This window comes from Poecilia mexicana, unplaced genomic scaffold, assembly GCF_051168715.1.
Source record: "Poecilia mexicana isolate PSO_F unplaced genomic scaffold, ASM5116871v1 scaffold_8, whole genome shotgun sequence".
In the NCBI taxonomy this organism is placed as follows: Eukaryota; Metazoa; Chordata; class Actinopteri; order Cyprinodontiformes; family Poeciliidae; genus Poecilia; species Poecilia mexicana.
Window position 1 is genome coordinate 10,869,304 of NW_028263377.1, and position 144,179 is coordinate 11,013,482.

Genomic DNA, 144,179 nt, shown 5'->3' on the forward strand with positions numbered 1-144,179 from the left:
TAACTCAATGCTGGCGTATTTTATGTAATTGTTGATTTTTAAAAAAAATTTTTTTAATCAAATGTGGCCAAGGGAATGACATGCTGAACAAAACGAAAATGCACACAGCCAAAAATCATCCTCCTAATTTTTGACTCTATAAAAATGCAAAAAAAAATAAATAATAAATAATAAAATAAATAAATGAAGCAAGTCCATGCCTTGTCCTCAGCAGTAATAGAAAAAGGGACTGCATGTGTGCTCCTGAAGTACTTGGAGCGAAGCAGGTGCCATTCAGTACATTCAGTAATCCCTTTTCCACTCAACATCACCCCTGGTCACAATAAGGGATTATCCCTCACCCCTTCGTCTCTCTGTTTCCCCTCTCCACCTCCTTTATTTTACACCACCTCTTTCTTCCTCCTCTGTCGCCCCTTCAAACTTATCTCCTCCTCTCCTTAATGCTCCCAGCCTCTCGCAGACAGATGCCACATCTGCCATTACGGGATCAATAAACCATTACTGTGGAATCTTCAAAGAACATTTGTATTTACTTTAAACAAATGAAGAAATGTCTACACTGGCCTCCAGAAGGGCTACAGGGAAGCACGGTTTTGAAATTTCTGCATTAGCTGCAGAGCCACTGCATAAATTTTGAAGGAGTGTGCTCTTAATGTGAGTGTAGCTTCACAATTATGACATTCTTTACTATGGGGATATTGAGTGAGGAGGAATGCAAATTAAAAGAGATCTTCAGAAGAGCAGTACTTATGATAAAACCACCTGGAGGAGAGAGTGAGATTTGGAGGAACTGTACTGCAACGAAACATGAGAAGTCACCCAAACATGTCGATTTAGGGGATTTTGTTGTCAGTATTTACACAACCGCCATTTTCACTGTTAAACTAACAATAACATGTTGATTTCTTTGTTTTAACAATTTCAAGCATAATTATGCCGAAATTAATCTAACTACGGTTTCAAATTCACTTTTTAAAATGTCATTTATGGAGAAAGAAAAATGCTTTTTTCACACAACAACTTCTACCCCACTCTGTTACCCACAATAACAATAATAAAAAAAATGTTACAGTAGCTAAAACGACTGTGGTCAGCAGCTGGTAGTGTCTGTGTTCCTGCTTGCAAACCGAAAGCATGCAGACACGTGTCACTTGCAGTCAGACCCAGTTGTGACAGGTCGTACATGTTCCAACTCTGTCCAAACAAACAATATGTTCGCTGGCAAAGGACCAACCGGAGAGGAGGTGGGGGCAGATGGGGGGTTCTGTCGTTCCCAGCTAAGGCTAGTTGTTTGTGAATTGCTCTGTGCACTGCGGAGCATGCTCAGTAGACAATGAGATGGCCGAGAGTGTGCCAACGATCAGCTGCACAGAGCATAAAGTGCTCTGTACCTGTTGCTGCACACTGCCGCTCAGATGGCTAAAACATCTCACTTCAAAACTGATAAATTAAGGTTGTTTATGGGTGTTGCCCGATGTGCCATGGGGTGTTTCGTGTGTCATTTCGCTCTCAACAGGGGTATGTCTCATATCCGCTTTGACGACAGACGATTTAAAGTAATCTTCCAATGTCCTAGTCGAAGTCTCACTTAATAAAATGTGATCTTGTTTTTTTTAATGAACAATATCTAACTGTAAAATATCAGTTTAAGGTGATTTTGGTTTGATTAGGGATCACGCTGTGTCATATTGCAAAACAATCAATTGTTCCAAAGAGGGATCAGAACCAAAGTAAATAGAAAATGTTTGTGATGTAAAAGGTATTGAGAAACTAACATCAAATTATTAAATAAAATATGCATTTGAGCCTTTCTGTGATTTTGTATCTCTACAGTTAACAATAATAGTTTATGACGAGTAACAATTAAGTGACATACAAAGGTTTCACACGTTAAGCTATCATTTTCTTTTCTCATTTCACATTCTGGAAAAAATGTATTTCAAGTTCAGGTTCATTCTAAAAGTGGCAGCGACAAATTAAAAGATCTCATCACTGCCACATGAATCCACACAATCGCAGGCTGCTCGTTCCTTTCCCTTTTTAGGTTCAACTTGATTGGCAGACCAGCAAGCATTGCTTATTCAAATGAGGGGACCAATCAAGCTTCTTTCACCTCTACCGAGGAGATTTTTGCATGGTGAAAGGGGATTTATGATATTACATCTCACTGAACTATGTAGTTGATGTAACACCCTCTATTTTTATAATTTTTCTTAGGGACCACTTTCTTTTAGTTTTTTTTTTGAGCCTGTACACCAACTGTTGTCAAATTCTTCACCACTCCCAAATGTTTCTTCTGAATCTTTTACTTATCCTCACGTATCCTGTTTCCATTGCTCACATCATTTCATCTGTCACAATCTGATTTCTTCCTTTCCCCGTCTTCTCTCCGTAGATACAGAGTTCACTTGTGTTTCCTTGAGTTGCAGCTAGCCGAAAATGGGCTCGAGAGATGGACGCAAGAGATTTCCTGCTCCTCAAGAGAATCGACATTCAAATATGAAAAGCAAGACATTTTACCCAGTCATTCGCAAACGGGCAACACAAACACGCCCGTGCCACGTAGGGACTCGACATTCACTCGTTGCCACATTTCTAAAATCCAGTCAGTCCCCACATACCTTGTCAGCCATGATCATGGACGAGCCCCCATGGATGCCCAAAATGGGTATGAGTGTCTGCGAGGAAATAAAATCCAAAATCTGGGCAATGGCCTCTTGGTCAGTGCCATCCCCAAACACCACGCCGTGGATCTTGGTCCCTGACATCAGGTCACACATGTGGGTGATGATGCTTTTCGGGTCGGTCTTGTTGACCAGCAGCGTGACCACGTTGACGTCGATAGGGTCCTCTTTGCTCCACAGCGCCCGGATGTCCTGGTCCGAGATGTAGCGCGTGCACCCCAGGATCACGGCGATGTTCAGAACCGGCACTTTCTCCGACCCACCACCCGTCCGCTGCTTCTGCGCTGCCACCGGGTCCACCGTGGCCGTCACCGCCACCAGGAGGGCCAGGGAGAGCAGCGCACCTTCCCCTCCACCGCGGCGACTGGTGCTCCTTCTACCCCTCCTCTTGCTCCTTTTGCTGCCGAGGGACATGGTGCTAAACCACTTCATCCCCTGCATGGAGAGAGGATAATGGGACCAGATGTAGACGGATCAAGGAGTGAGGAAAAAGTGTGGCGAGATGGTGGTGAGAAAAAGCAGAAGAGATAAATTGTTAATGTGCAGCTCATTTAGCCCACACATTGAAGTAGCAACTTTTTTTTTTTCATATTCAGTTTCTTCTCTGTGAGTTTATTGAAAATCAAAACATTGCGGGGAGGGAGATGGCCTTGGGAGGATGTTGAGGAGGGGTGAGAGGAAGAGAAGATGACTAACGAGTTTACACTTTATGGTCACGACTGCTGGAATCAGATGATTATGGTACAATCTGTGCTTACTGAACAAATGAAGAACTTTAAAGAGCTCACGTTTTTGTCTTAATTTTTTATACTTTATAAAACATTAAAAACACAATGAACTGATGAATTGGATGACGAGTTCATGCTCAATAGTTGAATTAACTATATTTTTGCCGCAAAGTTTTGTTAGATTTAGGCAGAATGCATCAAATATATCCGATAAATTGCAATATTATTGAAAAGTTGGCGTATTTCAGTAAATTATATTCACACATGTTATGGCCTAAATAACAAATTGATGTTTTAAAGCGTTTATTTCTGTTAATTGTGATGATTCTTTGCATACAACTAATAAAAAACGAGTAAAGTATTTTTAATTTCTGCATAAAGGTTGATGTTTTCAAAACATAGTTTTAATCTGACAAATGAACCTCGTCTGAATGCATATTCTAACTTACCAAATGTGACCATATCAAAGCCAAAATGAGCGTCAAACAGTAATTAAGCATGTATCAAAATTTTTATTTTCCATTTCAAAGCGCCAATGATCCTCATAATTCAGCTGCTCTTTTTGATACTTTCTCAGGAATTAAACGGTGCGGGAAAGTTAGGAAGATCAAACATTTCTTTTCTACTAACAAGTTAGTTTTAAACATGAAAAATGTTGTTTAACTGTAAAAGACCTCTAACTGTCCATGGTCTCACGCCAAAAAACATCCATGAACAATTACAACAGAGCAAACAAGTGGGCTCTGAAGCCTGCACCAATGTTTTGAAATGGGAGTCACATCTACATCCTAAAAGCATTGACTCGTTAATGCTAAACCCCTGCTATTTTCTAACACGGGCCTTTCAGATCACTAATAAAGCTACGTTTTTGCACGGCACTAATTATTGCTGTGGCCAGTGTGCCGTAGCATTGGTTCAAAGGGATACCTCCTGAGCTGCAGCAGCGCTGCATGCCTGACGAACGGGGGCTTGCTGAAATTATACAACGTGTGATGCAGCTCTCAGACACACATATGGATTCGTTTATGTCGGAAGCACGTTCCACTGGGGAACACTGCATGGAAGAGAAACAGAGGCGAGTAGTAGATTTCAAATTCGTATCGCACGCTCTCAGTATTCTCACAAGTTTGCGAAGGTTGCCTGTTGCTCCAACAAAGTAGGTTTAATTGAGCTCCTCAGGCTAAAACACCAGGATATCAGTTTGGTTTTTGATGCAGACTGGGGTAACCTTTAGTGATGTACGGAGGACGCTGGGTAGCTAATTGCAGACGAGGTAACCAACTGACAAAGAAAACTGAGTGGGGAAGTTTTTGGGGAGGAGAATCACATTCCAGACCAGACCAACTCTATTTGTCACAGCCAGAAGCATGTTCGAAGGCAAGAGGCTGTGGTATTTTAGTACATGCACCATAGCAATGCCTTTAAATCCAACGGGACTTATGAACAGGCTAACAGCAGACACCGTTATTACAGCCATTCCAGATGAAAAAAATGTTGAGTTTGTTGGGAGTCCTAATGCAACCTAACTAAAAAAAAAACCCAAGCCAATATACGCATATAAGTTGGTTAACACGGAAACCGTGGATGCAGGAAGGAGAAACAGGTAAATACAATTTCACTGAAATCCCCTGGAAACATTTTCTAATTTATTTGAATTTGACAAATTACTTTTTTTACACGTTAAATTACACGGGAATCCTAATCTTGCTTCTCCCGGTGCGGCACTTCGCTGCCTGGCTTGGCACATGTTGGACTGAGGCGTTAGGACGGAGTTTCACAGCTGTAAAGTTGCGACCGTCAGAAATTATAGATAAGGTAAAGTGGGTATATCATTTGGAAATAAAATGCAAATCGACCTCACTTTCTCTACCACTTCTCTTCCCATATAGAAAGTACTCACTGGCCTCAACCTGGCTCTCTGAGAGCATAAAACATGATGAAATGTCACAAGTCAAATGAGCAGGTGTGTTGACACAGGGAGAGTGAGCCCAAATCCCAATGACATGAAACATGTGGTCACATAGTGAACCCATGCATACGGATGATAATTTACAGATTTACTGACAGAAGTGTGTGTTTTCGGATCACCGCGGAGAATGCGGGTGTGGGATAGATTTACGAGAGCTTTCATTTCTCATGCCACTCTTTGAGGAAACACGGATTTAGGAGCCGATATCAGCTCTTGATCTCTCACCAATTGTAAAGCTAGTTCTTATATGTTGGTATTATAATCGGTGATACATCAAACTTCGTAATGTGTAGTGAAAGCTTTTGGTTATTTGTTCTTGTTTTGCATGAGTTTGACTAACTTTTGTATGTGTAGAACTTCAGTCAACATTTTTAGGACGTGTCAGGTAAATTTGGCAAGATGGAACTAAATTGATTTCAACCAATTAAACTGGGAAACATGGCAAAAAAAAAGTGTAGACATGGTTATTGACACATGATGCACAAAAAAGTTATTTCAGGCACAAAAGACTTACTCATGATTTGTTTTCAAAAGAGCAAAAGCTTAAAGTAAAATTCAGTGGAAAATCTGAAATTAAAAATGTTTAAGTTGTAAAATTTACCTTGATTTTTGACTTGGTATATATATATATATATATATATATATATATATATATATGAAATAATATAATACATTACATTTTAATGTTTTATTTAAGATAAGATTCAACAAGACATTATAAGGGAAAATGTAGTAATCGCTGTCCTTGAAGTGCATTGTTTTTTTGGGGGTTTTTGTCCACACTCAGTGATTGTTTTAAGTAATTATGATTTCAATTACAATCAAAACCCATTTTTCACTCATTGCTCAGCATGTCTAGTCTCAAGAGAAGGCCTACAGATGGAGCTTTTTCCTCATGTTAGTCTCTGCTAGTCAATTTCAGGCCTCATGATTCTTTGGCTGTCAACCTGGCACCTCTTTGGCCTACTTATAGAGAGGAGCAAGCGAGTCCATTGCTGACAAGATTTTTTTTTTTTTTGCCGTCAGTCGGTTGTCCCTAAAATCTGGAAAACAAAATGTCTTTTCTTCTTTTTTTACTTGTCTTAACTCTGCAGCACTGCAAAGAAGTAAAAAATAAAAAATTAGGACAAAACAGTGGCCATGAAAGCAATATACTAGGCAAGAGCTATAAAGAGAAACAGGGAAAAAAAAAAAAGGGAGAGAACATGCCCCACAAAAGCATATTGAGCAGTTTGTTGTCACATCACGGCCATTGTTTCTTGGCACTACAATAGTGGATGATGTTTGGCAGACAAATCTGTACTACTGGCAGTTTTCTCTCCACACATTCATACAAGCTTACATTCCCGTCCTAACAAGAGGTAGAACATGCAAATAACTCCTAAGCACCAGTGGTTAGATTGTGTTTCAGTAGTTTATAAATTTCCATTTTGTTTTTAATCTACAAGTGGAAAGTAACTCCTACCTACCAATTATTTTTCACTACAGCCAATCTTATCAGTTTTTATGCAGGGCCGAGTTTCACATGCATCGATAATTCATCTGCATTATCTTTATGCGGCGATTAAAATGACTGCATTCACAGCGGCCACGTTAGATTTTCCTGCTCTCCTCCCAAATTGAATTAAGCATGGATTAATGTACAGTGCACACTTAGTGGATGCACTGTACAGAGTTGAAGTCTGAATGATGGATACTGCAGATGATAAGTTTTACCAAACCACAGCCCAGAGGACATGACTATGTGTGTTTATTGTGCATCCTAGAGCCTTGATATTGAATTGCTCTCCTGCCCACACTGCCTTCTCCATTACTCCACATTCATTCATCGCTCTGTCATCTATTCACTTCTCTGTCCATCACTTTTATTCTTCACGTTGCTTTTATAAATCAGTCTTGCATCTGCAGTCAACCATTTTATAATGTAGCGCAGCAACTTAAGAAATTTGCTTTTTGTTTTTTTTTATATAAAAAATATATACATTTTTAATCATGATTATAGACAGCAAAATCAATCCCAGTTAATCCTAGCTTGTCCATTTTTGTAAGGATTTGTTAAAAATGTGAAACGTGTTATTGGCACTGGAAGTTGCTGCAGTGGTGCACAGAGCATTACCTTAGTTTAATATTAGTTTAATATTATAACACTAAAATGATTTGTCTTGAGAATCAGACCCTTTTGTCGCAGAGACAAAGGGTTACAAAGTTGTCAAAGTTAGCAACTAAATTACATCACAGAGTAATCACGGTCTGCAACCTGAAGACAATTTGGAACCAACCTTCACACCGTTATGTTTTCACAAGCAGAGCGGATACCGTTAGCTGTTTTTAATTAACCTTAAGGTTGTTTGGAACTCAAAGTGAAAAATATGTGCTTAAGCCTCTTATAGCGCAAACTAGAAAGTCGTGTCTTGGCTGTTTTCTTTTTTTTTTTTTTTCTTCATTTTTTTTTTTAAGTAGATGCTTCTCAATTTGTTTCAAGGAATAAAAGTTCTGTTTTATCATTTTTGGCTGTCCTGGCAAATACAAGGAGATACTGGATGACAGCGGTGGCAGTTCTATAAATTACTGGAAATAAGTCAAATGGACAAGCTAGTCCACAAACTAGCTTGTCCACCAACATTAGCCACTATCTGCTGGAGACAAAGGATAAAAACATCTTTAAAAAAATTAAATAAAAACAAAGTCCAAAATGAAGCTGCTATGAACACTTTTTAGCAGTTCATTTTATGGCTGCAGTCAACACACTGACCTAAGTTTTGATTGTTTTGTGGGTAAACATGTAGTTTAATTATGTTAGTCAGTAATTTCTTCACTTGACCTTAACAGTGACACTATGAAGAATACACATAATAGCACTGTCGAGTTTTTAAATTATATTTTCTTACATTAACTATGTTTCTTTCTTTTTTTTTTCTTCTTTTTTTTTGAGTTACCTGGTTTGGGGGACAGGCTTCTTCCTGTCTAGGTAGGAGGCGTGGCCACATTTGAAAGCACAATGTCACCTCAGCAGGACCAACCATGTGCTTTTTTAGCAAAGGGGATGTTTTAGGTTTAGTTAGCTTGTTTGATCTTTCGTTACTATTGGTGTTCAGTTCTGTTTTCCCTTTTTTGTGTAAATGGTCTGGCTAATTTATTATATAAGTTACCTTTCTGTTAGGTCAAAGTTCTGAGTTATTTTGTATAATTGTTTTGTGGGGCAAAGTTTCTGTAAGTCACTTTCTTGAGTAGAATTACCGCTTACATTGACCCACCATATTGTGGACATTTCTTGACTTTCTTAAGACTAAATGAAAACCCACTTTGAAGACATTTTTTTTCCCTTTGTCCTCTATGTCTTAACTGCTTGCTCCCTCACATCTGACAAACATTTAGCTTTCATTGTCGTCAGCTTGCATTACCTAGTGTCAGAAATGTTGCATTTGACGGACAAGTTAAAAACCTCATCAGATGTACAACAATGTCAACCACGTGAATCAGTTTTCATCTCCAACCACATTTAAACAAAAGTAATAAGTTGTTGCCAAAAGTTGGTGCAGTGTGCTAATTACATTTTATTTTGTTGTCAAGTGAAGATGTTGGAGGCGGCTCAATGAAGGGACTTTGCCAGAAGATACAAATGGAAACAATTTAACAATTTAGACGTGTAGTATATCATATTTCCTCATCACAGTGCCAGCTGATTTGCTGGTGACTGATTTGACAGTAATGGAAAAAAAAAAATCTAAAAAAAAAATAAAAAAATGGGCTATTTCTTTCTGTCTGTGTCTTCCTGCTTTATTTATGTATTCTGACTAATGTGATTCCCAAAGTTCTGTCTCCTTCTTTGGGTTTCTTTCCCCCAAAGTTTTGGTCTGAAATGAGATTCTCCATTTGATATATATGCAAAGTAAAATAAATTGCATGAATGCAAATGTGATGCTGAAGCGGGTTCCATTTGCTTTTGCAGGCAAAACCAACAATGTGTGAGGATACTTTTTCACTTCCCTCTGCTGGACAATCTGTTTTGTGGATTCTTTGTACGTGTGCTTCCAACAATTTTCTTTCAACTATTTTACAATCCATCTCACTTCACACCGAAGCTGTGAAAACAAATAAAAAAAAAAAAAAGTGTGCTATACTTAAGAACAATAAACAAAATTCTCTAAAGAAATAAAAGTACAAACAATACCTTTAAATTTAAATCCTGGTAAATTATGGCGTTGATGTCAACTTAACTTTTTTCTCTCCTCACCACTGAACTGTGTTAAAATTCAAATTAACAACATAATTGAAATAAAAGGGTTAAGAGAGAGGCAACCTAATAATATAGGAAATAAATGTAGCTGTCTTTCAAACCTCCAAAACATCAGCTAATGTTACTCATGCAAGTCCTTCAAAACCAGATTTGAACCCTCAGAACTTCATCAGTTGCATGTGGATCTCATTATTGCTACAAGGCAAGTCTTTGTTCTGTGTGTCACAGGCTTTCACCCCAGTGACGTCTCAAGATCAAAGTCCAAAAGCAGGTATTATATATGTTTGGGTAACAGGAAGCACTTCTATGTTTGTTCATTTATTTGCCTGTCTAGTAACGGGCAGGTGAAATGTTTGGGGTCTACCCTTTATTGTGCTTGTTTCCTGCTGGATTAGACTCAGACTTTGTCGATCCCGATGCCTGTATCTAAAATGTTGCACTTATTTCAGCTGGTTGTGCATATCTTGATTTTGCAACCTACCTACCTACAAGCATTACATTAAGTAAAGAAAAACTGCAGGTAACTTGCAACTATGATGCTACATTTTTCATGGATATTCATTCCCTCAGTCCCGTTCTTGCTAGGTAGTGACGTCTGTAGCAACACTTACAGTTTAGGAGGAAAACTGCAATGGATATACTGCAGCAGAGCATTCAGCTGCGACTGCTGTGTATCTCTTATGCAGAGTCACAATTTTCTTTTGGTGTGACCTGTCTGACTTCTTCGATCTACCCTCAAGCCTACACTTCAGTCGTTGTCCATACCTCGTCGGGTGAAAGAAGAAACGCGCCTCAGCGTTTCGTTCTCGAAAGTTGAGCTACGGCTTCAGCAAGATCGTGCTTAGATTCGCTCAAAGTGCGCATTTAATTCGCGAGCGAAACGGCGAATTAACTTCCTCTTATATCTGATAGTGTTCTTCTCTGTCTCCAAATTCCTCCAACCATATTCTCAAGCCATTCCTCTGCTCAGCCCCTCTCTCAGGGCCCAAGCCATCTGCTCCATGCGCCCTGACATGTGCATGAGCGCCCAGGAGAAGCCCAGTGGAAGTAATCGTCTGTTACCACTCAGGCTTCAACATGTTGTCTCCCCCAGTGCACCTACCCCTTTACCTTGCAACAAACCTTCTGTGTGAGCGTGTGTGTGTGTGTGTGTGAATGAAACAGAAAGGGAACAGGAGGGATTTAAAGTGAGGGGAGAAGTGAAATCGCTCATATTCCCTGATATAGAATGGAAACAGAGTTGCACGCATTCTTCCTGCACCTGATGCCCAACGCATGCCTATGCATACATGTACACACCGTACATATGGAGCGGCTTGCAGAGGTATTGCTTGAACCTATTCACATTTAGGACATTGTCGCATTTTACTTCCTAAATTGACATCTTTAAAATGCTTTTGACTTTATGTAGGGGTATCAGGGCTAAAGACAAAATGTAGAATAAAATATCTTGAAAACCACGCTAAATGATAATGCAAAGTATTGGAGGTTGTGTGTTTTTTTTTTTGTTTGTTTTTTTGTCTTCTCTCATTTCTATCCTGCTGTAAAGCATGTACTTCATTAGTGACCAAATCACCAGAGATAAAAGTAATTTTAGGCCATATTTGACCTTGAATGATGCTGATAAATTTGAGTCAGAGAGAAATCTATTGTAAAGACTGAACACTCTCTGCGTTTGCTTTTCTGAACGCTAGTTTGAATACTTTAACATCTGTAGTGTGTTTCCTAAGTGTTTTAGTTACACCTACACTATTTATCTTACTTAAAAACATCCTGTTCATCTCACAAATCCTTTCTTTTTCCAGCATCCATGAGAAAAAAAAAAACGTTGGGTCCTTGTTGAGCCAGAAGGTATCAACTACACAAAATTGAAAGCCTATGTGTTTTTTACTTTTTATTTTTTGCCTATCCTCGTGAGCCCAGACAATGAGGCTCTTAAGCCTGACCTTTATGAGTCGTGATGCAACCATTTCGAAAGCAAAAACCTGGTCGGTAATGTCTTTTCCTTCTTTTTACTGCCTCTTCCCTCATCATCAGCACATCCAGCGCCAAGTCGTCTCTTTGAAAGCATGGCGAATGAGCTTTGTATTTAAACCCGAGAAAACCTCGCCGCGTCTCTGCGACCAGATCGTAGGCCCAATTTGGAGGTATTGGCGCTTCCTCCCAGATGAGAGCCTCACTCCACTGGAAGCGACGAAAATGTCAGTCTGTATCTGAGAGGAGGCTGAGCATGGCACCTTTTCCACCTCAATTTTGGCTGAGGATTGTGGCTTGATCATTCCAGCTGTTTAAGCAGAAATACTTTGTGTTGCATCTAAAGCAGTGACCAGACAAAATGTGAGCTACAGCTGCTATGCTAACAATCTTGCTAACAATTATTTTAGGTGGTTTGCTATGTGTTAGGGTTGATGTGCCCAGCCCTCTATTGATTTTTAAAATCACTGGTTTAGAAGAAAGGCTACACTTGGCTTTTATTGGCAAACATTTTAAAAAGAACAAAAAAGTAACAATTATTTTTATACTGTGTTGGTCTGTTACAAATAAGCCCCCAAAATATAATGAAGCTTGTGGTTGTAGCGTCACAAAATGTGGAAAAGCTCAAGGGATATAGAGACTTTTGCTACAATTGTACTTTCCTTATTTATTTATTTGTTTACTTATTTATAAGTTACTTAATTTTAGCTACTTTGAGTACAGAAACCTCATATTTCAGAACATTTGAGCAAAAGATTAGTAAGAACAAAAAGCTCTTATCCAACTGTGTTCTGTTACATAAGACAGTGAGAAATCACTTAACGTGTTTTGTCTTGGTTTAAAAGATACCTTCTCTCAGTACGAAATTAATCTTTTTGCTGAAACCATCAGACAAAGGTAATTTCAGATTTTATTTGGCCATGAACAAAATTGATTAATTTGAATCATATGCCTCCACAGAACAGAAATCTCTCCCACTGCTTAGCCTCCATTCTGCACTTGGCTTTTTAGTGCCTTACTGTGATAATCTGCAAAAAATCTCTCCGAGATCTTATTCTTTCTTACGCAGTTTTCATCTATATGTAAATAAAGGTAGAGCTAAAAAGTTATCAATCACAATTCCTGCACGACTCCTGTTTCTTTCCACACACCTTGCTTTTATCTGCAGACATACTGGGCTACAAAACTGTAAATACTATTAGTGTATTTTTTTAATGCTTTTTGTTCCCCCCCTGCATAAACACAATACACTCTTGATGAACAGATGAAGTAAAATCTGACAGTTTGAGGAGCTTCATTTATATATTGTCTTTATTAGAGTCAGCCCAAAGCATAAACAAACTAACCAGGTTTACAAAATTATATTGTTTTGTGTGATGTTACATATCCTATTATGTTTCAGATTTAAAATCATATGCAACACGTACAATACAATCACATAAACTGAAGAAGTCTGGGAAAACTGCTTAAAACTGCGCTGACGGCAGAAAAAAACAAAACAAAAAAAACATCTTCCCCAAAATTATTTGAAGCACATTTCTTCTAAAGAACGAGATGCAGTTCAAGTTGCATTCTGTTAAATAATTTCCCTATTCTGTTTAGCAAGAATTCATTTCTGAGCCAGAGAGGCCCACAAGAGAATATCTGAACCAACTATATGAGAGATGCACATTTGCCCCAAGTATGCTATAAGCATGTGAATCATGTGAATCCAATTTAACTAATCAACAAATAATCTAATATAATGTGTGGTGGAGATTACTTTCTAGTTCCACAGCTGCATCTCAAATTAGAATGTCATTAAAATGTTAATTTAGTAATTCAATTCAAAAATGAAAACTTATAAAATGTTCATTCACACCGACTAATATATAAACATTAATTTCTGTTCATTTGGATGATTGTGGCTTAAAGCTAATAAAAACCCAGTTATCAGTTTCTCAGACATTTTGGAGTATCACATGAAACCAATATACACATTAGCTTTAGTACAGATGTCCTATGTTATTGTGAGCAAAATCATAGGGAAGATCCCTGAAGGGCATACAATTATATTGTTGAATCCCTGCATCCAAACTTATTAGTGGAAAGTTGAGTGGAAGGAAAAAGTTTGCTAGAAAAAGCAAAAAGAATACGTGTTGGACTGAGAAGATCCCTAAGCCAGAGTCCAAGAATTTAAGAGTTTGGTGAAGATTCCTAAGTTAAAGGGAGTGCTTCAAGATCTATACCTCAAGAACGAATCCAGGAAATAAGCTATAAAAGTTGTATCCCTTGTGCTAATTCAGGGATGCTAGAACTATCTTGCCTGGGCTAAGCAGAAAAAGCTGCTGCTCACTGCTCAGTGTCCAAAGAGTTACTGTCAAGAGGAACAAAAGAGACACCGGCATCCAACAATACAGGCAACCTGAAGACATCTATTAATAGAACCCGTGTTTAGCAGCGCCACTAGCTGATTGTCTCTATACTGTGTTGCATTTGTTGCAGTGATATGTGTAGAAGTACGGCGTGCATGATAATGTGCACAATACTAACAATACTTTCTGACACCTCTGTGTTAAAAATTATTGTCTTTTATTGGTGCTATGTAATCCCTTATTATCAAAACTGACATAAAAACTTGAAACACATCACTGTGTGTATTGAAGATGTATATTAATATAACTTTTTTCATTACATATGCATCACTATATACAGGGGTATTAGTTGAGCCAGATTGATTGGCCCCCAAAATCATATTCTGTTTAGGTCCCCATACACCTAGATCGGTTCTGTTCATTCTTTTCTAATATAGGTTTGTTTTAAAGAAACGTGCAGCTAACAAATTTTGTTTATTATTAAATAGGGATAGTTCTTTTTTAATTATTTTGTTATGGCAGCAATGCGCTTCAACAACGTGACTGCATCCCGATCACAGAGGGGGAGAGAGAAACTGGGGTTGAGAGGGTGGTTGCAAATTTATTTAGATCTTCCCATTTGATCCAATGAAGCCATCACAATGCAAGTGCGACCCCCAAAGGCACTGAGTGTAACTACAACTTTACCAAGACGCACGCTGGGTAGATTTTTCTTCTCTTCCTTCTGTTTTTAAACGTTTATGTTCTTTTTTTTAACTCTATCTTGCAGTGAACAACTGCAGCCTGTGCTAGAGATGGAATGCAAAAGCCAATAAGCGGCGTATTATGGGATAATCTCTCCACTGTTAACGGCTGATCGCTCGTCCGGAGATGGGATGGAGAGAGAAGTTGTGCCAACCAAAAAAACCCTGCAATGTGTCTTCCATCCTTTACAAAGAAAAATCCCCACAACGCGCAGTGTTAATTTATATATCCAATTTATCAAATGTGTTTCAGATCAGTTGTTTTTTAAAGACAGAAAATCTAGATGTTAGATATTTTTCGGGGGAGAGTAGGGGGGGTGTTGAAGGGGTTCCGGTCTAACCGCGGACTTTTATGGAATCAGCTGAGTGCGCACTGCAGCAACATTATGAATTAATAGAGATTAACGCTCTCTCTCTCTTTTTTTTTTAAAATTGTAAATCTAAACGTCTTAATATCCAAGTTCTAATGCGGACAGCTGTGCTCGCTGCCTGTGTGCTGCTGCTGTTGCTGCACTTTGGGCGAGGAACGCTTTAAAAGTCACACAGTGTCCGCCGATCAACAGCAAGAAGGGATCAGAAATGGATGGAAATAAAGTACTTACAGTATCTCCCTTCCACAGAGCTCCAAAACAGCGGTGTTAGATGACATTGCAACAGTCCACTCTCTCCCTTGAATAACCAGGCAGGGGAGGGGATCACAGAATCTCTGGTAATGAATAATTCCAAGCGAGCGGCAAAAAAAAAAAAAAAAAAAAAGAAAGAAAGAAAAAAAGGAAAGGAAAGAAAAAAAGATGAATGAAATCCTCTTGTTTTAACACCTCACATTGAGGTGAATAAAGTCACAGTTTTTCCTCTCTCTTTTTGTAATCCAATCTTCATCGCGTGTGTGAGCCTACACTGCTGATTCTCCACTGCAATCTCTCTTGGCCCCCGCGCATCGTGGGGGGCGGGGGGTTGGGGGTGGAGAGTGTGTGTGTGTGTGTGTGTGTGTGTGTGTTGGTGGGGGGCGGGGGGGTGCTCAACTTGCCTCGGTGTGATTAGAGCGCCCTGTATCTCGTTATTCCTTGTCCCGGGAGGGGAGAGGAGACGCAGCAGGGGTGGAAGAGCCAGGCGAGCAGCCGCCGGACGCACGCGGAGACGCACAATGTACATGAGGCGATAGCTGCGTGCAGCTTGGACGGAGCTCCGTGCAGCGAGCGGGATGCGAACCGCGCGCGCGGGACTCGCGGTTTCGTTCTCTCCTCGCGAGCGTGTGCGCGCGAGCCGAATTCGCTCGTGTGTGTGCGCGTGTTTACGCGTGCGCGCGCGCGCGCGTGTGTGTGTGTGTGTGTGTGACCGCGCGCTTCTGCAGATGCTGGGGCAGCTGGATAGACGGACTGGTCGGTCTGTCTCTGCCCAGCTCTCTGCGCTAAAGCTCCATCAGCAACTCGCTCACTTTAAGATAGGAATAAGAAGAAAAGACTTGAGAGGCAGGCAGCAGGGAGCGCGTGACATTTCACCGTCAGATTTAGCAACAATTCCCTCCTTTTTGACAACAACCCCCCCCCCCGCCCCCATCCCATGTCTTCTGGGACGGTTAAAGTCTCAATCCATGCGGAAAGCCAGAGCACAACAGAGCTGATAAGTGGCGCATAAAAATAAAATATTAAATGCAGCATGAATGTCAGCTCTCCCCTTCTTCCAGCTGTGGGTGAATAACTTGACACGAGCACACATTTATGTGCGTGCACGATTTGTGACTTGAAACAAAAGGACTTAGAGGGCCAATAAATAAACAAACAGATGACGTGCATTGTGTGAAATATTTATCGTGGTAAACCTTCAGTTCATCTTTGGTGTAGCCTACTGTGTCTTACAAAACGCTTTCATATTTCTACTTTTCACTCTTTTCTCTCTCTTTTTTTATTTTTTTGCTTTTAGTCACCTTACAACCACAGACTTACTATTGGTATTTTATGTGACAGATCAACTTGATGTACCACGAAGCTGGAGGAAAATTATGGTTTTCACATATTTTTACATACGGAAATGTGAAAATTGTATGTATTCACCTCATTTTACTCCATCACTCCTATATAAAAACCACTGGAACCAATACTTTCCAATGACGCCCATTCAGTCCTGTGTACAATTTAATGTCAGCATGAATCCAACTGTTCTTAGAGATTGGTTCATGGCAACTAGTGAGCAAACTGCATGAATCAAAGACCAAGAAACACACTTGACAGGTCCAGGATATTATTATGAGAGGTTTCACAGAAGAATTAGGTTATACAATAAATGCTTTATACGTTGCGCTACTGTTTAATCCATCATCTGAAAATAGCGAGAGTATGACATGGCTGTCTACCTGCCAAGGTGTGACAGTCAACTGGCCGGGTAAAGAGAGGATTAATCACAGAAGCAGTCAAGAGGCGCATGATGACTTTGGAGGTGGTGCTAGAGGTCCTCATCTCAGGTCAGAGAATATTGATAGGATAGACCACTTTGTGTTCATTTATCACTTAAAATCTAAGAAACAAAGCAATACAGAAGGATTTTAAAGACCACATTTTGGTGAGTTTGGGTAAAAAAGAAAAGTCAGACTTTTCATGTTTTGGAAGGTGGACACGAACAGATTGGATGGATTTCTGCAGATTTGAGTCAAATGAACATCACATGTGCCAGTCTTGGGAGGAATGGCCCCTTTTTTGCCTACTAAATTTGGGCTTTTATGGGTCAGTTGGCAAAGTTTCACTTTACCAACAATAACTATGCAAATACCAAAACAATTTGTCACCATTTTTGCTGTAAATGAGGAACATGTTACTTGTTTAGTAGATGAATAATGATGAGTTACCAGCCAAATCGCCCCCAAATTACTGAGCTGATTTGGGAAATTATGGCAAAAATGTTCTTAGGCTATTAGTAATGGATGATATATTGTCTCAATCTTAATCTAAGATAGAGAAAATTAACTGAAAGAGATTAAAGGAGCCTACAGCTATGTTATGCTTTCAATTTCAGAATGCCTGTTGTCTATCAGTCACAATTTTTTGGGAAGTTTCTTTGTGACGATGCTCTGAATTTGTTTGTCATGCTGAAGAATATTAGCCAATGGTGAAAAGGACACGATGTAGATTCATAGAAGGCTTTTTTTTTTCTTTTGCTTTTAATTCTTCTTATTTGTCACTAAATCCCTTATTGTTAGGCACTGGTATACTTATGACCCCACTGACTCCATATCAGCATATGACCCCATTAAGTATTTTTGGGTGAGTTAAGTGTTTTTAAACCTGAAAACTGAAATATTCACAAATATCATTATTGACACCGTTAAGTATGGTGGAGGATCTGTGATGCTGCGGGCTTGTTTCTCTTCCAAAGGCCATTCTGGAGTACAGTAAAAAAAAAAAAAGGAAAAAAATCATCTGGCTTCTACCAGGAAACAGATATTCAATAATTTCTTGGTCTTTCAGATACCGATCTAAATAAAAGGCCACATTTACTCAAAAGTGGTTTATCAGATGGAGTTAACCTTTGCCTGTGGCCATTAGTGGTACCAGTGATTTGTGGAATCATACAATTTTGTCCCTGAACAAATGCAGTCAAATTAGGCTTAAATCCTTTTTAATATTTTCTCCATGCAATATAAGATTGATTCATTTCGAAGCCCTTACACATCTTTCTTAGGAGGTGGAGGGCCCTGTGGCCATCCATCCATCCGCCCGTCTGTCTCATTTTGCATTTTAGCGTGGTCAGCATCCAAGAGTTTCTCTTCCGGCTCTCGAGATGAGTTTTCAGATCCCTGTCGCACAGTGAGGGGAGCGTGGAATATAAAGGAAGCATCAGGAAGAGAGAGGGAGAGGGAGGAGGAAGAGATAGAGTGGTGTAGTTGCATGCAGTAAGTCAGGCTTCACAAACAATTATATGGTCACAATTCACACCTGACTGGGGGAAACGACTGTAGAACTCCTCCATTGCAGAGCAGGGCACTCACACGTATGATGCAACTACTAACGGCTGATCTCTTTGAAGGCTGAGTTGTCATGTAAATCCATGCTATCCCAACACCAGCGGCATTCAAAATGATGTTCATACTGCTTTTTTTTATTATTTTTATTGAGAAGTGATGTACTAAGAAGCCACTCTTATATGTGTAGAGCAAACATGCAGATTTCCACGACCCTTTTATTATAGACGAAAAGGTCGTAGTGTATTTACAAGCCCCATTAACAAACAAACACTGCGGGAAACCTGAACCAGCACTGTAATAAAAGTGTCCCAATGTGCTATTGTGGCATTAAAAATGCTGGGATAGGGCAGCATGGCACATTCCAGCACATCACAGACACGGGAGATTTATACGTTTTGAGTTCTGGGTTGTACGCTGGCAATGCAAAAATATATTTTCAATGATTCGGATTGAAATCACAGAATTTGGATTCTAAAATTCACAATGCAAAAAAACTAGAAATACAGTCAGAAATCTCAGAACCAGCTTTATTGGCCAAGACTGTGTGTGCAAACAAAAAACAAAAATTTTATTTTCAAGTGTTCAAGAGCACACAGATTAGGAGAAATAAATATAACTTTGATGTAAATAAAGTAACACTATGCACATGTAGCTGCAGCAAATCCTTTTTCTTTTTTTCTTTTTCATTAAAAAGAAAAACAAATATTGTTGTGATTGCCAGAATGCATATTTTGCTTCCCAGCATAGTTGCTGACTACTTTGGCTGTAAGGTGTTTATTGTGTTCATCAGGAAGACTACCTGGGGCAAGAAACTTTCCCCGTGGCAGCTGTTTTTGCAAATAAACCTCTGTAGCAACAACCTGAAGGTAAAAGTTTAGACAGTTTGTGATCAGGATGTTATATAAAGACCCATCACTAGTAGCTATTTGGATAAAGCGCCTTAGCAAGCTGCAGGGAAATTCAACACTTTTCGTAGCCATCAGCAAACCTTTGGAATAAGTATCGGTTGCTATTTGACCGTGAGCCTTAGCATAAACGGTAGAAATAGAAATCTTTTTTTTTTTTTTTTTTTTTCACATGTCCAAGTTTTAAATGTGGTTAAAAGGTTAAGATCTCCCTGGTAGTTTGATGTTACCCTGCTTTATGCATTCTGGATGTTTGGTATCTTTGTGCTGTTGGACCGTAATGAAAATACGACATAATGTCAGCCTGTAAGCATAAAGCTTTTATGATGTGAGGATGTTCATAAGATTGGGTTGGATTGTAATTTCCTTAGAAGGGCAATGACCTAAATAAAATATACATTTCCCCCTATAAAATACAATAACATAGTTTTAATGTGACAATGCACACCATCTCGTGACTGTTTCCAAAATGAACTACAGTGCAAACTGTGGAGACTAGAGGCTAGAAAATCTACTGCATCCTCTCTAGATATTGATTTGACATAATATTTGTTCCAACTGTCTGCATCTGACCAGTGACCTGTTTGTTCCTTTCATTAATTTGCTTAAGGCAATGCAGAATGCAGACACAGTCGGTTCTCTTAGTGGTCGAACGGTGGGTACAGCGCATAGCATTTCACATATCCCTGGTTTGCCACGATGTCTCATGACAAACAGAGTAAACTTTAAAATTTGTGTCAATTGTTTGAATGCTGCCCGGGTGTACAAAGTATTCCATCGTATGACTTTTTGTTTACGATCCAGCTTCCGTGTGCCTGCTGGAAGAAAGAGCATCCCAACACCACGATGGCTTTTTTTTTTTAAATTTGTTATTTTGCCTGACAGATTAAGCACTCCTCCCATAGTATATTTTAACCTGTCAATTTGCAATAATGACAATTTTAATTCAGTTGAATTTAATTTTCATTCAGTGTAATTAATATCCAAATGAGCCGAACAGAGAATTTATATCATGTTATCACATATCAAGCAGATAAGTACATGTAACTTTTTCTCCCCAGCGACAAAAACAACTGACTGTACAAACAGTGAATTGAACGATTGCATCATAAGGAAGTAGAATAGTCTCCCAGATGGCGAGACTCTTTGAGTTCAGTCTTATGGTCAGAGACGGTACTCAAATGGGATTTTTTTTTTTTTTTCAAATTAATCTAGGTACCTTTGCTGTTAACTCTGTACATAAAGTTAAAAATGTCTGCAGTAATTGTAATCGGTCAAAAAGACAAATTTCCTTCAAATTTTTCCATCAACATTCAAAAAAAAAAAAAAACGTGTCAAAGACAGAAAATATTCAGTCCTGGTTCAAGACGATGTACATCGTTAGGTTAGGATAGAAATAATAAAAATAAAATGCTAAAGTAAAATTTTGGTCACATCTTCTCACGTCAAACTACAAGCAGGAACTGCTGCGGCTTTCTTTCAACAATGACTGTATTTTATTTTATTTTTTCTCTTGCATTAAGCGCAGAATGTTGAGAGCGGTTGTCCTGTCGACAGATTCTTGAATTTCAGCTTTGGAGATTTTCTACAAACCAGGGAGCGCTCATGTTAAAACCGGTGCTCATGCTCCACCGAACGCAGAAGGACATCATGACATGGCGTCCTGATCCCTTCGTACTGGACATATTCCAGACGGCCTGGCTGCTCCCCTTTTATGCATAGATACCAGCAGAGTCAGAAGAGGAGGATGGTCGTATATCTCCAGTGGTAGCCTTATCTGTGTTTGGCTGAGCGCCAGAGATGCTAAATTAGCTGCTGTAATTTCTAAACAGGCTCTGCAACACAAGTTTGCAGAAATCCACTAAACCGAAATGAGAATTGGAAAATTTCCCTTTGTGGAATACTGATGTAAAACTTGACCTACTTTAGGAACAAGAGAACCTAGTTTGAGTTGTATTTCTTTAGTTTCTTTAAAGCTCACTGATGACCTAGATTTAGACGTGGTTAGTGTGAATGCTTTCTCTCCTGCTGCGCAGTTTGGGAGATGTTGGAATGCAACGCCAAATAAAAGAGCGACACAGAGAGATAGTAATTCTTTCGACATATTTACGTGCATAGCACATATTTCACTCATTTTTACTGTTCCTCTTTTAGTCATGTCTTAATAATTTTTCTAGGCAGCATAAGGTGCTTTCTATGGCAGAAACTGATCTTCTGTCAATTCCACTTTCAGCAACGTTTAGCATCAAGTCACATAATGTGTCATATTTCATAACAGTCCAGTGGCCCAAACAGGGATCAGAAGAACTAGGGGAATATAAATATTTTATAAAGTAATTTTATCAGATTTAATGTGATTTTCTTGGTATTTTTTAACCTATATATTTCTAACATGGAATGGAAACAACCTTTTCCATTCCTAACAATGGAAAAGGTTTGTTTACAGAATCAAAGCGGAAGTAGGTTTGTAAAAGATAGCAATGTGAATGGCTGTTCTGACCTGAATGGTTTTAGATTAAAAGGTTTTAAAGCAGACTGCAATGTTACCATTTATTTTTAAAGTAGTTCATATTGAATTTATAAGATGCCTTTGTCATGTTTTGATTAGAAATGTTCAAAATTTATTACCATTGCATGAAATATCTCCGAAAACAAATCCAACAATTTTTTTTTTTTTTCCATTACAGTAGCAATTTCTCAGACGGCTCTTTTTCAGGAATAAAATCCAATACAACTATATAACATTTTTTAGTATGATAAAATTCAACAAATTATTTACAACATGTGACCATATTTCCACCAAATGTTGCACAGGTTCCAAAATTGATGTTTTTTTAAAGTACCTTACATGGGTCTAAACATGAATTTATTAGTGACTAATTTTTTAGGATATGAAGTCCTTTGAAGTCTTTGAAGTACATGAATCACTTTTGACATAAGTTTGTTTTGCATAGCGCTTGTGTGTGGGGTGTGTTTTTTTTTCTGATGGGACGTCTCGTTTAGCTGTTTCTGTTTCTTCAATATGATGAGTATGATGGTCTACAGGTGCCCAAAAGGAGCTAAGTTATTTGTAGCTACTTTAATAAGGAAGTATGTTCGATTACTAGAGGCAACCAGTCGGTTTTCAAGCATTTAATATGCGTAAAGTAAACCTTCGTCGGCAGAACCTCTCTATTGCTGGAGAGCATGTGGTTAAGTAGATGTCATTCAGTGTTTTTGGTGACATTTGAAGCAAGATGGTTTCTGTCATAGATGGTCATGTTACAGAATTTGGTGGGGTGAATCTGCTGGAGATTTAAACTGTGTGTGCTACAGTATCAGATGGGTGAAAACATAATCCTGTCGAGATGTTGACCAACAGCAATCTGTCTTTATGCACCACTAAAAAGCACAGGAAGTTAAGAGTCAGTGTATTAAAAAAAAAGGAGAGCTTAGGGATACTGTCAAAATTTTCAGTGAGAGGTTTCACCCACTGCAAAAAAATAAATAAATAAAAATAAAAATCTAGGCTTTTTACTCATTTTTGCAGGAGTTGCCAATGAACATAGTGTACTTGTTGACATGCTGGAGATGCTGTGTCTAGATTTGCTGCTGGAAAAAAAACAATCTTTGCGTCAAACTCATTTTGCGTTCAGGTGGAATATGTACATGAAAATGCCTTAAGCTAGAAACGTTTGTGGTTTTTGCAATGAAGCATATGCACATAATCTTTAAAGTAGAGAAAATGTTGATGTATTTTTCTACTTTGTGATTTCCCAATCATTTAAATATTTTAAATTTGTTCATTCGTGCAACATTTACTTAACACGAGCCGTCCTCTTTCTCAAAGGAAACTGATTCTTCTGACTTTGAATATGCTTTTCTACCGTCCAGGTGCCTGGCCTTGAAGTCAGATTTTATTGAGATTTGATAATCTAAAGTGTAAATCAAACCCTAGCAGAGTTATTGAGGCTGAGCTGCAGATCCACAGCTCTCAGTCTTGTTTGCTTTGGTGTCTTCATCTTTTCCAGCCCTCTTCACAACAAAGATTCATGAATCATACCAGACAGTCTGTTGCCTTTCTGGCTGCGTTCCACCAAAATCCAAAAACTCAAAGCAATCGAGTGATGAAAACAAACACTTGGACGATGGATTGGACAGAGTTGGACCATTAGAGTGGTGAGGGGGCTGGTTTGAAGGTGTCTGTGGAGTGTTCGAGTGCCTGTGTGAGAGAAAGAGATGGCTCAAGGATACTAGCGGTAGCACACATGCTGGGCTGGCATTCATATGTGAGTATGCTTGCTGTGTGTGTGTGTAGGTGTGTGTGTGTGTGTGTGTGTGTGTGTGTGTGTGTGTGTGTGTGTGTGTGTGTGTGTGTGTGTGTGTGCATTTGTTTGTAATACCTTGTGGGGACGATTTTCCTGACATATACTACGTTGTGGGGACCAATTGCTCCTTGTGGAGCCTGGTCCCCACAAGGGGAAACCCTGTTTTTGGGTCAGGGGTCAGAGTTAGGGCTAAGGTATGAATTGAGTTTTGGTTAGGGTTAGGGTTAGGTATGTAATGGATAGGGTTAGGAAAAGGGTAAAGGTAAGGTTTAGGCTGTAGAAATGAATGGAAGTCAATGGAAAGTCCCCACAAAGATAGCAACACAAACATGTGTGTGTGTGTGTGTGTGTGCGTGTGTGTGTGTGTGTGTGTGAGAGAGAGAGAGAGAGAGAGAGAGAGAGAGAGAGAGAGATAGAAGGAAAGAGAGAGAGAACATTTAAAAAGGGGAGAGAAGGGGATGTTACCAGGTCACCAAACAGCTGTCTGAGAGAGAGAGAGAGAAAGAGAGAGAGAGAGAATGGCTGCAAGGGCTATACCACACACACACACACACACACACACACACAGATCTAACAACAAAAATACAACACAGAAAGACAAGAAAACAATCCCCGCTGCATTTACACACACACTCATGCACATGGAAGAAAAACCAGGCCGTATGGAGATCAATTAGCCTCCCCTATAGCCCTTGATCCTTTCATTGCCGTTGTAATGCAGCACTTCCTGAGGTTTTCCAGCCGCAATAATCTGGCCATAAAAAATCAATTTCTCATTTCTCACCCAGTGCCTGCTCCGCTTACACACGCAAACACACCTGCACAAGGACACCCACGCAACCACAGCATGATCAAGAAGGTTCCTCCGAGGCAGACCCGCACAAATGAACGTACTCGCGCACAGGCGTGCTTCACGTTAGGGGGACACACTCACTCCTGGTTTCTCTTAAGGCTCGACAGAGACCGAAAGCGGGAGGAGAGGGATATAAATCAAACAACGTTCATCAGAGGAGAGGGAGATTAATGAGTGGAGATAGGGAAAACAAACGAGTGAAGGTGTGCCTGCTTTGTAAAGGAGTGACAAAGATAAAAAAAAAAAAAAAAAAAAAGAAAACAACTAATGAATTGGATGGCGAGCCACTCCTGGGTAACAAATTTAAGATGCAGTTTGTGTGTCACCGACGTCTCGCTCCGTATAGAAGTTTTCAGTAGGACGCCAGCAAACTTTGTGACTGTCGCTGCGGAGGTCACGCAGAACAAAACGAAAGACGGACACTAACAGGGCAGTTAGCTTTCTGCCCTGTTCTAAACCATAGAAGTCAATGGACAAACAGATGCGGAGTGCTTTTATTATTTAGCAGATAACAGAAAGATTAAGATAAAATGTGTTTATAGGTGTTGTAGGTCTAAGCCTCTTGAACAGCTGTGAGGTGGGTATGTACTTTAATCATCATAATCAGATGGATTTACAACAGTTGAAGAAATTAGAATGATGAAAAGAGACTAATTAATAGTGAGCACAGACGAAACCACAAGTGACAACACATAAGAGATAAAACAACATTAACAAAAAAAAAAATGCACAAATATAAACACGAGAATGAAGTAAGAAACTAAACAAAGATGGATTAACCAATATAGCCAGAGCCTAACAACAACAATAGACTATACAGAACACAGAAATGAGCTTGGAGGGGCTTTTCTAACAATAATGAGCAAAGCAAAGATTAACATGAAACGAATGTTGTGAACAAATGTTCTACCTATTTTGGTATTTTGCTATGCATCTTGACACATTGAAAAACACATTTAACGGGTCTAAATATGAGTAGAGTGAGCCGATTTTTTTGGAACATCAAGTCTCGATACCTCTTTAACCTTCAACAATCATTAGTTGGGATTTTTTACTTCCAGTGATCATCTAAATCTGAACAATTTGTTGCACTGGTTGTATTTTAATTTTTTGATTCCAGAAGCATTAGTTTACTGATGTAGTTAACTCTTAAATGTGTTGTGTTAAATTGTTAATGTGAAAGCAATTAAGCCACGCGATGCTGCGGTGGAGGGGCTCCCCAAATCAAATTGTGCTCCGGATCCCACTCAGCCGTGGGCCGTCCCTGATCACACGCCTGGATCTCGTCTTTCTGTTCCTTTCAAAACGTGTGACCCCCGAAGAACCAAATTATCGTGACTCATAATATATTATTTATTTAGCCAAAGTCCATTGCCGTTTTCCAAAACCAAACTGCTTCCCTAATGAATGTCTGGTAGCATGCTAAGCGATAATAAAGGTCAGGTGATACAATTCCCTCGCAAGCCTCAGCATTTTAGGACATCAAATTAACTTAATGTGTCTCTGAAATGAAATTCTGAACTTTAGAGCGCAAACTGAAAAAAAAAAAAAAAAAAGAAAAAAAAAAAGAACAAATTGGCTCTGTAGCAGCTACTCCAATCTCATTTGGAATCTCATTGTAGGCTGCTTACTGAGGTGAAACAGCTGTTATTGTTATTTTGTGTGGCATTTAGTTGTAGCTATCAGGTATTCAGCAGCGCCCACTCACACCGCTCCCTCTGCAATTCCCAACTTAGCTTCTTCGAGCCTCATTAACCGCTACTAGAATATGCTCAGATAAGAAATTCATCTACTTTGCTAAGATGTATGGCTATATTCTGGAGTGTTACTGTTCCATTTACATTTTTTAAAATAGACTAAGTTAGGATTATTTTTTTCTTGGATATTGCCATGACTTGACCCCTGCATTTGGGGGTTGCTGTAAAGAAAAAGGGATTTCAAGAATAGTGCATGCCGACTTGCGTCTAGAGTAATTAGCACATACTACTCTCAAATTGGGTTCTAATTGCTCTGTCAAGTTAAATGGATTTTTGGACTATACCTTTCGGAGTTGACAAAATTTGACCAAAGCAGTAGTATTCCTAACATAAAATGTACCCTGAATGTGATCCTGATTCCTTTGGAAAGGCCCATTTTGTAAAAAAGGAAGAACAAAAACAAACAAAACAAACTTTGGATGGATGGACGATTCAATCCAAGTTCATCCAGTCTATATATTATGCATTTTGCTGTCACATCACCTGGTTTACACAAACAGAATTTTAGCTTCACACTGTTTATTCACGTTACTAACAATACTTTATATATAATGTAGAAACAAAGCTTTGTAGCTCAGCAAAAAAAAAAAAACACTTCTGGAGCAAAGAATTCAAAGGGAACCAAACTGCAATCAATAAATAATCCTTCTGATTCAGGAGGAGCGCTTGCTGGAAAGTCAATGTCTCAATGAGGTCAACTTTTATGGCACATTAAACTGAACTTGTTTCATGACGGACTAATATAGGAATTGACTTTGAAATATGTTTGGATTTTATTGAGTATTTGTTTCTGCATTTAATCTGAACCGACCAGAAATAAATTACGATTCTTAACAGTTTTCTAAAAGAACTTGCTAAAACTTGCCTCATCTCATTCATTTGGGTGTGTTGTTTCCTAGCTTCTAATCTGAAGAATACCAAGACTGATGATGACAAAGTGGGCTTTATTATGTTAGATGCCACCGACTGTTCCCCGAAGCAAAGTATTCTTTGCAAACTGTTAGAAAACCTCTAGAAAATGCTCGACATCATCAGCCTATCAGCAGGTCAAAATGCAGCATCTGGTTGGCAACGCCGCAGACGGATGATAAATCACCTGCTAGCACCGTCATCATCATTTTCATGTCGTCCCCTCATGGGACGTGGGTCAGAATAATCACATCTCGCCGTTACCGCATCTTGAGCAAAAAAGTCACGAGGGGAAAACAATTCAAGTCGCACTATCACAGCATGATGACCAGCATGAAAATGTGTCACCGCCTGGCTCCACAGTCTCTCAGTCAGCAGCTTCAGCAGACAACGTGTGTCACAGATTCAACACTTTGTCTGCAAAAGCAACCGCTGGACCCTCAGAAAAAAAAACAAAAAACAGCCTAATCATATTCCTGCTCCACATACAGCAGATGTTCTTGCTTTCCTTGCACTTTTACACCACCTACTTCTTACATAGTGCTGAATCATAATTTATTTATATTGTTTACTGAGTAAACTAGCTGAGCAAACAGCAACTTACATTCAATGCAGCGATGAAAAGTAATTAAAAAAAACATCTTCACACACTGAGAAGGAAACGAGGGAAGAAATAGTTCATTAGGAAGTTCTAGAGTTATACATGAATGTGCCTTTTTGATTTTTCTTTACTGATACATACAACAAACAACATGTAATAAAGTGATTATATTCATAAAGAAAGTAGCCCAGGGCAGGAAACCTAAACCAGACAGCCCTTTAAGAAGGTTCTCTATTTTAAATCCATCCATCCATCAAGTGCAATTCTGCTTGATTTTTATCTCTTCTCAGTGCTTCCCACTAGAATTTCTCCCATTGAGGTGGATTTCACAAACTGTATTTCATCCTGGCCAATCGGTGAACAGAAGGAGGACTTGTGAACGATAGCGTCAAGTCCCTGTGTTGTTTCTGATTTGTTTCTGTCTGGCTATGGCTGCAGTTCGGCAGTGGCATTGGAGGAAGTGAACGAAGCCATTCAGTCCACATTGACTTCATAGTCCATGGACTATGAAGTCCATGGACTATGACTTCATGACATAGTCCATGTCATAATGCATTACGTACGTAATGCGTCAATCTAGCGGATTACGTACATCACGGCCAAATATGAGTGATTAGGTAAAATCAGGTCCAGTCGTTTAGAACTTTGAACAGAGTCCACGCCTTCAGCAAGCAATCGTTTCCCAACAGCCGAGGGTTCAGAACCTCGGTACGAATAAGGGGCCGGTTTTCGCCGCGGTAGTTGAGGATGGGTCATTTCCACATAAAACTCCTACAGCTTCCACACCTCAAAAAAATCTAACAATGGCAACACAGGGGTGACCAGAGAACCAACAGAAAGAAGAAAATTTTTTTGTTCTTCTGAGACGTCCAGTCCAACTTTTCTAAGGGATGGCCAGATTTGAGTCATTGATAATACTGAGGTTACCACAATAAAACCAAAAGTTGTAAGAGAAATTATTTTAGGCATCCTTGAATTTAAAATAAGCTCCAATAATAATAATAATAATAATAATAATAATAATAATAATAAAAAGAAGAGCATCTCTGTCTTACTGTTTTTACATTTACAAGTTCAAGTTTTCAAGTACCTCTATAGCAAAAGTTAAATTTGATGTTTTACCTCACACATTATAGACTTGTTGGAAGAGATTGTATCATATATTCCCTGAAATATATATATATATATATATATATATATATATATATATATATATATATATATATATATATATATATATATATATATATATATATATATATATATATTGGTTTCAGTTATCAAACCAATAATTGAAACCCGAGACTGCAAAACCCGACACACCAACCTGTGCACCGCTTGGATTGATTACAAGAAAGCCTATGACTCAATGCCACACACTTGGATCATTGAATGCTTAGAGATGTACAACATCAATAGGACTCTAAGAGCCTTCATTATAAACTCGATGGGACTGTGGAAAACCACCCTTGAAGCCAACTGCAAACCACTTGCACAAGTGTCCATCAAATGTGGCATATACCAAGGAGATGCTCTGTCCCCACTGCTGTTCTGCATAGGCCTGAACCCCCTTAGCCAAATCATCAACAAGACTGGCTACGGATACCGACTCAAGAATGGGGCCACAATCAGTCACCTCCTATACATGGATGACATCAAGCTGTATGCCAAGAGCGAGCGAGACATCGACTCACTGATCCACACCACCAGGATCTACAGCACTGACATTGGGATGTCATTCGGACTAGAGAAGTGTGGCCGGATGGTTACAAAGAGAGGGAAGGTCATCCACACGGAAGAGGTCTCACTCCCAGAAGGAACAATAGCAGACATAGAGCACAGTTACAAGTACCTGGGAATACCACAAGCAAATGGCAACCTCGATGAGGTCACAAGGAAAGGAGCCACAGCCAAATACCTCCAACGAATAAGGCAAGTCCTGAGAAGCCAGGTCAATGGCAAGAACAAGATCCGTGCTATAAACAGCTATGCCTTACCAGTAATCAGATACCCTGCCGGAATAATTAGCTGGCCAATGGAAGAGATAAAGGCCACGGATGTTAAGACTCGGAAGCTACTAACCATGCATGGAGGGTTCCACCCCAAATCCAGCACCCTGAGACTGTACACAAGCCGTAAGGAAGGAGGCAGAGGACTCGTGAGTGTGAGAGCCACTGTCCAGGATGAAACATCCAAGATCCATAAATACATCAAGGACAAAGCCTCAACGGACGATGTGCTCAGCGAATGTCTCAGGCAATGGGGAACAGAGGACGAGGTGCTGGAGGAACCATCATGGGAAGACAAGCCCCTACATGGGATGTACCACCGACAAATAACTGAAGTGGCTGATATCAGGAAATCCTACCAATGGCTGGAGAAAGCTGGACTCAAGGACAGCACGGAGGCCCTCATCCTGGCCGCCCAGGAACAGGCCCTAAACACCAGAGCAATAGAGGCTCAGATCTACCACACCAGACAAGACCCAAGGTGTAGGTTGTGCAAGGAGGCCTCTGAGACAGTCCAGCACGTAACAGCAGGGTGCAAGATGCTGGCAGGGAAAGCGTACATGGAACGACATAACCAAGTGGCGGGCATAGTGTACAGGAACATCTGTGCAGAATATGGACTGGAAGCCCCGAGGTCAAAGTGGGAAACACCCCCAAAGGTGGTGGAGAATGACCGAGCTAAGATCCTGTGGGACTTCCAGATCCAGACAGACAAGATGGTAATGGCGAACCAACCGGACATTGTGGTGGTGGATAAAGAACAGAGGAAAGCCGTTGTGGTGGATGTAGCAATACCAAGTGACCACAACATCAGGAAAAAGGAGCACGAGAAACTGGAGAAATACCAGAGCCTCAGAGAGGAACTGGAGAAGGCCTGGAAGGTGAAGACCACAGTGGTGCCTGTGGTCATCGGGGTCCTCGGGGCAGTCACCTCCAAACTGGAGCAGTGGCTCAAACAGATCCCAGGAACAACATCAGACATCTCAGTCCAGAAATGTGCAGTTCTAGGCACAGCCAAGATACTGCGCAGAACCCTCAAGCTCCCAGGCCTCTGGTAGAGGACCTGAGCTCAGAGGATGAAAGAGACCACCCGCGGAGGGTGAGAAGGGAATTTATATATATATATATATATATATATATATATATATATATATATATATATATATATATATATATATATATATATTCCAACTGTATCCCAGAAATTCGTCTTGTGAATTTTTGAGTTGTATATCGTGAAATAAAACTGAAGGTCGTTTGTTGAAATTCTTCTTTTTTTTTTTTTTGTAATTTCTGTGGGGTATATCAAATGCATCTAAGGTACCAACATGATGTACCTTAGATGATGTTTGAGCTGTGATATACAGCTTTGTGTACTATATAGCATGGTATAAATTTATTGTCCAGCACCATAAGGGAAGAGTTATGTTGTAAATTCGGAGTACAGTACCACATAACAGAGAGTCTGCAGTACATCTACGTGACAGTTTCTGTGAGGCCTTGCTGCAGAATCGGTCTTTCCTGTGTCACTGACATACGGCTACCAAAGGAAGCTGTTTTTTCGGCACTAAATCAAATTCTTTGCATCATGAGTTTAAAAGTAAGAGGTACTAAAGAAGTACTGAAATGGTATTTCCAAAGTGGGATCCATTCACGTATTTTAGATGTGGGTCTAGACATGGTGTTTTTGAGTATTGACACCTCAGGTTTGCATATTTGATGATGTTTTCCAAGCTCAACAAGTTATGGGCTTCCCCCCCCATCCCCCTCACCAGTATATAATAATAAAACAAAAAAAAAACTTGAAATGATTGCCAAAGTTATTAATGTTACAGTAGCAGAAACAGTAGCTTAAGGGATGCATCAGATTAGGCAATGAATCATATCTGAAAAATCTTAGATGTTTAATAACTTTTCAAGCTGAGATTTGACGTTTTCAATGGTAATTAAAAAAAAAACAAACTTGCATTCAGAAGCAACTTGAAACCTCCTACCTCACACAACATCTAACTCTTCAGTAGACATGTTTGACTGGGAAGAAAAAAAAAAGATGGTAAAAAGCACAAACACACTATGCAATCTCCAAAATCATACAGGATGTGTCTCAACATTGTAAAATCTTAATGGTAATTTGTGCCACACTGTATGAGGGAGAGTACCTGGCTGCGAGACTCGTATAAGAAAATCAACTCAGGGGGATCCAACAGAGACACAGATCCAACTACAAATTGACTGCAAGTCATGTTTGTTAATGATCTCATCATGGAGAGAAGGAGGAATTATTATCCGAACGAGTCTGAAATTCGTCCTGCGACGCAGCATTATCGTTTGCAGACATTTAAACACAGAGTCAAAAGCCACTGCTTGCTGTGTAGGTCAAACTAAACAGCAACTAAAGCTCACAACTCTGAAAACTGAACATGTTGGTAATTACACAGTGTGAACCTACAACTTGCAAGCAAATTTGTTCATTCATTTGGAACCTCTTTCTAAACGTACCCAAAAAATATGAGTACATTTGAGTGCTGTATTTAGGACATGCAGATGGAAGAGCATTCATTGAGATATAAACAAAGACAGTCCAAGAATAGATCCTTGAGGAACAACTTTACTGTGAAGGGATTTTTCTATTTGGGCAACAACATATTTGATTCTAATTATAAACGACTTCTGCATCAGGATAGAGCATTTTATAAATAGTATGTTCGAAATTATATTTTTACTTTTTGCACTTGAGATCGGGTACGTAATGTGGCATTTCATCGTAGACGCTGCTGGAAAGAACACGTTCAGTCTTGGCTAGAAACCTTTTGTGCAACAACTGTTGTTGTTGCAACAAAATAGCTTTATTGACAGCAGACAAAGAAAACTCAAATTGATGGCCTTATTGCGCCAGGCTTTTCACAGAGAGAAATCAAGTGGAGGAATGTTTTAAAAACACACGCAGACTCGCACACACACACACATTTCAAAGATTGTAACCAACATGAAAGGTGTTTCTTTAGTGGTTGCAGTCAAAAATAATTCTTTGAATAAAGCTTTGACAGGCTAAATTAAATCACCAAAAGATTGAGCTGCTTTTAAATGCAGAGTTTCCTAATACATCAGAAGGCAAGACTGGCTGACCTCGACAAAAAAAGCCCAGTGACTGATGCTGTTGTGACGGGTGATGAATTAAAATGGAGTTTGTAAAAGTGAAATCCATCAGTTGAAAATAGGCTTTGATAAATATTGGCACTTAAATGAAAAAAAAAAAAAAAAAAAAAGCAAAAACACATTACCAGTCACTACCGTTTCTGACAAGGGAGGTGGGAAAGGAGACGTTTTGTTTTTTTAATCTGTCATCTCGACCTTTACTTCTTACAACGTATTACAGCTGACGTTGCTTCACTAACAAATCGTATAGAATGTAACGTGCACAAGGCTGAAGCCTGCCTGTGGATGGATGGCAACATCTAGTGGCATCTTTTATGGATGCACTCAAATTGCTGCACAGACGTAAAGGGGGACAGCAAATTTGCACATTAAATTATATGCATTTCAAAAATGTTTTCATGATTCTGTCTTATAACAAAATGTAATCTTGCTAATCTTGATTTGAACTTCATGCCATTTGCAGATTTTGGTATGTAAAGCCCTGTTTTACCTGGATTGCGTGTGCGTGACCACAGGTTGGTAACTTTTGGTCAGGATTTTCTGGTAGAGAGCAGTAATCATAGTTATATCACTTATGGTAATTTGGGTCTTAAAGCAGCAAACAAGGCTCACGTCACTTTGGCCTCGAGGTTTCATTCTATGCTCTTTTCTTTTCTCGAAAACTGTTGGTTTTACACCAAATGTAGCAGGACACATAATATTTTGACTTTGGGATCATTGGGATGTTTTAGGCAAACCTAGAAGGAATTTTGTATTCTTTTCTCTTCTGGATGCCATTTTTGCCCAGTCTGTCTCTTATTTTGTCCAAGTGATTTCTTGACTCTGCAGACGAGATTAGCTGTGGCTAAGGAAACTAGACCCAACAAAAGGCTTTTCAATCATACTTAATTCATAATTGATCAAGTGGAGAAACAATATAAATGTCATACATTTGAGAAAAAATAATACGCCAAGATTCTGAATCATTTTTGACATTTCTTTGAAGCCCCCCTGTGGCGATTCTTGCTACAACTCATCAAATATTTTTCTATTGGAGCCCAACATCTTCTTTACCCAAAAGATTGACACTTTTTCTGTCAAATAAAAGTAATTCAGATGCATGAAGACTTCTGTGCACATTCTATTCCACATCTTTCAGTTTTCAATTGAACATCTCTAAGTTTTACAGGTAAGCAGTGCCACCTAGTGGTTGTTTTACTTACCTACACAGTTGCGGTAAAGACCTTCCGTAGCCTCACTCTGTTGATTAGATTATTAGATTTTAAACACTAATATAGCAGTTTGAAGTTGAACAGACGGCACTCCAAAGTTGGACGTAATACATGTAATACAGTTTAGTCTTATTTTTCTGTAAGTTATTAAAAAAAAAAAAAAAAAACTTCCACTGCTAATAAAACACTATGCTAATGCTAATAGTTTTTGGTGCTAAACAGTGCTTTAAAACTACTGTATTTAATCAAAATTTCTATATAAACTTGTATGATATATGTGTATTAACTGAATTAATCATTCTATGAATGAAGACAAAAACAAGAAGTACATTAGACTGTGCAAGGAATGGGAAAAAAAAAACCTTTTTTTTCATTTTTTTCTTTAATTGACAGGGAAACATCCTTCAGGACAATGGTTGGTCATCACACAGTAATCAGCAACAAGACAATAAGTAGCATCCATTTGCTGAACCTCTAGACCCATCCTGTCCCCTCCTTTCTTCCTCTGAACGTAGGGAAAAAGCTTCTTATTGCAGACAAATTGAGTCTCAAAACAGACAAAAACAGCAGCTCCCCTTCTTGTAAGGCTTGGGGGGGAAAAGGGGATTGAGGAGGGAGCGCTTAAGTCAAAGAGCCGAAATAAAAATATAGCAAGCAAAAGAAAGAAAGAAAAAGAAAACAAGAAAAACAAGAACAAGGCATTTTATTTCAATAACCTCATGTTCTGTCACAGTTTGAACGTTTAGGTTGTGTTTTTGAAAGAATTGTGTCCTGTAAAGAGCATGATCGCCACCCCAGTGTTGACCAAGAAAATGCAACTAATCTAATCGGTCCTTTAGAGCGCGTCAGGGCCAAAGCTACTCCTACGTAAAATATATGAGTTTCACTATCACCAGAGTTCCTAAAATGTTCAGAGTACTACAAGGAAAAGTGAAAAAAAGCTCCTTTACTTCGAGTTTCTCTCTATAAAACTGTATAAAGAGGAGACTGGTCCTCGTACAGCAACTGATGACCCCCATATTGCATTGGACCATAAAGAATAAGGTCATTTGATCAGGATTTTAATCAGATACAAATAATCAGAGCCCAGAGCAATTAGGTAGTCAATCTACAAATTGTAACGTCTGAAAATGTAAATATCAAAATCTCTAAAACATCCAGGAGATTCTTTCCCAAAAGTTCTTTTTATATATATTTTTTTTTTCTCAACAAATCAGAACATGCAATAGTCAAAAGCGTTTTCCTCAAAAACAGGATTTATATATCAAGATCCAAAGATCTGTAAATCATAGAAACGATTCATCTGTCTCTCTTATCAAACTGTACTGATTAACAGGGCAATTACGCCTCCTGGATCGGGGCTGTCTGCGCTCCAACAAGTAAAAGGGAGACAGAGAAGAGGCTGTCCTCGTTCCTACACCAAACCTCCCCGTTGCTGATAATCTGTGCAGAAAGAGGACAAAGAACAAGACGAGCAAAAACACTGTATATAAAAAACAAAACAAAACGATGAGCAAAACTAGGAACTGTGCAATGTTCAGGAAGAAATGACAATCTCGCCGAGTCCATGTTCAGATCTGCCTCCAGAGCTGGAAGAACAGCGCTATGAAGAAATGAACTAGCTCTCAACTGTGCTCATAAGCAGCGACGTGTGAGGCTGACACACACTGTGATTATTGGTTATTTATGTTAATCTCACCGTTTTGACCTCGACATGGGTACGGCGTGGGAGAGGTGGCGCTAATGAGCGAGCAAAAAAAGTAATGACCGAGTGATTATGACGGCTGTAATCATCTTCGTTACTGATCTGGTGCTTAGGCGGCTCTCCTAAGATTTCCAATTGCCCATTTAAGACAATTCGCCAGCCTCCGAAATGAAGTCAGATGAGGTAAATATCCATGAAGTAAGAGGTTAAAAGATTTTTTTTCCCCCCCACAATTTTCACAACACAAACCAGCAGAGACGCTGCTTACTTAAAGGGCAAATGTCATCATATTTTTACAGTCTGAAAACCTACAAATATTAAATGTCTCACATATCAATTTTTTTCACAGTCCGGTTTGAATCTACCTCTCTAAAACTGAAAGGTGCAACTACTAAAAGTGGAAGATGACGTAATGTACGTATTAGCGGAGCTCACGGATTTTTAAAGAGACAACGGACGTTTTATTCCTTGACAAAACCAATCGAGTCAAACAGTTTTGTGACTGTCTTCTTTTTTGGCAATGCAGCGAAGGAGCTCACAACCACAAAGCTCTGTATGCAGAACCAGAAAACTGAGGCAACGGCTGGTGAATCTGTTGATCACGTCAACGTCTCCATCCACATGTTCCTTCGGTGCCTTTCCTCACCCTCGAGCAGGAGGCTCATTCTCTTCTCAGCGAGTCGAATGAACGATGAATTGCATGTTAATTATAAAGCCCACCCAGTATTCATGGAGGTTAGGGACAACAGTGAATAACTAAAATCTGCAAGTACTTGAGACCCCTCTAAATATGCCCATCTTAGTACTACTGTATAAACTAATCTATGGTCTTCGTTGTCTGGCGCTTCAGGATTGGGTGCTCTGCAAGTGCCAGCCAATGGCGTGTCGAGTAGCACTGGTAGGTGTTCCAGTGCTCCAAGCGTTATTTTCTTTAGAATACGTCATTGTCATCAGTTCAGTGACAATCGAAGGAATTCCGATTCTGATAAAATATGCAGAAAAGGCCCATTTTTCAAGTTACTTTCCACAGGAAAAAAATAAAAAATAAATAAATAACTCCTTGAATCTGTGAATCTGCAAATACTGAACTGAGAACAGGCAGGGGGTCTATCGTAAAACCATGTTTAGCATTAGCTTAAAGTGACTTTTCACAAGCGACGAGATCGTGACTAAAAATGTCTATCCTTTTGAAGTGTAGTAGAGATAAATGTAATCGAAATCATGGAACATGGACTGATTATCAAAATATGAGAATTTCAGCAACTTCCCTCCACGATTCCTTTGTTTCATTGCAGACATGTATTATTCTAGTGACGGCAGAAGGCACCACAAGGAGCAAAACTGGTCAGAACCAGAGCAGAAGTTACATCTACTTGAATCCCGCCAGAGTGTATTAGATGTCTTGGTTTCGATTTCGTAACCCATTCCGATGGCAAATTACAGGTGTAAACATAGCTACAGTATGCTATGAACCCGAAGATAACTGAATTTAAAAAGTTGTTAAAAAAAAAAAAACAAAACAACAAAAAACATGATGATATTCACCCTTTAATGTGTTGATTTGGTTGGTTAAACAGCTATTTTTAAAGTTCTAATTTATTTGATCAGAGACAGCATCGAAGCACTTTGGTTTTCTCTCAGATCGCTGAGGACTTGTGCATGCTTCATGCTGATCACTACAAGACATTCGAAATAAAGCACAATGAGGGGGAAAAAAAAGAAAACAAAGCATCATAGAATAAACAAAGCTGTCCCAGCCAGCCGTCTTTAGATTTTTGAAATAACGAAAGTGTACGTCTCATGCACGTATGTATATATGCCAAACAACTGAGCTGAAAAAACCCCCCAAAAAAACAAACTGGATCAAAATACACATTGTGCTGTGTCAGAGTAGAAGTACGGCTCTGCACGACAACATTCAGCCACCGGAAAGCTTTTGCGTGGTTTTGTCAGCAAGCTGTGGCTTTATTTTATCTGGTGTGGGAAATAAATATGATCCGTTGTGAACAATGAATTGCTAGTCTAAAGAAAAAGGGACAAAAAAAAATGGCAATGACAAATGGCTTATTGAGTCCTCAGTAGAGATGCATGTCACTCTTCTGCTTACAGTAACACCTCAGGCAGGTGGGCCTGAGCTTTTGGAGGAAAAACAAACAACAAAAAAACATCTGCGGTACCAAACCCCCACACAGCCATTAAGGAGGCCATGCATACCTACAGCAGAAATAGTAACATCCCTCGACCATCATACGTAATAAAAAAAAAAAATCATCTCATTTCATATATTTATAACAGTTCTACAGTATGTATGAATACAAGGATGTGGCTGTCTTATGTAGTGTGGATGTCACTATATTTTCCACATATATATATATTTATATATTATTATTGCACTCTGGCTACACATATTTAGAAAGTTAGTTTGGTTGTCTTTAGATGTACAGGAACACAGGTGTCGGAGCTGATCCAGCCGAAGCACAGCAGCAGAAGAGAGGCTCAGTGATGCCACTTTGAATTTCTTCGTACTTTCCCCGCGCTGCAAAAGTGCACGCGCTTCATGAACTTTTTCACATTTTGTCGCTTTACATTCACCAACATTGATGGCTTTTTATACGTTTTTTTAAGTTGGTGCAATGCAAGTCGTTTGCTACTAGCTTCTTTTATCATTCTCAGTAAAGTAGCTCAAACAGTCTCGAATGGGAAAGTGTTTGTAAACGTGGGTTGTCAAATCTTGACACATATTCTCGGGCTGGATTTAGGTGTGGGCTTTGATTAGGCCGTTCTTGATTGCATATCTAAACCATTCTTTTGTTGCTCTGAGTGCATTTTTTTTATCATTATTTTTAGTCTCGAATAGGTTTTATTTTTTAGGAATTTATTTATTTTTGTTTTTGGCTCCATCCATCTTCCCATTAACTCCCAACAGCTTTCTTTTCCCTATACTGAAAGACAAAACCCCACAGCATGATGCCACCACGCCTTGTTTTACCGTAGGGAAAGTGTCTAATGCGATGTTTCATCTGATCACATCCTTCCATTGTTTACATGGCTTGTGGCAAACTGAAAACTGGACTTATGTGAAAAAGTTTGATGGATATAAATGTTTCACAAGGCATTGCAGGTGCTTACAGATTAGGTGTTTGTGTTTTCCTAAAGACACCGCAGTACGGCTTTTTGTCCTCGAAAATTTGCTGAAAAATCCCTAATTTTGAAATCAACTTGTAAAAACCAGTGCAAAGCTTCCCTAGAGATTTTTTTTTTCTTCAAACGTTCAAGAATTTTTTTTTTTTCTTTATGGTTTAGATCCATCGTAAGTCTACGTGTTTGCACCACTGAGCCTGCTTCCCCAGACTGTTATTGAGACACCACGTACACAAAAGGTCCGAGACAAAATTACAGAAAAAAAAAACACATCACCCGCCAGTTCTCTGCTCTGATGCTTTGTCAAAATAGAAAAATAAAGTCCCTCCCCTCGACCTCGACTTGCAGTTTGAGAGGAGGTTCAATCGCCATCACCACTCTCGCTGGATCTTTTAGAAGAAACATACATTCACGAGAGGACAACAGAGGAAATACGAGCAACTTGAAATTCAAATCTGTGTGCAAAAAACATTATAGACCTCTATAAAAATATGTGCATATGGATAGAGCTATCTTTAAATCTCACCAAATACATTTGTTTTGATTTTTTTTTCTCCTTTTATTTACACTTGAACAAAAGAAAAAAAAAAAAAAAAAAAAAAAAAACTACAGCTCCGCCGTGCTCCCCCTCTCTGTCGTCACGAGAATGAGCAAGTTCGACTTGGGTGACGATGGGCTCCGCGGAAACCTCGCACGGCGCATTTTCCACGTTTCCTCTCTGATCAATGTGATCGAGGAGCAGAGAAGGGGGCGAGCAGAACGTCTGCAGAAAACCTGAAGTTGCATATCCCACCGATTCCCCCTCCCACGCTCGCGTTTCACAAACCGCCTTCCCTGTTATAAAAAAGAAAACGACAACGAAGAAAAGGAAACAAAAAAAAAAAACAAAAAAAAAAAGGGTCGGCGGTCACCAGCCAGACGCTGCTTCCTGATTGGCTCGCGTGGGTGAGGACGGTGTGTGGAAAAAAACTTTGGCTACAAGAGTAAGGTGGCTTCAGTCCTGTTGTGTGGTGAGGGGATCAGCCGTCGACACACTACAGTGAGTGATACTAGAAATGTCCAACCTCGGCAGATTTTTTTTTTTTAAAGCAAGAAAAAAATGTATCCCACCATCTGTTTTAATCATGAGGAGTTCATTCCCACGTATATCCTGGAAGGAATCAATGTCTTTTCTTTTTATAACAAAAACAAACTAAAGAACCTCTCTTTCCTTCTTCAACACCCAACACTGCTGAGGTCAGATGAGGTTCGGTGGCGCGGGGTCGGGGGGAGGTTTCTACTCCAGCTTTAGATACTTCTCAAAACTGAATAATTCATCTCCTGAATGCAACTCTGAGAGTTCACTGGGCGGTCCTCCGATTCTTTGCGCTGAAACCTGGACTGCTTCCCAGCCGGTTGTCGAAAGGGGAAGAGCAGGCGACGGATTCCGGCTCGCCCGTGTACCTGGACTGCGGTTGGTCGAAGGTGAATCGGGGCAGGGGGATGCAGTCTCCCGCGAGGGGGGAGTGCCTCGCGGCCGTCTGTGAGAAAGGCAAAACGGTTGGGAGGAGGGGCGCATGGGGCTGGATGAAGACGTTTGGGCTGATGGGAATGTGAGTCGCAGGTGGCGTGTGCGCCTGGGCGTGGGTCGGGGTGGACCCCTGCGACGGGGTCAGAGCGCGCGTCGGCGAATGCGGCCGCAGCGGCGCGGGGATCGGTGTGAGAGGCGTCTGCATTTGTGCGCGGAGCTGCGTTTCGGCGGGCGTGTCTTGCGAGTGCTGCGTGAAGTCGCTGGAAGATGTCCTGCGTCTCAGCGTCATGCTGCAGTCGGCCAGTTTCGGGGGCGAGGGAAGCAGGCGCTGCTCCCTCTCTGGGGGCGGGTGGATGGATATGCAGGGAGGGCTCGTCTTCTTCTTCCTCTGCCTGCCGCCGACTGATTGCACCCTCACGGGAAAGGCCTGAGCGCCCTTTTCCGATCGATGGGTCTCCAGCGTAAAGTTTTGGCTGTCGGTGGTTATGACGGCCTGTGGAAGGCAGACCTCGATCGAGTGGCGCCGCTGGTCTGGACCCGCCGGTTCTAACTGAGGCTTCTCCAGGAAGCCGTGGTGGTCGACGCTGAAGCCTTTCTTGACGTCCTTCGATCCCGCCCCGAGCAGACTGAGGGTGCTCCCGTTGGACGGAGGGGGCAGCGTGGGGATCAAATCGAGGGAGTGCGGCGAGGCGTAAGGGGACAGCGAGTGGCTGCGACTGGCCTTGCGTCTGTTCTCCTGTTCTCCTCCCTCCGCGTCCCTCCACCTGTGGCGAGCCGAGCTGGTAATGTGATACACCTCTGCGTCGGCCGGGTCCGAGAGGGAAATGGCGGACGGAGCCCTGGGCCTGCGGAGGCTGCTGGAGCGAGAGGGCAGACGCGGCGAGGGAGGTGGAGGCAGGAGGAAAGACGGAGGAGACGGGAGGGGCAGGAGGGAGGACGGCGACGGAGGAAGAGAGGAGGGACACGGCGTGCACGGGTGGAAGGAGAGGGCAGAGGGGTAAGGGGGCAAAGGAGGCAGCGGAGAGAGCGAAGATGGGCTCTGAGGAGGCAGATGGGCCGAACTGGACCTCTCCTGTTGCTCACAGCTTTGTGACTCCACAGAATCAACTTTAACTGCCCCCTGCAACACACAAAAACACACACAGTTATTAGCTCTATAGGTGGCTTTCGCCCGTGTGAAAGTTCAAAGCAAGGTACGCTCGTACGGTAAAAATGACTAAATTCATTAAGAAATAAATAATGCAAAGATTCCTATAAAGATATTAACAGTATCCTGTATTCCGTTTTATCTTTATTAATACACATATATTCCAGAATTTGAAGCTTGCGGCTGTCAAAAAAAAAGAACCATGCAAAAAGATTTACACCCATTAAAAAGTTTTCACATTTTGTCTTATAGAGATGTTATGTTACAGTTGAGCATAACAAATTACTTTACAAATAACCAGGTATAACCTGGTAATAACCAGGATCAAATGGATTGTATGTATGACTGAATTGAAAATATTACAATTTCACAAAAAAAAACATTTGAGGTAAATTGATGATATATATATACATATATATATATATATATATATATATATATATATATATATATATATATATATATATATATATATATATATATATATATATATATATATATAAACAAACTGAACTAAGGCTGAACTAAAAGTGTGGAGTTCATTTTTGCACTCTGGCCTCTGAGTCAGTACTTTTTGAACTCAGCTTTTGGGGCATTTGGAAAATAGCTCCACCTCAGTCTGTGAATGTTCTCCTTTTAGTCTCACTACTGAATCTTAATTTGATTTAGGTCTGGACTTTGACTGTAGAAAAGTGAACCTTAACCCTGTGGAGAAGTGGTTCACTGGAGTATCAAAGATGGGTGTATAAACAGCCTTTCCAGTCTGACGGAGGTCAATTTTCCCATGTCTGTTTTTGAGAAAGCAACAACAGAATTGAACTGCGAGGCGGTCGGGTCTCCCTCACCTGTCTGTGCAGGGCCCGTGGTGAGGGGCCGGGTGTTGGCGGGGCGATGCGGGGCAGAGTGAGGGTGGGAGTCGACTGCGGGTGATGAGGGGAAGCGTCTGGAACCTGCAGCAGAGAGCGGCTCTCGCAGGGCTGGGAGTGGATCGACATCACCGAGACTGCGGGACGAGATGAATCAAGAGTTCGTCACACAAAAAGGTCGAATCGCATCTTTGCCTCTGTAGAAACATGCAGCTTTGCAGAAAAATAAAAAATAAAAAACCGTGCACAATTAGTAGTACGCTGACACATGTTGTAGTTCCTGTAGCGCTGTAGTAAATGACACTTTATTATGATAGCACATCTGGAGTAAAGGGATCAACAATTTCAGCTAAAAAAGTAATTTAGCGGTAATTTAGAAGATGCTGGAATGTCAGACATGCTATCAAAACAAAATGTTTTGTTTTTTTTTCTTGCTAATCAGAGCAGAAATGTTATCTTGAAGCTCTTCATAGATGTCAAATAATCTGCATTTAGATTCTGGTTACACAAAAAGCTTCACATGATAGACGAGGTAAGGATATGTTCACCTCTTAATGACTTATTAAAAGACTAGTAATAGACAAGCAAGTCCAATTTCTGTGAATCTATGTAACCAGAATCTTTGGCGTTTCGAACACACACATCCCTTGAATCTGTGAGTTCAGATAAAGCCGCTTCAGCGTTTTGCTCATTTTAAATCAATACCTTCAGCTCAAGCTCTAAAGTCACTGATTCCGAAAACCTCCTGTAATCCGTACACTCATTCTTTTTTTTTTTTTTTTGGCGCATACGGTTTTTGTGACTTTCCAGCTTGTCCTGAAAGTTAACCGTCGTCCCCTTTTAGGTTTCCAGCCACTTAGAAGCTGAGCAGATGAGCCTGTGTGAAAGTTGCAGAGATTCACATGGATCAACTCATCCGCTGCAGTCAGTACCTTGGGACAGAGCTCGGTCTGCCCACAGCCGGGTCACAACATGCCATTAGAGTCTGACTGCAGATGAAACAGTTTTCGTCAGTGCCTTAAAAAGTGTTCCCTTTTTTTTTTTTTTTTTTTTTGCTGCTATTTTGACTGTTTACAGGAAAAACTAATTCTAGAAAGACAACACACCCATGATGTTATGTAACGATTTTGAAACAACTAATACTGGTGTTAAATCCTGAGTATTCACAGCTTAGCTCTCACTTAAATTTCTCTCTTATTATTGTTTGGAGGTTTCAATTAACTCACCGGCATGCTGGTGCTGGGAACTAGCATCTACCTCCTTTAAAGGGAAGGGGGCGCTAGCAGGTCGTACAGGTTGAAACATATAGCTGTCATTTGGCAGAGAGTGCATCCTGGATACGGACATCTTGCCTGAAGACAGCAGGTCCTGGTCGTTGCACTGCTGTTCTTCCTCCTACAGAGGGCGACAAACACCACACGGTTCGGCTTCATAAGACAAACTGTCACAACCTGTTAGAATCAGTTAGTAAATTCTTCAGTTCATGCTTGTGATGTTATTTTACGACAATACTCTGCTAGCAAACGCAGTTGACCTCTGACCTGTTCAGGTGAATTCGGGCATGGCCCAATATAAGTTCCTCCCACTGAGCTGTTGTTGGATCCGGTGCTTTGTCTGCGCTGCCTCTCCACTTCCATTTCCAGTGCAATTTCTGCGTCCATCTCTGCGTCCTCTTTGGCCTCCTGCAGAGTGAGACACATTTCTACTTTACATTTTGCAACCGGTTTTCAGGCCCGTCGAAAGCTAGAATGAGACACTTGTTGCTAAGTGCATGGTATTTTATCACGCACACGTTTACGTTTTTTTACACCGCCACGCTATTTATTGTTTTCTGTGACCGTACCTTGTTGCTCTCCTCCAGGTGTTTCATTAAAACAGCCACCACCACGTTGACCAAAACAAACTGGGCCATGAGCACGAAGGTGACAAAGTAAATTGGAGACACCCAGGGTAGGTAAGACAAACAGTGGATTTCTTCTGGCTGGCAATCCCTTAAAGTGTCCTTTAAGAAACCAAGAGTACGATTTAGACATGCAAACGCCAACCAAAATACAAAGAGACGCACAGATCTAAAATGAAAGCAATATATATAAGAACTCAAAAGGTGACACAACAGGAAACTTATGAAAAATATGAGAAAATGTACAAGTTACAACACATGCCTGGTTTTTGTGTCTTGTGAATATAACCTGGGTAAAATAAACATGTATTATAAACAACTTGATCAATCACCATGATGACACACGTGAATTTAATGTTTTTAAACCAATAATTACTCCCAATTTTGTCCTGAGGTTTTTAAAAAAAATGCCTATAGCTCTGAAAGATCAAATCTGTTGTGGAGGCAAATAAGTTGATTTGGTATTTCTTATAGTTTAGTTCAGCCCTTTTATCACTGGCTGAAAAGTTGTCATATTGTCATTATTATTAATATTGTCATCATTTGGGAGTAAAACAAAGTTGTCAGAGGAAGAGATTTTTTTTTGTCAACACACAGTTTGCAAAGCTCATCATGTTAAGAAAAAAGGAAGAGTTGCTTTTCAAAAAGGTTTTATTACAGTATATTGCACCTGTCAACTCATGGAAAATGCATTCTAAGATTTTAAAAAGGATAAAGAGCCATATGAGCAGTTACCCAACAGCTGTTTCCTGAACAAGTACTGGAATGCTGTGCTGTAAATGGGGATTTGGCGCCCCCATGTGTTGAATAGTCGTCACGTGCTCGCTGCTGAGAATAGGGAGATGAGCTTCCTGCTAAATGCACAGAAGTTTATCCTGCTCCAGAAGCTTACATAATTTACTGCATTCTAATTGGCTGGTGTTGTGGGGGTCGAGGGGCGGAGGGAGGTGGAGGTCGCCACTGCTATAAGGAGAATAAAAGCTGCTACATGTAGAGACAAAATGTCCAGTTTGGGAAGAGAGTAACATAAATGCAGTCTTAGATTGATTAATGATCCATTACTGACAATTCTACTCAGTTTAAAAGCGATATTTAGCAGCGTCTAGTTTCTGTCTAACTTGCTTCTCAGCTGCTTAAGCAAAGGTTATTTTTTCCTTCTCCTAGATGGCGTCTCGAATTGGTCCAACTACTGAACTAACCGTACAGATCAGCTAAAGAGAAAACAACACAAATTTAGAGGTAACAATTTACACCAAAGCCATGTGAAAGCCTTCTCCTAGAGGCTGCATTTAGAGAGCGGCAGTAAGGTCAGGAGGAGCGTGATGGAAAGAGACGTTTTTACTAAAATAAGATCAAAACAGCTATGACTTGATTCAACAAATACTGCGACAAGAAAATAAGTCGGAAAGTAAATCTACTTTGACTGCGATTCGCCAAAATATCCAAAAAGATAATTAACCGAAAAAAACAATCTACTGCACGTTTCATTTTAAATTACATCTACTTTAGAGCGTGTGGAGTATAATATTAGGCAATCAGTTCAGTTTGTCTATACAGCGCCAGTCATGCAAAAGCAATAATATTATTAAATGTTGAGACAACGATCTAAGTTTTAATAAAAGTCGCTCCTCATTCCCCTCTCTCTTTTTTTCTTTAACCTGCCATCACAATGCACAAACATCTGTTTCAGGATTGGATACATTTTATAGTGACACTAAATTTGGACTATAAAAGTACAATTGTTAGAGTTTTATTCTCACAATTAGAATGTGCTAGTCAATAAATATTTTCCTTTGCCATTAAAACATTTTTTTTAATTCCCTCATTTGCAATAAAATGAAAGTTAAAGATTTTATTTTGTTTTCTAGCACTAAACCGATTTGCCTGAAAAGAGTGCATGTCATCATCCTCTTTTAAAAATACATCTTATAAACTTTGTAGCAACAGAACAAGATCATTTCAAAGTACTTTTACCATTTCAAAATCCACAAAGTTGAACTTTTAACAAATATTAAGATAAACAAAAAATATAAAGATTTTTTTTTCCAGACCTCACTCTTGAAGAAACTCACTTTTTTTTTTTTTTTTTTTACAATTTTACACGTTTCCAGTGTGTTGTCAAATACATTTAACAAAGGAACTTTTGTTGAAAAACTAACTATTTTACAAGCCATTTTCAACAAGGTGAAAATGAAAACGTTAGCGTTGACATTGCCATGCTAAGCTACTTTATTTTCACATAATTGGTTTTAGAGGTCAGCGTTCTCTCCGTGGTTTCCGATAATCTAGTCATCAAGTATGACAGTCTTTGTTTTCAGTTCTGTGCATGCGCACGTGCGTGTGTGTGTGTGTGTGTCGTTGTTCATACTTTCATAATCCCATTCCAGTTGTCTCCTGTGGAAACTCGAAACAGCGTGAGGAAGGCCATCCCAAAATTCTCAAATGTTGCGTGACGGCTCAGCCCCTCACACGGGTTGCTGTCGCTGCATTCTAAACAACAGAAGGAAAACATATTTTTGGCATTATTTACACGTCAGTGCCCTCCCCCTCCAAAAAAAAAGCACTCAAACTGTTAACTCTATCAACACTGTTGATAAATTACGCTTTATCAACAAAAATGTTGAAAATATTCCAGAGAAAAACAAGTTTTTTTTGTTGTTTTGTTTTTATTTACCAAGTACAAAATCTCTAGTTGATATTGAAATTAATTCTCCAACATAGGATGCAACCAGTCTACTCTGAGCATAAATCACTATGATTTAGCAGAACCCTCAATTAAACATGTAAAAAAATACTTTTATCAACTGCTCTGAACTGAAAGAGATTCATTTTAATCAATTAGATTAAACAAGATGTTTAATTTTTTTTCCAGAGATTTTGAGAATAGGATGTTGAAGATTAGCTTGATATAAAATAGTCTTTTAGAGCAGAATTCAGTTAGCTAAATATCCATACCATCATTACCATAAAGCTAGCATGAACAGGTTGTTGTGAGCCAATAAGCCCTGGTAGTTAAAACAAACGCACCCTTTGACAGGAAAACTATGGCAGCTCACATGCTTTCTGCCACTTGATGTAAAAAAACAAACAAAAAAAACAACAAAAAAAAAACAACTCCAAATTAAAAGGTGCCTCTAAACTCCTTGCCTGTTGAGAAACATACCAGTTTTGTCACATGTAGAGCACAAACCCTGTGCACAGCGTTACCATAGCAACCATTCATCAGTATTCATTACAGTAATGCAAAGCATTAATCCTCTACTTAAATATTTAACACATGCAAGCTTACTGTCAGAGATTACTCGGAAGATTTGAGTCTCAGACTTTGAATCGGAGTCGAATCTCAAGTCATTAGAAGCGCGAGTCTAAGTCCGGTCCAAATCTTTGGTGTAACTGAAGTCCATGTTGCAGACTTGATTCCCCACGTCTGCCATGTTCTCACATGTTTGGGACATTCAGGCTAATTTTAAATCAGTCAGAAAGCTTTATTTGAGGCAGACCAGCTCAAAATAAACCCCCTACAAGTGCTGGGCAGCAGAAAAAAAAAAAAAAAAAAAAAAAAAATGGCCGAGTGAGACATGGAAGGATTTTCCCACAGGGACAAAATATATGTGATTTTATTTTAAAAAAACCCAGACTTGTTGTTGTTTTACGTTATGCATAGCAAACCATCTGGTGCTTTAAAGGAACCAATCTTTGATCATTAGTGGATTTTGTTTTCAGGAACATTGATATATAATTGCCAATGTCCCATTTAGAAACTCTAATGATTTAGTTACATAAAAAAAAAAAAAAAAAAAAAGGAAGAGTACTCTGAAAAGAGAGCTTCTAGGCATGTGAACATGGCAGAGCAGTGAAAAATAATTATTTGCAGTGGACATGGAAATCTTTGAGCCAGTTCCGAGCGAACGCCCCGAGGAGCAATTGTGCAAAATTAAAACCCAAAAGATATCTTTAGCTGCTTTAAATTTGGGTATCACGAACAGGCAGCTGAGGAAGACCGAGGCTGTCCACCGTGTATGACGCATCTCTCTCTCTTTTTTTTTTTTTTTCCCATATCAGTTAACAAGAGAAAAGGGAGAGGATTTAACAATGTCACACTTCAGCTCAGAGGAACTGATTGAGGCAGTTTTGCATAATAGGAAAATGGAATCCGGCTTCACTCAGACAGTTCAGTTTTTTTTTGTTTTTTTTTTCCAATATAACCATTTGTGGTGTCTCGGGAAGAGATGGAAGACACCCAGAATGTCATTTTTAGATTTAATCAGTAATTTCTCTGGCAGAAAGAGAGACCCTCCCTTCCCTTTCCGTGTCTGACTCATATCCAGGCGGCATGAGGACAGCGTCAGAGATGGTGATTCATCTGGGTGTAGATCAAAAGAGATTATTAATTAGTTTTAGTTTTGAGGATCAAAACGAAATAGCTTTGGTATCTGGTGTGCTAAAAATAGCTTTGCTGGAGCGCTGAGCCATACATGCCAATACAAGCATGTAAACACCGAGTCGTTTCCCCTGTAGCGCCACCTCATCTGCACACCTGGTGTCAGAGACGAGACTCCTCAACATCCACAGGTAATACTCCGCCTTTCACTAGTTATTGGCATTTAGGCTGTTCTGGGCTTCAATGGCTGCAACTTTCCCCTGTAGTGGGTGAATAAAACACACTGAACTTTTCCTTTATAGTAACTTTGCTCAAATAGCTGCAACAAGTTTTGATTTCATTTCCCTTTGTGAAGGTGCTAACAGGAAGTAGAACTCTCATATAGTAGAAAAAAACGTTTTTCCTGTTCGTTTACGAGCTACGACTAGTGTTACAGTGCAAGTAGCTGCAATAGGAAGCTTAATTTATTTTATTACTGAAGATGCGAGTACTCACACTGTTCTCTAAAGGGGTGATTATGAAAATAACCAATCAGAACCCATAATCCAAATATATATCAGAACCATCTACCACAAGTCTCTGACGGATTTTGAATTAATACGAGTTACAACAATATTTAATTTCCCCATCGGGATCAGTGCAGTCTTTTTGAATTTGAATTCCAAATATTTACTTGTTCTCCCCTGTTCACAAACTAGCACTAAAACTGTAGCACAACTAGCTGCAACAGGAGAGTAGAAAAACAAATGTAGAATTAGTCCATTAATGAATTCAGATGACTTTTTAATACCTGAAGGAGTTAAAAACAATGTCAATGGTCCTGTTAAACAAGAAGGCATTAAAGAATATCAACTTGTTTTCCTGTTTCCTAGAACAGGAAACAGGCACTCCACTTTACACTGCAGCAAAGTGGAGTAGCACACAGGGAGTCAGACAAGCAGCAGTGTAAAAACCTCTATTGATCGTTGTTAAAAAAAAACCAGTTTTTTATTAGAAATGCCACATTGTAATTTAATCTATCAACTGAGAATCTAGCTTTTGCAACTACGCATATTTCCCTCTGTAAGTATTTGTGACCTACACTGGTGCTGGCCCACTTGATAAAATTGCGTAAATAGCTTTAAAATACACTCAGTGTCACAGGGTCAACACAACCTGACATTGAATTTCGTTCAGTGTGTTGGTGGGAGTCTTCCACATTGTTACCACTGCAATTACTATACAAGAGGCATTTTTATAATCTAGACTTTTAAACTGATCAGAGTCTCTATCCATTACTTCCTGCTTACCTGGTGTAAAAAAACACGACAAAATGAGCGTCTCAAGCAAATACAGAAGGTATGTGTCGATCTTAATAAGGCAACAAAATTGAAATAATTGCAATATTTGAAGAGGGGAAAACCGAACTGTGAAAAACAAAGCTGAACTTGTCCTGCTACCACGCACAGTATTACAGGGTAGGTAAAAAAAAAAAAAAAAAAAAAAAAAAAGGAACAAATTCTTAATTACACTGTCAACTAAACAATGGATGGTATAATTGGGGTCATCAAGTCCCCATAAAAATTCACTTCAAGTCTTGCGTAAATTTCTTTAACAGGGGTGACAACAAAATACATCCAAGGTTTTTTGGCTCTACTTTATTTTTCACAGATCATTTCAACTTGGCTTCTCCTTGCTTGTCTTGTGCGCCATTTCCACGTTAAAAACTTAAAATTGAAAGAATTCCCACTTTTTAAACCTGTCTCTACCTCCATGTTCTCCATCTCAATGTTTCCAAAGCAAAAGATATTTTGTAGAAAAGTCAGAGGCATCCATACAAAACAAACAGCTTTTCTCAGCACTCTTGGCAATGTAAGAATCACAGTAAGCAGCAACAACAACAACAACAACAAAAAAAGAAAGCTGGATATTTTTCGCCTTATGAAAACACATTACTTTCCTCGGGCACATGCAGCAGGAGGTATAATGACATTTCCCAGAAAGCAAACGCTCTCATCAGCAAGTTGTTTCTGTTTCGTCTTCCCAGATGCCTGATGTGGCTAATCCTCTCGCAGAAAATGAGCTGGACGTTGCAGGCTCGTCAGGAGAGCGACGGGAAAATAAACATGATCATGCAAACGGTTTGTTCGCTCGGAGCAACCCCCCCCCGCCCCCTCTCATAAAAAATAAATAAATAAATAAATAAATAAATAAATAAATAAATCAGAGTGGCAGGGAGACAGATAGGGGTTACAGTGAGAAGCAACAAAAACGACTCAGGCAGGAAAATTCACTTTAAGCTGTGAGAGCGGGAACAATAAGTGAATCTCAAACCACTTTTCGCTGAAGCACGGAGTCTAGTGTGTGTGCTGCTTTTTTTTCTGGCTGACGTGCATGGTGTGTGTGTGAGTGTGTGTGTGTGTGTGACTGACCCAGTTTGCCGAAGAGTTCCACTCCCAGGGCAGCGTAGATGAAGAAGAGCAACATGAAGAGGAGACCAAGATTTCCCACCTGGAAGTGATACACATGTTAGACTCCCCTCCCCTCTACGCAAAGGAGCGCGGCAGTGTAAATATTGCTCGTTTGAAACTCCGGGGAATACAAGGATTTAGATTTATGTCAATGTTTTTTTGTTTGTTTTTTTGTTTTAACTTAGTGTGTCTGAAACATTTTTGACTTCATTTATGGCGAGACCACACTAGAAAAAAAAAAAAAAAAAGCGTCTTTCCAGAATATAAATTCTTTGCTGTTTGACATGTTTTGCAAATAGAGCAGCCAACACCTGCTCAAAATGGAGATTAAACAGACTCTGAATAAAGCTGCTCGCAGATACAAACACTGTGTTCTTGCAGCTCGTGATAAGAGAAATGCAATGTCCTTCTCCTCTCTCTCCCGTTATGCTAACAAACTGCAGAGTAAGAAGGAGCAAAAATGTGGAGACCTGGTTATAGAGCCTGTTTGAAAGACGGCGCCGTTTTCATTGTCAGTCTGCAAGATATGCAATTAAAACATGCTATGTTACAGTGGTTGAGCCCTAATAAGAGTCCTTGTTTACCTGCGGCAGTGCTTGCATGACAGTGTCCAGGAGAGCTCTCATTCCCTTTGCCATCTTCAGAAGTTTTAAGACTGCAGGAGACGCATAAAAAGGTTTAAAGTAGTTTTTTTTTTTTTTACAAGTTTTAGCCAGCTCTTTTTTGCAGAGCAATTTATAACGTCATAAAAATGTCCTATTCGTTATACAACACTAAAGAAATAGTTGTCCTGTCATATAGGATATGACTGAATTTCAGAGAGGAAATAATGAATTTTCAAAACATTTAAATTAATACGTAGATATAAAAAAAAAAAAAATACACAAGCTTGGTTATTTTGTTCGTGAGTGTGTGTGTGTGTTTGTTTACCTCGTGCAATGCGCAGTACTCTCATGATTCGGATGATGGTAGGATTTATTGGCAACGCAGCTTTCATTTTCAGCTCTTCCAGAGTGATTCCCATAATGGACAAGGCAACTATTCCAACATCCAGCTGATTCCACCTAAACACAAGTTCAAATTCATTTCAATGCCACCAAAAGACTAACAGTGAAGTCACAAAACGACTTGTCGCAAATGAAAACTGAAATCCTTACAAACAAAAGAGTGGAGGGAGCTTCCAGAGACATGTCCTAGCATATCATACAGCTAAAAACAAAAAAGCATTAAACTCCAGGAAAGTACTTGTTTCCAGCAAACTACAGCTTCAGTTCACCATGCAGGAATTTCCAAAAGATAAGCTCAGTCTTTGTCCTGGAAGGCCATCCCATCTTTGTGACACTGATGTTTGCTTCTGAATCCAAGCCTATGCATGAACTGTGCTACGTTTCTCATGTTCAAAACTAACTCCGGCGGCCTCTGTCAAAGAGAAAACCCTCCCCAGCCTGTAATCTTTGGTGCCTTCCTTCAGGTGGCGATGACCCCAAGTTGATAATGTCTGACATGAGAGGACAAACAAAGTAATTAACTGTACTTCCTTCAATATTTACAGAGCTAAAAGAAGAACAAGAGGATGGGAAACAGACCTAATATTAGTTCTGCCAGAGTGCTGATCGTAAACAGTGAGCCAGGCATTTAAATTAATGGGTAGACCACCCACTTATCTCTTCGGGGGAGAAAACAGGATATTTTAGCCCTTAGACAAGTTGGACACACTCACCGACCATGTTGAGTCTACGTTACTAAACCCAAAGCCAACAGACCATGTTAAAATACTGGGATAATATTATTTTTTCTAACTACCTGTCACACATGGCGGATGTGTGACAGGTAGTTACACATCCGCTTTCTAACAGGTAGTTAGAAAGTGCACGTGAACGTGCACGTGAAAGTGTTTCACATTTGCACTCGTGGTCCGTTGTACCTGTCTTTGAAGAACCGATGGAAGCCGAAGGCCACGAGTTTGAGCAGAGCCTCGATGACAAAGATAATGGTGAACACGTAGTTGCAGTACTTCAGAACCTCCTCCAGGTACTGCAGGAACACAGACACAAACATGAGAAGGACATCTCTCACGCACTGATCGGATATGGCTTTCACACATCATTAAGGATAGTAGATTTTAAAATGCAGGAACAACCTAAAGCGATTCGAACCCCAGAAAGATGCGGCTTTAAAATAATGCTTATTCAACCAGAGAGTTTATTCCAGTTGGGTAATAAGGTATTAATCTCTTAGAAGATAAAACAATGTAAGAGCGGTGCCATTTCAAAGATATGTTTTATTCAAATATCGCTTTGAAAATTTGAAAAATCTTTGATTATGAGATCCATGGACATTTCCTTGCTGTCGCTCTGATTTTTAGCCCCCTTCACAGATTTTCACTTAGATTAGGTGAGATGACTAGATTGTTAAAGAACCCCAGCTACCAGCTTCTATGGTACTTAAATACATTTACTTAGTATCTTAAAGGACAGTATTATAAGGAGCTTAGATATTACTGTTCAAGTTAACTATTTAGCTATGGCAAAAATGATAAAGAGAGTATGTTTTAAGAAAGTGAACATTCCTTTGAAATTACAATGAACAGATATTTATTAAAGCAGCCTGGGATTTTTGAAACATTTATTCTCTCTTTGAAAATAGAAAAAGAGCAATCGGGGTTTGGGGAACATTTAGTTATTTAAGATTTATCGAGATTTTGTTACTTAAAGCAAATATGCCACAGGGTAATCAGCCACGTTACCTGCGGCTGATTGTAGTGCTCGATGCTCATTGTGAAGACATTGATACAAATGATGAAGGTGATGAAGAGATCCAGGTAGTGGCTTGTGCACAGAGTGTGGATGGTCAGGCGCAGAGGAGAGTAGTCGGCGTAGTACGGTCTCTGCTTGGCCTCTGAAACACACAAACACACACACACAAACAGACAGACAAAGTGAGACACGGGTAAATATGAGCAACAGTTTTTGGTAACATTGCATGTACCAGTCATGTGCACAATGAGGCAATGATTGCTCTTTATTTAGGCTTTTTTTTTTTTTTCTATCACTGTTTGACCAAGATTGTATCCAAATGCTTCTTACTGTCAGAAAACACTCATGAAGAATATAAGATCCCAATTCCTGCGCACATGACTGGGTCCGTGGTGAGATGATAGGGCATGAGAGTACCAGGTGGGCTCATCATTTATTCATTCAGAAACCTGTTTCCTTTTGTTAATGGCACAGTACATATCTGTAAGAAAAGACTGTGAAGAAACCAACAGGCGATGCACACTTTACCCCAACTACTAAAAACAGTTCTACTAGTATAAAACTGATTAGTCGCGTTGGTTCCTTCATCCTTTTTTTGTTTGTTTCTTTGTTTTAGCCCTGCCTCGGGATGTTTTCACTAGTTTATACTGGATCCTTTCGTTACAGTCTTCTGTTTTCTACCTGTGTTGCTTGACCTGCAGGCCCCGTGTTATTCTCTGCAAGTTCTCATTGTTTTATTAAGGTACTGCATTTGACCACTTTCTATCTCTGAGCTTTGGTCCTCTTCAAACCTAAAACATGACAGAAGAATCCTGCAGTGAAGAGGGTTCAGTGATTCTTGAGAATAGGGACAAAATGGGTTTTAATTTTCCCATGGTTTTTTTTTAATTATTTCTCAACCTTATGTATGCAAATATGACAAATAATGTTTAGAAAATATGAAGATGCTAAGGTACAGGCTCCCAGTTGCGAATTTTAAAAAAAAAATTACATTTTTAATCGACCTGACCCAAAACTTTGTCATCACCATCTGACAAAAATAAATCTAAAATGATTTTTAAAATACCCCATTAGTGATATTTTTACTCAATTTACAGACAAATGCTTCTCAAGAAAAAAAATAAATATTATTTAAAACAAAAAACAAGAAAAAGTCCATCTGATGGAGTTGACAGTGCATGACGGAGTTGACACAGAACTGAAGGTGGTGACAAACTAGTGAGTAAAATGAAAAACTTGGTACATGTGAAGTAATGCAATTCATGTAAAATACATTAAAATGAATTAGTTACACAATTAAGTGAGATTTGACAACAATTTCACTGAAAGAGTCAGAAAAACTCTGACGGAGTTGACATCTGACGGAGTTGACGAAATGCCAAACTACCTCAATTTATATGATGTTATTCTGAAGGAGGCCATATTGTAGCTCGTCAGGTCCATGAAATCTTTACATTATACCAAAATTAAGCTTTTATTTCGCAAAATTTCATCAAAGTTTTGTAAATTGTCAGTTATGGAGTTGACACATCATGGTTGTGACAAACAACTTAGGAATAAAACAGAAGAAAAAACTAAAGAATAACTTAAGCTAACCGGAGCTAACTAGCCCTCCTAGCAAAGGAAGAGAAAAGACAACGTCATGGGGTCCTCAGCAGTTCTGGTGCCCCCCAATAATGCCTGATTTTTTTACATTCTTTTCATTTCTGACAGTGTTGACAAAAACTAAGGACAAATTTCAACGGAGTTGGAAAATATCTAAAAATTATTTTTAATTCAATTTATCGATACTTTTATAATTGTTTATATGACTACTTATACTTAATTGTCATAATATATAATTTTAGTATTTCTTTAATTGTTTTAAACTATAAGAATGTATTGAGTTCTGCTCCTGGACAAGGGCTTTTACAGGCATCATCCACCGACTACAATGTTTAAAATAAAAAAATATTCAGCAAAAAAAAGAAAAATATACATTGTTGTGCTCACATGACCCAGGGTAGTTTAGTTAGATATTTGATAAAAATATATTTTGTGTATATTTTATTCAAATTTCATGCTTTATCCATAGGACCTGTTTTGTCCCTATTCTCAAGAATCACTGGGTTATAAAAATTGACAGCAGAGGCGTCTGTAATTGTGCCACTGGTCGATTTTGTGGAAAGCAATTACTTCTTATGGGGATCCCCCCCTCCCGCACCGAATACATGTATTTTGAATTTAAGGTTAGATTTTTCAAAGTGAGATTATGCAGCTCTACTAAAAGGTGAAAGTATGGAATTATTATTATAGTATAATTATTATACTTTCAACAAGGACACTCTTCCAACAGGAAGAAAATCTCTGCATTGTACTCTACTAAAGCTACGACTGTGGATATCCATTCTGATGAACACAAAAGGAACCCACAGCCTGCTTCTGAATAGTGACCTTGTGTGCACTAAAAGAGATTGTATTCACCACATTAGCAAACTGCACTCACATATTGCATGCTAGTGTGTGATAGAGTAAAGATAAAGTAGTAGAAAGCTAACCCAGGTTATGTTCAACAGGACGCTTGTTAAAAGCAGAATTCTAAGCTTTTAATCAAGTTAGTGACGCAATCTTGATTGATTAAATATCTCACACTAATATCAATCATTTTAAACACGATATATATTTTCTAATTGTCCAGTGTGCTCAAGAATGCCAGTGACGGTGAACAAACACTGAAGCTTCTCTCGTCTCCAATAGCATCACTTCAAAAATAAAATCTCAGTCGGTCAAAACTATATTCTGCAGAATATGAGTTTGGACTGGCCAAATTCTGGTTTAAGAATATATTCTGAAACAGTTTAGCTCAAAACTGTTTTACAGACTGAGATGTCATAATAATAAAAAACATAAGACCCATCTTCCACTCACACCATAGTCTATTACATAAAGTGACTTACAAAAAAAAAAAAGTAAGGTAAAGAGCTGTAGTTTTTCACATTATGTCATGTTACAACCAGAAACTCCAACTTATTCAATTGGGATTTCACATGAAGGGCATTACTGGGAAGTGGAAGGAAAAGGATGTGTGGCTTTAAACTATTTTTCTTTTTCTTTTTTAACCGATTTGCATTTGTGTTCGGTCCCATTTAATCACGCTCCCTCAAATAAAAATCACTGTCTTCAGAAGTCATCTAATCTGTAAATTAATTTGATCTAAAAGTGATTAATTCTGTACATGTGTATGCACATGTACATGTATCTGTGAAAAGGGGAAAATAGTGGAACTACCACCTCTGATTCTTAAAAAAAAACACATGTGGATTCTGAACTGGGAAAATGATTAATTAAAAACCATGAACTATTAAACCTAACTTAGGTGGAGCTAAATACAGGGCATTCCTGAAGGAAACCTTGTTAGAGCTCAATAAAATACTTGAGTAGGGCACGTGTTCACTTTCTAGCAAGACAATGTCCCTAAATACACCCAGAACATCAATGTGGTGTATATATTCATCAGCTAAAACGACACAGAAAATTTGCCCAGACTTGAAAATTGCCAGACAGAGAGACTTACTGTCCTGACTTAATGAGCTTTAACCAAGAAGAATGGGTAAAAGTTTCTGATATGCAAGCAAGCAGAGACAAAACCAATAAGACTTTCAGATGTGACTGCATTGAACATTGACTCCACAAATGACTGACTCAGAGGGCTGAATAGAAATGCAAGCAAACGTTTCTGTTTTTATTTCTCCTCCACTTTGCAGTTATGCAGAATTTTGGTTGTAGCATGAAAGAATGATGAATAGCTTTGCAAGGCCATGACAACTGAATCAAATCTTTTTTTTTTTCTTTTTTTTTTCCCACTCATCTCGACTTAAAACCTTACTATGCACACAAAGATTGGTTGTTATAGTATTTTGGGTGCAGATTTGTGCTGATGTCTTAACTAGTTTCTATCCCATAAAGGCTGGAACAAAAATTTTACCAACAGCTCCATTACCCAAGATATTACCCAAATGATTAACAGGATTAGCAGCCAAAACGTCTGCTATGTTTCTGAGTCTGCCAGTCAAAGCCCGTTTGGAGGAAATATCTCTTTTCTACCAGAGTCAAGAGGCATCTCAGGGTCTTACACATGCATTGGGAGGGAGGGAAGGAAGAGATGTAGGAAATTCACAGACGAAAATTTTTACCGGATAAAAATTTTCCGGGATGCATGCGAAAATTGCAAATCAAATTAGGCTAAAATTATTATTATTATTATTATTATTATTAATCCAATTTGTGCAAGTGTCACTAAAGCTTATCAAGCATAACTGGTCATACGAATTAAGTGGAATTTGAGTGAAAGTTTGAAATTTCGTATTTTGCTAACGGTGATAATTTTGACTCACTGTCTTAGGTTTGGCATGCAGGATTAGGAAGGGACAGGATTGGCTGCAGTCATGCAGTTACATGCGTCAGACTGGCATAGCCCACAGCCTGCTGCAGTGATCAATCACATTTGGTGTGAGCTAGCCAGTCTTATAAGCTCTCCCTCATTCCAGCTGTTGTTTTTGCTAATCATTGCCCTATTTTTATCTTTTTTTATATATATATATATTTATTTTTTTTCTTTCAAGCTCTGAAAGCAGGCAGTGCTCAGAAAAATAGACTACCGACCAGCCCCTCCATTCTCCTTACTCCTGCGCTTTTTATCTATCATTTTGAGCCTCTTCTCCTCCCGTAAACGGGCCTCCTCCTCCTCCTGGTCCTGCCGGCACTTGTGGAAGTTTTCCACCACGACACCGACGAACATGTTGAGGACGAAGAAGCTGACGATGAGCAGGAAGGAGATGAAGTAGAGCAGCATCCAGGGGTTGTGGTTCCTCACAGGCTGAAGACAGGGAGAAATACAAACTCTTAAATTCAATTTTTTGAAAAAAAAAAAAAAAAAAAAAAAAAAAAAGCTGAAAAGATATTTGCAAATAATTCTAACGACTTCCTAAACATACATCCAGACGGTGATTTGAAGAGGAGTGGCAAAAGAAAATGAGTTGGATTAGCGCTCACCAACAACAGATCATTTCCCATTGGGATAAATGCTACACTCTAGTGCCTGGGTATTACAAAAAATTTGCTTATTTCTCGTCAGATGACTGTGACTCAAGTGAGGCTGAAGCAGGTCATTCAGTCCTGCGGATACAATGCAAATACTTGCCTGCTGATTCACCCCGACTGCATCTAGTCCATCATACATGATGTTGACCCAACCGTCCTTACACGACAGCACAAACAAAGACATCAAAGCCTGGAGACAGAAAGGTGGTTGTACTATAACAGACTTGCATTACCTTCATTTTGATGGTGCGCTTTTATATCAAAAGGAATTGAGAAGCCATATAGTGTTGTACAACAATAGACATTTATAGAAGAAGAAAAAAAACTCTGTTAGAAATAGTGCACAGTTTAAAAAAAAAAAAAGATGTGGCTTTTAATATTGTGCAAACTTCATATAATCACAGATTCGTTTGATTCATGCACACCTGAATCAAGTTGTCGAAATTGTACTTCCTTCGTATCCACTTGTAGTTGGCGAGTTCACAGTCTGACTTGTTTGTGACGTTTTTTGTGTCCAGACCTTCACAGTGGTAAAACTTCCCTTTGAACAGCTAGGAAAAAAAAAAAAGAAAATAAAATAAAAAATTAAAAAATTAAAAAAAAACAGGCAAAAAAAAAAAGTTATCCTCAGGGCTATTTGACTTTCATTAAGCTGTGACCTCAGGTGTGTTCAGCAAATAATGGCAGCAATAACATGATGTTTCAAAGTGCTTGTGAAACAAATTGGTCATGTTTTGTTTTCCCCAACACTTACTATAGTTGTGCATTTTCTTCCAAACTCACACCTTCGAAGAAGAAAAACACCAATATCTTCTTTTTGGATATTTTAGATGCTTTTCAATTGCCCATCGCTACGGTCACACGCGCACTGCTGAGCATTTGCACAACAATATGTAAAACAGCTCACGAGAGAGGCGCAGAAAGAGATGCATCCTATGTGAGGCAATTGATGTAGTGCGAGCTCGTGCGTCTGAGTAGTGGGACAGTAATCACCTGGACCCCCAAGATTCCAAACACAATGAAGAAGGCGCAGCAGATCAATACAATGTTCCCAATAGGTCTTAGAGAGGTGATGAGTGTCTCCACGACCAGCTTCAGTCCTGGGGCGCGACTGATCACCCTGGAACACACAGTCATGCACTCAGATATGGACAAGTTAAGTAGGCTTAACAGCAGTTCCTTTAAATTAATATTGAAGTGATAGAAATAGAATTAAAACGATGCAATGACCTGGTGGTGTGTAGACCCTAAGGATAGAAGTTAACGTCTTTTCAGCCGACATTCTTCTTTGGAAGAAGTCGATCAGTATTTCTTGACATGACAATATGTGCACACTCTGCCCTGTGAAAGTTCCTCAAATCTGCCAGGTTGTGAGGATGGAAATCACTTTTGCACAACCCTCTTCACGTGAGCATACAGACGTTCTGCCAGGTTTAGTTTTCTTTCAATGAAGACGCATATTATATTCATTTTATGATTGAGCTACTCTGGTGCTACAAAAAAAAAAAAGAAAGGAAAAAAAAAATTCTGTGCAACTCTGGCTTTCTATCAGACACCAAAAACTGTCAGTTTTGACACTGTATTTTACCATCTCACTCCCTTTGAGATGCAGTGTTGTTTTGGTGAGCCAAATACAGTTTTTGGACATCTTGGAGGATTTATTCAAAAGAAACTACTACTATCCTGAAATATGACAACTTCAGTGCTACAAACAGATACGGGACAAATGTTTTGTTCTCTTAGAAGCTACTGCAACCCATTTTTGTTTTGGATCTTTGATCAGTATTTTCTTTGTACACTTTGCCTGACTAATATGTTTGTACAATTTCATCCATTGCTAATTCTCTGCAAATTTGTGACTAAAGAATGTGAGTCATAGATTAGCATTGTTTGTTAGACTAATAGTTCATGGGGCCAGTCGTATTATTTATGCATTTTTTTGGACCTCAAAAAGGTTGGCATTTTAACAAGATCTTGAACACTTTTCACATTCTACGCACAAATACACACGCTGCGTACCTCAGAGGGCGAAGGGTGCGTAGAAGACGAAGGACTCTGAGAATCCCCAGGATCCTGTTGGTGCCGGTGTAGGCCAGAGAAACTAGAATGTCCACCAGAGACACAAAGACCAACACTCCATCCAAAACGTTCCAACTGGACTGAAGGTAGGTTTGATTCCCAAAGCAGAAACCAAGAGCGACGACCTGAGGGAACAGTTAAAGCAGCAGGAAGTTACTGCAGCACAATTTAAGCCCTCTGGGTTCCCCCCACCCCCCACCCACCATATTTGCTTGATATTAAAAAATATCAAGCAAATACAAGTGAAGATGCTGTTGTTTACCTTGATGGCCATCTCTGCTAGGAAGATCACAGTGAAAATATAGTTGGACACACTCAGAAATACTCGCTCCTAAATAGAAAAAAACAACAACAAAAAAAGTAACACAATGCTTAAACAAAGTATAGCTAAGTTAATCCCATTAACCAAAACAAGATGCTTGTAATGATGACACATTCTGCACTAAAAGCAGCAGGAGTTCCCTTTATATGTGTCAGCTTGTAAAAAAAAAGAAAAAAAGATTGCACATTTAGAAGACGTGCGATGTTTATAAGACTAAGGCTTCATTTTGCAGAGGGAGACACTTTCTCTCTTTCAGAGGGTATGAAATGTAACAAATTAGCTAAAACTGCTAATTCAAGGGTTTTATGAAAAAGATTATAAGAAGTTCTCTACTGATACATGCCATGCCTTTTTTTTTATGTAATCTGTTTTTTTTTTTCTTAGAAGTAACATCTACTGTGGCACCTTGATTTGTATATAAAGGACATACGCAACTTAACTTTTGCATTTTTTTTTTGATAGTGACATAAAAAGATGGACCTGAAAAAAAAAAAGTTTTACCTGAGTAACTTCACCCCTGCTCACAGATGTATTTGTCAGGTGGTAAAATAAAACCTAAATTTGAAATCAAAACAACTTCTTTTTTCGTTTTATATCTCAACTTGAATGTCTTTAAGTATGACAAAAGTGAGGCTAATAGAAAAGTGTGTGGAATTTATGGTCTGAGAAAGACAAGTGGACTGTGTGTGGACAAAAGTGATTATGTAAGCCATGTTTGTCCGTGACTCACCGTGCTGTGAGGCAGTATATCAGGCCTCTCCAGAGCGATAGTGATGCAGTTGAGGAAGATGAAAACCAGAACCACATGGTCGAACAATTTGTGAGTGATCACAGCTTGGCACCACACACGGACTCTAAACAGACACAGAGAGCGATATATAAAAATACCTGCTGCGGCTCTGAGCTATGAACCAAACGTTCAGAAGAATGACAACAGGAAACTTCACCTAAGCTGAACAAAAATTAGAAATGGAAACGACAAAGCCAACAACTATCTGAGAAAAATACAGATTATCAAAATTAACAGAGACATTGGCCAGTGACTGGAATCAGACGATCGTCTGGATCGACCTTGAAAAATAATCAGCTGCTCTGAAGCTGAAAAATGAAATGTTTTCTCTAATCATTTTACTAAAAGCTCGGCTTTTCAGGTATTTATTATTAACAAGTTCCTCTGTCAGGAGTTTACTATTGAGTTAAGGGAAGCACAAAAATTGAAGAAAAAAAGCGTCAAGCTGAGACTGGTTTGCCTCTTTTACGCCTATAACAGATTTTTTAGCAGATAACAGGAAGGTTAAAAGGTGTAAAGCAAAGTTTGCAACTTTTGTCTTCTAAGACATAGATAACAATTTTTGAAGAACAAACACAGCCTGCTGTTTCCGTAATGTCACTTTAAGTATGCTAATCAGAAATGTTATATTTCTAGAGTTAGAGGCATCTTGAAATTTAAAATGACTTCTCCGTCAAATGTTAACTGTATCCCTAAAATAAAAAAAAACCCTCCTGACAGTAAAGGTAGAAACACGTTCAGTGTGTTTCAGCTTCTTTTTTCCAAAACGGTTCTTAACAATGAATCAGAAATTACTCAAGTTGGTACCTGCAGGTCAAAGATTTATAAAAATGAATTATTGGAGATTTGCCACAAAAGCTCCGACTGGTGCTTTGCTTGCGCCAACGGATTCAGGTGGTCTTGAGGTTTAAAAATACATTTTCCATCATGGCATTTGTTAAACTCCTAACATGGCGCACGATTTCTACACCGGTACGAAGCGGAGAACAGTACCGCAGCTCAGCTTAAAGCAACATCTTCCTTTTTATGGTAACACTGTTCCAACCCAAATGCTTTCAACAAGTGATGACAATAAGCAAGCATTTTTGGTGTGGAAACAGTCATGTGCAGATCCTACAGCAGAGGCAGATATTCTTAGTTTATTAAGTGGGTCTTATTGTTCGGCTGTTGTTGCTACATAAAGGTCAGGGTGACACTTTATTTGAAGGGGTGTGCATAAGACTGACATGACTCTGTCATAAACATGACATAACACCTGTCATGAACATAAAGAAGTCTTTACATTCATGACAGGTGTTATGAAATGTCATTCGGTAAATAATGACACTTTTAATGCAAAGTTGCTCTAAAAGTTGCATTGAAAGTCCATTAAAAATGCCAACTTTGCATGATTTTGTAAATTATGATAATTTAATGGAAAGTTGGCATTTTTAATGGACTTTCAATTCGACTTTTAGTGCAACTTTGCATTAAAAGTGTCATTATTTACCAAATGACATTTCATGACAACTGTCAAACATTCACAAAGACTCTTTTATGTTCATGACAGGTGTTATGTCATGTTTTTGACAGTATCATGTCAGTCTTATGCACACCCCCTCAAATAAAGTGTTACCAAGGTCAGAATATATATGGTATGGAGAAATGCTTAGTACAACGCAATACATGATTTTAGTACAACAAATAATTATTATTATGTGGAAATAAGTAAATCATGTACATATGAACTGTAAGCTACAATCAAACCTCATCAACATTATCATTCCATTAGATCACAAAACTGGAACATGCCTCCATGAATTACACAATTATATTTCAATTATTGATACTTGGAAATAAGTTAGAGCTTGAAAAATGAATCAAATGTAACTTTGAAATCATGCAGTGTGTAGGTCTTACGGGCTCTCCGGTGCAAACAAATAAAGCGTCCAGCTCTCGTGCTCCTTACACCAGCGGGGCTTCATGTTGTGGAGCTCCCTCCTGACCCAGTAGCAGAAAGGACTCTGTAGCAATGAGAGGACACACACACACACACACACACACACACACACACACACACACACACACACACACACACACACACATATATATATATATATATAAATGTAATTGTCAGCAAGCCACCAGCATCTTTGTTATTGACTCTTGCATGCTGTAAACCACAGCTACAATCTCTATTAAACTGCAGTTCGCGTCATGATGGCAAACTGTAAAATTTTTACTACTACCACATTCGTTCAGTTTACTGCCCACTGTTAAATATTTTCATCTAATTCAGAAGGCAGCAAGCAAACTGCTTATTAAACGAGCTCCGTTAGCAGCACGGTGATTGAGCTCCAACAAAGGCTTTTATTGATTAATCTCCATTTTAGAGTATTGCGTGACAGCCCGATTGTTTTGTCAACACAACTTGAAGTGAAAGGAATCTGAAATTACAAACAGACAATCAGGAGGCGTTCTGCGTCTCGCCATGGAAGACTTCTATCCAATCACAGTTTTGTCTGAAGTTACAATAAATCAGCACAAACGGATCAAACATTTGTTTTCAGTCAATTTGTCTTGCATTTCTAAAATGAAAAATACATAGATTATGCTGTCATTTGCGATGTTTTGATTTAAAACTGTGGCGATACAGCTGAATGAGTTCTCTGGTGATGTGTGGATTCTGGATGGATTTTCTAAAAATGTAAACAGTTTCAAATAAAATCTCCGCATGTGGTCGAGCCACTGAAGAGACTGAATCGCTGTGCATAACTAACGGTGTGTCAAAAAAAACAAAAAAACTTGACTTTCGACTTGTTTGAGTAATCGACTGGCCCGGGTTTGACTATTCTGAAAAGTTCTCCTTGTTTGCGCCAAATGTTCATCTAACCTTTGCGTAATGTTCTTGAAATACTTTGGTTTTCCTCAGTCCACTGCAATTAATCTCAACACGATTCAGAGAGTCGTTCCAACTATCTAGTCCCAACGTAATCCAAAGATCAAGCAGAACTTTTTTCTTATGTGCTGTCCAACGACTTTTATTTGATCGGTCAGACTTTTAAAGGGGCAATCTTTAAGGTAGATTAGCAGAAATGTAACTCCAGCTTTATTTCCCTGGGACGTTTGATGGTTTTGTTTTGTTTTGTTTTTTCCACAGGTGCTGCTGCAGTGGAGGAAGCAACACCATTTTTCATCCTTGAAGCAAAGTGGACTTTAAGTGATGCTTTAAAGTCTGCTCCATAATAAAGTATTTGCTCTGTTTCTTGTAACTGTTTCTCTTGTAAGAGTTACAAGATAAACATTTGGTGAATTGATGGTTCCGAAAGCTTGAAAACGTCTACTGCATTAAATACAGATTTTAGAATTGGGATCAGGTCAAAACAAGCTCTCCTCAAACCTCCTGAGTGTCCAGTAAGTCAGATGAGGAGGAAGCTGGACAGACTGAAACGGTATAAGGCGGTAGGTTCCGCCTCGGATGACTGCAGCTGTGGGATGCATCAAAGATGGTCTGAGTACAGAGAGCTAATTGACCACTTTGTGGCACAGTGTGGGAACAATCTCATCTTGTACGTGAACAAAACACATGAGATAACTGTAGATTTCATGAGAAACAGGAATGAGTCATTCAGTATTTATTATGGAAAAGAAGTAGAGGCGATGAAAGAGTACAAATACAATGGTGTTCGTGGAAACAACAAGCTGGACTGGAGACGCCACGGTGAAGCCGTATTCAAGAAGGGACAGAGCAGATTGTACTGAAGGAAACTTAAGGAAACAGAAACTGCGAGTCTGCTGTGGAGAGAGAAATCTCTTGTGCAGTCAGCTGCTGGAGTAGCGGCATTAGACTAAGGGACTTTTAACAATCTGATTTAAAAAGTGGGCTCTGGAAGCCCCGAAGAAGATTGTACATAGATGGATACTTTACAGAAGGAAGGACATATTGGACCTCCGTGAGCATGCTCTTTACAAGACTGTTATACAACAACAGTGAAAATCCTAGAAAATCCTCCTGCTCCCGGCTTTCATTATCTACTCTTTGAAGAAATTAGGACAGTTTGGGTTACAACATTTATTCTGCCTTCACGAATATTACGGCATTTTTGAATTGAGTTGAATTTAACTGAAAAAGCTGCTTAATCATTTATAAGTATATTTAAAAGTATTTCCAACTAAATATGTCAACTCTACATATATTTCCATAACAGATTAATGTGTTACTCTTACTTCCTTTTTTTTTAACAGTGTGTAAGTTGTCTACATCACCAAAAACATATTTGATGGTATACATTTTTAAAACTGTGAAATGTAGGAATCCAGACTTGTACAATTCAATAAGGACTTTGCGTTAAGAACATGCTCACAAAAACAAACTGTTTTTTTTTTTCCCAAATGTTGCTATGAACTCTGAGTCCTGTGATACAAAGTAAAGTCAAATTAAAGACATAAAAAAAAAAAAAAAAACATTTAAGAAACAAACTCGTGTCTAGAGCTTGTTGCGGAGTGCCGCCGATGTTAGCCGGTCCACATTTACGTCTACAGGGGAACAATAAACATGTGTCTCCTTGCATAATAAGGTGGAGATAATTGGACCGTAACAGGTGGACTCCCAACTCAGCAAGTGCAGAAGCTCAGAGCAGAACTCATTAAAGTTTGCAGTAAAACAAACAGAAGAAAGCTTAGGTCCACAGCTTCTGTGCTTTAGGATTCTAATTAAAAACAGCCCAGAGTCAAGCCTCCCAGACTCTGCTTTTTGGGCACACAGGCACTTATGTGAGCATGTGTACCTCTGAGAGTGTCTTCCGTTTGTGTGTGTGTGTGTGTGCGTGCTCTAGTAAGCGTGCAGATTAAAAAAAAATAAACAAAAACAAAAATGAGTGAAGTCTCTGACACTGACGCTCGCCTAGAACATCCTGCTCACGTCTCACTTAGCGCATCTTATGCACAGATTAACACAATCCACACACAACCACACCCGTACATCATCTATACGCCGCCTGCAATAAGCTGCATTCAGTTCAGTGCGTACCCAGGGGGGAGAGGCCTTTTGTTTCGCTGGATTTCATAGCATTATGAACTCAATTTGGAGCCAATAATAAAAATAAAAAAAAACCCTGAGCAATGTCACAACACAGGTCACATGAAACCACCCAGGGAGTAAACAGAGCCTCAACACGCGAGCAGACCTGCACAAACGTTTTCGACCACTTTCAACCGAGTGAGAAAACAATTATCGCCCAAGTCAATCGATTAAAGCATGACAATTAGCGTCCCTGTAGACGTTGCGTCATAAACACACACACACACACACGCTCACACACACACACACACATTGCAGAGCGAATCAGAAGAGATCGAGAGAACAGGGTTAGAAGGCAAAAGAAAAGTGGAGAAGTGTGGGTGTGGTGAAAGAAAAAACAAGTCATTTGAACCGATGTAGATCTTACATTCAGGAAATTTCAGCCTGTGAAAAGAACAGCCTATAGCATTATATACTGATGCTACTCACCAGGACAAAACGCAGAGGGAGGTTCATGAAATATTGGCTTTTAGGTATAATCTATAGACTTGTAAAACCTGCAAGTCTTGTTCCTACTTTTTTTTTTAACCACAGTCTTTCAGGATTATTATTATTTGGGGTTACAGATTGATGCGAATACGCCGTAAAGTCCCGATCCATTCTATAATATTCACTTAGAGTTTAACTGGGTCACTCCAGCTCTCTAATTGCTTCCTTTATACTCCAGACTACAGGACATTTTCTCTTGAAATACATTTACGCACCTACTTGTCATACAACAACCAAATGTGCTAGAGATACACGATAGTTACAAGTAGTGCATAACTGTGAAATGCAGGTAAACGGTTCATTATTTTTAAAAGCTGTTACAAATAAAGAAGATTTTTTTTATTTTTTATGCCGTGACAAAACTAGAACAAATTTCACACTTTTAAAAGGCTTCATATGTTTGGAACTCCCAAATGAACAATGATGAAAGGCCAAATTGTAGACAAGGCCCAGCTGTCACACCACCAGTCTCACATGTGACTGTAGAAAACTTTAGTACTCAGAAGAGTCACTTAATTACATCTTTTGGATGACAAACCTAAACTATCCCCCCCCCTCCACCATCAGGAACTGTTGAATTTGATTTTCTGAAAACTTGACAATGTCAAACCTTTTCACGAGTGTTAGGTCTGTGTTCAGCTTGAGAGACAACATTAATCTCCTTTTGTTTTAACAAGAAAAAAATCAGATTTGGAAATGTGCACTTAACTGCAAACAAGTAAATAAAGGGTTGGGCCCAGAGGTAAGACCTTTCAAAACTGCTCAAATCTTACTGCTGATTTCCAAATATATACATTATTTCATAAGCAGGGGAGTCACGATAACTTACATCTTCGTCTAAGTCGTCCTCTGACGTGAAGTCGTCTTTGGGGTCCGAGTTTCCGTTTGGGTCGTATGTCGCAGTCCTCCCATTGCAGTCGCCATACTCTGCTATTATGGTAGGGCAGAGAGAAGACGCCTGCAGCGGTTCCAGGGACTCCGGCTTCACTCTGCTGTTTACCCCAGCTTCCTCTTGTTGATCTTGGCACTCTTCCTCCTCGCCGCCTTCTCCGGACAGCAAACTTTCCCTCTCTCCGCTGGTGTCTCGCCTTTTGAGGCTCGGCGCCCTCCCTAGACTGTTCCAGCTGGAGCGGCGGCTTCCCCATGAGCTGATGGAACCACGGAGAGGGAGAGGTGAGCGCCGTCCAGGGCTTGAGAGAGTCTGCGGGGGGTGAGGGGGGAAGAAAGGGCTCAGTATTTAGATCCGGTATTTTCTAAAATAAGATGCTTGACGATAGCGTCACAATCAAACCGTTCTAAAAACATTACAGGTAGAGTCGTTGTTGCAACTGTTTTAGGTTAAATGTCTTCTTTTTGTGCTTGATTGGATCACAAATACTTAAAACGTTTGGTTGAATATGTTTTCATTACACATTGAGACAATAATATTATTGTCAAGTGTACAGTGGAGAGGCATGATAAACCGGTGTATTTCTATCTCAGCTGTGATTTAACCTCAAAACAAAATTAAGAGTTTTCCCCAACAGTACCAAGCACCAGAAGTGTTAGGCCCCCACTGTTGTCACAAGTGGTCAGTCAGCTGTGAAGGAAAGCTAATTAAAAAAAAAAATCTAGTAGTTTTTTAGACTGCATTAGATGAAAGTCTGTGAGCGAGTCGAGTCTTGTGTTGACACACCGGACTGGATATATTGCTGAGATCCTGCAGTTCAATATTTATCGGTAAAAAAAAAAAAACAAAACACTACAGGTTCAGACTTTTTCTCCAAAATTGATCAAAACTCTCAAACATATTTTCAATAAACTACAGTGACTCCAGATGAAAAGTTATCCAAGAATAGCACATGTCTTCTTTTGTTAAAGTAAAAAACTAACATGTGCAGAAACAACGGAGGGAACTTAAATGATGGGAATTCGGTGTCTCTCATATGCTGTGGGGACCAATTTGCCGACATGGCTGATATGGTTCGTCTCCGCCCTTTCATGGTTGATGCCCTGTGCAGTCGCCAGGTCTCCATTTTAGTTACCCATCAGGGATATTTAGGGCTGGAAAACATCTAACCGCCACTATGAAAGCAGTGAATGGTGGAACATCTCGAGAGATCTTGCATGTTGGCTAAATGCCCAATTAAAATGTTAACTTTTCTTTTTTGTTGTGAACCTTTATGTTCCATTAAAATGATTTTATATCCCCGTAACATCAGTGAAAGCGTTGAAATTACTTACTAAGGAATGCTGGTCATAGGTTGCTGGGTCCATGGACGCCGAGCTTCCACGCCGAGACTCCGCGCGGCCGCTCCCCGTCTCAGAAACACCCAGTTCAGCTTCTCCATGCTGAGTTATCCCTTCTCTGTACATGAGATCCTCCTCTAAGATGGACTCGGGCCCTAAGGAGCTCTTCGGCGTTGGCATGGGAGTGGCGGCTGTGTGCATTATTATGGGAGGAGCCATAGTGCCACGAGGGTCAATGTGACCATTGGAGGTCATCATCAAAGAGTACATCTTAAGCTCTATGGATAAAGATTACTAGATTATTAGTCGAATACTTATTTCAAATCAATCAGCTTCAGGAAAATAAAGCGCCTGATGATTAGAATGTTTTGGAGTTTTATTTTATCTACCCGTGTCTCTGAGTTGTTCAACTTTGTCGTCCTCGTCAAAATTGTCGGATTTCTTTTCATCGTCTGACTCTGATCGGTTGGCATCACCCTATAAGACACAATTATGTACATAGAAAATGAAGCCATGTACGAGTTGCTGACTCGGATTTTTGATTTTTCACTATATTGTAGAAAAAGCCTGGGCCTATTGTCTTTTGACAGGAACAACAGTTGGTTTTATGTTTTTTTCTATCCAGTGTAAGAAACGGGGCCAAATAAGATTACCATTGTAGAAATCTACAAAAAATTAAATAAAATAAAATACAAAAAATAGCCACAAAATATGGAAGCAATGCTTTTTTTGGATTAACCCTGACACCACAACAAAGAAAAACAACAAACTCCAGACATGACAGAATGGAAAAGCACCAGATAAATGATAAATTATGCATCAGTTGCACCCTGAACATAATTTATATTATTGTAATCCATGTGTCGCCTAACAATAGACTAGACTATACAGTGAGGGTTATGCTATTTTTATCTCACTCCAGAACTTAATTTCCTGCATTTTAATGCAGGTCACGAGAAGTAGGGGCTAACCCACGGTGCTAATCTGTGCATTTTAGACAGTGATCAGTGAAATACAGTTCAGCCCATCAACACAGTCAGGAAAAAACAACAGAATCATTCTCACCTCAGCCTGGAAGCCTTCGACCAAGATGGCGACCAATAAATTGAAGAGCACATAATTGCCAAACGTCATGAGAGCAACGAAGTAGAGAGCCGCCCATGGAGAGGTAGAAGCCATGCCGTTGTACAGCACCACGTTCCAGTCCTCCTGGGTAAGGATCTGGAATGTGGATTAAAAAAAAAAAAAACACAGACAGAGATTTAGGGATGAAGACGGAGGGGAAGTGGAGGAGACGAGATGGATGACAGCAGAAATAAAAGAGGACAGAAGAAGGACGTGTAATTAAAAGGCAAGGAGTAGTGAGTTGAAGAATAAAAGCAGCACGAGCCGATATGTTAAACAGCACATGAATCGATTATATGCTTTATAAAGCCCAGTAACGAGCTACTTACATCGGAACAATAATCTAATTTAAGGAACCTATTGGACTGCAAGTCGCGACAAGCGGAAGCAGCCGGATGTAAACGTCTGCCTTTCTGTGCCTGCAGTTGGATAAACATGACTGAGTCCAAATCTGCACACGGCGTTCATGTAGGCTGGCTCTGCCTACTCGTTTACCACTCTGGGCTAAAAGGCAGAGTCCCTCTGTGCAGCTTCTGTGAACTACGATACGCATCTCTGCACAGATCTGTGTGGGTTTTTTTTTTTTTTTTCTGCTCGCACACCTTGATAACTATAGTAAAAGTGTACAAAGTACGAAGCGAGTGGAACTTTCTCAAATGACAGCTGGCGGTGGATAAAATGCCTCTTCAGCACCAAAGAGAGTCCACTGCAATGTGCCTTCCACCCTTCTGCTGACGCATCCCGTGCAGAAACAGAAAAATGGATCTGGAGCAATTGAACAATGTCTCCGCGGGGAGGTGGAGCAAAAAATAGAAATCATGTTGAGGGATAGATGCCGCGTGCAATTAGATACAGCTTTTGCATTTCAAAGCAGGCTTGGGGCAATTTCACATGCATATAAAGACCCTTTGGAGTTGTATTGACATGTGGGATGCCTAAGTAAAACAAAGGGTGGACACACGATGTTCCTACTGTGTTTCTTGTGTGTTTACTGTGCAAACACTCTGCTGCTTTATTTAGCTATTTCCAATTCTTTGAGATTAGGAAAAACTCACTGCAATGTTTGAGAATTATTTTAAAGAGCGATCAAGATAACTAGCCAATTGGGTAATGCATAACTAAAGATAGACATGTAAATGCCCTATAAAAAAAAATACATTTTTCCCCTCACTGACAATAAATCAGACTAAAGGTTTCTTGATTCGATCAGATCCAAAATTATTTTTATTTACCAGTAAAATGAGGAAAAATAACTTTTCATTAAATCATACTAACCAAGAAGCTACAAACACTTAGATTACAAATTGGTAAAGAAAGTTCAGATGTCCTTTTACACAAAGGGAGAACAAAAATTGTCAAGATAGGTAAAACTATCTTGACAAGGAAGATCTATCCTTGTCAAGATGGATCTTCACAAGGATCTATCTTGTGAAGATTCTGGCTGAAGCTGGTGTCATTATCCACAATGTTATGTTAAGAATGAAATTCAGAAAAAAAAATAATAAAAAATTGCCTAAAACAGAGGAGTAAACACAAGGGAAATAGAAAAACTCACCTGGAATACAGTGACAATGGCCCAGAGAAGCGAGTCAAAGTTTTTGCGATCAGGAATGGTGTCTCCGTTCTCCATTCTTTGACTGAATTTACATCCGAAGAGATGCATGCCGAGTATACTGCGGAAACACAAGAAATGCATTAAAGACCCTCTGAATGCAAAGGAGCAGACAATGTTGATGGCACCGCTAAAACAGAGGAATCCAATCGAAATAAATTAATCTTTTTTTCAGTGATCTCACACTAAAAATGTCAAAATACAAGGTGTTAACACCCCTTAAGTTCCTTTTAAAATAAATTCGCTTAAAACACTTGGCCAGAGTTTTTAGAAACTTCCGATTTGTAATCTATGACTTTCAGTTTCCTCATGGTAATGATGTGACACAGGAAACCTCTTCCTCTTAGCCACATGTCACTAGCCTGGATAAGGATCCATGTTCCTCTTGTCCAAACAGAATGAGTTGGATTCTTAAAAAACCCTTTAAGCCTCACTTGGTTAGAGAACTGGAGCAAAAGATGGCATGTTGGGGGTCACTAACTCTCTAAACCAGCTATCCCGCTCACTGACTGGTTGTTATGGGTGGATTTCAGACAAAATTTTATTTTTTGTCTTACCATCACAAACGTAAAATATGGATTTTTCAAAAATCTTCTGAGACTTTAACATAAATAATGTTATCCCTGTCAGACTCGGACATGCTGTGGATACTCTGTGAGCTGATTCGGCTGTAGACGGTTGAGATTTCATAGCTTTTTAGCAATTTTGTTATTCTTCTCAACTTGATCATACTTGGGCTACCTTCAGTTTTACAATGACAATCTCAGGCATTACTGTTTGCAAGCATATTAGTTGTGTATTATAATAGTTCACAAGGATGATGGTGGCTCCTTAAACTCTGTTTTATTTACCACATATGTTCAAAACTTGGATCTGGGAATGATATTGAACCAAACTTAACAATGTACTCATTCAAAACCAGTGGAATTTCCTAATTGAGGTGTTCAGGGACCGTGCTGTCTGGAAATAACAGCACGCATTCCAACAATCTTTCAAGAAAGCAACGGCATCAATGCATGGACAAACAAGCAGAAGGGACAGCAGATTTCCCCGTTTCTGCACCTGAAGGTGAAGATGAAGAGCATCAGCAGCATGCAGAAGGTGGCCACGTTGTCCATGGTCTTCATCAGCACCACCAGCTGCCTCCTCAGGGCAGGCAGAAAGCGTACGAGCTTCAGGACTCGCAACAGGCGAAACGTCCGCAGGACCGACAACCCTCCGTCCGCTTGACCTATTATCTCCCACACACTGAGAAACACAAACAAAACAAAAACAAAACAAAATAAAATAAATAAAAAAAACAGCTCGTCTCTGAAATGAACAAGTGAGCAACATTACCTTATGATGACGATGATGCTGTCAAAGATGTTGTAAGGGTTTCTGATGTATCCAAACAACCCAAATGCCAGCAGCATGAAGCCCATCTCCAGCACAAACATGCTGGTGAAAACAATGTTGCTAATCTCCAACACATCAGTCAATTCATCGGGCTGGAGGGGGAGAGAAGGAGAGAGAGAGATTAAAAGTGAAAAGCAGAGTCGAGAGGAAAAAAGAATGAAACAGACAAAAACCAAGCAAAAAAAACAAAACAAAAAAAACAAAAAAATTATCTTTTATTGCTAAACTCTAAAACTCTTTTGGCTCCTTGTGACCTGAACAGAGAAATTATCAATCAAGTTCAGAGCTGCGGTCAGGCCACATCAATCAAAGAGTTCCAACCGCACCGATGCATCACTGCTGATTTACTGCGCTCACCTCACAGTATGGTCAATGATCCAGAAAAGATTTGACTGAGCCTCCTTCTGCCCCTCATGAAGCATGCATTCAATTCTTTTATGGAAAATTCAGCAATTTTTGACTCAGCTAAATGCATTATGGAACCATGCGTGGCTTGAGGTAAAGGTTTTGGAATAGTTTCTCGTAATTAGTGGTAACAAATTTGTTTACACTTTTGCTTTAAGAAAAAGCACACACACACACACAAAAAAACATTGAGATATTAACCTACGTAGCTGAAAAAATGGAAAGGAGTATGCCCTAACACACAAGATGTATAGCAAAAAATGTATTACAGAAAAATTTGGTTGTTTCTTAAGTAAAAAGTACAAGCGATAACAAAGAAATTAGTTATTAAATAACATGTATGACACAATAGAGGGGTGACAAACAGCTGCAAAGCTAAGATGTTGGACTTGGACATTTTCTCAATGTATTAAATGTTTACAGCACATTGTCCTTTTTGTTTTATATTTGGATATATATTCAGTACAGGAAGGTTCATTTATACATATAGAAAATTGAAGCACATTCAACATTGCAAGCAGTGAGAACAGCTCAAACTGTACAAATATATTTTTAAGAACCCACTTCTGCAGAAATTTCAGTTGCATCATTTTGATCTCTTTTGCTTCTCATATTTTGCCTCCAGTTTTTCAGCTGGACAGTATCATCGGCTCTTGGCAACGAGCTTTATGCAGTCCCAAAAATTTACATGTAATGAATAATTATGATCCCCATATGACTGAATCTTTCTTAATCATAAATTCTTAAACTCTGCTTTCTGCCCCAAAGTGGGTGAAGCCCCGAAGCCTGAGATCCAAAAAAAAAAAAAAAATCATCTCATGTCGCGCAAGGGAGACTCATTAAAAGATATTGCATTTCTTTTCATGTGGGGATCAACAAACTCTGCTCCTTGCGCTTGGCGATGCCGAGTCCAGACCAGTGGAGACAGAAAAGGAGATGGAAAATGTTTAAGACTAAAGCGGAAGGGATTAATTTACAAAAATCCTATTATGACAGATCAGAATTACCCTTTTAGTCCCATGGGTAATTCTGTTCCTCCATCACCCTGAAAATATATACGCGATATGATTAACTGGATAAACATTTGGATTCTTCATAAGCTGCGTGGAAACGAGCAGCGTTGCGAATTGTGTGCTGCGGAGCGCAGCGTCACTGATGGCGAACAGCAAACACAAAATCGAACTGGTTTCCGAATCGGGAACGTGACACAGTAGCATAACCATAATTTTAGGGTCAGGACAGAGGAGGGCATCTCCCCTCACTTTTACATCAGGCAATTTTTGATTCCCCTGCAGATTCTGCCACTCAAAAACAGTGATAGGCCATATTAAATGGATACAGGTCGAGCACTAGTTCCAAGAAGAGAACGAACACTCAAGGTGAAGCTTTAAACCGCCTGTAAGCTCTCCGGTTGGCTCTGAAGTTTCTCGCTAATGTGTCCTTAGTCGCCCCTGCAGTCACTCCGTCTTGCTGCAAAAGGCACATAAATGTATCTGGCCAGGAGTCTGGGTGGCCTGGCCAGATAGTCGTTAACATGTTGGCCGTTTCTTTGAACGGATCAGACAGATTTTAATATCAGAGCTTCCACATACAGTAACGTCTGAATCTGTGTCTGTGCTTCACTTGTCGTTAGTGGTAATGCTTTTATTCATGCTCATGTTATATAATTGCTTTATCCTTGAAAAGTGTCTCAGTTTTATTAAAAGTCCAGACAAATAAAATGTGGCGGTAATATTATTATTATTGTTGTGAACTGTAGGACCACAGCAACAGCAACACAGCCTCAGCTTAACGCCAAAGAAATACTTTTTCTTTCATTCTTTTCTTCGTTTTTTCTTTTTTTTTTTTTTTACTTGTGTGTTAAATTACACATAAATGACAGTACCAACCAAATCTATGAGGACTGCTGGTTTTCTTGGTAGTAAAATGCACCCCCCCCCACTCCAAATAGCAGTTTGAGTGGACTTATGTATATTCATCTTCAAATGGCACTTTACAGTCCATTCAGTGACAAAACTATGGCTCACAAAGTAGGTCAAATCAATGCAAAACAGCTGAAAAGGCACAAACATGTGAGCTGAAGATAATGACACATCAATGCTTGAGTTGTTTAGCTGATTTTTTTTATTTTTTTTTTTATGATCCAGAACTATTTGGGGAAAACTAATTTCCACCTCCTGGCCTGGTAAAAAAAAAAGACAACACTGCACAAAAAGCAATTCTGGAGTAGTTTAAGGATCAGAAAAGCAGGATTTAGAGATTGTGCTATTATATTAACACCAGCATCATTTCATTTAGTACTATGTTCCCTCAGGTAATGATTCTAAACTGTCTTTATTAGACAAGCACTTTCATACACAACGGTGCGTCTAAACACAACACTGTTACCAGTGCACAAGAGGTTAGATTTTGAATATTAATCATCTTAAACAGCTCTGAATTTGACCTTGCTTTTTGGATATAAAGATGAAAATCAGAACAAGATGAGAGATTCACACCCACACATCCGGCTTTTGTTGCAAAGCAAAGAGTTGTGATGTTGCTCATGTATTTCGGCTTATGGGACAAACACAAAGAGGCACATCAGTCTAAGACAGGAACAACAATTTGTTGTGTGCAAATTTATATCAAGTCAGTTATCTAATATTTTTTCTGGTTCTTTGTTTTTATGTTTTCCTTTGGATTTAATCACAATATAATTACATCATCAATAACATCACAATAGACTGTATCCCTCAACAAATCAGACTTATTGACAATAAAATGACATATTTGGTATCAATATGACACTTACTAGAAGTGGTGTAAATTGAAGACACTACATTTGAGCACACAAGCTCGTTTAAACTTTAAATGTTTGACATTTTAAAGTTACGTCTGCCTCTGGAAAGATTTAATTTGTCTGGTAAAACAAGGTTAATATGAGTCATAGATAAATCTTACCACCCTCTATCAATGTTTGAGTTTTATTTTGAAGTAAGAGAGGAAGTAGCTCTTTAGTTGTTTATGTAGTTTGACAAAATCTACTAATAAAAGGTGTGTGTTAGGCTGGCGAACAACATTTGGTTACCAAATCCATGAAGTCTACAACTTCTGGCAGCATCCCAGGTACCGCGTGGAGCAAAAAATGTTAACAGAAGAATAAATTAAAACAATTTGTGTAAGAATAAAATACTCTTACTGTGGCGAGCCATTAGGGGCTACTGATGCTAAAATTAGGATGCAATTTAATGCGCCCTACCTGTGGAAAACAAAACAAAATAAACTCCACTGTGAATTTTTTAAATTTTTTTATTTGATAATTTCTCACTAAAGAGAACTTCTTAGATTGAAAATGGCAAGATTATTAGCTTTGAAAAATGCTTACGCAGTATTGACTTACAGTGAAATAAAAAAAAAAAAAAACAAGTGTACCTCTAAGTTTGAGTCAGTCTAATATACACAACCAAAACACACTAACTCGACACGCCATCAGTTCAAGGTCTCCTACATTCATAGAGCCTCTATGGACACAGATTTACAATGTCAGGCTGAAAAAAAATTGGCTAGGTGTCACAAATGGAGGTAGAGGGGTGCTACAGTGAGAAGGAGCTCATAAATAACACTTCACTGTGTTTACATGGGATGTAGTATTGCCCTAAAAAGGCAACGGCTCTCCCAGTCTTTCCCCATGTTTACATCACAAAGACAAAAGTGCACACGTTTTGCCGTGAGAGAAAACTGAAGGAGACTGAGGCGAGGACAGCAAAGAGGAGAAAAAAAATTTTAAAAATCAAAACCCGGCGTGAATCACATCCGAGGACCCGCACAATCCAAGTGTAAGCCAGAAGGAATAATAAAAAAAAGAGCACAAGCCAGGAACCTGACACCTAACTCATGTCAAGGTGTTTTTATGTATGAGAAAGAGGAAAAGTTTAGTGAAGAATGGTGCTAAACTAATTTTGTTTTGATTTTAAGACTCATCTAAAACACATCTGTACTCCCTAATATGAAAAGAAACATTAAAAAAACTTTATAATGTGTTCTTTTATTATTTTCTTTTATTCTTTTCCTCTTTTCTTTTTGTAACTTGCCGTCAAGCACTTTGGTCATCATTTCTGTTCCGAGCATACAAATAAAGTTGAACGGTTTAGTGACCCGTCCACCCTGGTTTCAGACAAACAAATGCAACTTACAGACAATATGTCGCGCAGAAACACAATGTGAATCTCACCTGTTCGTGGTACTCTATTCCCATGCTGAGGGTATTGACGAGGATGGCGATCATAATCCCCCGGTTGAAGTATTTACTTTCCACTATTCTCCTCAACTTTTCCCTGAAGTCTCTCCAGGCCTGGACAGCTCCGTTCCTGCACGCAACAACCCCCCGGCGTCGGAACAGACTTCTGATTCCCCGTAGATCGCCCCCCTGGAAGGTAGATGTTTCATGACGCCAACGTGTACTGAATATTCAGTGATTACCAATGCTTTAAAAATACATGAAACGCTGATCAGAAATACACAAGCGTACATGCTAGAAACAAACCAACACGTTATCCGAGTTTACTACGTTCCCGACAGTATCGGCACCTAATCCTGACCTGCTGGAAGTCGCGTAGTCCATCAGCTTCTCCTTTGCCCCCCTCCAGGTCTCCTAGTTCCAGTTCCAGGGTCTCAAGGCTGCGGGCACACAGAGGGCAGCTAAGTAGCTCCAAAAGCAGAGGGCTGGGCACGACGCCTGCCAGCTGGATCAACAGCCTCTGGCGACCTTTAGACAGAAAGTGATAGGAATGGTCAGAACTCTGCCGAAGGAATGTTTCTGGCTGTTTTCATCCTGTGGGCTCTTTGGATCTTTAGTTATTTATATTTGTGTATGAGTACTGCTGGCAATAGCTGTTTAAAAATAATCTGATTTACATTTTGAAGGTTAAACAGTCTATTTGGTACTTAAAGTTAGCAAATTAAAAAATACTGACTTTTATTATTTAGGCACAAGTGGCCTTTATTCCACAGCCACCCATTAATCAGCAGTTGTGGAAGGGAAAGTGGATGCCAGTATCTGCCAGTGTCCTCAGAGTGAACGATAAAATCTTGAAGTGAAATGTTGCTTGCTTTACTGCTATCAAAAGTTTTGAAGCGGGCGGTACAGCCCTGTTTAAAATCTCAAAACTGGAGTTGAAAATTCAACTATTTATCTTTCTTGCTGCTTGATTGATTGTGACCAGGTTGCAACATGAGCTTCGCAACACAGAAAGAAGACCAACAACAGAACAGAGCAGGCGAATTATTGAAAACAAAGGCCGAAGATCCAGGATGTTCATTAGCTGATCAAAAAACATACTCCCAAACACCCCAAAAGAAATTCTTAGAACGAACCATATGTCTGACGGTCATTGTGAACTGCATTGTTGTCCTGTTAAAAACCCAGTTATGACCACATAGAGGAATACCATCAGCTAATAAGTATTGCCGCTGCTATATCTCCAAGTAGCCATATGTGGTTTGACATTCTATCAAAACCTGAAACCTCACTGTTCCATTGCAAAGAACCCTCCCAGATCCTGATGTAGAGTATCTAGTGAAATCTCTGTCAAATCTGTACAGCTGAAATTTAATTTTTTTCTTTTTTTTTTTTGTCAGAAATCGAATCTTTCTTCCAACTTTCAGTGTCTCAAGTGTCGTGATGCCTTGCAAAATCAAAAGGGGGCGTTTGTAGATTGGGAGAGGGGGCGTGGCCCTTGATGATATTGTTGTTTTAGTCCCTTCCTGGTAAATGTTGTCTTTTGATTACTGGGTGCAGTCAGCCTAATTAAGCACCTTAATTAGGACTTTTTTTTTGGGGCGGGGGGGTTCCTCCCACACAGAGCCAACAGACACTAGCCGTCACGGTAAGCACTGCAAGTTCATCCTTCATCATCAGTCTGGGTATCCGCACTCACCTTCTGTTCTCTGACTTAAAATCAGTGTGGAGAAAATGCAAAGCACAGCTGAAAACGAACAGAAGCCGAGCTTAGCGACTGGAAACATCAGCTCTTTAAAAGCAGCTTAAACAGCAGGTAATTTATTTATTTTTTTCAGAATGCTGCCTGAGATAAATAGTGTAGCAAGAATCTGCACCATATTTTAAAGTCTGTCAGTAGTCAAAGTTTTAGCTGCTGACAATTGATGTATTGTTCTAGTTTGAATCAAACTCTTGAAAGAATGGGCATGCTACCAGAAATTATGTTTCCTACAATCCTAGAATGTTGCCTTGTTTGGTTAGTTTTACATTTCAGAGCCAGAGTAAGTGCTTCTCGGAAGGGTTCGGGTTGGAGATGGTTTAGCAAAAGTAAAGAATTTACAAACTGAGAAAAGACCCAGAATGCGTGTGTGTGTGCGTGGGGCTGAGGGGGGCTGAAAACATGCATGCTTCTCATTGCTGCTGTTAATACAGTCTGTGTGCTGAAACTATTGTAATAGAGAATAAAAGTAGTTCCGTCAGCAAAATTTGCAGTTTGTACATTTCTTGAGCGAGTCGTCAAAGTGCTGCGTCGGCAGATTTAACGAGTTCATCTCGCTAGCTGGGCAAGTGGATACGGCGAAGGAGATCACATAAGAAAAATTCGATGAGGCAAAAAGTGTTACCAAACAGGTGACTGAAATTAACTAACACACCTTTCACTTTGTACCAAGCCTCCTGTTGATGTTACACAGAGCACACAAAAACTCTGTACTGGAGACGGATGCAAAAGTTTGCCATTATCAGTGGGTTTTATGGTTTCCATGAAGCCACTGCTTACCCTTAAACCACAATGGACAGACTCCTCAATCACCTCCAGTTTCATGGATCCCATCCTGCAGAGCTTAGAAGCGAGCAGCTGATCGGACAAGCTAATCAGACTGGAAATCCTCAAAGATTTTTACCGATATATGTTTTGCTGATATAGTTCGCATGGCATAAACACACACAAAAAGAGGATGCATTGCTTTAAAGGTGACTCCTCTTTCAGGCCAGCCTCACGAAACAGCAACTACTTAGTCTGAATTGACTTTCCCATGATCCCTTTCCCCAACATCCCTAGGATGTTGAGGAAAAGCGCAAAAAACACACTGGAACTGCTGATGTGTTTCAGCCCCTGGTGTTTCTGCCCTTTCCCCTTCGTCACTAATATCTTACTTGAAACTATCACACGCCACAAAATAACGGCTCTCTTCTGCCAGGCACTAATCTCTGCAAACTTAATCACGTTTAGAGTGTCAGCAGTCAGCAGTGTGAGAACGAGCGGGTCGTCACTGGCTGTCTCACCCCATCAGGACATGAACAAACAAGTCTATCATGTCTCCTCTGCCTTTTTTTTTTTAATGTTCTTATGTAACACACAGTGGTTGTTCTCCACCGTTTTTCCTCTTCTTCACGCTGTCTCCTGAGAGCTTCTGTTTTTTTACTAATCTAATTTATTTTTCTCTCTATGCCCTCTTCTTGTGGTCTCTCTCCCTGGATACCTCATTTTTAATACTTTATGCTTCTCCTTTGAACCTCTTCTCTTTCATCCTCCTTTGTTTTATTGTGTTATTTTTCATAGATACCGATGCATACCTGCTTGTGCTAATTTCCCAAGTCTCTGATACGTTCAGTACACTGTGTTGACCCAAGCCTTTTATCCACCTCTCTGAACTGATCACTGTATCACTCCGGACAAGGATTTCTTGTCGCAGCTCTAAGTGGCCCGCGCGAAAAAGCACACGGTCTGCCTCTGTTCAGACTCAAAGAGGATTGATGTACATTAAGTGTGATTGAGATGACAGAACCTTCAGAACACTTAAATTTGTGGCTGTGACGTGATACATATCTCAGGTGAAAACAAGCCCCGAGAGAGGGGAAAAATGAAGAATGTATTTAAAGAAGAAAGTGTTTATAAAGTTAATTCCAACCTTTTATCAATGCATTATTTCTTTTTTGCCTATATGGCTGCATTGTGTGTGTGTGTGTGTGCGTGTGTGTGTGTGTGTGTGTGTTTTTCTTTTCTTACTGTGCTGCCCCATGAGCTGGTAAAGCTTGTTCAGCTGCTCTGTGTGCTCGGACGCCGGGTGGTTCAGCGGGTGTTGCTCCGGACTGCGCCCGCACTGCTTCGAGTGGGGAGGTGGCGTTTTACTGCTGTAGCTGCACACGAAAGACGGCAGAATGGTGGGATAGTTCATGCCCCCGTTCAGTCGCCCGAGCAGCGCTCCCATTCCCTGAGAGACGACGGCAGGACCGTCGCCGCTGCCGCTTCCGTTTGTACTTCCCCTCGGAACAGAAAGGGTCTTCATCTCCAGCGCCTCCACCCCTTCAGCGTGGCCTTTCTGGTCCGTGTGGTCGGCGACTGTGGCGTTCGCCGTGTGCTGCCCGCCGTTGCTGAGGTGACAGTGTTGGTGCTGATGGTGCTGCAGGAGGTTGTATATTGGCCGCAGCCACAGTGCAGTGCCAGGTCCCGATCCCCTGCTGGAACCTAGGCCGTGTCCATTTCCACCACTATTGCTGCCGATCCCGCCGCCGTTAGGGTTCACCTTTTTGCGCCGTTTGCTGATCAAAAGAGAAGAAAATACATTAGAGATCATGGAGAAAGAAACTTCCACCTGTTGATGAATGAAAGGAGTAAAAAAGCTTGGATTTATTTACATTATATTTCAGTAAAATTAAAAACCAGTACTAAACTTGGCCTGAGCTTTCATGCGTTCTTGGCGACAACTCTTAATCAAGACTGAAGATGGAAAAAAGTTTCGCTAGAACTGGTGGTTGGATCATGGAGCCTAGCTAAACGGTTGTTAGCTCCCTGTTTCCATGACGATGGAAACAGTGAGCTTTGTAAATCAAACCAGTTGCTTGAACAAACTGAAATAATGTTGTCTACTTCACGACTCGAATGAATTTCATTTAGAAACAGGAAGAAGCCTACACCATACCTGTGCCATCCATAGTACATCCTCTGCAGCCTGCGCCTGAACTTCCTGTATAGATGGCTAATGTATCGTAGCATCTCCTCATAGCACGAGCCTGGCTCACTGTAACTGGCCAGAGTCGAGTCATTCGACATATAGCGGGCACGCTGCTCCCTCATCAGGGCGTTCTCTCTTTGCTTTGTCTCAGAAAACTGGGTGGCGATGACCACGAGGCACAAATTGATCATGAAGAAAGAGCCCACCTGGTTGGAGAAAGTTAAAAGGAGATGTGGAACAACGCAAGCCTCGGTGTCGTTTGTCGTTTTCAGCTCATGTTGTTTCTGATCAGAAACAACATAAACCACACATAAAAATTGACTGATTTATTGATACACACAACCTGAAAGTAGCTAGAATACAAAAGTCAATCAGACTTTTAAGATAAATATCTCATCTAAGAAATTGATGTGATTTTGATTGGCCGTTGAAAAGCAACATAGTGACAATCACTTTTACTAGGGTACTGAAATTAAATTCAAAATTAGTACTGCGCATACCCAGCTATCAAAAACATTTTTCACCCTTACAGGTATCGCCTGATTTTGCTGTTTGATCACACTTGCGTGAAGCAAATCATTCAATAAATTTCAAAATCGGACAAAGACAACCTAAGTAAATGCAGAAAGCATTTTTGAAAGCATCACGAAACATGACAATTTCATTTAAAAAAATTAAAAATACTCAAATTGGAAAAGTAGCTTCCCCTCCCCTCACCTTGCTAAATGATAAATTATCTGTGATTATTCAGGAGAGTTTCAAGGCCAAAATCATTCTTGGCAAAAAAAAAAAAAAAGACTGTAACTCAACAGAAACATAACCCAAAGTCAAACAACTTAAATCTTTAATTTTCCTATTTATTGTTTGGCATTGATTTTTCTCCCATTATGTAGCTGCATCTTCTTAATTTGCTTGCTGTAAACTCTTCTTGCAGGCGTCTTTTGCTCATGCCCCTTTTCTCCTCTACACTACATATTTATTTGCGGAGCATAATAAACACTTTCTATATCAAAGAGCAAGCTGGAAGGGAGCTCAGTATAAAATATAGACCAGGCTTTAAGGTTTGAAAAGTTCTCAAAAGACAACAATCACAGCAAATTACACAAAGCGAGAAGCCAGCAAGTTTTAATAGAGGCAGTTATGCTGGGAGGGAAGCTTAGGAAGTTCGTCTGCTCCCTTTCAAAAGGTTATTCCAGGTTCTCCAAAGCAGATTTAAAATCCAAGATCACTAATCTCTTGTCTGTTTCTGCAAAAGTGAGCGTCTTGTTTTTGTATTTTTTCCCCTGTTGGAGTGCTGATCATCCATCTTCATTTTTGATCTGCCGTCTGCATCTTTCTCTACAAATAATCAAATGTTCTCTCTTGCAATATCAATCATCTTCTTAGCCGTACTCTAATTCGGTTGTCACAGATAACTACATTAATGCTAATATTTCCATAATCTCTCAATTTGTTCAGACTTGTTCATTCTTGTCTCTTCCACCTGCCCTCTCTTTATTTACATGTACAATGCCTTGCAAAAGTATTGATACACTATTTGTTAGAGATTTGTTATGAAGTGGATGGAAAAGGGTTCAGAGTTCCCAAGCAAAATTAATGAAGTCTGAAAGAGACCAAGATGGAGCGAGTTCGAATTAATGCCATACTTTACGGATGGTTCCCTGTTTGTAATTGAAAACCATAGAACATTTTTTTCTTTAGCTTCACAATTAGGAACTTGGTTTTGTTGACCACCTACAATTCCAATAGGATGCACTAAGGTTTGTAGTTGTTCTGTTGCAAAACATCAAAACATTCAGGATGCATAAACACTTCGCAAAGGCACTGTAACTGAACTCTCTCGTCTTTGACCTTTCCTCGAAATGCATTTTCACCAGCTGCTGCGCTGTCACATAAGGATGCAAATACATTTCATCACAATCTTGCTGCTTTAATCTGCACCCAACCCACAGCGTGCCACAGCTTCTGTTGGCTTTTATGAAACCTGTCTTTTTAGTCTTTCTGCAGGTGAAAAATTAGCGAGATCAGCACAGACAGACCCTCAAGAGAAGTTTGATTCCACTTTCCTTGCTTCAGCTGCACACCGAACTAGTTTTTGTGCTGCCCTTGTACATTGTCCTGTACATATTGCCAAACTCTTGGTCCGCTGCCATGTGCATTCTCATAATACCTGTCCTAAAAGAACATTTGCTTCTTTCTTCTGATCCACTTTACATTTTGTCATAACCACTTCCAAAGCAAACACCACATCTGCAGTGGCTTTCTTGGCACGAAACCAACTAGCTGCCATTTACTACCTACTGCAAGTTAAGAATGGAGCTGTCCTCAGAAGGTGCCTTGCCTTTTAAAAGATAAATCAAACCCCCCACTTTTTTTCTCTCTCTCTCTGTGACTTTATAGGATGTAAGGATAATACAAGTGCAGATCAAAATAGAGCAGAGCTTCTTTAGACTGTAAGTAATAACATGGAAACACCAGAAAGATCACAGGAATGAGCTGATGGCTCCAACAAAAAGGTGTCACTTTTTCCAGTGACATTATTCTACAACTCCAGGTATAGGGAAAAAGAAAAAACACAATTCATAAAAAAGAAGCTATTATGCCAAAATCAATACTTTCAAGAGTCGTAAAATGTTGCAGCTGAAGACATTCTGCTGGTTTTTATTTGGTTTTCACGGCCACAAGAGTTGTTAAGAATAAGTACAAGCTGAGGGCTTTTCCTGAATAACCTCGAAGCAAACGGCAACTGGAGGCGCAAGTTAGTGACCCCCAAACACCTGCCAGTGAATGTGCTGGAACGTTTTAGTATTTGGCATTAAATCATATGCTGAGTGATATTCGCTTAAATTTAAGCTGGAAAAAATATGTTTGTTTTTCTTTTTGTAAAATGTCCTAAGTTTTAAATTTGGGATATCAAAATTGAAAGGAACTGATCTGAACTGAAATCAACGATAAATAAGTACATAAAACGTAATCTAACACACCTAGACTGATTTTAGTTCATTTAGGTGTGTTAACTAAAATTAAGTGAGCTCAGCTGAACTAAACTTGAGTTTAATCAGGTTCAGCTGAATGAATTAAATAAAATGTACTGACTGTAGTGCAGGTGAAGTGAAGTGTAGTTTGAGTTGACTAAATTAAACAAAATATTGTTGAGCTAAACCCGAACTAAACCAAACCGAGTTGAATTGTTCTGTATTGAATTTAACTCAGTTGGACCAACAACAGTTGAACTGCACTGAGCTGAGCTGAATTTCATTCAAATGAATTTAATAAAGTTGGAATTAGATAAAGCAAGTTAGCCTAAATTGCATTAATCTGAAAGGAGCTGAAGTTAATTTGATTTGAGTTGATTGGCAGCATCTACTTAGCTTTGTTATATTATGTCAAGTAATGAAGATTTATGATGAATTAAAATGGTTATATTTTTATTTACAGCAGCAACGTTGTAGAACTGTTCATCTCCTGATAGAAAGCGGGTTTAATAATCATTCAATGTCCTGTTTTGTCTTCAAAATCGTGTCTTCGAATAGTAAACAAAACCTTCCAATCTGTCAACATTTGTTTAATACTTGCATATAGCCTAATGTCTGTTCTGTTTCCGATCAGTTAAACCAAATCTCTAGGTTTCGATCCATCTGTAATCACTATTAACCCACTAACAGCAATTTTTCTCCTTAAAAGTGTATAGGATTAGTATTACATGTATAAATGCTGCATCTGCAACAACCTGGAACTGAGTCTATTTAGATTAAGACTGTTTAGCACAATATTAAATAAAAAACCAAAAATCTACTGTTCCATTTCTATAAACCCATTTGGATGTTGATCAAAGATAGAAAAAAATAAAAATAAAAAATAAAGGTGGTACTTACAATAATGAGCAGTATAAAATATATAAAATTGTAGAAGGAGTGGGCATCCATGACATAATACATGATGTCCACCCATCCTTCCAGTGTGATGACCTGATGACAACAAAAAGACAGAGAGAAGAAATTTGTAGCAGCGATATAATAACCAGCAAACCAGGGGAAAAAAAAAAAACATTCCCTACAAACACGAAACCTAAACAAGCTCAAAAGTCCTCCCAAACTCTTTCAAGTGTGTGCGTGTTTTGTGCCAGGAGACTGGAAGCTTGTATGCTAATGAGGAGCTGAGATGTTGATACTTGAAAGCAGTGAGTCAGCTCCGCTGAGCTGAAAACACGCTCGCACCTCCACATCAGCACCATAGGCCGGCATGAAACCTTACGCCGAGCACGGCAAGAACGTGCACAACAATGGCATGAGCGCAGCGTACAAGTGTAACACAAAAACACATGTCGAAAAGCAAGTATTTGGAAAGATGTGCATGAATAAGAGATTTTGCACCAGTACCGTAGGAGATCTAGAAAACGCCAGTTTTATGCAAACAACAGTAGAGGCAGCAAACATTTCTTTTTTTAAATAGAAGAAAAAAATGCAAATATTTTAGTAATACACACCTGCAACTTAGAATTTAATAGTTTGTTTTTTCTTACAGAAACACATAGAAATAAATGTGGTCATTCTGTATATTACTGAGTATTAAACATTGCTGGGATTCAAAAAGAACATCCAGACAAGTCATTGAGCTGGAAAATTTGACCTGTAAACAGCAGTGCTTATAGTATCGTAACTTTACAAATTAAACAAATACGTTTTTATTTGACAGCTGTTGAGTCATTAAGAGGTTTTTCTGAGTCATTTTCCAACATCGGAAGCATTAAGTGCCTAAACTAACAGCCAACCAAGGAGACTAGTACTCAAAAAAGCAGCCAAGAGGCCAGCGGTAACCCTGGAAGGGCTGCGAAAACCGTTTTGCTTCGATGCAAACACTGAAATGTGGCTGGAAAAAACAAAAGCACAAATCACCCTGAAAGACACAGTGGGGGAGAAAAACGTCGGCGCTGTGGGAATGTGTTTCTTTAACAGAGACCGGACAGATGGTTGACTTGACGGGCAGCTGGATGGAGCCGATTGCGCCGGAGTGTTGGAGGAAACCCTGTTAGAAGCTGCAGAAGGTTTTAGAGCGAGGCAGAGGTGAATCCTAATGCAGGACAGCGACCCTGAACATGCAGTCAGAGCGACGGTCCGGTTGAAATAAAGTTCAAGCATAGAGATGAGCATAGAAATTGGCGATGGATGTCATGAGTTATAGCTGTTTTAATCTTTCTTTCATAAAAAAAAAGAGAAATGTACAAAAAAAAAAACATTTTGAACTGGGTTTGGTACTAAATGTTTTGGGGGGAAACTCTACATGAATTGCTTTAGTTTTGGCCTCTGTGAACTAGCTTTTGTCAACAGTGAACTTGTGAATTTATATGGCCTGGCTTGAACAATTTATATTTTATGCCATCCAGGAAAACTTCAGACGGTTTCTCTGCTTAATAACTCAACCAACAGTATCCTTAAAAAAAAACAACAGTAATTCATCAGTCAGCCCACACAGTGATTATGTCTAAAACACTCCTGCTCATCTAGTTTTTCTTTATCTACCTTGGCTAGGCTTGCATCATTCATCAATTTCATTTTCCAGTAGTTTTCTTTAATTTGACTCTCAGTTCTGTCTTTTTCTTGCGCTATTAATAACAGTGACTCCAAACTATAATTCAAAGAACTGAAACGTTGTTATCAGTTAATCAGTTTTCATGCTACTATCCTTTTACTTTAAAATATGCTCTTTACAGATTTTCAGTCTGGGTTTACCGACATTGTTCACTTGGTTACAGGGAATCTTGATATTTTGAGACATTTCATGTTATATTTTACGAGTGTTATCCAAAAGGAGTCATTTACTCTCATGAAAACGGCTATGAGTTCCCACGGACACAGGCAGTGTTTTAGTCTTTGAAGTGACTTTTGGGAAAGCGTGAAATACCTCAGATAAGTTCAGAATATACGCTGAATCTTAGACATATAGAAAAGGCAAGACAGGATGGCTTACTGCAACCACAAGGCCTTCACCTGCTCTGTTACTGTGCAGCTTCGAATTCAACAAAGTCCAATAATTCTCTTTGGTGTTAAGATCAAAAGATGAGTTGTACATCGCAATTTAAGTGACTGCATGTGGAAAAGCAAGACAAAGGACGTTAATACAAGGCAGGCTGCAGATCTACACAACAGGCCATTGAAAGAATTTATGTAACAAGCTAAATAATCATCAGTATAATAAAAGACATTTTTTCAGTCAAAACACGGATGATCTCATCCAGGAACTTGCAGAGATATTATGTGAGACACAGAGAACTCAATTCATTCCCTAATATGACAGAGTCTGCAACTCAAAGGGGCTGCTTGTCGTTACTGTGAAGCGCAAACAGCTCCATGTTGTGCGTAGCGTAGTTGCTAGGAGACTGAAGGGAGCTACAGGTTTTCAGGCTGTTGATGAAATACACATTTATTGTTATGCTCCTTTTTACTCTTTATAGTAAGAGGAGGAGTGCGAACGTAATGATGATGATGATGATGAGAAGGGAGGAGAAAGAAGTCACAACATGACTCGGAAACCACTCCAGTCAGTTAGGTGTACAAGTAAAAACAGATTTTGTTTCAATAATGTCTACAATGACAAAGGTTATTTTTTATCTTGTGTGGCTCAGTTTCTGTTTCATCTTTTTTTTCCCCAAAATGTATTTTACCCTCCCTGGTATCCACTCATATTGTATCCCTACATCTTCATGACTAGTTCACTCCATTTGTGGTTTATAATTTCATTTAAATCACTTTTTGCATTTTTCAGTTTTTTCTTTCACTGCTGTACTGTGTTCTGTTCAAGTTAGAATATTTAAAGTCCTCAATACTTTGAATTGCCTTGTTGCTGAACATGTGCTTTATAAATAAAATTACCTTACCTTCTGCAATTTTTGTGACCTGTCTTTCTTATCATTTTCATTTACAATTAGCTTAAATACTGATTTAGCTGATATATACTATAGAAAGTTTCTGTCTTTGCCTTTTTTCTCACCCTGCATCAAATTTCACATGAAATGCCCTTAATGCTTTGAAAAAAAGAGAGAAAAGAATTGCAACCATATAAACAGTGCAAGCAAACAGGTGAATTCAGAAGCAGACACAATCAAATGCTTAGCAACATAAAATAATCTCAACTAAGACTCAAATATTGTGATTGCTAAAGCATGCCACATAGAAAAAAAAAATTCAAATGGCTTCATGAGCTGAAAACACAGAGGGAAGTTTTGAGATGGATGAATAGGTCTGGGCATGGGAGCATTGAGAACTTGTGTTTGGAGTCATTTGAAGATAACACTCTTTGAGAAAGTAAACTGCAAGTCAAAGCACATTAGAAGCAAAGCCACATCCATCACTGTGACTCGGGTAAATTCACAAGAACGGATGAAATACGAATCTCGGCAGTACAGAGAGTGTAAGCTTACAGACTGCAATAAGGAAAAGCCTGAGAGGGGAAAATATACATTTTCCATCCACAATCCGGCAGGATATCCGGAGCAGCAATACGTTTATGAAAACTAAGTTAGTGCTTCATCTCACCTGGAATATGGCTATCCAAGCGTAGCCGATGTTGTCAAAGTTAACTGCTCCCTTGTGGGGGTTGAGGTCCCCGGGGCGGCAGACTTTGTAATACTGGTTCCAGTTAACACAGCTGCTATTGCTTGACCCGCCCACTCCAGGTAGCGAACCAATCAGAGCAGAGCTTTGGTGGGGAGGAGGAAGCGAGCAATCCTCTCCTCCCTGGGTGAAGGGCGGCACGTCATGGCAGCGCAGCATCCCGTTCTCTCGGGGAGCCGAGCAGATGAACGGGCTGTCTTCACCTTCCTCAGACATGTAGTAAGGATGCATGGACTGGTTGTAAAGTCTGGTTTGGCACAAACAAAACAAAACAAAACAAAACAAAACCAAACAAAACAAAAAAAGTGATTATAAAACTTTAAAACGCAGATAACAGATTTTGACAAAAAAAAACTGAATTTATTGGTAATATCATAATGACATGCTGTTTTTCTTTTTTTGCTGTCATCAGTTTCAGTAGATGTCTGCTATCCAAGGTATCAGACATAAGGGTTCAGGCTTAAGTACATCTAAAAATATGGCTCAACTTTAGCTTTATTAAAAACCTTGTTTTAAAACAGTCTAGAGTTGCAGACTGTAGATTTGACATTAACCTGTCTTAAAAATGTTGTAGAAGACAGACAGCAATATTAAACATGAAGACATAAATATTATGACGCAAGCTAGCTAAACGCGACGCTGTATAGTTCAACAAATTTCATCTGAACAGCACTGAAAACTTTGGAAAGTTAACTGACGATTAAAAAAAACAAAAACTTCAACAATAGTTATTTTAGGTGACTCACATAGTGATCACAAGAAATGTCCTATTTAAAGGCAAAATGAAACTGAAGAGGCTGTTTCAGTGGATGAGCAGAAAATGAAACTGAAGAAAAAAGGCATTGCAAGGAAACTTCACAGGCCTCTCGTCTCAAAGCGAACCCGGCCTCCAGCAGTTTGGGTTGTCACGATGAGAAAAGAAGGAGCAAACCAACCCTGCACTAAAACCAATAACTGAACAGGACATTTCAACGCGCTATTGACTCAGATCAGTTAAACATAACATGAACAGGGAAAAAAAAACAAAAAAAAAAACAGCCTGTTATTGGATTGGTAAATTTCTACAAATCCAAGCCCTGAATAAAAATGATTTTGTATCCGTGTATTTAACTATATGTTTATTTGTTTTTGGAGATTTTGATAAATCCCCCCAAAAATGCTCACGTCCCCTGTACAAACCTTACGACTACATAAATGTGCAATATTTGATTGACTTCCATTATTTGTGTTCCAGGTTAAGTTAACCTGTATGAAATCTATACAATAGCTGTAGAAAATTACATTAAATCATCAACTAATTCCAGATTGGCTCTTAGTTTGTTGCTAAAAGTTTTATTGTGAAAAACCCAAAACTGAAAAACATTGATATGGTCAATGGATGAAATAAGCTTAGCGCTTGCAGATATTCATTATGGTATGAATTTTGTTTAGCTCCTGTTATCTTGAGAAATTCAAACTAGCTTCACCTCATGATCAGGAGAAATCCCCCTTTTTGTTTGTTTCCAGATAGCATGAAATTTAAAAGGGAGGGGAAAAAAAGCAATTTTCTTGCGATTTTGACATGATTACAGACCAAAAGAAAAAAGAAAAAAGATTGCTTCTTGTCTTACATCTAATTTCATCATACTGTATCGCTGTCATTAAATTTGTTTGACATGCAGCAATCAGTATGTCCATCCGTAGCTCTGCTGTTTTCTTTTTGCAGTTTCAACAAAGTGATGATGTTTGTCTGACATAGAGGACAATTTTGCCGAAAGTCATTTCAACGTAGTTTCGAGTTAATAAAGGTAAAGTGAGGAAATTTACTGTATCAACCTGAGATTTTGAAGATGTCTCGAGCTAATACTAGAGTCAAACTTTAACGTTGCACACCGTCCGTCTCTTCTCTCCGTCTCCCTGCATTCGCATGAGACACTCTCTGAATCAGGAGTGAGGAGCAGACATCTGCTTTATTGCTTATTAAATGAACATAATGTCTTTTTAACGTGCTCAAGATGCCCATACAGTTTATTTGCTTCAATAAGCAATGAGGCGTCCCACTCTCCATTCCACCCACTCCCCTATTTAATAGCACTTGTTGTTGGAGAAGTTATTTGGAGATCGGAGCGAATTAGCAGGTACGAAGTGAGTGACTCGGATCCACCGCGTTGAGCTACTTTCAATTAGAGATGCGCAAAAAGCTCTGCTGACATCCGTCTCGCTGCTTAATTTTAACGATTCAGTGGATTTTCGCATTCCTTTTAATGAATTTTTTACTGCTCTTATGTTCCGTCTTACAACAGGGATTAAAAACAAAATCCTTGTTATACAAAAAACAAAAGTCTCAAAAATCCTAAGAAGAGAGTATGTGCAGGTGATTTCACATTTTGGCAGAAATAGGTTTGTGTGCTTAGTCTTCTGAGAACCAAGCTGATGTGTTTTGTTCCCTCACACAGTGAACAAGCCACATTTACTCTGGAACAATTTGTACAATTACATCAAGAGCAAAATTAGCCAAACTATCCCAAAGTGACATTGTCTGCTTCCAGAGTTTGTTGACACAAAGGCCTTTTTTTTTTCTTTTCTTTTTTTTTTTTACTTTTTGCTCTTAGATTCAGTTTTACTCCCCACGGCTAAATGAGCGGCTGAGCTTCTCTATCTGCCTAATGCGTGCATTCCTGTTTGTCTACATGCGGCCCTGGACTGAGGAGGGGAAAACGTGGCTGCTGCGTCTAATGATGCCACATCCAAGATAAGATCGTCGAGAGGAAATGGGCGTCTCTCTGTTCTTCCAGCATGTTCAGTGTTAAATATCACAACAGTTAGAATTAAAATATTATTATTATTATTATTATTTTATAACTGGTCTTACTTATTCTCATGCATGTTTATAATAATTTCAGGTGCTCGAAAACAATTCCTTACAATTTTTGTCAAGTTACAAACTTCAATGTAATTTGGGGGGATTTTAGGTGCTAGACCAACACAAAGTAGGAAATAAATGGAAAGAAAATGTGTTTTTTATTTCTACAGTAATTTTACCCCAATATCTAAAAAGTATTGCCTTTGTATTACAACTGAATTTATACTGATTTATAACCCTGTTTTAAGTATTCCCACAACCTTGTCCACGACCTTAAAAGTGGAGTATACATTTCCCAGCATTTTATTTGTAAAAATATTTGAAACCCTAATTTATTTATTGCTCATCTTTCAGAATTATGGAGTACTTTGTTTTAGTATATCAACCAAAAAAATACACTCAAGTTTGTATTTTGTTAATGTGACAAAATGTAGAAAAAGTTGAAGAAGCAGCACTAACTTAAAAAGGATCGTTATGAGGAATCTCATCTGAAATGCTCTTTCACATGGACTGTAAGGAGTTATTTTTTTCATACCAATGTTATGAAAAAAACAACAAAGAAATAAAAAAATAAAAAAATTAAAAAACAGAGCATACGATAGCAACAGCTTTTTATCTCCGAAGGCAAGAAAAACCAAAATGCTCTCTGGAAAAAAAAAAAAAAAAAAGAAGAAAAAAACATGAAACTTTTCCTTGCAAGCATTCGCGTTACAGCTGGTCTAAAAGTCTGAAGGGGAGAAAAAAAAAGGTATTTATTAAAGGTTAAAAAAAAGAAATTGCTTACTTTATTATCTCTGTTATGTTTTTTTCCAGGAAGCAGCGGTTACGTAGCAGTCCGGCCCACAGCTGGACTCCCACAATGCCGAAGATAAAAAAGACAAAGAAGCAGAGAAGGAGCACATTCCCCAGCATGGGTAAGGTGTCCAGAAGCAGCGTCACCAAGATCCTCATACCTACACAGTGGGACACAAACAGCGCAGACGCAACGAGAAATTAATATCTCACATGCACATATTTAAATGCAGAAACTGCGAGTCTTTCCTAGTCCTTTGGATACTCAACACCTTCAAACACTTTTGATAGGTAATAAAAACCATGAATATTATTTCATCCTATGGGAAGTAACGGCTTCTGTGTCGCCAGCATTAGCTACACGCAACGAGTGTCCATCATGTACAACCAGGTGACTTTTTGAAGAGTTCTGCAGTAAGACTGCTAACATTTTGTTAACATTTAGCTGGTCTTGGTCTCATCAAACTCACAGTGTGTATCATCTCATCTGAGGAATTATTTGTTTGAGTGACGTTTAGCTGAAGAACTTGAAGCTGACTGTTTTAATACCGGGATAGTTTGACCAAATCTTGGCAAAAAAAACAACAAAACAAAACAAAAAAAAAAAATGAAACTGGTAGCAAATGTTTAGTTTGGTCTGAGATAATGAATATTTTGTTTAAATAGTCAATGCTCTGTTAAGTCGTCATCCTGGCTGCCCAACCTCTCTTCAAAATAAGACTTCTCTAACTCTTGACAACTACAGATAAAGTTTTGGCTCTTTTCAATAACTGACATATTCATCACTTTAATTGGCATCAGAAGCTAAATATCATTTCATCTTTTAGAAACGTGGACATTTTCCACAAAATGTAATGAATTTTGCATAAGTGACGTGACATAAGCATAGCAAACATTTCAATTACGTTTACTTCCCTTAAGTTTACTTAAATTCAAATCTGTTTCCCCACATCTGCATGTAACTGCAGGGTAGATTGTGGCCGAAAACGCTGAAAAGAACAACGGTGAATTATTTTCCATTTTCCAAGGATAAACTAGTCAATCAGTACATTTCAACGATCGAAACAGATTCTGCTTCCAAGTCTGGAAGGACGCTCCAAAAACCACACCGACTGCCCCAGAGGAAATGACTCATCAGTGTCTGTTTCTTTACGCACACACACCCGATGCCAAGATTTAGTCTAGGACACACAGTACTTTCTACATAGTAACACAACACTATAATTTTAATTTTCTCCAAACTTATCCGGTCACTATAAATGAGCAGAGCAGTCCCAGAGCTTCAAAAACAATTCTAATATTTAACGACGGGGTTATGACACGAAGATTGCAATCAGAAGAGAAAAAAACTTAACATAACTTTGTTTAAACTGGGAAGATATTAGGACATACAATCAGCTAAAATGAGTAAGCTTGTCACTGACTGGGGGGGTTTTAGTCTATATTACAAAAAGATTTAATCATGCTGCAGGTCTTTAATGTAATCTGAGGACTCGGCCTCACAGTGATGTCCTATAATAATGCCACTCTTATCCCAAGGCAACACAAAAACCTTGGTCTTACTCCCCATGTGGTATTACTGCACACCATCTTTCTCTTCCTCTCATATTCCACAATCTGTGATCTTCCCCAAATATAAAGAAATCTTATCAGTGCACATTAAAAGCATTTTTCAAAGCCAACGACAAAATTATTGGCGATTTTTCAACAATCCATTTACAATGGCTTAGAATTAGCTATAAGCTGCTCACCTGCATAACAGGAGCCGGGCAAGAAAAACACTGACCTTTATTTATTTATTTATGTAACTCAACATCTAAGTTTGCACACTGAGCAGTTCAGGAAGGCTCTGTTTTTGGTGAGACGTCACCTCACCGAGTCCAGCGGCGCCCGCCTGCCTTCCTGGCTGCTCCTGCTGCAGCTGACTGGAGTTGTGAGCGTTTTCCTGTGTCAGAAGCAGTTGTGCAAACGGCAAATACGCTCTGGTCATTTGCTCTGGTCATGACTCTGGGAGAGAAAAGTGCACCCTGTGGGGCTTTGTGTTACTGCGACACACATCGATGCATGGCTGATGCAAGGTTGACTAAAAGACCCGACTAGAAGCTACAATTATGTTTTACAAGTGCAGTAGATTAAGAAGTTTTAATTATATATATATATATATATATATATATATATATATATATATATATATATATATATATATATATATATATATATATATATGCTGGAAACTATTCTGAACATCTTGCAGTCATCTCATTTGTTTCTTATTTACGAGGATTTGGATTTTGAATCTGCAATGCTAAGTTTCAGATGTTCCATAGAGATGTCAACATTTGTGGCTTTAAGCTCTGAAGTGTTGCATTTAGAAAGCATTTATTTATTTATATATTTTTTTGCAATAATATCCCCTCTTCATCTGTTAATTCTCTGTTTTGGTGTTTAACAAGAAAAATTTTTTAAAAATCAGCAAAATGACATGGACATGTAATTTTGTGAAAAAGAGAGTTGGGCTTTTTGATTAGCATATTCTTCCTCTGACTGCATTGGCAGAACTAAAACATGCTACTTTGGTATGAATAGACGTACCATTCCCCGCCTCGCAATGAAGGACATTTTTACAGTGGGAAAAGGGCAGATATGTCAGCTGACAAGATGAGAACAAGAACATTTTAATAAAAAAAAAACAAACAAACAAAAAAACAACAATGTCCAGTGCTTGCAAATGAATCAAGAAAATATGTTCTTTTTTTAAATTTTCATTTGACATTTTAAGCATGTTATTAATTAGTACAGATTGACGCTAATCTACTTTCGAACTGAACTACAAGCCAAGCAGTCATAAAAGAATGACTATTAGAAAACCAGTGGGGAATCAAAAAAATGTAGCTTTACTGTTTTGTGCCCATAAATGGCATTAGAGTTACAAATTAAAACCTATCACTGCATCTAATAAAATTTTGAATCAAGACCAAAAGTGGGGAAACACTGAAGAGTCCGAGTTGACACAAATTACCCTTTTCCATCACATTTATGGACTCTAGTTATGGGCCACAAGTTTTTAAATGCTCTTCCTTTATGACATTGTTATCTGTGCTCTCAGCTTGTGATCTCATTAGTCTCTGAGTTTCTCATTTTGCTTCTCTTGGAAAAAGCCAAGTCACACTGCAGGAAGCAGCAAAAGTGCACTGCTTATTTTAAACTCGGTCCTGCAGTCAAAACAAGATGGGCGCCCAAATAACTCGCTATTAGATCCGGCAGGAGAAATCTAGGTGTTGCACACAACACTCAAGGATTCTGATGACTTATTCAAGCAATCAGTGTGCGAGAATGAGCGCGCGCGTATGCGAGCGCTTGGCGCGCGCGCACACACAGTGTACAAACACAACTGCAAATTATCTACAGTTGGCAGATAATTTGCAAAGCCCCCTGCAAGCAGCAGCCCTGATAATGTGAAATAAACAGACGGTTGCTCACAGTATCTAAGCTACGGAACAAAAACACAGTTAACATCTGCGTAACAACTCACCGACAAGAAGACGGCAAGACAAACAGAGATAGAGAATAATGGGGGAAACAGTAGGAGAGAGGGGTATTAGTCTTTGTACGAGTGCTGCTGCCCGGGAACGCGATTATATGCTAGGTGAAAAAATAATACGCAGTGACGTAAAATGATTTCAGATGACCTCCAGGTGTCTGTGAACGTGTGTGCCTGTGAGTTTCGGGCTTGATGTACGTCCATTTGCTGCCTCTGACCTTGTTTTTAAGACCACTGTAACTAACACCCGCCATTGTCATCCCAAATGGATATCCCACCTCTTTATTTAATTTCAGTTTAATTTCATGCTGCTTTTAGAAACTCGCTGAAGCGTTTGTCGTTCAGTTTTGCCTTATGTTAAAGGGAAGCTCAGAGATTTTAAAATAACATCTGAAACCAAATCTGTGTATGTATAATTAAGCACAGCTAGTGGTTACAAGAAGGTGAAAAGGCTGTGATTCACAACCATTAGGAGATTATTATTTTAAAAATCATGAGATTGTTAAAGGCTTTTGCCACATGGAAGCCATTTTGATAGATAATGTTGACTGTGGTCATTATTTTTCAGTACTGTTGCTAAAAATGGTGGCTGACTAAGAATCAATCAAGTCATTAATGTATATTTTCATAAAGAACCTTTTCAGCACATGCAGCTCTGTTGTTTTTGTTGATCACATCGATTGTCCTGAAATATTGTACAATATGTCCTTACTTACTTCCAGGCCGAAGCTTGGCCACATGCTAATGCGTGCAGCTTAGTAATGCTGTAAGTTGTTATGACACTCTTGTCTAGAAAATCTCTTTAGCTATAGATTCATGGCCTCTTCTGTCAGGAGCTTTTAGGAACGTGACAAATAATGTGCGACTTCCACTGAGCTGAAAGCAAACACCAAACTCTTCGGGGCCATACATCAACTTACCACAAAGTGGTGTGAACAAGCACACCAAAAATACAGTCCTGCACTGCTCAGGGCAAACAAACTACAGAATTGCAGGCCAACAGAAATGCATCTGACATACAGCGTAGCGGTAACTTGAATTAAATTCCAGGGAAAAGGAGACTGCTGCAGCAGGGTTAGATGTATTGAGCTGTAACTGAAGTAAAAAAAAAAAAAAAGGTGTTTTTAAGGTTTAGGCGAGGCACAAAATATCATGTGGAAGAATGGGTGGTCAGTGTAAAAACTGAATTCCTCTACACTTGGTGAAGAAATTCACCAAAATGTAATAATAACACTTTATTGGGGAGATATTGGAGTGACAACAGTAACAAACTTATGTATGAAAAACAAATGCTCAAAGAAAGAACTGCACTGATCTTAAAGGCTTTGCAAAAGTCTGTCTGTCTTCATTTGTGTCTTCATCACTCAGTGTTTCCTTCGTTTTATTTTCTGATTCATCTTCTTGTTTTGTTGTCATAACACCCACTCCACACACACACACACACACACACACACACACGCACACACACACACACACACACACACGCGGACACGTACACATTTTTCCATCTCCCTCGTCTGTATCATTCAGTTCTCATTTTGTCTTTGTTCCTTCCGACTTGGCTTACCGTTTCATTTTTACTCACATCTTTCTCTCAGGGTGTTATTCTGCTACGAATGTCTTTGCCTTTTAAACAAACACTATAAAACAATACATTTAGTCTCAATCTCTTTAGATAAGTGCTCGCAGCACTATTCAGCCACAATGGCACCTCTGGTAAAAAAAAATAAAAAAAAAAAAATAAAAAATGCTTAAGAATGCCATTTTATTGTGGCACTGGCTCACTCTGCAAGTGAGCCGTGGAGAATTGTTTTATCTCCCTGACAATCCTGCTCACAGTCCGTTGCTGCAAGATAAATATGGCTTCTCAATCAGCTCAGTGCCAGTGGCTAAAAGAAATGGGCCTCTGTGTCGTGTCGTACTTATACCCCAGTTTGACAGAAAGCCACAGATTACAATTAAAAAGTCTTCAGAAACTCAGATCAACCTCTATGTGTAAACTAGAAATCACATTCATTTTTAGGGTTGCTGGCATCTGTGCCACTTGTGATTTTCAAAAAAAAAAAAAAAAGAACTTGGAAGTTTTGTGCCCACTTATTGAGAGTCAAAGTATCAAGGTCCAAATACTCAATAACACCTTCTTCAACTGTACATATGTTTACAGTGGAAGAGATAAAGTGATACAATTGAATTTGGATACACCTATTGTGCACTCACGTCATTATTGAGTTAAAAGGGCAACACTTAATTGGGTAAATCTCTTGGTCTTACTTGGTACTCTGTTGATCGCTCGCAGTGGCCTGAGCACCCGAACAGTACGGATGGCTGACAGACTGGCGTTGTGGCCGTCCAGAGAATACTCCAACACCCTGAAAAGGAAAGTGCAGTGAATATACAACATAAAGCGAAACACACAATATAATTTTGTTTTGGTCATCCCTTCTTTTTTTTTTTTCTTTTTTTTGGTGGAATCATTTGACTCGGGGTAATGCAGAAAAATAAAATCCCTCTTCATCGTCTTCCAGACATCTCAAGGTTTTAAGTGCAAGCAAACTGGTATTGAGAACTGATCATGATTTCAACCACTTATGGAAAAAAAACAAACTCCTCTCTACCCTGTTCCTCACCGATACAATGATATTCTTTGGCTCCTTTGTAACCTCGCTGTAATCCACGGCTTCAGCTCATGATGAAAAGGAGCAAATGTCAAGAAAATCCCAGTAGGACCCCTGAACTTTAGTTATGGCTATTCAGATCTCTCTATACTGGTGTGTGCACCCAAGAAGATTGAGAGCTGGAACAAAAGATGGGGCAACAAAGTATTAATGTCTGGCTGTGCACACTTATTCAGAGATTATATCTGTTATTGCCTGTTTCACCCAAACAAATTTGTTTGCTTTGGACTTGAATTGTAGGAAATATACGGTGCACTAGAGGTAAAAAGAAATAAAATAAAAATAATAAAAACATTTGATAACCATTTGTCTTTGTCTCACAAAGATTTCACAGTTTAAAAGGGGTTTCCAACTTTTTATATCTGCCGTACATTGCAGTCAGCATAATAATTATGAGAATCTAGAAGAAGCAGTTAGCAGGTTATGGCTTCCCCTGCAGAAAAGGTTGGAGGAGCGGCGTTCACTCACTACTTGTCTGCTCTATCGGTCCTGAACACTGAAGCTACATGTGTAATATATTTTATTACATTCTTTTCCTCGTCAGGAAAAGAATGTAATGCTCGCTATGCATGCTGATTTGTAAGACGGTGCGTTTGTACTTGCATGCTTTCTTACCCGACTACATAGGAAAACGTGGATAAAAGAAAAAGAATGTTACTGTGACCTAGAAAAGGCGCCTAGCTGCTTCCTGCCAAGAGATAGCATGACATTTTATATTCTCCAGTCATCATCCTAATTTCCTCCCATTCAAATGTCTTCTTAATAATTCATAGTCATTTGAAAGTGATATTCGGTCATTAGTGTGCATATGGTTGCTCGGATACAAAGACCTTTGAACTGACTGGTACGGGGGTCAAATCGCTCTCCGTTTCTGCTTGAAAATGTTCATCTAAAAAAGAGATTTTACATCTCGGCTTCCAACGAGCATCACCCTGATTGAGTTGCAAAATGTTATTGCGCAACGACGTCGACGGGACACCGACCCTGCCATGACGATAACAAAGTCGAGCTGGTTCCACTTGTCGCCGAGGTAACAATTGGGGCCGAAAATTCCAAGGGCCACCATCTTGATCACCATCTCCACCGCAAAGAAAGCGAAGATGCAATCGTCCAACACCTGGTCGAATAAAAACAGACAAATACACACAGAAAAGAAGATTTAACACCGACTTCGACCAAAACGCTCACAAACAAGACGACCTTGTCGAATCTCCTCATCAGCGCAAGCATACTTTTATATCAGCAGTAGACTTTTGAGAGCAGGGTTTCTGTGACAAACACAGATCTCTTCAATAAATTAGTTGGCTTAATTTCAGCAGGGAGTTGTTCTGACTCAGCGTGGTTGGTTATGGTTGGTACTCAATTAATTAGTCGTCTCGTATGGCAGGAGGAATGTCTGTATTTGAGTATAATGAGTCTGTCTCAATGTGCCATGAGTTGACGCCTCACTAAAACAAGCATGCAGGAATAAAATGTCAAAAGGTAATTAACTTATTTACATCCAAGTCAGATTTGTGAAATATAAGTAATACCAATGAAACGTAGTACGTATTACACTTCATTGGTATTGCAAAATATTACACTTTACAGGAGCGTTTGCACATTTTGTCAGATTAGAACCTCAAGCTACAGTCTATTTGATTTAATTTATGGGGACTGCGTGTGATAGACTGACAAGAAGAGTTTTCAGATTGGTATAAAGTCAATGAAAGTTAGATTGAACTTCTCACAGAGCCATTATAAATGATAATAATATGGAAATAATATGGGATCAGAAAAGCTTCACAGATTCACAGCTCAGGTGGAAATAAGAGCCAAACTAACAAAACAAAACCAATCCAAACTAGAAACTTGGAAGAGGTGGCATCATGCTGCGGGAATGCTTTTCTTCGTCAGGTATAAGGAAGCTGGCCAGAGTTGATGGAGAGATCGAGCTAAATAAAATACAGGAACCCTAAATTTACAGCCACAACTTCAATAAGAATGATTTAAATCAAACCATATTCCCGCTCTAAAGCGGCTCTGTCATGATTCATGTTCTGTTTCATGTCCATTCTGATTCCAGTCCACCTGCCATGCCTGACTGCTTGCCTGTCTCACCCGAGTCCCACCCTACTTAAACACCTCTCAGCCTCGGCCTCCTTGCTGACAGCCACGAGCCAGTAGAGATCCAGCATTTCCTTCCAAGTCTTCGGTGTATTTACGACCCTTTCTGCCCACGGGTCTACCCCATCTGCCAAGCCCTTCATGGATCCCATCTGTTTTGGATTTCTGGACCCTGACCCAAGCTCTGCCTCACGGCCACAGAGTACTTCCTGCCCCTCCTGCTTGGTTTGTCGTCTCTGTCCTCCTGTGTATGACCTCAGCCTGGTCATCGTCTAAGTCACTAGGATGTTGCTTTTCTGACCTCTTTATGAAGATCTTCTTTGATTTTTTCGCAGCCCACAGAAGCCTGTTGAGTCTGGTTACCTGCCCCTCCCTGCCGTCTAACGCTCGGTCCTTCTGCCCCACCAGTCCATTGCTCTATAGGTCAGTGAAGCTGAACATTTCAAACATACCCCTCCTTTATCTGTGCATCACCAGCTTTCTCCCCTCTTTTCTCAGAGCTGTGTTTGCTTACTTCGCCCTGAGCAGCAACCAGGATTTGAAATTAAAATTAAACCTGTTTTTTTATTTTTTTTTATTTCTTTTCGAGTACTCCTGTGTGTGGTTGAATTTCCGGGTCCCCACTGAGTGTCCTTACAGGCTCAGTCAAAGTAATATGATAAAATGTGCAAATATTTTAGGAATATAAAGTGCTTCTGCAAAATACAGATGTTAAAATTGACAACAAAGACTGTAAATGTACATGGTGACTATTTTTTCAAAAAGAACAGTTTTTAAAAAAAAATTTATTTTTTTTTTTTAACATGTTGTGACAGTATAGCATGAAACAGATAATGTGTGGAAAGCTCCTCTGCTTTCTTCCTATGGATCTTCTATTATCTGCACATACACTGCTCCGTCAGAAACAGCCAGTCAGGACCAGGAGGAGGCTCTTAGGAGGACGCATGCACAATCACCCTTGTGCATGCGTCGTTCACAACCTCTCTCTTTCTCCCTGTTGCACTACAGCTGGCTCCCCACAACGTCTTTTTTGACTGGGAGCAGTGCATTTCTTCAGACAACAGCAGCTCAGGGAGGCAGTGAAGGAGCCCGATCTTTCCACAGACTGTCTCAAATTATACTGTCACAGCATGATGACACTTCTAACAAATAAGTCACAAACACATTTTTGCAAAAGTTACATGCTGCTCCCATTGGGAAAAAAAGAAAAAATCACACTCAGGAAAAAAAAAAAAGCCTTTAGAACAGAATGTTCATGCAAACCCATCCGACTGGGCATGACGCTCACCTGTAGGATGCGGCACCACTCTGACAGGCAGGTAACGTCCTCGCAGGGCTGAAACATCCCCAGAGTCACACAGTTTAACAGGATCACCAGCATGGACACGTGCTCGAACCACGTGCAAGAGGAAAGTTAAGGTCAGAACAATATACATGTCATCCCGAATCATCAGCAACAGACAGCCAGAGCCTGTTGTGTGGTTGGTCCATAAGATGCTATGCGACACTGTTTATGCTGTAAAGGACAACAATAACTGAACTACAGAACACGATACACGGCGAGTGCTGCAACTGATACGATGCGATCATGCAAAAGGACAAATAAACAATCGTTCCATCAATCCACCTGAAACAGACGCCAACAGGAAGTCTTGCATGGGTCTAACGCACTAAATGGGCCCAGTCATGGCAATTTGCTGCTAATGTAATTATAGTGCTTTTTGCCAAAAAAAATCATGAAATCACCATGTTAATGAGCCGATGTCTGCTGCAGATCAGGTTGCAGTGTTTACCAAAGCAGATCAATGGCGAGGCCCAGCGCACCGGGGAGGGAAACGTAGGAGAGATGCACGCATTATGGTGTCGCCAGGCATAATATAATCTGCACTCGTGCCAATTAGGCTAAAAGGGTGCGAAGAGACGAGCATGACAGTTATTATCCAGAAAACCTTTGGTGCTGTTAAAGACTGGCGTCTCGTAAAAAGGAAGAAGCTTAATTTGAAGGGTGTAGATGTCAGGCGTCACCTCTCTGACCTGTACATCCTTTTTGAGGAAGCAGAGAGGTTATTTTTGCAATAAGCTACACACGGTAAAAGCATTTTCTCTCTCTTTTTTTTAAAATTAGCTCTATAAGGATGGGAATCTAAAGAGTTCAGGCTTTACTGACGCCTCGTTGTGTTATGCAAATTAGACATGGAAGAGATGCCTTGATTTGGTCCTATTTGTGTATATCAACTTGGAGTGATGTAAATGTAGTTCTACTGATGGAAGAATAAATAAAAGGGTGAATCAATTTCAAAATCCTTTCAGTCGATTCTGCTTTGCATCAAACTTTGACCAAATCCTGAGTAATGTGCAGCATCGCGACCACAGCTTTTCAGATCGCATGTTCAGAAGCAATGCAAGTCGCATATGGAGCCATGTTGCAGCATGAACCTCAACACGACAGCAGAAAAACTCGTAAAATATGCATTACCAGGAGAGTATTGTGCTTCTTCTGAGGCGGATGTAATTTTGGGCATTGTCTCATTATGACAACGGAAGGGTGGGTGGGGGGTCAAAGAGTACAAAGGAAGACGAGTGAGAGACAGTGAGTGAAATGGATGGTTTAATAGACTAAATGAGGGAAAATGAGGAGAAAAGTATGAGGAGAAAATGGATTACCAGGAAGAAGAAAAAAAAAAGCCACTGATACTGCTGATTTTCTACTTTACTTTGACTTTTGCCGCAAATGCACATCATCTCACACACATACACACCACTCACCCACACACACGCACACACACACCCACACACAGAGTCTTGTTTTTACTTCTCTCTCTCTCTCTCTCTGTTTCACTTACACACTCTCAGTGAGCATGTAGAGTTGAAATATTGATGTATTCCCAAGGTGCTGTCTTAATTGGAATGTGCATTAATAAGGAAAACTAATGGTAAAAACTTACATCATCTCTTCATATAAACTATATGATGTATCAAGGCATTTTTACAGTAGGGCAAAACCTGGGGAGGAATATAACACTTTACACCAAAGGTTTGTAACAAAATCTCTGATTTAATTGTTATGCAACGGTTATTTCTACTCAAAACTGAAATATCTTAAATGCAGAATATTAACTGAAACATTTACATATTATTTGCTTGCTGCAGGCTTAAGCAAAAATTAGAAATAATCACTGAATGTAGTAGTAATATTCAAGTGTTGTCTTGCACTTCACAGAATAACAATAGGAGAACACTATTACTCCAGGGGTCCATACTAACTCATCCCAAAATTGTTCTGTCGAGTTAAGGTCAGGCTAGTCAGGTTTTTCCTAAAGTCTTGAAGTATCCAATCGTCGTCATTGTCATCTTTATGGACCTTGTTTTATGTACTGGTGCAAAGTCATATTAACAGAGGAAGTGGACATTCCCAAAAGGTTTCTGCAAAGCTGAGAGTGTAAAATTGTCCAAATATTTCATGGTACACTGAAATATTAAGAGCTCTTTTTCACAGGAACTAAAAGAGAACAGCCAAACTCCTAATAACCAGCTCCTCACCTTCCTCCCGTCTGCTCCAAACTTCATGCTTGACACAGTGCAGCTAGAAAAAAAAAAAAAAAAAAAGTTGCTCCCTGCCAGCTGCCAAACCCAGACAAGTCCTTTGGATCGCAAGACAGTGAGGAAAGATCTGTCACTCTGGAAAAGATGTCTCCACTGCTCTACAGCCAAATGCTCTGCACTGCACTTGGTGATGATGTAAGGCTTGGGCACAGCTGCTCGGCCATGGAAACCTATTTTATGAAGCTTCTCCACACACTGTTCTCAAACTAATCTGAAGGCAACATGAGGTCTGAAAGGTTTCCAGCAACTGACAGGAAGAAGTTGGTGACCTCTGCATATTATGCAGCTTAGTCTTGTTAACACCACTTTTATTATATGTGGTCTACCAATTTGTAGTGTTGCTGTCATTGCATACTCACTCTCCTTATGACACCACTAAGAGGTATATTTAGTAGCAGTAGTACCGCAATGTTTGCCCCCTAGTGGCCAGGTAATTATTGCCCCAAATTAACCAGATTGCCAGTGACACACTGAGCTTAACTTTCAGTTTCAAAAATCCTGAATTCCTTGGGGAGAGAGCTATCCGCAAGATGAGAACGATGGATCCCTGCAGTTTTAACTCAGCTAGTGTTGCATCAGCTCTGCAAGAGTGGTACATGTGTACAGTTACGTTTCCACAGTAATTGGTGCATGTGGTAAGCAAAGAAGCGAGGCTCGAGCCAAAATGTAATTAATATTTATGCAGATCTGAATTCTCTCTTTGAGCATGCGATGCGCTCAAAGAGAGAACTTTCATTAAAGTTGAAAATGGAGTGTGTTTTAGAGTGGGGCCTATATTTGCTAAAGATAAAACAGTAATTATTTATGTTGCAGTTAGGTTCAGGACATCTTTGCACAGGAAGCAGTGAAAATATCCAAACCAGCTGTCTGTACTCATTCTACATGTACAAAAATGTACTAAAAAAAATCTTTGCTTGGACTCATGCAGAACATGATTTGTATTCAGCTCTCATTTGCACATCTGACAGAAGATATTCTGAGCCCTGGCTGCCACTGTTCACCTTAGTCTAATTAGTCAAACCTGACAAATACCTGGCATGCTCAGCCAAAATGCCACACATACTTATTCTCCTGACGAAAGATTGCTTCTATTCCCTGTGAGATAGAATTATGAACCCGTGGGTTCATTTCCATTATTGTAGCTTAACAAATGAGACGTAGGTTTGATGTGTTGAAATAAGTGCGTATGGAGCTGCAGCATCTATTTATATAATATAAAATGCACATCTCACATATTTACAAGGTGATTCATAAAAAAAAGCACTCAATTAAAATTAGGGAACATTTGTCTATGTCATGTGTTTAGATAAACAAAATGAACAAATAAATAATTTATTTTCTTTCTTAAGTTAGTGATTTATATGTGGAAAAACATGGGAGACTGGAGTTGTTGGGGATCGAGTTCACAAAGAGATTATTTAATTTTAGCCTTTACTACTGTAGTGGATCCCTTTTAAGTTGTGTGTTCTTTCATGCAAACTCCACTCTTGTTGAGATCCTTGGTAAAGATGTGTAAAAGGCTTTAGTGTAAGTTCAGCTTTTATTGCAGACATTGAAAAGTCACATTTTAATTTGAAGACGTCTATTCGGAGGGAAAATATCCCTCATTACACACTCTAACAATTCTGATTAAACAAATACAACTACAGAAATGTTTGCTTCACATGCGTGTATGTTTGTTTAAGGCGGTCAAAGTATCCAAGACGTTTCAATCCATGGTTCCCTGCTTCTCTTGAGTACGTCTGTCACTCTTCAGAATGGGAAAGACAATGCAGAATGTGTGGACACGTAATGCTAAACGTTACATCTGAGCAATATCCAAACTCATTTTACGAGTCGAGGAAACATTTACATAAATTTCCCCAGCATTCATTTCGCTCGACCCGATCAGCCAAAGAAGCGAATAGGGAGACAAGACGAGCGTGCCTTAGCTTGTTACTTTAGCAAACTCCTCCATGTGCAATCATCATCAGCGGAATCACGGCGTGGTTTTGATTGGGCTACATTACAGACCGAAGCTGCATGTATGGAATGCATGCAGATATTCATGTAGAAACCAAGAAACCAACAACAACAAAAAAAGAGAAATCCTCGAAAGTCATTTGTGACTTTGCCTAATCCATATTTAGTTCTGTTTACTGTGTTTTTCTTCAATAATTGAATGTATTTCTATTCTGACTCGTGCTGCAGCCTATACTTACTCTTCCCAGGTTTTTCTGTTTGTTTTTCCATTTCTCTCAGTCTCTCAGTTCAGCACCGTTCATTTGCAAGCATCCTGCAAATGAACTAACCCGTGAAGGATTCCGGTAATTACTCATCAGTATTCAGGAATTACTTTGCTGATATTCCTTGTGAATATTTCTGCGGTATAACCAGGGCTCTTGGAGCTGTCTCCCGTCACGTTGCAAGTCTGCTGAATAAGTTCTTTTGTTATTTTTATCAAATTGTCAAAATGCTCTGACATCCTCGAGGAGATCTCTGAATCCGAGTCCACTGAAAAACAAAACTCAAAGCCTGAACACAAAAGACATTTGGAGTTTAAGGTGAAACATCTTTCTTTATTTAAAAACTGCTTTACATGAGAGAAAGAAATGTACTGAAGTCCTCTATTTGATGATATATTTTCTTTTTCTCAAGAAATAGAGAGACTGAAAACTTGTCTCCTTGTTATTTAAAGTGAGATGGGACTTTTTAAAAGTTTACTATTTATTTAAAATTGACAAACAGGAATCATGAAGATTTCTTAAATTAAAACAGCTTTTGTTTATTTGCCTAAACATACCAATGACCTTTTGGGATTTTTATCCAATATGTGATTATATACTTTTTAAGCTGAAAAACATAAATATAAAACAAAATCTTGGAGAAAAAAAACAAAAAAAAAATTCTTAAATTTCATATTGTTATTATGGTCTGTTTTGCAGTGCTCTGTTGAACCTGATTAGCGCAGTAGCTGACCACCGACCACACTCCAACAAAACTAATTACAATTTGAGATAAAGTTAAGAGCAAAGTAGGCATTCACACACAGATAACACACACTGAGTACGCAGAAGTACTTCACGACGCTCTGCAAAGAGAACGTAGGCATAACTCTTTTCGAAGACGGAAATTAAACATTCCCAGTCTGTCTCCACTAATCTACAATATGCTTCTACATGCAATGACATAAAGAAAAAGAGACATCTGCAATGACATCTGGGAAATGCAGTGCGAGTATGCGTTCCATCTGAATACGTCCCTCAAACGCACACCAGCGCAGACGGATTCGAGTAACATAAGGTCGACCTCTCCTTCGCAGATGAAAGATGCAGTAATCTGCAGCGACATTAAAAAAAAAGAGAGATTTGAATATTCAAAAAAGCTGTCTTTCTCTCTTCCCCCCCTCTGTTCCTTCTTGTGCTCTGTTTTCGCTAATTCCTCTTTAATCTCTAGTCAACACCTCATGAGCTCCCTTCTGTCTTCAGTTCCCTGCACACGCGCAGAAACACGCAAGTATAATGTGTGAGTCTTCAAAGCAAAGCCAGACTGTCACTGCAGAGTGAACCCGGTGCACACTCTGACTTGCAGTAGAACTAAAAACGTTTTTTTCCCCCGTTTTGTGTGTGTGTGTGTGTGTGTGTGTATATATATATATATGTGTGTGTATATATATATATATATAGTGCTCCATGTTATCATGAGCGGGTTTAAGCGTGAATCCTGATGTAAACGACGCCCGACTGGCCGTTAAGGTCAGCTCGTGTCTGTGCATAAATTGAGTGGGCCAAATTGGATCTGTGTTGTGTCATTCTAAGTGAAAACGCATGCCATGAATCGACTCTCCTCATAAATCCTGCATTGAGTGACTGTCCAATAGCTCAGTGCTGCTTAAAACCTGCCCCTTGACTAAAGTCCTTCAACACCTCATTACATCTGTTTGCCTGGAGATTATTTACTCACTCGCTTTACGTGGTAGCTGTGTCCACACCGGAGCTCAAGTCAAACGTTACAGCAGTTTGAAACTATATCATGTTTTATTTCATGTTTAAAAGAGAGAAAGAAAGAGAGAGAGAGAAACTAGTAGTAAACAAAATATTTCACTGCAGGTTTTAGAGGTGGTTCAGAAAATTTTACCAACCAGCAGCACCTGCATCAGTGCAATTATTCCCCACTAACAAACGTGAATGACTCAGCTTGTGTTCTGGAAGTATTTAACAATGTAAGCCGTCTGAGGTAAAGAAAGCACCAAATATCACAAACCATCCTTAAGAGCCTGTTAAACGTCTACCACCTTCTGCCATGGCAACGCCTCACACCCGCAGCAACTGTGACAAGCACTCACACACATTCACAAAGGGAAAACTCACACAAAGTCAGATTAGTAGTATGTGATATGTCCAGGATTTAGTTCTTTTACTATGTCTTGCAAAAGAAACTTTACGTGAACGCCATCATTTTAAATTGTAAACCATTAAATTTCATATTTCCCTGTTGCTACAGTGCTCTCTACGAACTAAAGGAATTTCTAGCATCGACAAATAAAATAAATAGATATTTTTCTTTTACTGAAATAAGGCAACAACAAAACTGACAAAATTTCGATAAAAATAACTTTCCAGTCACGTGAGAGTCAAAGTATTTTCCAACTCATCTGCCCTATTATTCTCCTCCAAAACCCCTTTAAAGCCAAAAAGGTAAATGTTGTACATATTAACCATTAAACACTGAAAACTACTGCTAAAAGTAGAAACATGCTGCAACAGACACCAACCAGTTGGAAGAGAGAAAGCGTTGACCCCATGAGTCCTCTGTAAAAGGTGCACATGGAGGCACAGCGGCACGAACACACGGGTGAGATCTCACAGCTTGCACAATGTCAAGCCTATTCTGCAATGCACACAGTGTCAGGCCTACTTTTGTTAAGCTGTCAGATCGGCGGTGTGGCATGTATGGGCAGAGCCGGGCTGCAGAAAGCACGGAGGGGAGGAAGGAGGCCGCGGTAAACATTGGAGATGCAATAAAGCTCCACAGACAACAGAGATGTCTGGTTGTTTGCCATCAGAGCGCCGACTCACGCCGATGGCCGCTCACCTTGAGTTAGGTTAACTAACGCCACATTTTCAGCGCTTTAAGTATTTATGATTTTTTTGGTTATTATTTCATTTTTCTTTTCTTTTCTGGCCTCTAATTTCCCATGACTCTTCTCCATCCGGTCTCAGTTCTGTTTTTTTGAATAAAAGAGAAACTATAGCTGAATCGTAGCTCAGAGGCAGAACTTCTCCCTGTCTGCTTCATGGCTTTGTGTTTCTGTTCTGCAAGAACACCCCGTTTTAAGAAGCCCCATCTGGCCGCAGCTCTTAAACTTCCCACCGCAGCAGCATGAATCGTGTTTTATTATTTTGTTCCTTTGCAACATTCTCGCACAATTATTCTTTCAGATTCAAGCAAAAGGGCGCTCAAATAAATTGGTGCAATGGTTTGGAGCTTCTTTGCATTTCTGCATTGTCTGTAAAAAGCAATGGGACAGAATGCCAGTGGAGCCAGTGGCGTGCTACATTTCTGGTTGTGCGCGTGGTCACGTGAAGTGGTCATAGTTTAAAGAAGCACACGACTCTCGTCCAGCGCTCACTGGGTGTTGCGCTCAGTCGTTAAATGTCATCTTTCGTCTCAAATGGATACATTTCGGACTGTGTCTCTGCCTCATCCTTCTCAATAAATGGGGAGGATGGGAGGAATTAGGTGTCTAAGGTTCGGATCAGCGACCAGTCACAGCACTCAGCTCTGCCACGAAGACAGATGGCCCAGGGAGGGCAAAATTATGCATCCACACACAGAGACAAAAGAAGCTGGGGGAATGAAACCAGCGTTGCAGCAAGAATGAAGTACCTTTTTTTGTTAAAGGTTTGGGGGCTCTCACGGTTCTTACTATGGAAAACTGTTAAAAGAAGGTGGTGAAGGGAGACAGAGTTAACATAAAACGAGGAGCGATGTTGTGTAGCAAATCTACATTGTCACTTTTACACATGTGATAAAAGTTGCAAAAGTAGTATTTGGTTACAAGCAACTTTTTTTTTATCATGTTCCACTGGGCGAGCCTGTTTAACCAACAAGTTTCCATCACACATCCTGTTTGGTACGCATCATCTTCAGTTTCTTTAAGGGTTATTTGTTTTACTGAACTCATCTTTGTGTTTCTTCCTGACTGATTAAACATTGGCATGGTTCCTAGAGACGCCTTCATCTGTTCACAGAGAGACTTGTAGCAACTTTGCCAGGCAAGCATGTCTGGAAGCATGGCGGTTGGGCTAAGCGCTAGCTGTTGTTACATCTGATGTACTTGGTGTCAGAAGTTAGGTTATGAGATCATAATTTTGACATATTTGCAAATTGTGAGTTTCCCCCAAAATCTGACCAATGTGAGTCCACAACAGACATCTTCTGCAGCTTCTTTTATCTAACATGAATGCTGATGCTTTAAAGCAGTGATCAATTTTTTTTACGTTTCAACCATAAGCTCCACTGTATTTCATTGGGATTTCAAATGCAAGAAAAGTGCTTCTCCACCCCGGTCCTCAAGACGTACTGACATACATTTTATAACCAACTCGTACGTTAAATAGCTGCTCCTAATGCGTTTTCCTGTACATGGGTGCCGAACTGCTTCACATAAATCTCATCCCTCTCCTGCGTGTCTATGGGGAGCACATGTAATTTCTCTAATGCACCACATATTTTTGATTTAATTTTCCAACATGACATCAATTCTTGCTGATGTCAGAGGAAATTTAATCTCATTACCGAGTGGGACTATTAACCACAAACCACTTATGAAAACAAGATTCCCATGCCTGAAGGTATTCCTTGTTTAAAAAAAAAAAAAAAAAAAAGAAAAATCCCACAACACCTTCAACTTGTTCCCCTCCCCTCCCACTTACCATTATTTTCCTTTCCCTTTCTTCCTTATTATCCACTTTCTATCTCTACATCTTTTACCCCGCCCCTTTTTTTTTCTTTTACAGCTAAACCTCATTCTTCTCCCTCTCTTCCATGTTTCCAACCAACATCTTTAAACTGCATTTTTTTATAGAACCCACCACCTCCACCACCGGTGCTAAAATGCAATACCATCACGCTTAATGCTCACGCTCCAACACTCCTTACTCAGCTGACTCAGCCTAATAACAATTTACAAGCATGAGTGCATCAAAAGCACAGATATGCATGCATTTGAATTAAATCCTTGTTGCAAAACAAATAAATGAATAATAAACCTTAAACCTCAAATAAAGATAATCAATTGCAAGTGAGATCCTGAAAATGCTCTGCTCCACCTTTCAGAAACCCGACAAGAAAGGATATCACACCGTGTAACCGCATGATGCGTCTATTGTTCATTTGCTGGTTTTACATACGAGTTAATGCAAGACCTGCAAGAGCTTTAGTCTGAAAATGAACAAATCTCCTCTGCTAATTAGTAAATAATATGTGCTTGGACTGGAGGTCTGACACATCACAAAAAAAAAAAAAAAAAAAAAAAAGCCTCTCTACACCACTGAGTCAGTGGTGAGCAAATCTCAGAGGAACTTATTTCTACTTCAACCAGAACGCAGCTTTGAAGAGCGCTGTAGGACTCAGAGCTTCTCCAACTGCTGGCATCGCATGACTGACCGTCACAAGCTGTTGGTCCTCCTTCCTTCACCACTCCATTCCCTGTTAATGAGCACTCTCTCCCTCCTTCTATCTTTTTTTTTTTTTTGCTTTTTTCCGCCGTAAGTTCAAAAACCCATCCGTCCGCACATTTCTCCTCCCTCCCTCTCTTGTTCTCTTCACGTCTTACTGATCTGCCCTTCTCTGTCAATGTGGCAATGGAGCGCTTCCAATCCAGATCCCAAGCCTTCTTTTTGATTGAGATGATTGTTCATTTGCTTCACCATCTGCCACGTAGGAAACACAACGATTACCTCAAATTTAAGAGATCCTCCGCGCCACCTACTGCAAATTGCTTCTTTACGGATTTTGCCAGCAGGATGACAACCTGCAGAGCCGCCGGAGTGTCTCGTGTGTCTGCTGTGTGAGCGTATTTTGAGCCGCTTTTATGTGTGAACTTCCAGATTGGCTCGTCTTGCTCGAGTCCCAGAGGTGAGCCCGATTCAGAAACAGAAACTCATAAATCAGCCCTGTCCCTAAACTCGCTCCTTTTTTTTCTCTTTCCCTTCAACTCCCTGCTCTGTCTTTCATCTCTCCATCCTCAAATCCCATCGTCCCTCCTCCAGCAGTGCCTCGGAGAGGGGGCTGAGGCATCAGTGACGCAGATGCATCAGGATTCCCTCTGTTTCTTTTTTTTCTTACATTCCCCTCTGCATGCCTATTTTTTTCCATCTCTATTAAATATTCCACCTGTGAATCCTCCGCGATCACGACTCTTCTGTCTTTGAAAGTGTGAATCGTTCCGAGCAAATTACATCAACCAGAAACGGTGGACTAAGGCAGCAAGATGAAACTACACATAGTTTTTTAAGATCTTTCGCGAAAGAAGACACATTGCCGTTGTGGTGCGTTTTGCACAAGACAAACTGTTCTGAATATTACAATTCCACGGTGAGAGTCCAATTACTGTCATCTGTTACATAATATACAGCCACAGTCTGTATGTTTCCAAGTATACCAAGGAAGAAAAATGATGACTGTAAAGGCAGGAGGGAGACAAAGCCCTAAATAGAACAGCTGCATCTGATGGGGATTGGCCTTAAACCTGCACTGCATCACAGACTCACACACCACAGAGTTTCAGACATGTACATGAACAACAGTAAAACCATCCACTCATTCCTTATGTCTGTATACACAGAGTCACATGCGGTCCAAACAGTCTAAAACTTTTTTTTTTATTCCCCTGACATTAATCTTATGACAGAAGCAACGCTTAAGCATTCTGTAATCTCTCTGCTTGGTCTCTTATTTCTTTTTTTTTTTTCCTTTGCCTCAGTGAGCAAAAGCAACACGACCGGCGACAGCTGAAAATCTGTGAGGCGTTCGCACATAGCAACGTGAATGTGCAAGTATTTGCGATGGCGAGACTCAGATTAGTACTCCTCGCGAAAGGACGGCTTTAAATTGTTTGCAACTGTTCCACAAACTTCTGGTTAGAACATTTGCAGCCCTCGGAATGAGACAATCCTGGTTTCACGCGTAAGGCTGAGAGAACAGGAAGAAAACAGAAGGACGTGTTGTGGCCATAACTTCTATCAACCTAGGTTTTTATTTAGGCAGGTAGAATGTACTATAAATTATTATTTGGTAACTGTTGTACCTGTTAAAGAAATCAAGAAGGGGTGTGGTGGAGATACTTCTTGGTTTGTTAATGTTCGGTGTGATAAAATGATTCTTTTGAACACTTTTTGAACTTGTAAGATCAATTTTAAGTGAACTTGCATTCACATCTAAGTTGTAAGAAATTGTCGGTTGTTATTTTTTGCTAGAAATAACATATTTTTCAAACTATCAAGTCAGAAGTGTTTTCAACAAGCAAACCACCTGTTGCCACTCAAGTCCTTTTCTTGGAATGATTTGGGTTTTGGAGTTTAGAAAGCTGTGACTGGTTCTGCTGGAGATTTCTTCCTACTATAATTAAGTTGTTTCTTTCCACTGTCGCCACCGGCTTACTCAGGATGAGCGATCGCAACAAAACGAGCAACTTCATGCCACTGGCTGAACTTTCTTAAAGAGATAAATCGACTGGCATTAAGCAGTCACCTGACTCTAGATGTAGCACGTCATGAAAGTAATTTAGACTAAACTGAATTGTGCATAACTGTATAAGAATTGTATCTTTTTGTTTTAAACTCCCTTGAGATTCTCATTTTTTTTCTAATCAGGACATAAATTTAAATAAATTGAACAGGAAGCTCCACCTGGGTAACATTGGGTTCTTCCTTATATATCTATTTGTGTTGGCTGAAGCTGTTCACCTGCCACATTATTTCAGAGTTTGATTTCTCCTGTAGTGAAAAATGGCTAAAGCAGTTTTATTTTTGCCATTACTGTTAGTATTTCTGCAGTTATTTAGTAGTTGTTGATGTGGCTGTTGGTACTCAATATGTGGTCCTTCACCAAAACAAAGTTGGTGTCATTAATATAATATTTTGGGGTCAGTTCATATCTAAACGTAAGAAAACTGAGCTTTGACCATGAAATCATCGTGCAGTTTTTCTCAACCTGATCAGACTAAAAGCAAAAGTGAAAAGGAATCTTTTATTTATTTATTATTATAATTTTATTTATTTATTATTATAATATATAATTTATTGTTTCTTATAAATGTAGAATGTAGTGTATATTTATCATCTTGGTAATCTCAACTGACCTGACAAAGGAAAATGTTTCTTCGGATTTAATGTTAGAAAAAAAAAAAAGATACATGTCTTAAGTAATTGCATACAAATGTGTTTTCAGCTGTTCTATTAACAGTCTGGAGGAGGATTACGAGGAGGTTGGAGTCGATTCCATTGAGAGAATTGTTTTATTGTTTGTTTTCAATAAAAACAATAAAACTTTTATTTTATTAAAAAAAAAAGTTTTCAATATAATTGAAAACATTTGTTTCTCTGAAATTATTAACATTTTTCTTTTAAAGAGCACCGCTTCTAATGTGAACTGATACGCGTTTGATCAAACTCACATGCTCTTCCCAATGCTTTCAACTGATTACCAGTGGCACGACGGACATGTCAAATAAGTGAGAAAATCATTGGCACAAAGATTTTGCTCCTTTTAATAATTATGATCTATGAACAACTTAGACCAAAATAAATGTTTGCATTCAAGTAGTCATTTTAAGTTGTTTGTTGTGTGACTATTTCACACTGCCAAAGGAATGATAAAAAAATATATAATTCAATATAGGACTCATTATATAAAAAATAAAATAAAATAAGCAATACTGAGGAGTGCTTCTTGAAAAAATGAAGGCCGTTGTATATCTTCTGAATGGCTGGGGCTTGGGCGGTATGCCATGACAAGACTTGAATAGCAGGAAGTGGCCAGAGCGAAGAAGCTTAAATCATTTTAGCCGTGCGTCTTAATAACTGCATCCCTATTATTAAAGTGTTTATAGTCTGTAACAGGGTTCCTGTAAACGTGTGTAAATCATTTCCTCGTTCCATCTCTAGGTCACGACAGCCGCGTCTCACTGTCAGACATAAACATTCTGCCTGATCGCTGTGATTACGAGGGCCACTTTCATCCTACATGCTACTCTCTTTCAGTCTCTCTGACACAGTTTCTACAGGATTCTGGTTGCTTAGTAACCAGCCGCAGTCCAAGGATTCCAGTGTCCGTGGAGAGAAAGGGAGAGAGGACGGGAAGGTGGAGCGTTTTGTGTCCTTTGTCTTGATTTTAGCCACTTTGTTGCGATTCTTCTTCAGTTTCTCAAGTTTTCTTCCCAACCTTTCCTCCCTTCAAACCTCTCTATCTCTTTTTCCTTCTCCTCCTCCTTTTTCCACACCAGTCTCACGCTCTAAATTGTCAAGGGAGAGGCACGGGGAAAAAAAAAAAAAAAAAATCAACTCCCTCTCATTTCCCTTCTCCTTTTGCCTTTTTCTGCGTTTCCTGTGTCTGCCTCTGCATGGCAGCTTCGCCACAAACACAAACAACATAATACCAGTATAATCCAGTACACATGTTTTAATCTCTTCTCATAAGAGTACGCTTATACTGATCACCCTATTAATCCTGAAATGTTAAAACACTCAGATGATTAACACAACCGTATCGAAGCAGTTAAGATTAAATATTTCCCAAAGCCAAGTTGGCGGGAAGAGAATTTAAAAGACATGATATCGAACAGAAGCTGCAGCGCCGACGTACAGGAGTGTTTGGCCGATCAGGTCAAGTGTTTGTTTGGGGCCTCATGGCTCTCTGGGGAACTATATAGTGCTGACCCAACCGTACCGTTTTACTGCTTTAGTGTGTTTTATGGATCAGCACTGCTTCACTGATTGTTGGGCTGCACTGCAAACAGGGAAGGGGAATTGAAAGAATAGCGAGAAGGAAAGAAAGGAGAAGAGGGTGAGATACAGACAGGTGAAATAAGGTGCCGCCAATGAGAACATGCAGAAATATGGGTATATGATACATTATGCAGTATTGCTATTGATTTAACAAAAAAATATATTTTATATATATAGATTTTTTTTTCCCCCAAACATATATCTATGTTTGGAATATCCTGCCTATCCAGTCGCAGTCAATAAAATTGACCTAAAATTACTTAAGGATGTGTGGAAATCCAAAATAGTGAGTCAGAATTTTATAGGTGTTTTTTTTTTTTTTTTTTAAATCTCTCAACAAAAACCCTTGAAGTCAAGTGAAATAAAAAAAAAGTGCATCTAAAATGTTTCCGACATTGTGTCAACATGCCTGAAAGAATGTAAAAATCCTTAGACAGGTTCAGGTCGCAAATGAAACTTTTGTTTTCCTTATTCCTTGTTACCTATGGATAACATTTAAAATCCTGAGGATATACAAGTGTTTACTTTTGGGGTGAAAATAGGGGGCGAGTGGGTGACAAATTGAAGACAAATTGTTAAGGATGATGAGCCTTTTAATTTGATACATTAGCATTGTTAACATAATCGGGAAAAAAAACTGAGCTTTTACAATAAACGATCAATAAACAAATATTATAGGTGAAATCCTTCATGTCTCAATTGAGCTATTTGATAGTTTTGCAGCATCCGGTTTTCATCATTCATTATATGATTTAGTCAAAGATAATTCCACTTTTGATTTCATTCTGATGATTCATGTCGACTGTCTCTCTTAACGAGACAACAAATTGAAATGTTTTTGGTTTTATTTATTTAGCAGTCAAGACAATTCATGAAAATAAAATAAAAAGACTAAAGAAAGCATCTTCAGCAATGTGTATTGATGCAGCCCAAATGGCCAACTCGCATAGACCCCCAATCACATGAACCGAACCAGAAAGGTCAAAGCTTATTGCTTGTATTTCTCTGCACCAGCAGATGGCCACATGCCCTGCCCTGCCTGGCAGCATATGGGCATCTGGACACACACCAAGTCATGAGTGGTAAGAACACACTGAGAGAGATTTTTACACACCGTACACACGTCCACACGCTAATGATGCAGCCTAATAAATAGATTTAGCAAAACTCTGAAACATACGCATCGATTAAGATCCAATCTAATACAAATACCCAAGCCATCAGCTTCTATTAAAACACCCAAAATCCTGATTAATATGTGAATTCACTTAGGAGCCTTCTGTTGGATCTCTGTGTGAACTGTTATGTTTGGTGTGTGGATGTATATGCAAACCCTCCACATTAAGCCTGTGTGTCTGCATATGTGTGTGGCGTAAACAGACTAGAGTGTGGCCATGCGTGAACAGTTAATCTTGGCAGCTTTCTCTATGAGCTCACCTGATTCACTTGCACAGATTGCCCTCTAATGACCGGCCACGTTCTCGGGTTACTATTATATAAGCACCGCCTCGAGGCTTTTATCTTTGTTGCATTGTAGTCCAAGACACTAACTGTTGAACACTCTGTAAGAAAAGCGAAGCTAATTTGATTCATGCTTGCCACCCAGCCAGGAGGGGAAATGATTAGAAAATAAGGAGCGTGAATCTAATGCATTGTTAAGCTAATTATTTTTCAATAGTTCATCCATTTGGCTTGATCATGTAATTGTTTTAATGCAATTTTCTGCTTGGTTCAATTTCAATTTCACTTTACTGCGACATTTCAAACTTCATATGCTTTCACTAAATAGTGTATTTGAAGATGCAAATAGGAGATGGCTTAATTGAAATTGTGGTTTTCTTTTAGTGGAAGGTGAGGGCATTTGAAGAGAAAGTACTCCATATAACCTATAAGTGCACTTGGTAAAGTAATTATTTCCTTCCTCATGTTTCAAATCAGTCTGTGACTGACCCATGCGGGATTCCATCAGCAGGTATTAGAGTTACAGTACAGAGTACCCTGTTCAGATGCATGTTGCATTACTCAGGACCGCCACTTTCAACGGGAGCAAATTAAGCTGCAAGAGGGATAGCATATGTACTATAGTTCAGTGAACCATCTGCTCCGTGTCTGAACTATGATTTAACAACACGGCGTTCCAGTATTGGGCTGCTTCGTGCAGTTTGTGCACCATTTTGTCCTTTCGAGTCCAGCACTCGCATGGATGCTGGTGGTTTGGAATGATCGCATCTTTCTCGTTTGCAGTAAGGAGATACGGAGTAGGATATCAGCAACAGATGCAACCGCACCAACTGACCTGTGCGCTGTCATGGTGAATAAGATCCGATGACGTGGCTTTACCACGTTATGTAAGCAAAGGCCACGTTGTGCTCACTGATACATCTGCCTGCATGTTTTCTGCTCTGAACTCGTCCTCCGGTGTTGGTTGGCGCTCTCGTTCTGACAATTGTCGGCGACCCTTGCACTAACAACCAAACACGTTGTCACGTGGTGGTAGAAATGTCTTACATACTCAGGATTGAGTGCTTTCCTAATTGCTTGAGTTCTTAAAGTTGGTAATCTGTCATGATATTTCATATCAGCTCAAATAGGGATGAGAACCAAAGTAAATCCAAGTAAACTGTTGTGCAAAGTAATAATTCATGTAAACAGTTAACTGCACCGGAAATATATTGTTTTAGTTGAATAAGTATGGTAAGAAATAAATGGTAAGTAAATAAAAAAAAGGGACAAAATGTTTTTTTGTGGATAAAACTTGATGATACTGGCCCAGAACCATGTGACACACTTTACAGATATTTGCCTAGGACCAATGCTTAGAGCCTTGGAGAAAATCACACAACTCTAAATTGTTTTTCAGGCTGCAGATGAAATGCAGTGTTTCTAGTAAAAACTTTGGTTTCCTTTCAATGATTGTGAGCGTTAGAAAAAGTGAGCTGCTAGAGGGATTTTTTTTTTTTTTTTTTTTTCTGAAAGGACCAAATATGGTCCATGTCCATTTGGACCATATTTGGTCCATAAGGACACAGACGTCTGTGTGGATGACTGACAGAACCAACAGAAGTATTGTGACCCAGCATAGGAGTCAACTTAACGTCACTATGATCAAAACCTTACACCAGTGGTCCCCAAACTTTTTCCTGTGAGGGACACATAACTTTTCCCTTCTCTGGTGGGGGGCCGGAGTCAGTGTGTAACAGAAAAAGTGTGACATTGCAGGAGTGCCTAAATGTAAAAATGTATTGTTTTCCAGAAAGCACAATCAAATAACATTCTCTGGGTTATTCACAGAATAAATCTAGGAAGGATTATAATCCGTATTTACTGGACTAGAAGCCACAACCCCAAAGTTTAGTTTTTTTTTTTTTAAAACCAGTAAACATACACAGATAAGCCGCAGATATCTCTGCAGCTCCATGTTTTCCATAGCGATGCAGCAGCAGAGGGGGGCGGACACACAAAAATTGAGCCATAACGGGTCAACTGAATATCACATTTATTACGGTTGAAAAAGAAAAAGTTGCCCTCGCTGCTATTTAACTGATCAACAACATTCTCAAATTTAAATTCCCTATTAAAACCTAATTCCGTTTTAATGGGTGCTTTCTTCTTTTATTTCCAATTTTGACTTCCAATGATTCACTTCCTGCTAAAGAGCCCCCTGGTGGTTGAAGAAAAATCCACATATAAGCGGTTTATAGTGATTGCTCTCTGGTATTGTTCAGGGGGCCGGACCAAATGTAGAGGCGGGCCGGATCCAGCCCGCGGGCCGTAGTTTGAGAACCACTGCCTTACACGTTGGTTAGCTGACATAAATCATTGTGGCTTAGTTAAAGCGTCTCAAATCGGGGTAATCTTTCTGTTCACATGTGGACATGATTGACCAAAATGCAACCATTGATTCCATCTGCATATAGAGTATGAGTTGACTTCCTCACCTTCACCTCCCGACCTCAATAACATGTGAAAGTTACAGTACCTGGGGCATAATGGGGCCCTTTAATCGCTCACTGAGAAAAGATTGTTCCTGTATAAGAAAGACTCCGGGCTTCAAAAGGATGACATTTATCTTACCTCCATTAAACCTGTGTGGGTTTTTTTTTTCTTTTTCTATCAGGCGCTTCTCTTTTTAATTTAGCAACAGAGGGCTTCACTTCTATAGCGAAGCTGGAGGGTCTGCCTTGTCCAGTGAATTATTGGAGGACAGAGACTGAGAACGAAAGGGGCAATAATAGAAAGACCAACAGGAATCAAGGGATTCCTGTTGGTCCCATCTTCCAGCGCGACACCTGGAAGATGATGACAACAGGAAAGGATAATTTAACCTTTCCAAACACCAACTTTGGTCGGTGTGCAGAAAATAAAACAAAGTGTTCCAGGTATTGTCACGGAGGTGAAAATATAGCTCAATTTTTTGCTGTATTCATTCCCGGCACAGCCAAATATAAACAAACATCTGTGCCAGATTCCGACAGATTAGTAAATGTCATGTTTTCCTACTCCTTCATTGGAAACCTAAATCACAGGAAATCAGTTGCAACTACTTCCTTCCTGAGGGTCGACTCCAAATCACTTCTGCTACAGAGAGACAGGCTGAGAATGACGAGACAAAAAAAAAAAAGTTTGACGAGGCAAGCAATTCCAGAGAAAGAGCAAAGGGCAGTGTTACTGTACCTTTTTGTCATTTTATTAATCCGAACAGAGATATTTGCATTTTCTTTATGAAGCTTCAGATATTGCTTCCCAATTCTGTTACAGGGAAGGTAAAATGGACTGTTTAGGGTAGTCATTCGGTAGTGGAGCCCAGGAGGAAACTGCAGCATATATCTGGTGCTGTAATTGGTTTTTATTAGGAGCAATTAATCCAATTGATACCATTAGAGAGGGCACTTCAATTTTCTTCCTTGGCTACATGGTCCTCTGATACTGATCTGCAATGACATGCGCAAGAGGTGTTTCCAAGGACGTAGTAAATGATAGTGGAACTCGAGAGTTTGTGATTTCAGATTATGAAAATGAAAATGCTTTGCTATAAACCAGCTTGTCTTTGAACAATCCTTTTTAGGTTTCAAATGTAGGTAGAGAGTGTGTTTTGCAAAATCTGGTTGTTGTGATGTAGTGAATATTGCTAAGTGCAGACATATTTTCTAAAGTCCCATCAACAAAATCTGCATTTTACACTATCTGCACCAATCAAAAACCTTCTAAGCAATGTGCTTTTTGGTAACTAATTCAGCTAATTTAATAATATGCCAAACCATATTTTGTCATGATTACATCTTCGTGATATTTGCCATCTCTTGGGTTTCCTTCATTACTTGTGACAAACTGCAAACGGCCTGCTTATAACTTTTCATAAACAATGGCTTTCTTCTTGCCACCCTTCCAAAAGGTTGGATTCGGAGAGCGTAGATCTCCTCAGCTAGTTACTATTTGTCCTCGACTGCTTTTCTAATTAATGTCGCGACTGTCGGTTAAGGTGGACTGCAATGTTTTGTATATTAAGGATCAAACAGTGCTCCAGGTTATTAAAGCTTGGGATACCATTCTAAAATCTAACCCTACTTTTAGCTTCTCTACAACATTTTTCCTGACCCGTGTAATGTGTTCTTTGGTTTTTATGATGCCGTTTGTTCATTTATGATCTCTAATCCCCATGGGACCTTCACGGGATTCTCAAAAATGTTAATTTACAAACCAGTGAGCTATCTTCACTAATGAGGTTACTTCAGAACCCAAATGGTTGGGTTTTGATTAGGGGTGTTTATGTCAGAAAAAACAATGTTTGATACCATCGATCGTCAACTTTTCAGTTATGCATAACAGTAGATTAGCTGTAATGTTACAAAATCTAAAACAATGGAAAATGTGTATTTTTTGCAAGGAACTGTACTTACAAAAAGCTAAGTTTAGCTGCTTTATGAGGTAAGAAAGAATGGAAGCACTGATTTATTGATTTTCGGATGGATCTAACTAGAGGCAGGACTATGATTTGGTCAGTAGAGTAACCCTCTTGATCTACAGGTATCAGTAGTCCTTTTCATATTCTGCTTAAACCAGATGGGCTCAAAGTGGACTTCATTAAGAGCTCAGTGTCTCAAGTAATTGACACAGAATAAAGACCTCAACTCTGGTATTATCTGTTGCTTATGCGGCAAGTGAGCTTTGCATAATTGGCTTTGTGTCAACAGCATGGTTGGCGAGAGTGACATTTTCCGTCAATGCCAAATCCCACAGACCTGCAGCTACCTGCATCAGCAGCTTAGTAAGTCTCACCAGAGACCTCATCACCTATTCCCCTTTATCTAAAAACATGAAGCAAATCTGTCTTTTAAAACGATTATGCAAATAGAGTTAATGTCCATCATGGAAGTGACATTTAAACTAATTCTAATGGATGTGGGTCATTCGGTGAAGCCCAAAGAGGCTGAATCAACTGGTTGCCTCAAATGGCAACCTAAGCAGCTCCACTCCCTTTTTGTAAATGACAAACATAGATAGTGTTTTTTTTGTGGGTTTTTTTTTTTTTTGCAAAATGTGGCCAAGAGTACAAGAGAATCATTTGTCGACAGAACAAGGATGACGAAGCGCAAGGTCAAAATAAAAAAAAGAAACCTTTGTCAATGTTAATGGTTTTCTTTCTTATTTGTCTCTCTGCCTTTCTCTTCTCCCATGTGTAGGAATTTTCCCCCATCTGTATTTAACAGAGAGAGAGGGAGAGACAGCATCATGACCAGGGGACGTCTCACTGCGCTAAAGGTGCTTTTTTTATGGCATTATTACAGGAGAGATACATGTTTCAGTATAATTTTATCTGCCTGGAAAAATGCAAAAAGAAAAACAAAACAAAACAAAAAAAGATACAGAGAGCAACATTCACATCGAAGATCTTCTCACAGAAGGAATAAAGGAAAGCTCTTCAAAGGTAAAAAGCAAAAAGAAAGTTTGTTTATTACATTGACATTATCTCAGAGATAAAAAAAAAAAAAAGCATATTGCAGTGATTCAACTGTACGGACGGCTCCGGGGTACACATTGTTCAGTAAACAATAGTTAAATAGTATTTAATGTAGCGATAGCAACAGCTGACGACAATGGGATGCACCTTGGACAGGACCTACAACCTGCCATGACAACTGGTTCACGTCAGGATGGAGGATGGCTGGGTTTTTGTTCTCACAGGAAGTACACGGGTTAATATTAACTTGCGCATATGCAGAAGGCAGATAAGATTTCAGGAAATTAGCTTTTTTTTTCTATATACGAGATGAATCATTTGAAATCTCAGTTGTTTCACGGGGGGAACATTTTGTATGCATCTTAATAAATACACGAAACACACCTCAATATACCGTATTGCATATTAACAACCAGACTATCGGCCTAGTGAAAATTACCATGGAAACAGAGCTCGCATGGACCGCAATGAACCAAGAGCAAAAGGCATCGGGGGATAAATTTGCTGCTTTTTTGTGATTCCCAGATTAGGATTTATGTTTATCCTTGTTCTGAAAATGTAACATATGGTGTTATTTTTAGACAGTACCTTGGAAATTATTTACTACGTGTCCAAAATTTTGTAGCCTCACATCTGTAAATCCTGGTTGTGTTCTTGTTCAGCAGCACAGTCACAGTTATAGTAACAGGCCTTTAAGGCCTATTAGTCTGTTTTGTTTAACCGCAAGTTCGTTAATTAGGGCTATCCGTGTACAGTAAGAGATGCTTATTACTCTCATTAACAGAATGGGAAAATGTTGTGATTAGGACGTTTTTAATAGTCATTACACCAATTATACACATGCACTTAAAAGCCTTTGCTCTATTAGCTACCTACATTCTCTGTCAAATACACAAGCTGCAACTGTCTAAAACAATACAAATGTGATATATTTGCACTTATCTGCAGTTATATGTCTATCTCTCTTGCCTCTTCCAGTTGCTTTGTCCATCTCTGAATCTGTTCCCCATCATTTCAAGCCTTACTCCCTCCTTCCTTTTTTTTTTTTTTTGCTTGTCCACTCAAACGAGGAGCTAAACGGTTATTTGTGGTGTTTTCCCCTTGGGGGAGGAGCACAGTGACGCTTTAGCTTATTCCAACACTATTTCTTTCAGACCTGCATGTGCGTCATCACAAAGCTGAGGTTCCGTTACTTCAGGTCCATTGTATGGGTCTTTCATTAATCTTCCCCAGGATTATTTGTTTTAGAAACTGCATTCAATTAATTTACACAAATTGTGTTCTTGCACTCTCTGCCTGGAAGCTCACATAAGTTTTGAGAGAGAAAATGCAACACTGTCATCCCAAACCAAGTTTCCGATTAATGAGTTTGAGCATGAGTCGATGATGACAATTTGATACAATTTTTACTATTTACCAATTAGTAATAATAAAATAGTATTTTTTATAAGCAGTTACAGGTAATATAAGCCATACATTAATTCTGTTCATGCCCTGTTACGTACTGAGGTACTCGTATTCAGATATAAATTAGATAACTGTAAAAGTTAGCTCACTTCTTTTAAATTGGTAAAAGGACAGAACTGACGTCCCACTTTTCCAGTCATGCTGACCACTCAAAGTGCTTTTACTGCAGCCTCATTCACCCATTTGCACTGACAGACATATACACAGATCAGTAAGCAACTTGGGATTAAGTTGTGCCACGCTGAGATGGAACATCAACACACGTTAGGAGGATTGCAAGACAACTACCACCGAGTCATATTGCCCAAGCTAGTGTTAAACAACTGGCCAATGCTTAGATGTTCAAGACAATGTAATCACAAGATCTTCTGTAGCCAATGGCTACCAAGCATAAGTGTACCAAGTGTCCAGGTGTGTGAATTGCAATCTGTCAAAATGACTGGTGGCCCTCAGATTTTTCCATCATTGTTTAAAGATACTATACACTGTAAGGCAGGCAGTGCAATAATGCTTCCACCAGCAAGCTTAACTTTTGGCTTATTTTTAGGGTTATGTGCACAAAACTTTGCTTTTACCAATCGTTCTACTGGGTACTGAGAGACCTACTGTCAGCTAACAGCTAATAATGATTTGCGTAAACATGAATACTTTCTCAATACTGACAGATTCTAGTTGTTTTCTTGGATAGGTATGTCTAGCATCTCCTTTACTTCATGTGATCAATACTTATTTCCTGTACCATTGCACTTCTTTACACATAGCCTAATTTATGGCCAGACTATGATGTTGCTTCATCTGCCTTCCCTCACAGAGTTTCCTTTGAGTGTGACTGCATGTTGTTGAGAGCCACAGCATTGGTATCTGCTTGATGGGAGCCAAGTGCAAACATACAGTGTTTTATCTTGATCAAGAGCCAGGTCATTGATTGTGTACGTTATTGTGTCTCAAGTTGCGGTTTCCACGGAAACAGATACCGTATGTACAACAGCCTCTCTAGCTCTGTGAATGAGCCATACCATGATGTTCAAAGTGGTGTGGGTGGGCAGAAGTCTCTTCGCTCTGTAACACACAGCTCTGTCTGCATAATGTCGTTTTCTTAGACAACAGCAACATCTTCTTCTCCAAGCCAAATGTTTTGCTTTTGGTCCAAAATCAATAAATCCAAAATGGAAAAAATAAATAAATAAATAAATAAAAAATACATTTATTTTTGCAGTTTTTCAAAAGATGTTGTAGTGTCAAAGATACTGAAAAAAAGACTGTAGTGTGGTTCTCGCATCTTTCACAGCGAGCGTGATCCACACATACATACATACACACACACACACACACACACACACACACACACACACACACACACACACACACACACACACTAACTTAGACGTCTCATAAGACCATATTGCAGTTTCATGCAGGTGTAAGACAACATAACAAATAGCTCCCTAATAACAAACACATTTACTGTTTGGTCAGCTAATTAATTAATGGCAGTGATATAGATTTGGCTACGCAAACAATGTTTTTTTTTTTTTTTTATTGGTAACAATTGTTTCATAGCACCACTGACACAATAAAGGACAAATGGATACTCTCACCATTGGCCTGTAGATGTATAGTACAATCACAATCTTCTGTCAGTTGAATAGTTGTAGCAGCACAGATGGAAATTGTTAAATATTAATCAAAGAAGAGCTCTCAGTCTCAAGGTAACGAACAGACATTGCCAAGTAAAGCTGTAGCCAGTCACTGCCCTAAAATGCTTCTTAAAGTGGATTTGAATTATTTAAGCACAGCTTTACATAAAAGCATTGTTAACTCAGATTGAGAGGATACAATAAGCTTCCACCAAAAAGGAAGTTAAAAGAAATTAAAATACATTCTGAAAACAAGAAGCATTTACAAACCCAGGGTTTTCATGCTAACTAACCTCTTTAGAAGAGTGTGCCATTTCTCTTCAAAAAGATTCTATAGATATCTACTTATAGATGTCCTTCTGCTTGTTTGCAGTATATCAAGTTGAATCTAAACTAAACTTGAGCAGCCTGAGTTGAGTTCTGACTTTACAAGAAAAGATGCTAATGCCTACAGTCATTCAGAGAGTTATAGCCACACACACGCGCACACACACGCACACGCACACACACACACACACACACACACCTTTCATTTAGCTTATAATTCAATGTATTTTAAACAAGGTTTGCAGAGGCTTTAGGAAAGAAACACGCCGTAGGTCTCAGATATCCTCCACTATACTTAGCAGAGGGAATGAGCAACGATCCTGCTTGTCTCTGCCCTCAGAAAGCCTTTTAAAACTAGAGCCCTGCAAGGTAACATTAGGAAATCAGAAACATTAGGTAAAAGGTTTAGATCGTCCTTGGTTTTTCAAAGGCAAGAAAATCAAGAAGATGTGAATTTCTTCTGAAGAATAGAACTGCGCAATTATGCAGACATAAAAAAAAAAGTTTACTCCTTCCAACACCTACAGATTTAAGACAAAAGGCAGCAAAATAAATGTATACAAAAAAACTCATTACTGCTCTCCTTAACGAAGTTTACATTGTTTGTTCTGATCATTTGTGATGCATCTTTTATTTCAATAATGCTGCTTTCCTTCACATAAGGATCCTAATTTGAATGAATACATCAACTTGATCAAAGTTGTGAGCCTCACTCAAACTTTGAGTTTCACATAACTTTTTAATGCATTTGCAAAGAAAAGGTGACAAACTTTAACACTTATTTTTCCTAAAAACTGATTGAAATAGGATTTCTTTTGCCTCATTTCCTGCTTCTATACTCACATGAAATGACTCAAAAGTAACGTCTTGACAATTTGACAAAGTTGCAGGCTAGGGGTGGCAAATATTGCAAAGTTGAGATGAGGGGAGGCAAAATATGTCGTATAATGTAATTTTTTCATCAAAAGGTGCCTTGGTGCAGAGGCGTGCACACTAATGCAACCAGGGTGTTACAGTCTTTTTAACATTTCTTTTCCTTCCCTAAAACTGGTTTGTTTTTGGCTTGTCTATAAATGATGTAAATGCAACATTTTTGTCTTTATAATCTCCTAAAATGTTGCATTTTTAAAGGGTATGCGCACACTTTGGACAACAATTGCATAATACCTTTGTTAAAAAAAAAAAAAAAGAAAGAAGATCTATCCGAGAATACCGATTTAAACAGAATAAAATACAGCTTCTACATTTTATTTTCTTTCCAACTCTCCTGTTGCATTTTAGTCCCTCTCTGCTATCAGTGAGCTACTTGGCAGCTGAGCTCTCCACTGTCTCCCTCCTGTTATCCAACCTTATCTCTCTCCCCACGTCTGTAGGGCCTGTCACATGCTTGAAGAAACCCAGCAGCCCACTACGGCCCTGCTTGACAGCCTCCTGCTGTACACTCGTGTGCATAAATGGCTTTGTCCAATGGGTATATGAAGAGATTATTGGCAGCTTTCATAGCAGTGCATGACAGTACACAAGCATCTCCCACTCCCACCTCTGTTTGTGAAGCGTGTGTAAACACTAGCATTTATTGTACGCGTATTGATGTTTTTTTTTTTCTTGTATTTGCAGCTACAGCGTGCATGTGGAGCCTTTGGTCTAATCTCCGGATCTCTCGTTTAACAACTACAGCTTAGAAACCAACTTTGATCCAGTTGAGTGCATCAGGGGCTTAGACCCTCCATGTGTAGCGATACTCACGCTGCACCTCACAGACACGCGCGCGCACACACACAACCGAAAAGAGAGAAAAATAAAAAACGAAACCCTCATAATCATCCTCGTAATTAGTCTCTTTTGTCTAACCTCTGTTGAGACCATCAGCTCAGTTAATTTTCAGACATAATTTGTTGTCTTGAGGCCCTGCTTGTGATCCTTTCCAACAACGCAATAATGTGTACGCCTAAAAACATTGCTTCTGATGAAAAATATGTCTAATTCGTTTCTAACCAATATGACAATTCTGTTTTCAATTACTCCCCTAAGAGATAAAAGAGGTTTTCTTTGATTTAATATATTTAATGAAGAAAAACAAAGTCCCCTGGGCTTAAGATGACCTTCCTGAATACTTTGAAGGCAGTCTCACAATAAGTCACACAATTAGACTTATAGAAATTTCACAACAAACTGCACACCAAAAGATATACAAATAGCCCATCATATGCATAATCCATGCAGTGGTTTGTAGCAAAAAAAAAAAAAAGCTCTTTCATTTGATTCTTTTTCTTCATGGTGCGTGACATGTTTAAAAATTAAAATCAGAGATATAAGAATTGTGCCTCTGTAATGGGTGACTGTATTTTCCATAATATATCAACGTGTGTCTATTCGCTCAAGCAGCAAGAGATGGAGAAGGAATTAGATTTCCAGTGAAAAACAGGAAGGCTGAAAATATTGCAGCAAAGTTGAGCATTCTACCTACATCACTGCTGGATTTGTTATAGGAATGTCGGATATGAGGAAAGGAGTGAGATTTTTCAAGGAACGCTAAAAAAGACTGCTACCTATTCTAAACGATGCTACTTGGGAATAAGACAATTTAAGATGTAAACTACTCATTTTGATTTTGTTTAAAAGTATTAGTAAAACTGCTTTATGATGACACTGGTCTGACGATAATGACATTACGTTATTGCTACTCATAATATGAAAAATTACTCAGCTTTCATGATGGCTGGAAAAAAAACTCTTAAATGCTGTTTTTATATTTTCTTGCATTATAGTTCTTCAATTAGCTAAAAACTGTGTCTTCATATTAAGCTTTAAAAACAAAAATAAGTAAATACTGGTCGTAACGTGTGACATGCACATAGAAAATGAAAGTAAGGTTCTACATGAAATAGATATATGTTAAGTTTTAACCAAGTACTACGTGTTTTAATGAAGCATACCAGTATTTTTTCCTTCAAACTAAATTTTAATGGTAAAAATGACATTTTAACTAAGTTACTCAGGATCAGCAATGTCCATTTGCTTTGAGATCTCACCAGCAATTCTACATTTAGTCTAACTGAGGTTTGTGGTTCCAAATGTGCATGCAGATACATTTGCTATCGAAATGACTTTTCGTACATCGTGTATTGTAATTCTCAAAGATAATTTCAAAAACTAGCCCGAATGTTATTGACAGATAAACATAGGATCTGAACATCTAAAATAGAAATTGTGCAAGATAATAGCATCTACAGCATTTCTTTTCATTAATTTTTACAGGAAGTACGCCAGAGCTGAGCTGATCTGTTTTGTTTCCCCATTTGCAGCACTGGCCAATTTGTGAGCAAAGAGTTTCAAACTCCCCACTGGCCTCACCCCCTGTTCTGATGTACACCATCAACCTTATTTGTGTCCTTTTCTTGTTCTGTCTAAAAAGAAATGTTTGGCCCTAGTGGACTCCAGTAAAGGGAGTCGAGGCGTTTAAAGCACTGCAGCTAGAAGCGAGGGCACACCAGAGCACAGCTGTGAGTGTCATAACAAATCAGTCTTTTTATTTTTAATAATTTAGGAACTCAGAGAGCTCAGCATCTAAGGCTGCAGTAAGAGGTTACAAGTTGACAAGGAAGCCCGAAGCATACCAGCGAGAAAACACAGTGAGGGCTTTGAGAAAGCTCTGACTAAACCCTTTAGAGAATCGGACATTTTATTTATCCATACGCCCAAAAAAAATCGTTGTGCTTAAATAACTCGGGTACACCGGGAAAAACTTTACACAAATTTTAGGCAAACGACCGAAAACCCAGCTTTATATAGGGTCTCTCCTGCGGGAGGGAAAAACTTTATTTCTGCTTTGAGAAGTTGTTTATCCACATACTAATCGGATGGGACCAAAAACTTCAGCTATTGTGACACTGTTCACTCTTGCATGTAAGTTTGCATAATGAAAAACATGTAATGTGGGTCTAGGATATTAAGTGCTTTTTCGAATCCTTCCTTGTCTTTAGTTGTTGTAGATGCATTTTATTTTCTATAATAGATGAGCACTGGGATGAAATCACAGAGTTCTAGGATGGAGTACAATACTTTCAGAGTGATGTTACTATCATATTTAATTTTCTTTCCATGCTCAATATACTATCATTATTATTATTTATTAACAATAAACAAATATAATTGTAACAGTCATTATGTTGCATTATTTATGCAGCCATAGGCAGAAGAAATATTATTCTGTTTCAAATAAAAGCAATCACTTTATAAGTATATTTAAATATATGTGTATTTTTACACAAGGTTATATAGGGAAAAACCCCATGCCAACATTTGGTTACTTCCTGTTAGCTACGACTGTAAAAACTGATCGTCTTTCCTTTTCTTCTCCTCTTGTTACAGTTTTTTTTTTCCCTACGCGTGCCGCTCCTCCTTTCCTCTCCTCCTCGTGAAAGGTCAAACCTGTCTCCGCCTTGGAGATAAATCGGCTCCCATCGCATCAGCGTGCTTACGTCGTTATGCTAAACCAGCATCTAACAAAAGTTTACGCACTTAGACACAGACCCCCTAACATGAGTGGCATTCACTGTAGAGTCGCATAAAAACAGAAACATTGCAGGGAGCATGATTAAGAGAGTCATTCTCCGGAGCCCTGTTGGCTCATAGTTACTTACACACACACTCTCTCACACACACACACACAAACACACACGCACACACACATTTATGCACAGGCCCGGTCATTTGATGTTGCAGCACTACAAAGAGCTTTAATATCACATTTATCTTCTGTCAGAGACACTTATTGCTGAATAAACCTTTTTTTTTCCCCCCCTTCTATCTCTCTCTCTGCTTTTCTTTTCAGGTGAATCAGTTTCTCTGCGTACACCGTGAAAAAGACAGCGTGTTTTTTTTTTTTTGGTGGTGCTGTTGTACTAGAGAGTAGACGGATGTAAAACTTGGCATCTTATGGACTGCACCGCCTCTGCGATTAGGACTGAATATTTTAAAAAGGCGACGGAGACAATATGTTGGTTAACATCAGAGGAGATTTAAGGAAAGACGGACATTGAACTTTTTTTTTTTTCCCCCCTGGCTCTACGTTTCCACACTACTACTAGGGACTGAGTTCATCTGTGTGTATTTGCCCATGTTGGGTATAGGCATGTATTTTATGTTCAGGAAGAGATGAGGCATCGGCTGATAGATTCTGCTTATTCGACCTTCAAAACTCCATTACACTCCTACACTCCGTCTCTCTGTTTGTCTTGTTCTTTCATTTGCCAAGGACTCTTTCTGAACCTCCTCATCCTCTATCAACTCTTTGTTAATGAAATTAACCTGTCGCCACCCTTTCTGTACTGAATTATTCAATACCATTTTACTTTCTTTTGCCTCTCTTTGCTGAAGCTCGTGAAGCCCTGCCACCCAGAAAGTTTTGAAACATGTCCCGAGTCCGTCCTGCTTGGTGTTTGTATGTCTTGTTGATTTGGTTTAAAAGTATTGCCGTTTCATGAGCTGCAGCTTCAGTCTCCACACACACCACATTCAGTGCGTCCTCACTTGGTTAAGTCGGCCGCCTCCTCAGCTGCTGACCATGCAGCTCGAGATTCATTCCACCAACATGCATGCATCTTTCTTGAAAGAAACATGACCACAGCAAGCATTCACGGCGTTCTTAAACTTTTTGTTTGATCAATCATGTCATGAAAATCATCTTTTCATGACTCGAGCATTTTTCTTTTCTACACCGTGTACATTTATACGCTCTTTTCATTAAAATCAATGAAGGACAACCCCTAATGTCCAACTCTATGAAACCAGTTGGTAATGAGCCATATATTAACCACACGGCAGTGTTCAAAATGTGTGAAAAAAGTAGCTGAAATCGTTGTAAATATTACAGTAAAAATTGCATCTTTCAATATAATCTTCATTTCTAGGGTGGAAGATGCTTCCTGGAATGGATTTATTCATTTCTTTCGCTGAATTGCCAAGGATCAGCCAATATAATATACGAGTAGGTGGATAGACACACCAGAAGAGAGAGACAGATTTACAACCTAAACGGGGCGATACTTCAGTTTGAACTGACGCATGTGAGGCCAGCCAAGGTGGTCTTAAATTACCGCAAATATTGGCCTGTTCCACACGTCTTCTGAAACTGCATTCTGCGTTTTCTCTCAAAAAATTTCTGCCAATACGTCTACCCCTTTAGATGACACTCACCTCCCTTAAATTAAATGTCACTAAGTTCACCCTTAGAGCCCTGCTCTTTCCTGCTCTCATAAAATGCATATGTGCTTGTGTCTGGACGAGCATCGGTCGTGTGCCACCAAATCCATTTAGAGAGGCTCTCCATTACTCCTAATCAGAGAGCATGCAAAAGGACCGTCGTTCCATTAACCTCACCAGCATCTACTCCCACTGTAACACACACACACACACACACACACACACACACACACACACACACACACACACACACACACAAGCAGAAATGCTCAGTGCAAAGTTTAGTTTTTCCATTTAAATCTATCAATACAGCATTCACCAGTGACTGATGATGTTGAACTCCATGACTCGGTCAAGTCGGGGACATTTACACAGAAGATTAGGGCTGAAACGATTCCTCGCATGATTCAAGTACCTCGATTATTACAATTCCTTGAGGAAAATGTATCTGCCCCGAAGCCTTGTTAAATTATGTTTTATTATGTAGCGCACCGTGTTCATTGTTTGTGGTGGGCAGCGCTATTACTTCCGCCTATGAGTCGTTGTGAAGTGCTAGCAGCATGGTGTTGGATTGTGCTGTGCTTTGTCAGGGTCTGGGGACAAATATGGATTCTTGAAGTTTGCGGCGCGATGTCTGGAGTGCGATAGCTTTTCTGCCGTCGGAACCGCGTCACCACGGTTTTGGAGCAAACGGTAGGAATGGCAGAGAGAGAGAGAGAGAGAGAGAGAGAGAGAGAGAGAGAGAGAGAGAGAGAGAGATCAGATTTCTCGAGTAATCGTAAAAATATTCTAAATACTCGATAGCTAAAATATTCTTTTACAACAGCCCAACAGAAGATGTAACGAAAACGCAATCAGATAAAAAAAATAATAAAAAAATTGAAGCAAAACTATAAAAACTTTGTCGGACTATAATCTGATGCGCAGAGAAACTCAACCAACAAGTTTGAAAAGCTGACTGCTCAAAGTTACATATGGCAGTAAATGCACAAAAAAAAAAAAAAAAAATACAGTGCAGAAGCGTAACGTGTTGCAAACTTAGTATGATTTAAAAATATGAACAGTTGTTCATTTTAGCAATTTTAGGAGGCAAACAAAAGATTAAAATGAAATCACTGTTCGGTTTTATTACTTTTTCACCATGAAGTCAGTTCTGAGTGAGGGATTTTCTAACATTATAACCCGGTACTACATTATCCAATTATACTAAAAAGCAGTTAATGAAACACCCTCATTAACTGAAGTGGAAAAAGCTGTGGAAGAGGCTTAAAATGGGTGAGGTAGAGCCAAACTCTACTAGCAAGGCGAGATTGTGGAAGACAGTTTAATGTCATAGGTCATTTGCAATGACAATAAGACACAACGCAGTTGTCCTACAACAGCACAGCATCACCCAGTCTAAGATTTTAAAGCAGACGGGGCTTTTAAGATGTCTAGTAGAAACTCTCACAAAGAAACGCAATGGAAAGGAAAACATTAAGGACTACAGGCGCAGTGACAGGTCAAAGAAACTTTAAGAAGTTCATTTCCCCTGAAAACCTTTAGCATCTCCGGTAGTGCCATCTCTTTAGAACTGGCAGGAAATAGTGGGGCTACAACCATCTAACATCCATCTAATGAGAATGACCAGAGGTGGATCTCACTGAAAACATGCACTTGCAACATGCCGACAAGGTAACAGAGCCAAACACCTTAACTATGGATTAAAATATGGGTGGTGGAGTACAAAAAAAAAAAAAAGAGCTCAGTGCGGTTGAAACTGATGAGCCAAAATCTGAAATATTCATTTGTGGATAAATATTTCATATTATTTGAGTGTCTGCAGGCAACAGTGACATGTTGAAAGTTTGGGGCTGCAGTTCTGCTACTTGAGATACAGGAAGATATTTATCCACTATACATTACGATGGTCCTCCATGGCAGCAGATATGAATATGCATATGCTCATGTCTGCAGGCAAAACCTTTTTTTTGTTGTTTTTTTGTTGTTGTTTTTTTCAATATTGACTTTCTGCCTTTTTTCCAACTTATCTATCTGCTGTGACACTTATAGCTCAGTGGCATTGCTAGCTTACCAAAGAGTGAGTGACTTAGTTGGTGTCACCCAGCTTAGCCAGTTCTACACCGGGCTTTAATTAGGAGCATCAGAGTGAGGGGGATTGACAAGAAATGAAAGCCTCACTTCTCCCATTTTAATTGTAAAAACCTTTCCACCTCAGTAATGCACCATGATTTTAATTGTGAATATCAGGATAAAATCAATAAAAGTCTGTAGCTGTAATGTGGTTTAAAAAAAAAGATTCAAGAGAGAGGAAAATTGCAAGGCACTCTATCACTGGATAAAACATGTTTCTTAGATAAGAAAGGCAATTAATAATGCCAGAATTGCATAATCACAAAACTGCGCCAGTTTCAAGCAGCATTTTTTCTGCTGATTCAGCTCAAGGACTGGCTTAATTTGCGTCAGTGTTGATCTACCTGCAAAAAAAGATCACTCTTTTTCTTCTAAGGCTGTTTCTTTGTAAACCATAAACTTATCTAAATGCAAATCTTGCCATAAGCAAAAACTACAGTCCTGCCACAAGTGCACAAACAGGGAACAAAGTTGTGACTATTTGGACTTTAATTGTTCTTGTTCAGTACAGTAGTAAAACTTTGTTTTGTCCTCTTCTCTCTGTTAACACTAAGACCGTCTGAGCTTCTGTGAAAGAATTATGATCTACTACTGTTTTTTTTTTTGGTTTTTTTTTAAACATCGTCCTCTGGTTTTCTTCCAAGTTCTCCCGTTTTCTTGATGACCGCACGTTGCTGGTTTCATTAGCTGTTGGCGCTTTTGCACATCTGCATGTCTAGGTGCTGCTTTGACCTTGCGATAGCTGTTTATGACCAAGGTGGTTCGGAAAGCGTTAAAAAAAATAGTACAGATCAGCTGCTAATTGAAATGAAGAGAGTATCGGCGGTGTCAGAGTGATTGTTCATTGTTTTAAAGCCACCTGGAGTCTTGCCCTTTGGGGACTTGCAGGCTTATACGCACAAAGAAAGTCCAATGAAAAGGAGGGAAAACATGCAGAGGCTCCCTCTGGTGTTACCATATGCAAAACAAGAAGTTGTAGTATGTTTTGCTGCATCACAGCTGAGACGCGCGCAAAGAGTTACAATTAAAAAATGTGCATTTCTCGCATTTAGTTCTATGCAGCTTAAGCCAGAGAATAAAACATCTCTTGGCTGTGTGCTGTGCTGCAGCACTGCAGCAGAAGACTCAACTCTCTTCTTCTTACTTCCTCCTCATCCTCTAGTGTTTGTTCTGTTTATCTTTAATCTTCATCGCTTTCTTTCTTGTTCCAACATCACCTTTGTCTTCCTTTGCCTGTAAGTTGCCGGTCTTTCTCATCTTTTGTCAGCACTTTGTTTCCCCAGTTTTTTTTTTTCTCCTCACTCATCTGTTTTCTGTATTTCCTCTCTTTGTGTATGTGTTATTTCGGTGATTTTGTCACGTTTGAAGTTCCTGTTTCTTATCACTTCATCTTTTTCCCCTTAAAAAAAGAAAAAACATCATTCTCTTTGTTATGCCTCATCTTTTCCATAGTCCCATTAGTCATGTTTACGCTGAAGCTGCGACTACATTAACAGAAATTAATGGAGTCCAATTTAGTGATTGAACCACCTCATTCAAGCACTTCGATCAAAATATCACGCCCATTGGGAAATGAAAATGTAATTTCATGAACTCCTATTGCACTTTGATAGATGACGATTCTGTTATGTAACCATTACTGCCTGTTGTCAGGGAGGCTGATCATCTACAGAATCAAGTCCAGTCAAGAGAATCAAGGTTGTTTCCGTTTCTTAAGGTTCCCATTTGCTGCTGGCCAGGTGTTGAGAAACACCAAGTAACACTAGTCATGAAATAATGTGTGGATTTCTCCTTACAAGTCAGAGTCTCTTTGCCACAACTTTATGGTACATGTTTTCCACACTTTGAAATCAGACCCACTTATATTGACATCCAGGAACAGAACAACACAAATCTTATGGACCAGGACATGACAGATCATCCAGCAGCGTCAGCAGACAGCTCCACTGTAGTCTGAATTTAGCCCATTAAACGAAGGTGTTGTTTGTTAGCATTAAGTGTCCCAGAATAGCCAATGTGTAATTTCTCTGTTGGTAAAAAAAGTCAGTCATTCAATATGAGGTTAAAATACAAATGCTCTCGCCTCGCCAGAGAAAACTGCTCTGTTCAGTCTCTCCTAATTTCCTGCTTCGTGTTGCTCAAATACCAACTAAACATTTGCCGTCTAAATTCAAATTCAAGTTGTAGACTCGGTTATTACTACTGTGTCATTTGTTGGCCATTGTTTTTGAACTGATGTCTTTAGTTTGGTAACATTTGCTCTTTTTGCTAACTTTTGGCTATGCAAGTTAGCAAAAAGTTTGTCAATTTCTTCTTTCAATATTTTTTTGTGAATATTTCTTGATTTTAGACATGTAACTATTATGAGTTGAAGCAACAAAACAATGACCTTGACAGTGCTTGACCTTTAATAGTCTTACCCTGTAAGCATAATTTCACCAGGGCCTCATAAGTGAATGCATTTTCTAAATCACCAGGACTGGAAGTTGTTCAACTTTCTGCACAGCTTGAGAACAGTGCACCCAATAGTTGGTGTTTCTTTTTACAGCCAGGTTTACAGCAGTGGGCAGATAAGCTGATGAGTCAACATCGCCATCCCATGTTGAGATTTTTTTTTTTTTTTCCCCTGTCTTTTTGTAAATCACTGCAGTAAGTCTAGCCTTACAAAATTTTAGCCGAGCTCAAAAATACCGCAGAGCACTCTGCACTTACGTCTGTGTGGAAATTCACAAAAATGTCGCTTTCGTAAAACAGACACGTTTTCAACAGTCCTACATAAGGCTTGGTCTGTTTAGAGGAGCACAGCAGAAGACATGCAGACACTGGGGCAGTTCCTTTAGTTACTTAGTATCTCAAATTTAGGAATTTTAAAGATTTCATCAAATCAGTGTGAATCCTACTGTGTTGGAAAGATAAGCAACAAATATTATTATTACTTCATTTGACATACTCCCATCTGTTAGATCACTGGTTTCCCTCAAACCAAGGTTGTTGTTTTTTTCCTTGCTTAACCCCATATGACAGTCTCCTCTTTAGATAAGTGTGCCCTTCAAACAAGCGCACAAACAAAGCCAAGCGAACCAGCATCAGTGGAAAATAAATGTCACATGCCTCCTCTCATGGCTGATATTGTTTTAGCCATCACAGGGGGTTACTATCAAACACCATCAACAAAGGCGGGCACTTTGCTGGGCGAGTGGTCATCTTTTACTAGCGTGCAATCCCAGCCTATCGAACATACAGTTCAGCATACTAATTTTTCATTTTATTTATTTATTTATTTTTTTTTTTTCAAATTTAAGCACGAGTAAGTCCTCTGTCTTTTGAGAAGGTCACAAAATAATAATAAAGAAAAACTGCAACATCTGATAAATATCTATGGAAAATATGGCCATAAACATATATTCCCAGTCTCTTTACCCATTATCCAACCTCTCCCCCAGGCACACAAACACCCACACACATACCAAAACAAAGTGCCGCTCTCCATGTCAATTACCAAATTAGGAAAAAATATTCAGTATTCCACAGACATCATGTTCTTCCCATACACATGCGTTTGATGTACAACGGAGTATATATTTTAAGAATGCTGAAATACTAAGAATAGAAATAATAAGTAGCAGTGTGGTGAAATCCGATAGTCTGCTATATACTAAAAAATAAATCTATTTTGCAGAATAAATGTGGTGTTAGAAGTCCTGCTACTGGTCTCAAATATGTCAAACAACACTACCTGTCAACAAGTAAAACCTAGGAGAAATTTATAAGCTTGTTTTTTTGTTTTGTTTTTCTTCCCCCCTCTACAGTATCGTTCTCTTTATGCTGCCGACAGGAAATATGTCGAAAAGGAGTTTTGGGGGATTGGCAATGAGAAATAAGAATCTGCACAGAGCACTGAACACAACGTCACCTTGAACCAAAATGGTTAATGAAACTAATTCTTTAGCTGTGCAATCCTGGAATTACTCTTATGAGTCCAGGTGGGTGTGTATGGGGTGCATGTAGCACCCTAACCTACATGCAATGGTTTAGATTAAAGCCATTGTGACACAAAAGGAAATTCATAGCAATATTGACAAAGTTTTGGCAAAAACATAAATAAATATATAAATAAATACATATCAATAGCTGGTAGAGGCATATCCCAAGAGAACCAATATAACTTAGCACCAAAAATCTTAAAAACACATAAAACTACCCGAAGACTTGCAAAAAGACAATTGATCAACTAACTAACAGTTAAATAAATAGAGGAGTGAATGTTTTATGAGGCGACTTTCAAAACGATTCATCCTTTTCCTGTTCCTTATGCTAACCAACTGTGCACAACTTTGTTTTGGTCAGCCAAATAAAATGCAAGAAATTAACACTGAAGTTTATGGTTCTGAAAAGACTAAATAAAAACTAAAAACTCAAAAGGCAATGAGAGTCTTCATAGAGTTTATACAAATATAACATTTAAAATATTCATTAACCAGGTTCAATACCCAAAGTAACAAGTAGGGCTGAAACGATTCCTCGAATGATTCGAGTACCTCGATTACTAAAATTCCTCGAGGAAAATTTACCTGCCTCGAAGCTTCGTTAATTTATGTTTTATTAGTTAGCGCACCGTGTTCCGGCCGGGACTTCATTTGCGTTGCGCGGAGCTCTCACTTCCGCCTCTGAGTTGTTGACAAAAGCTAAGTCTCAGCGGCATAAAGTCCAATCTTCAAGATTGGCCCGTGGGAATTTTATTGATTGATGATAATGCCCGACTTTTTATCGTTTTTGGGGAACCAATAAGCATCCTTAAAATGACTGGGGAATGCCTGGAGTACGGCAGCATTTCTCCTCCGGGGCTGCTGGTTGAAAGCGAACGGCGGGAAGAGCGCTGAGGTGAGCGGATAGACTGAACAGGGCGGGTGGCTGAGTAGCTGATGCTTACCGTGTAAATGTAGCTTTACCAACGAACCGCACAATAAATTTCATATCCCGGTCTGAAGAAACGGGTGGCGGAGCGCATCGTACATGGCTGGTAGATGAGTTTCTGAGTGTGACCAGTTAAGGTGTCGTAAATATCCCGTATTGCTTCCCCCGTGTTCGTCCCCCGGTCTAACGGTTCGTCAGTCCGCTGGTCTATTTCCTCCCCTGCACCCCATCTTACGTTCGTTCATTCGCCCTCTCCTCCCACTCCAGGCGACATTTCCCGTATTTTCAAACCCAAAGCGTGACAGGTTAGGTGGCAAGGTGAGTTTAATTAATCTATTAAACTCACTGAAGATGAATACATAAACTAAAAGCTGGATTGTAGACATTTTTTATACGCATATTTGTGAGCCTGCCTCTGTTATTAAATTCAATATAATTTCAGATTTTTCTATAACTTTTCTTCTGGTTAACTTAGAAAGTGAGCTATTATTGTTACAGGTTAGTTTTCTAAACTACAATAAAGCAACTGTTAGGGATGCTCAAATATGAAAAATTGGACTGATATTGATATCTGATAGTAACACCGGTATTATGCCAGATTTACCAATATTTCATTTTATAATTTTTTTTATCCGATTACTCGATTAATCGTAAGAATAATCGATAGATTACTCGATTACTAAAATATTCGTTTACAACAGCCCTAGTAACAAGGACCATTAATTAAAACGTTTCGTGACCTTATCTGCCTTGCTGCCTGATTGGGACTAATAACGTTGCCAGAGATGTTTATGTTTCTCGTGGCAATAACTGTTGAGAAATCTTAAGAAATTCAAACCTTTTTTATTTGACTATTACGCTGAAGCATAAACCATTATCCACATGATATAGTCCTAGTTATGCCTGAACCCAATCAAGTTTGTCTCAATAACAAACAACAAAAATATTTCCCTAAAGATTCCTCTGAGTAAAACAAGCCACTGGACTGTTGATAGCCTAAAAAATCCATTTGCTGCCATGAAGCTTAGCAAATCATCCAGAAGGGTGCTGATCTGTTGCTGATGGCGAAAACAGACATCATCCTCTTTGAGCAATTAATACAGCATAAAGTACTGCATGTTTTTTTAAGACTTTTATCAAGAGTTTTCTCGAATTTTCTCTCAGGCTGCAAATGCCGATTTTGTACAGCCGATGGTCCTGCTGCTGGCGTCACTGAAAGATTCGCTATTGAGAGTTTGCTAGTTTGGACTTAAAGCGCTCCGATCCGACAAGCATCCTCATCTAGCTTCCTCTTCCTCACACATACCCACACATCGCCCTCAGCCCGTGGCTCTCTGATCTGTTTGTTAGCGCAGCATCTCATTAAGTCTGTGCTCCCGGTGCTCAGCGGTGCCAAAAGAGGGGTCCGTCCAGCGTCCGTGGCCACGCTGACACAGGGCCGCCAACCGGAACAAACTAGATCAGCGCGCGATGCGTGGGAGGACCGTCACACACACTCATGTTAGCGCCCCTCCGCAGAGCTCGGCGCACGCACACACACACACACGCACACACAGTTTATGGTTTGCTGGAAAATCTGAGAACCAGGCACACGGACACACAAATGACAAGTCTTGCACCAGTTTAGATGATCTAATACTGATTGCAACCC

General features: G+C 39.3%; 1 protein-coding gene and 1 long non-coding RNA gene across 2 annotated transcripts; both read right to left on the reverse strand.

Moving 5' to 3' along the window:
• Window positions 1-42,534: 42,534 nt before the first annotated feature.
• cacna1ha (calcium voltage-gated channel subunit alpha1 Ha) lies at window positions 42,535-102,327 on the reverse strand. The gene is made up of 29 exons (XM_088007663.1): window positions 102,173-102,327; window positions 100,786-100,883; window positions 94,966-95,134; window positions 91,262-91,586; window positions 74,399-74,482; window positions 74,055-74,317; window positions 72,936-73,053; window positions 71,321-71,476; window positions 70,645-70,732; window positions 70,250-70,533; window positions 68,856-69,227; window positions 64,378-64,481; window positions 62,419-62,542; window positions 61,629-61,697; window positions 61,307-61,491; window positions 60,281-60,407; window positions 59,713-59,838; window positions 59,388-59,477; window positions 58,871-59,063; window positions 54,199-54,350; window positions 53,377-53,486; window positions 52,383-52,516; window positions 52,037-52,107; window positions 51,414-51,492; window positions 46,990-47,111; window positions 44,565-44,723; window positions 44,263-44,403; window positions 43,948-44,116; window positions 42,535-42,858 (listed from the first exon to the last, which is right to left on the reverse strand). The coding sequence occupies exons 1-29, from the start codon at window positions 102,265-102,267 to the stop codon at window positions 42,629-42,631; spliced, it is 4,437 nt and encodes a 1,478-aa protein (XP_087863789.1). The 5' UTR covers window positions 102,268-102,327; the 3' UTR covers window positions 42,535-42,628.
• Window positions 82,208-88,107, reverse strand: LOC148157976 (uncharacterized). The gene is made up of 2 exons (XR_015764083.1): window positions 87,605-88,107; window positions 82,208-83,935 (listed from the first exon to the last, which is right to left on the reverse strand). It is a non-coding gene; the product is annotated as an uncharacterized LOC148157976 (long non-coding RNA).
• Window positions 102,328-144,179: the final 41,852 nt, after the last annotated feature.

Excerpts from the sequence above, each read along its gene's own strand:
- cacna1ha (XM_088007663.1), bottom strand. The coding sequence starts at position 102,267 with ATGGTGATCAAGATGGTGGCCCTTGGAATTTTCGGCCCCAATTGTTAC. Across the intron at positions 74,318-74,398 it reads AGATGGGCTTCATGCTGCTG|CTTGTTCATTTCAGAGACGA; the intron begins GCATTTGGGTTG and ends TAATGTTGCTCA. Across the intron at positions 59,839-60,280 it reads TTGGAATCTTGGGGGTCCAG|CTGTTCAAAGGGAAGTTTTA; the intron begins GTGATTACTGTC and ends TTTTTTTCCTAG.